Raw genomic sequence first — 121,896 nt, 5'->3', positions numbered from 1 at the left:
CATGATGAGTGTGAAATGCAGAATAATGCTTACCAAAGGTATCCTAATCCCTTGTGGCTGCGTCATCCTACATGATGAAAGGCATGATGTGACTAAGTTAACATCCTGAGATGTGGCAATTACTCTGGATTGTTACATGGGCTCAGTAGAACTGCAAGGGCCCTTAAGTCGAGGGCAAAAGGGTCAATGTCAGAAAAAGAACTTGAGATGGCGGAACCAAGGTGGGAGTGTATACTCTATGATGGACTGCTATAACAAAATACTTGATGTTGGAGAATGTATAAAGAAAAAAAGATGCATTTAACTCAAAGCTCAGGAGATTCGAGAACGCAGCTCCAGCATCTCACCAGCTCTGGTGAGAGCTTTGGCTACTCTGTAACATAGCAAATGTCATGTGGCAAGATGGCAGGTCAGAGGGGTTGGGGGCAGGCTCCCTCCCTCTATGCAGAACTTGCTCCAGTGGGAACTAACAGGCTCCTGGGGAATTACATGACTCTCTTCTGAGAGTTACACTCCAGTGACTTAATTAGCACTGGGCTCACCTCTTTTTTTTTTTTTTTTTTTTTTTTTAAATTTATTTATTTTACATCCCGACCACAGTGTTCCCTCCCTCCTTGGGCCCACTTCTTAAAGGTTCTGTCTTTTGAAGACTACAGCATGGAGGCCCAAGCTTCCAGTGCACAAGCTTGGGGGACATACTGAAGCCACATTATCCCGTAACTTCAGGAGACAGAAAACTTTCTATTCTTCTTTTTTACCAATTTCCTTCTTAATTTTTATTTTAATTATTTAATTATTTTTGGCTTTTTGTGACAGTATCACTTTTTTTTTTTTTTTTTTTTTTTTTTTTTTTTTTTTTTTTTTTTTTTTTTTTTGGCTTTTTTTTGTGACTGTATCACTTTTTTTTAGCCCAGGCTGGCCAGGAATTCACAGCAGCCCTCCTGCCTCAGTTTCCCACGTATTGGATTGCAGGCATGAACCGCCATGCCCAGCTTATTTTTTAAGAGGTAGGAGCTTCACTGCCTATGCTGGGTCCGAGCTCCTAGGCTGCTGAGTCTCCTGCCACAGGCTTCTGAGCACCAGGATCACAGGCACACAGTCCCATATCTGGGTGGCTTCCGTTCTTTTAATCCCAAATGAGATGAAAAATTGGCAACAGTGTAACATCCAGAACATTCCATGGGTGACGCAGGTGTTAAGCACTGCCCTCCACCCCTCTGCAAGTTAAAACTTCAAAATATTACAAGGAAATCTGAGTTCTGTGCTGGTTTTATGTTGAGAGACCTTGAATTTTCTAGTTTTTTCTTTCTAACGGTGTGTCACCTCCGGGATATGGACACATGACAATTAAGGCCTCTGTGAATTCGCGTTTCCTTACTATTATTAGTTCTTACTAATGTCCTTTTCCTGTCCCAAGAAAGGCTTGTGACACTACTGTCAGTCACTGAAATAAAATACAATCCTAAAAAAAAAAAAATATTAAAAAAATCCAGAACACAAGGCTGTGGGGTGGATTTCACGTTCGTAGCACACGGGTCTACAATCCTCACCAGCTGCCACCGGAAGCCAGCACTGGTGTGCACCAGAGTTTCTCCTGAGTCCCCGAGGAGAAACTGGCCCTGCCATTTCCCCGGCTTCAGGCTTTTGGCCTGAAGTGTAAAAGAATAAAATGCTGTTGTCTGAAGCCTCCAAACCTGTGGTGTGCTGTTTCAGAAGCCCCAGGTCACCGAGGCGGGCGCATGCTGCCCCGCCCTCCTGATGTTACCCTCCGTCTTCTGACGGAAGTCGTGCTTGTCAGAGTTCTCTGCTGTGAGGCTGGTCATCCCTCCTTTCTGTGCTGTAGAGCGAGGCCCAGATCACACTTAAGAAGCAAGGCCAAGAGGTTTAATTTCTTGCTATTGTGTCCAGTATTTCTTTGAAGAATGTTTTCATGTAGAAACCAACACAAAAGGCTTGCACATAGAACTTTATTAAACCTCTTTTAATCCTTTTTTTTTCTGGTGCTGGGCATGAAACTAATGGACTTGCACATGTTAAGCAAGCACTGTTCATGGAGCTATCATTCCAGATCCCTGTATTAAATCCATCAGCTTTCCCCCATTTGATTTCTTTGGATAGTCTTGAATTACAAATGCAAGCAATGGTTTTACCTCTTCCTTCCCAATATTTACATATCACATTTTTTAAAAGATTTATTTATTTATTTATTATGTATAAGAAGACACCAATTCATTACAGATGTGTAGCACCATGTGGTGCTAATTGAACTCAACTCTGAAGAGCAATCGGTGCTCTTAACCTCTGAGCCATCTCTTCAGCCCTACATATCACATTTATGCTTCATGTTGTGTTATACCCGTGAGGGTTTTCTGAAGACCCCAAAAGAACAGTAGCGGCTTTCTCCCTCAGAGCCAGCTAGGGTGGTAATGTTTAAAGTTCCGACCTTTGCTATGAGAAAGAGTTGCTAAAACAGCTGGGCAGCCTGAGGTGGCACTCGCCCCAGCTGCCTACACCAAAATAACAGGCAGGAAGGCATCCAAGCCCTCTGGGATCAGTGCTGTCTGGAAATTCACGGTCCATATTCTCATCATCATTAACCAAACTCAGAAAGTTCCACAAATACCCGAATCTGTGCCCAAAAAGACTCATGTCACACACCAAGGCTCAGCAAGCAGGAGGATACCCCCAAAGACCAAGAAAGAGCTGCAGAATTCATTGTCAAGGACTGTGCAGGGCAGGACATTGAGATAATGAGGTAGGTGGGGAGAATCACAGATGGTGTGAAAGGGCCGGGGGAGGGGGAGGGGGCATTAATGGTCTTGTTTGTTTGTGTGGTGGTCTGAATAAGAATGCCTCCCACCATCAGGAAGTGGCACTACTTGAGAAGGATTAGGGGTGTGGCTTTATTGGAGGAAGTATGTCACTTAGGGGTAGGCTTTGAGGTTTCAAAAGCCCACATCAGGCCCAGTGTCTGTTCTCTCTCTCTCTCTCTCTTCTCTCCTCTCTCTCTTCTCTCTCTCTTCCTGCTGTTCGTGGATCTGGATATAGAATTCTCAGCTATTTTTCCAGGACCATGTCTGCTTGCATGCCTCCATGTTTCCCACCATGACGGTAATGGACTAAACCTCTGAAACTGTAAGGGAAACTTACAGTTAACTGTTTTCCTTTATAAGAGTTGCTGTGGTCACGGTGTCTCTTCACAGCAACAGAACACTGACTAAGATGCTTTGTTTGTTCTTTTCATGGTGCTGGAACCCAGGACCTCACACATATGAGGCAAGTATTCCACTTCCAGCCACACTGATCTTATTTTAAAACCTTGGATTCTCCATGGTTGTAGCTCAGTGGTAGGGCTTTCGCTCTGCATGTGTGAGGATGGGGGTGGGTTGTATCCCCAATACTAAAAATCAAACCTCAAATCTTGACTCCAAAATTGCTGGTTACCTGCGTGTATGGTTCAGTTATTCAGTGTCTCTCACGGAGTTTTATGTTGAAGCCTTGGTCTCCACCTGGTGGCCTCCTTTTGGAAGGTGCTGGAAACTAGGTTGGCTGCAGAAAGTGAGTGACCCAGGCATGTCTTTGAAGAGTATTTTGTCTCTTTGCTTCCTGGCTGTCACGAGGTAAGAAATGTGGTTCCTGGGTATCCTTCCTATACAGGCAGGGATGGAGCCTTCTGAGGCAGTGAGCCAAAGTCAATCGCTGCTCCCTTAGGTTGTTTTTGGGATATGTTGTCACAGCAGCATGAGACTAACAGTGAGCTAATTATTTGTTATTCAGGCTCACTTGCCACAGAAAGGACTTTAGCACCTCACAGGAATCTTTGACTAAGGCAAACGGAGTGGGTGGGGAGGGAGATGCATCTTGAGTTTACAGATGAGGAGAATGAGGTGGCGGCACATCTGTATCCCATCCCCCCCCCCCATTTGCTGGTGTCCTTTGAACCTGCATATTCCTACCACAGTGTCTCCTGTCTCTTCTGGCTGATGACCTGGCCAGGGAACACTTCAGTGGCTTGCTTTTCTCTCCTGGAACAACTGTCAAGAGGGAAAAACAATTGTAAAGTCCAAACCCACAGCAAAGTGTGTGTTAAGCTGACCACAAGCTGCACAGCAGAGACCTCGGACACCCACAACTGCCAGAATCCGACCCTGGGCTGGCCACACTGGAATCATGATCGGACCCCTGACTGGCCATAGCGAATCACGTCTCAGGACTGTTAAGTCTTTCCAAGCCACACATTTCTGAACCTGCCCCTGGGAAGCGATGGGGACTGGAAGGTCCCTCGCTGTCCCGGTGAGCTTTCCACTCGCTTCCAGCACTTCTGCAAACTTCTCTGTCCTGAGTTTGTGCGCTGGCCTTTGGAGACGCGCGCGCACGGACCTCGGGGTTGCAGGGGCAAGGGGTGCGTCCAAGGTCACAGAGACTGCGACTCACCCTGCCAGCGCTGGGCGGGCTTGGGGAGGCGGGGGAGGGCGGAGACTGGAATCGGCCCGGCCCGTGGGTCCCCGTGCCGCATGCGTCCGAGCCCCCGGCAGCACGAAGGCCACATGGAGCTCCCGGAGGAGTCTGCTCCCGGGCCGGGAGGCGCGGACGCGGTGTCCGAGCGCCGTGGCCTGCGCCGCCTGCTGCTGTCCGGCTTCCAAGAGGAACTGCGGGCGCTGATGGTCCTGGCGGGTCCTGCGGTGAGTCAGATGACCTCGCCTCTGAGCCGGTCTCCAAGGATTGGGGGCCCAGTTAGCTAAGTTGCGGCGTCTGACTTGGTGGGGTTGGGGACAGGGAGAGCCGGCTGCGGACCACAGCTGCGCCAATGTGGAGAGCCTGGCGCGCCTCCGCGTGCGCCCTGAAGCCAGAGGTTTCTCAAAGTAGGAACACTCCGACTTAGTTTCTTTGCAAACAAGCGGTGTAGCCTGGAAGGTCGGGGCGTCTATAGAATCAACCTGGGACAGAGGCATGGAGCAGGAAGGTGAACTGTCACCTTGGAATTAGGTTTTCGAAACTATTTGGAATCTAGAGCCAATGTCTGCCGCAGAGGCATCCCGTGCCAGCTCCTCTCCCACCAGGCACTGTGCTCAAAACCTGAGTTCTTAATGCGGTTCTCTTTGGGTGGAGTGCTCCCATCAGCCGGGTTGGTTTTGCTCATTAGGCTAGGCCTCCTTTACCGCTCTCTTGGAAGCAACGTGGGTTTTAAAGACCACAGAACCACAACACATGTATCTTATTTCTATTCTCTGCCAGTTTGGGAGTTTTCGGTCCTCAGGGGTGAGAAAGCCACTTCTCTGGCCAAAAGAACCTGCCAGTGTGTGTCTGAGTGAATATACTATTGGCTAAGAGGTCGGCATTATGCACCTTGGAGCTCCTGAGCCCTGGCATGTGCGACCTCTTGGAATGGCAATCTGGCTCTTGGATTTGGGGGCACACACAGTAGGGGGCGGAGCCACAAGAAAGCCCAGGGCAAACCCATCAGCTGCAGGTCCACCAGAGGTGTAGGAGTTCACAGCCCCCTGCGGACAAGAGCTGCTGGTGTTCAGTCGCCAGACCTGGAGCCCAGTTCCCTGCTTGGATCTTCCCAGGTGTGTTAGGAAACAGCCCGTGAACATAGAGCAGCTCTGCTCTCTCTCCAGAAATTGGAGAGCAGCTAGCTTTGCGTCAGTTTAGTCTCACTGAGCTGCTGTCAGTAGCCATGGCCTGGAACCTCAGTACTTCTGGGGAGACTGGGGCAGAAGGTTCAGTCACCCACAAGTTCAAGGCCATCCTGGGCTACAGCATGAGCTCCTGCTTCAGAGACCCAGAGAGGAAAAATAGCAGCAGCGTTCTGAGCTCCTGCCCTCTTCTAGTCTCCTGATCCCCAGCACTGATTGATGGAGGGCACTGGCTCCTTTTCCTGCATGGGAACATGAATGTATATATGCATGCTGTTGGTTTCTTACCAACACAAAGCATATTCATGGCGGCGGCGGCGGGGGGGGGGGCGGGGGGGGGGGAGGCATATAAAGAAAGAAGAAGAAGAAGAAGAAGAAGAGAGAGAGAGAGAGAGAGAGAGAGAGAGAGAGAGAGAGAGAGAGACTTAGACCAACAGAAGGAGGAAAAGGGAAACCTCAGATTACAGGAGCAGCCTGGTGACCCGGTAACTGCCTTGCAAGAGTACCATCAAGATTTCTGTCCCAATCAGCTTGTGATTGTGTGTGGAGCCCCTCTTGGTTCCTCCACCTCCATGCCCAGCTGCTGGGCATTCCCTGTTTCCCGAGGACTGTGCTTATTGTCTACTGCCCTCTCCTCCCATGCTCCATCGTAAATAGGTAGGGTGGCTGAGCTAACCTCCTCTGAGCACCGACCTCTTGCTTTCTCTTTACATTAATTTATTTATTCATTTTATTGTGTGTGTGGGTGTGTGGGGGTGGGAGGATGCCACAGCACACTGGTGGGGCTCAGAGGACACCTTGCTGGAGTTGGTTCTATCCTTCCACCATGCAGGCCTCAGGCATTGAACTCAGGTGGTTCGGCTTGGGAGCAAGCGGCTTTATTGGCTGAGTCATCTCACAGGCTGGCAGGATTTTCACTTTCTCATTCACTGAATTTCCTCTAGAGATCCAAAAATGTTCACTGTGGAGCAACTGCAGTTTTTTTGTTTTTGTTGTTTTTGTTTTTGTTTGTTTTTTGGTTTTTCGAGACAGGGTTTCTCTGTGTAGCTTTGCGCCTTTCCTGGAGCTCATTTGGTAGCCCAGGCTGTCCTCGAACTCACAGAGATCCGCCTGGCTCTGCCTCCCGAGTGCTGGGATTAAAGGCGTGCGCCGCCGCCGCTCGCGCTGCCGCCGCCGCCGCTGCCGCCGCCGCCGCCCGGCTAACTGCAGTTCTTTACACATGTATCAAACACAACAGTGAGCACCGCGCTCAAACCCTGAACTCAGTTCTGTGGTCTAGCCCCTGCTCAGCCATGATGCCTTACCTTATTTCTACCTTTCTACCCAGCCCACCTCCATTCAGAGGCCTGGCCTCAGCCTCCTGGCTGCAGGTTCACTGCCCTTCTCCTCTGCCTGGAAAGCTCTTTGTGCAGCTTTGAGCTCAACTTAATGCCTCCTGGAATCTTCTCCAACTTCCTCATCTCAGCCCATCTTCTGGGCACTGACATGGGCTTTCCATTTCAACAGAGGGAACATTAGGGCCATGCAAACATCACTGTTGTAACACACTGGTCCAGAGGAAGCCCTGCACCAGGGTCATGGAGACATCACTGTTATCACACACTGGTCCAGAGGAAGCCCTGCACTAGGATATGGAGACATCACTGTTATCATACACTGGTCCAGAGGAAGCCCTGCACTAGGGTCATGAAGGAGATATCACTGTTATCACATACTGGTCCAGAGGAAGCCCTGCACCAGGGTCATGAAGGAGACATCACTGTTATCACACACTGGTCCAGAGGAAGCCCTGCACTAGGATATGGAGACATCACTGTTATCATACACTGGTCCAGAGGAAGCCCTGCACTAGGGTCATGAAGGAGATATCACTGTTATCACATACTGGTCCAGAGGAAGCCCTGCACCAGGGTCATGAAGGAGACATCACTGTTATCACACACTGGTCCAGAGGAAGCCCTGCACTAGGATATGGAGACATCACTGTTATCATACACTGGTCCAGAGGAAGCCCTGCACTAGGGTCATGAAGGAGACATCACTGTTATCACACACTGGTCCAGAGGAAGCCCTGCACCAGGGTCATGGAGACATCACTGTTATCACACATTGGTCCAGAGGAAGCCCTGCACTAGGGTCATGAAGGAGACATCACTGTTGCCACACATTGGTATGGCTGGTTGTTATTTCAGTTCTGGTTCTGCCATGTGTCTCTGGAGACATCATTACTTGAGAGGACAAAGCCGCTGGTTCCATAAGATGATTGCTCCTGCATTTAGGGAGGGGGCAGTCCGGTTTCCTTTAGGGGGTAACTACTGTCACATGAGAAGTAACGCCCTCATGAGTGATCTGTCTGTGAGGCTCTGTTGTTCTTGGGATCCAAGATGACTGAAGAGTTAGAACATGAGTAGAGAATTTCAGATGCCTTGGGGGCTAGAGCAGGGTATTATGGAAGCTGACACCAGATGCCTTAGTTGGTCTTATCTTTGTGCCTTCATTCTTCAAGGGGACAAGATGGGTTAGGTATTACTAGTTCTTAGCCGGAACTCTGTGAGTGATTAACATGCCTATGGGTAGAATAGGCAGGAATCTAGTCCAAGTAAAGGACACAGACACAGGTGAAGGCTGAGCTGCCACCCTGCTTTTAGTTACTTAAGGTCCCCTGTGGGGAGGTCGGTGCTTTCCAGTTCTCTGTGCAGAAGTGCTCAGCTGTGTTATTGCACCATATCCACATCTTTTCTGTCTGCGCTACGGCTTCCAAGGTTGGGCGGCTGAGAGAACTCAGAGTGGAGACCACAGGGCTGGGATCCCAAATGCACTGCATACTTTAAAGATACTAGTATGCTCTGAGTTGAGTCAGGTGACTCCGGGCTGAGCTTCCTCCTGTGTACAAGGAGGAATGTCCCAGATGAAGGCTGTGTTGACCTATTGCTGCTAAGAGTGGACTTTCAGGCCATTGTGGGGAGGGATGAACGAGGCCCTTCTAGAGATCCTGTACAGTCCGCTGAGCAGGCTGGTACTTGCTCTCCCTCCAAGCACCAGGCCCCAGGCACATACTCTGCTTTTCCTTCTCCTATATTAAGTTGCAAGGCAGGAAGGGTCTTGCTACCAGGTTTCTGTATTGTGGCCTGCTGAAAAAAAAAATGAGCAATATCCCTGGACAAGAAGGAAGGAAAGAAGTACACACTTCCCATGGAGCTGCACCCTGCTCTGGTAACTTCTGTGATTTGTTTGGTTCTGTCTAAGCTATGCCCACATCAGTTCACACAACAGCCATTGAGCTGTATGGGAGAACCAAGCCTTGTCCAGAAGCAACATGCCTTGCAGCAGCATAACTCCAAAAGGTCTCGAGTATTCTCTAAGTATGATCATTGACCATGTGCATCTTTGCATGACACAGAGGTAGAGAAAATAAAGAAATGAAGATTCCTCAGCCCCGCAAACCTCCTAAATCAATATGTTGAGATGGGCTAGGGAACATTTTGAATACCTGCAGGTGACTTACGTCTGCAGCCAAATGCTCACTCAAAACCAAGAGCTGAGAAATCAATACATTTCTGCTCCAGAGCCCTGATCTTGCAGGTACTGGCTTTGTTCATCATCAACCCAGGTAGTGAGCAAAGTTATTGGCATACTCCCAGTGAAGCTGCAGCAGGCCTCATGAGGAGGCTGGATTAACTGGTCATCCTTTGAAAGTGCATCCCACATGAAGTATCTGAACTTAGCTCGAATTCCTGGGCTTTTGTGTCAGAGACACAGCATTGTGGAGGATTCATAGTAGTCATTGGAATGTGAGGCAGAAAGGCTTAGTAGTTGCGGATGTATTTGCCCTCATAACTGAGCCATCATAGAAATAGAGAATTAGAGGTGCTCAATAAAACGGACGCTTTCCATGTGAAGTCCCAGGATCCTCTGCTGTCTGGCTGGGTAATCTCACTTCTGCCTTAGCCCTTGGGTTACTTACTTTCTGTTCTGATGAAATGCCAAGACCAAGGCAGTCAGAGAAGAAAGGCTTTACTGTGACGTATGTTTCCGGAGGGCTAGAGTCCATAGTGGTTAGTCTGAAGTGCCAAAGTCTTCCACAATCCTCTAGGAAACATGGTCAGGTTCTTTACAACAACAGCCCACTCCTTGGTACCAACTTCTGTATTAGTTACCTTTCTGCTGCTGTGATAAACACCATGGCCATAAACAAAAAACAAACTTGTGGAGGAAAAGGCTTATTTCTACTTGTACTTCCACATCACAGCCCATCATTGATGGACAACAGGGCAGGAGCTCAAGCAGGAACCTGGAGGTAGAGACTAAAGCAGAGGCCACACATGGCCCGGATGCCTGCTTCCCGGTCCTTGCTCTGCCTCCGAGTGGGATTGCTTGCAACTCAACCTGCTTTCTTACAGCATCCAGGACCACCAGCCCAGGGGTGGCACTGCCTGTAGTGAGCTGGGCTCTCCCACATCAATCATCAATCGAGAAAATGCCCCACGGGCCGATCTGGTGGGGGCATTTTCTCAATAGTCATTTGCTCTTCCCAAATGAGGCTATCTTGTGTCAAGTCGACCTAAAACTAGCCGGCGCACACACATTGTATAGCTACATTGAAATTGCGTGTTTGTTCACGTCAATAGTGTCTGTGTTTCTTTCCCTTGGGGAACTGGATGGGCAGCACTAGGTTCTCCCTTGCACTGTGGTGGTGGGTGCTCATCTTGACCCCTGCTCTCCTCTCTTTCCAGTTCTTGGCCCAGCTGATGATGTTCCTGATCAGCTTTGTAAGCTCAGTGTTCTGTGGCCACCTGGGCAAGCTGGAGCTGGACGCTGTCACCCTGGCAATCGCGGTACGTTATTAGACTTTCCTCAAAAGCTTACAGAGCTGTCTGCCGTGCGCCTCCTGCTGCCATGACAAATGACCAGAGCCCAGAGGTTTAATCGTGCTGTATGTTTCCTTAGAGTGCTTGGAGGTCAGGAGTCTGAAACAGGTTTCACTGGGCTAGAGTCAGGGTGCCAGGGGGGCGGCAGCCTTAGGAATTATCATTTTTTTAGGGTGCTCTTGCAGATTACCAGGCCCGCTGAGTTGGATGAAGCCATCTTTAGGAAGGCATTATTCCAATTACCATACCACTTGGTATGTGATCCTTGGAGCTTAGAGTTTGGATATGGGAAAAGGGTGCCTGGAAGTTTGCTGAACTCAGGAGGTGCCGCCTTACCTTTACACCAGCATTTCCAATACAAATGGAAGCCCTAATCCAGAAATGGAACGTGAGGGTAGGGTCTAGATCCAAACCAGCCTCCAAATTGAGAGGAGCCCCAAATTCTCTTTTCGGTGGATGCAACCCTCAAAGACAAGGTGATATGGCACCGATCTCTGCTAGGGATTGGTAACTGGCCTTGCAGGGTCAAGAGAGTCCCATCAACTTATTTGGCTTAGTTAGTCATGTGTTTCTTTAAACATGGACTCTGGCTCTTTGCAGGGTGTATTCCTGTTCTCCTTACCCCCTCCTTGTCCTGCCCTATCTCTACTTGCCTGGTCTCTAGGCAAACCCTCGACCATTGAGCAACTCCATAACTCCTTATTTGAAAACCTGAGGCAATGTGGAAGTATATGCAGGTAAGCCTCAACAGGTTGCTACTGGCTGAGGTCTTCGGACAAGCTAGCCCTTTAAGCAGGTTGAGCTCAGCTGTTGTCAGATTCAGTGAGGCAGCAGCGGGAGGCCCCCTGGATGCTACTTCCTGATTCTAGTGAAGGCAAGTGTGCCTGCAGTCTCCAGCAGACACTGGCTTTGCTTCTGTGTCCTTCATGTGAGTCAGGGGCTTGACCCAGGCCACACTGGTGAAGCGGCCCTTATTTGAAATGCAGGATGGAAGTGTCTCAAGTCCCTCTGTGCATTTCAGAATGCTGGCACACTTTAACCAGTTGAACATACCTAATCTGAAACTCCAAAATCCAAACTGCTCCCAGATCTGAGATGCTGTGATTTGTCGTTTCGGTGTTAAAAGTTCAGATTTCTGAACATTTTGGAAGAGAGATGCTCAACGGGTCCTTAGTCTCAAGAGAGCAGACTCACCCCAAACTGCTGCTCTGTCACACTGTGTTCCTTCAGGAGTGGCTCGGAAGTTGGGGAGCAAGATAGCTAAGACTTCAGAAAGGCTGTGCTGTTATCTCTGGCCTGGGATTTTAGTGTCCTTCTCCGAGCTTTTGCGTGTCCTTCTAGCTGCCCCGAGTGATCCGAGCAGGCGCTCTAGGAGGGGGCCGGTCACATCGTGGTTCTGATCTACAGGAACAGAGAACAGGCCTCCTTTACCTCACTCTCTCTTTTCTTCCAGGTTATCAATGTCACTGGCATTTCAGTGGGGCATGGCCTATCTTCCGCGTGTGACACCCTCATCTCCCAGGTAAATGGAAGTGATCACATTCTCAGCGACTCCAGACATCTTTGGTGCAGATGGAGAAACTCACTACAAGAGGAAGAGTCGTGCACACCCCCAGATGAGGAACCAGAGCAGCAAATCCCTGCCACCCTTTGCCAGCTACAGCCTCTGGTTTTCACTGCTGTCTTTGAAGTGTGGCTAGGGTTCTTTCAGCCCTAGCCAAAGTCGTGTTCTGCATGATTGCCCTTGATCAAACAGGGGACCTCCTATAACTTTCCTATAACTTTCCTGTGCTATGGTCCTGGGCATCTGTAACAGAGTCTGCATCAGGGCTGTCGGGAGGGCTTGCCCAAGCGCAGGTCGCTGGGCCCCACCCAGGGCTGTGGGTGTATGTTCAGCATCCTCCAGGAGGGTGGTATTCGGCTTGCATATGATGCTCTTTGACTGTGATGGGTTACATCTGGATAGATCCATCCTAAATAGAAAATACCCTAAGATAAAAATGCATTGAATCTCTCTCACCTAGTGGACATCCCAACTCAGCAGCATGGAACACATCTTGGTTTCCCCCCACCCCCTGTGATCCAGCACTGGATGACAGGACCATACCCCATATCACTAGCCTGGGGAAGGATCTAAAATCCAACTTCAAGGTTGGTTTCCACCATGTGTGCACTTCTTTTGCACCAGCCTGGAGTTGAAAAGTTAAGCCTGTCCATCTTAAGCATAGCGCAGTCCCGTTGGTGTGTGTCCCCTCTAGAGCTGGCCTGAAGTCCCCACATAGACGTTACTGGACAGAAAGCTGAGCGACACCGGCACCCTCTGGCTTCTGTAAGTTGGTAGGAGCTGGTGCCCCACACTGCTGACCCTTGGCCCAGTCCCTGCTTTTAGGTCTGGAGTCAGGCCCAAGAATCTGCATTTCTCACAAGCTTCCAGGTGATGCAAAAACCTGACAGCATTCTAGAACCGAATGGGTCCTTTGACACATCATTGCTACGTGGGTCCCGAGTAGTATGTTTTTGTCATGCTGGGCAGTGCAGCAAGCCCAACTCTCAATCAGCCACAAGCTCTTTCCCTAGAGAGAATGGCCAAGCCACCTGCTTTCTTATGAGGCATGACTGAAGGCCTTTGAGGGATAGCTGGGGTGTGCCTGTCTAATGGGTTTGTTTGCCTGTGCTCCCCAGACATTCGGGAGCCAGAACTTGAAGCACGTGGGGGTTATCCTGCAGAGGGGCATCCTCATCCTGCTCCTCTGCTGCTTCCCTTGCTGGGCCCTCTTCATCAACACTGAGCACATTCTGCTGCTCTTCAGGCAGGACCCAGAGGTATCCAGGTAAGGCAAGGTTGGGGCAGGGCATCCCTCTCTGTAGAAAGATCATCCATACTCAGGAGTGACAGAGGCCAGGGAATCACACAAAGATGAGCCTAACCTGGGCATGGCCGCTCCTTCCCAGGCACTGATACCTTCTATATCTGCCTTGAGAGACCTGGATTCCTCTCATGACTGGCTTCCAGGGTTGAGAGTTTGGAATGGAATTGCATTGACAAAGATCTTCCCATTGGGATCGCAGTCTGTGGCTTGTTAATGCTTAGTGATTTCTGGCCCCGGTTGGTATTAAAATCACCTTGGTACTTTAGATACTTCTCTAGGCCTCTAGTTCCCACACCCCCAGGTTATTAACTGGTACAGGTGAGGCCCGGAGCATCAGTAACTTTCAAATCTTCTATGCGTGAGCTGCCATGTTTAAGACCCACTGGCTTAACTGATTAAGACCTTTGAAAAGCACTTGCCCCATGCCAGCATTTGACAATAGCCGAAGACGTGCCTGGATATCACATTGGGTAGAGGGGCTTGGGAACCAGGAAGGCTGAGAGACAGCTTGTGGTGCCCTGGGCAACTCCCACAGCCGGGACTGTCCAGCGGCACTGTGAGGCTCAACATCCCTGCCCTAGATCTTTAGATAGGAAGAAGCAGGAAGGCGAGCCGGAATGCCAGGTGACAGATTTTGTACAGTTTTCCATTTGCTCCGACAGCCGAAGTCCATTTGTTTAGGAAGAACCAAGAATGCGCCAGCAGCGTGCAGTTTTCATTCCGCCCCTTCCCGGGAGAGTGGCCTCCGTCATCATTGTCACTCTTTTCTATTGTACAGGCTCACCCAGACCTATGTTATGATCTTCATCCCAGCGCTTCCAGTGAGTCTGCAAGGGGTCAGAGACTCCATTCTTGGGTCCTTGGGTAAAAAGTGACAGAGATGTCACGAGCTCAGTCTAACATAATTCTCACATGTGACATCGGCTCATCACAGAAGCATGCTTTTAATTATGTCCCTTAAGGACACACCAGCATTTTTGTCTCCCAAAGAACAAAAGAAACTCTAGGATGGGGGTCATTGCCTTGACTTCTTGTTCCTGGCTTACCCTTGGAGCATCCAGCAGAAGAGTCCAGAATGTTTCTTTAAGGGGTAAAGTCTTGTCCATTCCAGATCCCTCAAGAGCATCCCTTTGACCTTTAGACGGTTGTCTGTTAATGTTTATAGCAAGTTGTAGCTGGTCAATGAACTGTCAAAGCTAAGTTTATTTAATTGGGTAGAGGGGCTGGATGTTTGCTGGGACTGCCAGACTGGGGGCCCAAACAGCAGAAACTGATTTCCTCACAGTTCTGAAGGCTGGAAGTCCAAGATCCCGGTGAGGGCCTCAGTGGTTTTCCTGTGGCCACTGTCCTTAGTCAAAGGTGTCTCTTTTTGTTCCCACATAACATGGTCGTCTCTTCTTATAAACACACTAATCGGGGCTGTTGAGATGGCTCTGTGGTTAAGAGCACTGGCTGCTCTTCCAGAGGACCTGACTTCAATTCCCAGCACCCACAACTGTCTGTAACTCTAGTTCCAGGGGACCTGACACCTTCATACAGACACACATGCAGCCAAAACACCAATGCAAGTGAAATAAGAATAAATAAATCATGAAACATGTTATAAACGCACTAATCCTATTGGATTAAAGCTCACCCCAGGGCCTTCATTTTGATTTAATCCCCCTCTAAATGCAGTTGCATACGGGGATAGGGCTTCTGGGGATGAATTTGAAGGACTCAGTCTGCCGTAATGGCAGCCACTCGCCCTCAGAATTGGCATTGTACTTCTTAGTTCATCATAAAACGTTTTATTTTACTTTTAATCTTTATATTGTGGGGCATGGAGCCCAGGGCCTTGTGTGTTAAGTGAGTACTCTAGCCCTGAGTAAAACCCTATCCCGTAAAACCACTTAAATGTGACATGTTTTCCTTATCCCACCAAATAAGATGAGAGCTTGGCTGTACTAGGACACCAGTGTACACCCTAGCAGACAGAACCTCCTTGGCACTCCCAGACAGGGAGTGAGGGCGTACCTCTTCTGTGGCTGGGACAAAATACCGAATAGAAGCAACTTAGAACAGGACTTACTTTTAGCTTATAGTCCCATGATGGTGTGATTGGCTCCTCTTAGTGACCCCAGGAGCCCCACGGATGCTTGCTTATAGCTCAATGCCACCCGCCTCTCCCCCTAGGAAGCAGGAGATTAGGTCTGTAGTGGGGCCAGGCAGAACCCATGACCCTGTATTTCCCAAACATTCCACAACTTCCTCAAAATAGCCTGACTACCCGAGGACCACATGCTTAAACACACGAACCCTCAGGAGATGTTCCATGTTCCACCCAGGGCAGGCACTGTTTGGATTATGTTCATTCACACGGAAGGTGTGTGAAGCCGCCAGACTACAGACACTGGTTGCCCCAGGTCTGGATGAGGCTTTCTGGCATGGAGGGCAGCCAGGGTGGCTGTGGGACAAGCTGTATGGCACCCAGATCTCTGATGTACGGTCAGGCTGCAGAACTAACCCTGCCCTCTTGTTCTCTCGCAGGCAGCCTTCCTTTATACGATACAAGTTAAATACTTGCTCAACCAGGTAATGCGGACTACCCTCTTTCCTTTGGGGAGGGGGTGATAGAATCAGGGAGGCCAGGGTGGAGGGAACGGGCCTGCTGAGTCACTGAAAGCTGCTTTCAGGCCTGTGAACACAGGGCTTTGATGTGGAGAGATTTCTTAAGTGACATCAAGGAGTGACTGAAGCATTATTCTTGGCTCTGAAAATTTATGTCCAGTTCCTACTTGGAAATATTGCCGTTGGCAATGCTAAGGTTAGCATCTCTGTGTTCTTTGGCTCTTTACTGGTACAGGCCTGTCTGCTCTTTGTAAAGGGCTGAGGGTCACAGTGGCTTGGCTGGGTCTAGGGAGTCCACACCTCTTCTCGGTTTGTCTGAAGGCTCCTACTCTCTGGGGCAGAGGGTGTCAAAGCTCAAATTGTATTGATAACAGAGAATAGTCAAGACTCTTCATACATGGCTAACAGCAAAGGCCAAAGGCCCTGGGAATGGTGGCCCTGATTTGGTGGGAGTGGATTAATGAGGACAGTGTGTGTTATGGGGCTGTGGACTTCCTTCTAGAAAAATCCAGGTAAAGGAGGCAGGCTTCCTCTAGCATGTGTAATAGGGAGGCATGGATGAGAGGTAGAAAGCGGCAGGCAAGTTTCCCACTTACTGGATACTTTATTAATGTTAGATTTATGTACTTGAACTAGTTGAACATGGGTGATGGAAACAGCATTTCTAATTGGTTTCCAAGGTGTCTCTTCTCTATCTAGACCCTTGTAGGCACCAGGTAGAATCCTCTGTATGTCACAGTGGCTCCTGCCTGTCTTTCTGTCTCCCAATGGTGTGGTGAGCTTTTATCTCATGGATGGAGAGTGTGAACGCGACACTTTCCAAAAGCTGAGGCTGAGGAAAGTAGAGAATTGTAGCTGAGAGGGCTGGGGGAGATGTCCTGAGTTAGGGTGGACTAGTGTAGCTCTAGGATCTGGAGGGAAGTGTTCCCAGACAGCAGGTGCCACGCACCAGTCACTAGGCAGGAGAGCTGGGTGTGGTCAGGCTGCTACAGTCGAGAAGATCGCGCACAATGGCTTACCAGGAGCAGGCTGGCTAGTCTGCTGAGCATCGTGTTGTATCTCCTGGGGGTTGGGTTGGTAGAAAACAAACTAATTTGTGGCGCAGAGATAAGAATTATGAAAATGGCGAGCTGGCAATGGCCTAAGAAGAAGAAAGAATTGCCCCGAAGGAGCAGGACCCATGGTGATCGGTGGACTCTGGAGACTGGGCAGTGGGCTCTGGGAGGGCCAGGAGTGTTCTAGCCCAAGCATACTGGAAGAGCGCAGAACCCTTGACTCTGTATTTCCCAAACATTCCACAGCACAGAGGAAAGACAGGGAACACAGACCTGCAGCAGAGGAGGGGGAGGAACTGGGCAAGGAAGGGCACAGGGCTGGACCTCCCTTGGCCCTCCTTGAGAAGGGCACCTGCTTCCTCTGTGTCCCCAGCTGTCATGTATATCTCCATCTGACCATTTTGCTAGCTGCCGGGAGGCAATGGGGAGCGTGCTGCACACATGACTTCACCTTGGCCTGCAGCCTCCTCCCCGCTTTATCCAGTTGGCGGCCTCTGTTCTTTCTCCCTCTACTGTCCATCATCGACCCTTGTCCCTGGGGCTTTTCTTTCATTTTCCTGTTTGATCGGTCACCTAGGCCTGTGGGTCTCTCTTTCTGATGAAAATTATTAGTGTATGTGTGTGTGTGCCTGTGTTTGTGTGTGTGTGCGCACATACCACAGCATGCCCCAGTGGAGGTCAGAGGCCCCAGTGGAGGTCAGAGGTGGAGTCAGCTTTCTGCCTCCACCGTGTGGGTCCTGGGATTGAACTAGGTCATTAGACAAGGCAGCAAGTGCCTCTACCTAATACATCACTGTTTGCAGTTACCTAGTGGGCTCCTGAATTCATTTCTCATCACTTCAGTAGAATCTTGTTTACCAGCCTCCTTGCTCTCTGATTACTGGTGTCTTAGTTAGGGCTTCTATTGCTGTGAAGAGACACCATGACCATGGCAACTCTTATAAAGGAAAATATTTAGTTGGGACTGGCTTGCAGTTCGGAGGTTTAGTCCATTATCATCATGGTGGGAAGCATGGTGGCATGCAGGCAGACATGGTGCTGGAGCAGGAGCTGAGAGTTTCACATCCAGACCAGCAGGCAGCAGAAAGCGATAGTGACACCCTGACCAGGCTTGAGCATCTGAGACCTCAAAGCCCACCCCAGAGTGACACACCTACTCCAACAAGGCTACACCTAACAGTGCCACTCCCTACGGACCTATGGGGGCCGTTTTTATTCAAACCACCACACCTGGTCCCCTCAAAATGCAGGCTGGCTGCTTTTCCACACCAGAGATGTGAATCTGATTACAGACTCCCTTACTTGGAACTCAGCAGGGGCTCACACGGAGCTCACTTGAGCTGTCCGTCACACTTTAGTCCTGGTCCTGTCTGCCGGAGGCCACCAGAGACAAAGCTGCAGTTGCATTTCGTTCCTTCATGCACCGAGGGTCCAGTGGTGTCTGGGGTGTCTGACCAGACGAGGAGGGCGTGTGAGGGCGAGTGTCTGGAGAAGCAGCCAGGTGTGGTGGACTGCAGGCCTGCCTATGATCTTAGCATTCAGGAGACAGAGGCAGAGCGCTATGAGTTCAAATGCAACCTGGGCTCTCTAGTGAGACCCTGCCTTGTAAAATCAGTTTACAGATGGTCATGACTAGGTGACATTTAAAGGAAGTCTTGAAGAGCGAAGTCCTTCGTGAGGGGCAGTGCAAAGTCTCTCTGTCTGGAGACTGCAAAGCTGAGGTGTAGAGGTAGATGCGTGCAGATCGCTGCATTGAGGACCTCATGTGGCATTCAGCGTCTGGATCAGACATCAAAACTGCTTAAATTTCTTTTTTTCATAGTGCTGGCATGGAAGCCAGGGCCTTGGTCGTAGTAGGCAAGCATCATTATGAACTGAGCTATACCCCGACCCAAGTGATGCTGATCTTCTAGGCAAGAGGAGAGTGTTTTTGTCTTCCCACAGCAAAAATTTAAATGGCCTCTGATTCTCATATCAGCATTTCTCAGTGAGAAAGTAGCATTCAAAGAAGGTGGGGCTGGGAGGGTGGAGGTAATGCCACCGTGAAGAAGAGAAATGCTGTCTAGCTCCTGCGGCAGCCGCAGCTTCTGTTCTTACCCTCCTGATGCACATGAGGCAGGCTGTGATGTCCTCGGTCCAATGTAACTTTATGATCACACCCTAAACGTTACTTAAATTTGCTACTTGGATTATTTTTCTTGCAGTATTGGCAGCATAGCCCAAGGCTTGCAGATGCTGGGCGAGTGCTCTACCAAGCACGGAGGCCCCGCTTCCTCCAAGTCTTTTAGGATTGTTTGTTTTGTTTTCTACTCAAAGACAAGGTGTTCTAGTTTCTCTCTCTTGCTGTGAAAACGCTCACCCCAGCCAAACTGGAGGAGTAAAGGGATTGTCTGGCTTATAAGCCCTGAACACAGTTGATCATTGCGGGAAGTCAGAGTGGAAGTCAGAGCAGCGGAGGAGCCATGGAGGGGTGCTGCTCATTGGCTTGCTTGCTCCCCATGGCTCGCTCAGCCTGCTTTCTTATACAAGCCAGAACCACCTGGCCACGGGTGGTGCCACCCACAGTGGGCTGAGCCCTCCCACATCAGCCATCAGCACAGACATGCCCATAGGCCAATGCAATGGAGCAATACTTCGACTGAGTTCCTTCCCAGGTGACTTTAGTTTGTGTAAGTTGAAAAAAAAAATTAACCAGAACCCAGGGTCTCCCTATCTCGTTCAGGATGACTTTGAACTCAAGATCTGCCTGATACCACCTTCCCAATGCTGTCACCATAGGTCCCAGCTCTCCTAAGCCTGCACACATGTCTGTGCACCACTTGTCTGCCTGGTGCCAGTGGAGGCAGAAGAGGGCATTGGGTCCCCTGACACAGGAGTTACAGATGGTTATGAGCTGCCATGTGGGTCCTGGGATTTGAACCTGTGTCTCTGGAAGAGCGGCCCATGCTTTTAATTGCTGGGCCATCTCTTCAGCCCCTCCCCTTGGCTTTAATGTAAGGCATAAAGTAGGGAGGACATATCCCCCCCCCCCCCCCCCTGCTCCCCGGCTCCTGCTTCTCAGAGCCGGTTATGAAGGAATCCAGTCTCCATTTCAGGAAGAAACACAGTTTCACAAGCCTTTTGGTCCAGCTTCTGAATTTGAGTTTTGGTGGAGAAAGCAGAGTCTATCGCCAATGGCTTGCCAATGCCGCCTTGCCTTCCGCTCTGCTAATTCCTGCCTCTCTTGCACACAGCAGGGAGAGTCTCTGTTTTTCTTCCCCTCCCTGCTGCCTTCTCACCTCCTACCCCTTGGAGGCCAGAGCTCTCTCTTTACTCACTGCAAAGAGGAGGACCCAGAGGGGAGGGGAGAGCGGGAAGGTGAGAGGCATGCCCAGCTGACTGCCCCTGTTATGCCCAAGTCCCCTGGTGCTTCAGCAAGGAAAGCCATGTATGTGTCTCCTCGTTCCAGGGCATTGTTCTGCCTCAGATCGTGACGGGCATCGCAGCCAACCTGATCAATGCCCTGGCCAACTATGTGTTTCTCCATCAGCTGCATCTTGGGGTGATGTGAGTCCAGCTTCCTCTTGGGCAAGGGGGGCTGCATTAGCCTTTTCCAGGGGAAAGAGGGCAGTTTAGCTGGTGTGGGTGTGGCCTTCTTATGCCCTTTGGAAAGTGCTGTTGGAGTGAAGGGGATGCTGCCTTAAATAGAAGTAATCCAGGGTCTGTGGTGGAGGAGGGCACAGTGAGGGAGGGGCACATGACTCCCCAACGCACCGAGCCAGGGAGGAGAGGATGGAGCACAGTGTCCACCCACACCTGCTGGTCTTCCCAGGGGTTCAGCAATGGCCAACACCATCTCCCAGTATGCCCTGGCCATCCTCCTGTTCCTCTACATCCTCTGGAGAAAACTACATCGAGCCACCTGGGGAGGTAAAGACTGCGTTTTGATTGGGCCGTGGCTTTTGCCTGAAGGTTAGACATGTTGGAAACCCATCTGTTGTACCTGCAGGGTGGTCCTGGGAGTGTCTGCAGGACTGGGCCTCCTTCCTGCAACTGGCTGTGCCCAGCATGCTCATGCTGTGCATCGAGTGGTGGGCCTATGAGGTCGGCAGCTTCCTGAGCGGTGTGTATGCAGGCTGGTGGGAACTGGCTGGTGGGAACAGTCTGCCTGGGGCAAGGCATCAGTTGCCCGTCTTTACCAGGTATCCTTGGCATGGTGGAGTTGGGAGCCCAGTCCATCACCTATGAATTGGCTATCATTGTATACATGGTAAGTATTCAAGACCCTGTCGTGTGGCTGTGGTAAAGGTGTCCTGTTTTCTATCCTGAGAGTCCTACAGTGGCACACTGTATGAGATGGTTCCTAGACATAAAGTGCCCCTGTGAGCAGGGACTGGTGATATGGACATGTGATTCCAGTTGCTCCGTGGGTGAAGCAAGGAACTCCTAAGCTCAAAGCTGGACTTTGCTAAGGAGGAAGATAATTTCATCAAGTAAAAAATAAAAACGGTGGGAATATCTCAGTGGTGGAATGTTTCCCTGGAACTCACAAGGTCCTGAGTTCCAGCCCTGCCCCCCTCCCTCACAGAGTCAACTTGGAGCCTAGACAGGCCCTTTATGTTTGGTATGGTCAGGTCTCCCTGTAAGCTGAAGGGGATAGGGTGGGCAGAAACCCCCAAACAATCTGCTAATTCGGTCTCTGGTCCAGTTCAGACCTAAAGTAGTTGACTCTGTTTCCACACTGTCAGAATCTTTTTTCTTTGTCCCCAAGCAATGCCATGGGGATGGAGTGGTATGGAATAGAGAGGTCTGGTCACCAAGGTCAGCTCCATGCTGGTTCCACATCTCAACACACTGTGCCTGACATGTATGTTTATCTCTTGGAGACTCAGAAGAATGGAAACAGGGACTTGAACAGCTATGTGCACACCACATTCACAGAGGCATTACTGCCTGTAGTTAAGGGGTGCTGTGTAGCTAAAGTTTTCCTGGTTCTCTTCAGCTTCTGTGGCCCTGCAGCCAGCCACTTGGACCCAAGTAAACACACAGAGACTTGTATTACTTATAAACTGTATGGCCGCAGCAGGCTTCTTACTATCTAGTTCTTATATCTTAAATTAACCCATTTCTATTAATCTATAAGTTGCCACATAGCTTGTGGCTTACCGGTACTTTACAGCTTGTTTCTCGTGGTGGTGGTGGCTGGCAGCGTCTCCTGACTCAGCCTTCCACTTCCCAGAATTCTCCTCTCTGTTCATCCTGCCTATACTATAGCTCCTGCCTGGCTACTGGCCAATCAGCGTTTTATTTATCAATCAATCAGAGCAACACATTCACAGCACACAGAAAGACATCCCCACAGTGCTGCCCGAGTGTCTGACTGTCAGTGGAGGGATGGGTGGACCCAGTGTGTGCATGCTCACCCTTAAAAGTGAAGGAGATTCTGACATGCTAGAAAATACGTTGTTAGAGGCTTCTCTGTCACGTTGTGTTACAGAAAGCGTCAACCTGAAATTCTGAAGGGCTCCTTCCACAGCATGCACCTCTCAGACGGAAAGCTAAAGAAGGGAGGAGGGTACCATGCTGTAGTAGAGAACGTCCAGCATCCTCGAGGCTCATCCCCAGCACTGTGCAAATAAAAGAAAATTTTTTTAAGCGGAAAGAAAGGGGGCATTTATAGTTTGGAGAAGGACTCAGCCGGCTAGCATTCTACCCTCCATTGTTTATATTTAAAATATACAGGGCATACACACTTCTTTGTTTTTTTTCCTCCTGGCAGTGCTGGAGATCCAAGCATGCTAGGTCAATGCTCTACCTCTATTCCTTGAGGGCATATATTTTTATTTTTGCTGCCTATGGAAGATATTTTTAAATCCGTACTTCATGTTTTTATATTTTGCTTATATCTCATATTTTAGAAATCTTAGTTAAGTACATTTATTTATCAGTGTTTGAAGTCCATGAGCCCATTATATCTAAATCAGTCTTCTACTGCCCAATATTTAATCTATATTATTTTAATAAGATCAACAGCACCTCAGGGTATCTCCTAGGACAAATATCTTTATGTGATTTCCTTATTTTTTCTCCCGTCTGGATAAAACAAAACAAATAAACAAACAAACAAAAGATAAATGCTTACACTGCTGGGCGGTGGTGGCACACGCCTTTAATCCCAGCACTCGGGAGGCAGAGGCAGGAGGATCTCTGTGAATTTCAGGACAGCCAGGGCTATTACACAGAGAAATCCTGGCTGGAAAAAAAAAATAAAAGGAGAAATGCTTACAGTTCTCTATATATGCTTTTCGCATATCTTGTCCTCTGTTCTCTACAGCACATAAAAGCACATGCACATTCTCCCCAGTTCAAAGAAGGCTGTGCACCTTCTCTATGGATGCACCAGTGGCCCACAGCGCCGCATTTCCAGTTCCCTGGCTGTCTGCCATTGCTTGTTCTAATGATGTTCTCTGTAACTTTCCCCTCTGGCATAAAGGAGACACGTCCTGTTAATGTCCTTTAATCATTAATGTCCTTTAATTGGGAGCAGGGCCGTGGCCTTTCTGCGCCTCTCTTGACCGAGACATTTCCCCTCAGTGTTATAGCTGTTTCGTCTTAATAACTAAGTCCAGATTCTCCCCTTAAGGCAGGGATTCTGTAAGAAATGATGCTGTGTCCTTCTCAGGACATCATACCAGAAGACACATCATATGGGCATTAACCAGGGGTGTGTGGTCAAATGGTTGCTGACAACTCTCTTCATGTCGCATTCCTGTCTTTCCCCTCCTGTGAAGAAATTGTTGGAAAATCTGCTTGTCACTGTAGTGACAACCTTGAAGATGGGAATCCAATCTCCCTTTTCTTCTATGTTCCTTATTCAGTGGATTAGATTTTCTTTATCCCTCACCATAGATATCCCAACCCGTAAGACAACATTCATGCTCAAATAAGTGATTACTCTTTTAAAAGTTATTATTAGTGACTCAAGTGGTAAATGCATAGATATTCATGGAAAATCTTTATTGGATATTCACTATGCATGAGATACTATCTAAGCAGCTGGCCCTATGAGCTCTGTAAAATCTCCGTTTCTAGAACCTTTGTACAGATAGAACAAAACATCAGAGGTTAAGCAATTGGCTTAGTGTCCCATGGGTAATAAGTACAGACATGTTAGGATGTGAATCTAGGCAGTCTGGCTTCAGAACCCTTACCTTGTTACAAGGCAATGCCCCTTCCTGGTATTTCTTCAGGAACATTTCTGCTTTGCAAATGGAATCTCTCCATCTTTCATAACAGACTCTAGAGTGGACTCTGGTCAGCCCGTCCTGCATACTGTTCCCCTATATTCCAGAGGCCAAAGGTGATTGGATGGGATCCTCCCTCCCATGGCAGAGGCTGGAAACCCTGCAGAGGAGCCTAACTTATTTTGAGAATCCTAACTTGGAGATGCAGGTTCTTTATTAGCTAGTCTAGCTAGGCCAAAAAGAAGTTGCGAGAGTCTCCAGAGCCCATGGGACCCGTTTTGCCAGTGAGGTATGAAGCAGAGGCTGTTCTGTCCGTGGTGTCTCAAGCACAGTTTTCTTGTGTCTTCTTTCATTTTAGATCCCTGCAGGCTTCAGCGTGGCTGCCAACGTCCGGGTGGGAAATGCGTTGGGTGCCGGAAACATTGAACAGGCCAAGAAGTCCTCAGCAGTTTCCTTGATAGTCACAGGTACTTATACCCACAGCCCACAGCTCCCGGTGCACGCAGGCTGTGCATGGGGTAACGGGCCTCCCCACTTTCTGTGACCTCCCTGTTCACTGTCTCTGCTTTACCTCCAGAGATCTTTGCTGTGACCTTCTGTGCCCTGCTGCTAGGCTGTAAGGATCTTGTGGGCTACATTTTCACCACCGACCGGTGAGTGCTGGGGTTTTCTTAACATGTGGGGTCTGTGATGAAGAAATAGATTAGGTGGATATATCATGACAGGTGGCTCCCTGGAGTAGCTGCATCTTGGCGAGGTGTTCCGAGTCATTTGCAAGATCAGAAATCTCACTGATTTACTTGAGAAGATCCTGATTACTGAGATAGAGAAACCAATTTGTAATCTGAATCTCAAGTTAGTGGGAACTGGTGGTGACAGTATGATTTCAATGGACATGATAGTTATGAATTTAAAAAAATTGCTTTAAATTACACTTAGTGTATGTGTGTGTGGAGGGATGGATGATGGATGGATGGATGGATGGATAGATAGATAGATAGATAGATAGATAGATAGATAGATAGAAGTCAGAGGACAACTTGCAGGAGACAATTTTCTCCTTCTACCATATGGATTCTGAGGACTGAGCTGAGGTCATCAGGCTTGCGACATCTTGTGAACCCCCATGTATTTTTTCTTTTTTAAAGCTTTCCACACCACAGCTTGCATTTGGTTGTTTAGTGGTAGAATTCTACCCTGCCACATTTGCCACAGTTCCTATTCCCCTAATTTAAAAAAGAATGCTTGAAAATCTGAAAGCATTTAAGCACCAACATACCATAAATAAGGAATACTTTCGTCAGTTCAGGATTAACAATATGAAATGGGATAAAACAACTTAAAATAGATCGATACTAGCCAAGCGCTGGTACAGCTCTGAGAGGCGTTGTAGCTCAGAGTTCCCAAAAGCTTTAAGATGCCAAGAGCTGCCCCTGGTCCAGCAAGGGTCAGGTCCGAGCCATGTTACAGCTCTGCACACCTCCAGAGCAGTAGCTCTATGGGGTGTTGAGTGGTCTTGACAGGTAGGGCTTCAAAACTGTTGTGGGAACAATGAGGTCCTCATCTGAAGTGTGGAGTGGAGTCTTGGAGGCTGAGGCAAGAACAAGTCCCCTCTGCCTACAGTTGCAGATGGAGTCCTAGAGGCTAGCTCACCTGAGCTCCTGCCAAGGAGGCCTCTGTCTCAGGTGAGTCTGTCCCAGTGAATCCTGAAGGCAGCTGTCTCTTCCTCCTCCACTGATTTCCAAAGGCCCCTGTACTCAGAAGCCCAAATGTGTAGGGCACTGGCTGTGACTGGTTGAATGTTGGTATGAAAACAGGGTCAACAGGGCTGGAGAGATGGCTCAGCAGTTAAGAGCACTGGCTGCCCTTCCAGGTCTCCTGAGTTCAATTCCCAGCAACCACATGGTGATTCACAACCATCTATAATGAGAGCTGGTGCCCTCTTCTGGTCTGCAGGCGTATATGCAGATAGGACACTGTATACACAATAAATAAATAAATCTAAGAAAAAGGAAAAAAAAGAAGAAAAGAAGAAAATAGGGTCAACAATAGGAATAATTGAAGAGGAATGGTCAGACCTGGAGAGGTGGGGAAGACCCCTGAGCCCACCAAAGGGTGATGGAGTTTGCAATCAGGTGGGCAGGTCTGTCTCCATGGATACTTGTTAAAATAGTCCAACCACTTCTGGAGTTCCCTGAAGGATCCCTGACAATTCCCTTCTCCTTCTTCTTCTTCTTCTTCTTCTTCTTCTTCTTCTTCTTCTTCTTCTTCTTCTTCTTCTTCTTCTTCTTCTTCTTCTTCTTCTTCTTCTTCTTCTCTTCTTCTTCTTCTTCAGCTGCTGCTGCACCTGTGATCAGCAGTTAGATTTCAGGCTCAAGGCTACTGGCTGCCAGAAGACTGCCAAGTGGCTGCTAGAAAGCCCAGGGATGGGGGCATGTACCCCTGACAGTGTGAAACAGAAATGAATTTTGCATATAGACTTAAGTCTCCTCCTCAGGATGGTTCATAATGTCTATGCAAATATTCCAACATCTGAATATACCTGAGGTCTAAAGCGCTTTGGTCCTGGGTAATCCATCGGGATGCTCAGCCTAGTGATGAGTCAGTCACCTTGGTGTCTCAGATCTGCCAAACTGCCTAGTTTTTAGAGTTTTAGAATATATTTGTCACACAGTTAAAGATCTCATCAGTGAGCTGTTTTAGGACTGGCACTGAATTGATGGCTGAAGAGACAAACAAATCATCCTGTGCTCGGCAGGGTTTTTGTCTTCTTCAGGAAGGCTAGCTCGGATGTTCTGATCGTATAGAAATGTCACAGAGACCCTTCATATTTGGGATACCTTTATCAGTCATCACAAATTGCCAACTGGCTCTTCCTCCGTGGATTCAAAAAGCTATTGGAATAGATTCAGCTGCCTCAGTTTCCTCCTCACTGGCTTCCCCTTTGTCTTTGGACGGTAGGCTGACATTTTCTCAGCCTCAGCTATTATTCCACAGATTACTCCCTTCAGGGTGGATGAGGAAGGCAACCATAAATAGCTCTCTGTTTTTCTTTCTCAAAAGATGGACAAGGGGGTTGGGCCAGGCTCAGAGGTATGGGAGACTTCTTGTGCCTTCCACCATATGAATTCTGTGAAGGGGTGGTGTACTGTGGATTTCAGGTTGGAGCGGGCCTAGTGTCCCAGGTTGGCCTGGAGACCTTGCAGCGGGATGGCCAAACAGAAGCTGGCACTGTACTGTCCGCTCAGGGGCTTTGAGAGTAGAGAAGCCGAAGCTGTCTGCCCCCCCTCCCCCCCCCAGCGAGCCGTCCCCTCCCCACCCAGGAATCCAGGGTGTAGAAGCTTCTGCAGAAAGAACAGAAACCATCCTCCAAGCTGCTGCAGGAGAGAGCTACTGTACATTTGGGCCAATGTGGGGTCATCCTGGGGATACTCTTTAAAACCGCATTCAGCCAGATCAGTTTCAAGAACTCGGGTTAGGCCCCGCCCCCTGCTGGAGGAGGGGGCGGAGGAAGCCATCAAGAAGTTCCAGGAGATGTGCAAAGGAGAGACCCTGGTGCAGGCCCCCAAGAAAGAGCAAAGCCTTGGGAACCAAGTGAGAGGAAACCTGAGAACGTCATGTTCCCGCGGTTCTCGAAGTCCGCCCTGCAGACCACTCTCAAGGCCAAGCAGCTTAGCTAGAGAAGAGTGAGTGAGGTCCAGTGCGGTTCTGTGACCCTCGCCAGAAGGGCCAACAATCCAGCAGTGGCTATTCCCAATGACAGGAGTTTAAAGTTATAGAGTCCCCTTTCCTAGGGTCCCTGTATCCTTTCTTCTGCTCCCAGGACCCCATTTTGGTACCCCAGTTTATGGTTCACCATGCTCAACTCTTCAGTCCCGGTAGGTCACTGCTCTGAGCTCTCCCACACCTTAAAACTGAGGCTCCTGCCCTGCCCAGAGATGGGGCTGAGGGAGGGGAGAAGGCCGGGGGTTGGGTGGGGGATAGAGCTTGGGTGTATTCCGCCAGCAGGCTGATCAGGTTCTTCATTTACTGAAGAGTGACTGGAAGCACAAGGGTGAGTCCTGGGAGGGTGGGAGGAGATGATTGGCAGGAAGTCGAAGTTCAATGTTGCTCTTGATTTTGATCCTGTATCACTTATCACTTCGTTCTTAAATAAAGAAACCCGGAACACAGTTTTTTTTTTTTTTTTTTTTTTTTTTTTTTTTTTTTTTTTTTTTTTAATGCATTTAGGGGTTGGAGAGATGGCTCAGCAGTTAAGAGCACTGGCTGCTCTTACAGAGGCCTTGGGTTCAGTTCCCAGCACCCACATAGCAGCTCACAAACCGTCTGTAACTCCAGTTCCAGGGAATCTTATGTCTTCTTTTGGCCTCCAAGGGCACACCAGGTACACATGTGGTACACAGACATATGTGCAGGCAACTCCCATGCACATAAAATAATAATGAACAATTAAAAATACATTTAATTATTATATTTTCATATATGTACATACTATACTTTGACCATACTCAGCTCCCACTCCCCTATACATTTAATCATTTAGAGCATATTCTTTCTACTTATAAAAAGTTTGCTGTAGCACACTGCACGCCCTGCGATCCCCTCAGTGGCTCTGTGACATGTGTGTACCATGTCCCTCCATCCCAGCATTTTCTCTCATGCTGGATTTCATTTTATGTTATTTTGTTTATCAGGCCCTAGGAACAGCAGACTGCAATAGACAGACAGGACAGATTCATATCCCCCCAACCCCCAGTAGCAGACTAAATGATCTAGATTTATGTGACCTCATTCTGTGATGTTCACATAGCAATGAAATTGGATAATAAGACGTTTCTCAGAATGAATTCCTATCATTCTGTGTGCATGACCAACCCTTGGGCAGAATGAATGAAACAGATAAATCCTACTTCAGCTAATCACCGTGAAGAGAACACAAAGAGATGATGGGTAAACCTAATTCATCCGCTGGTGGGATACAGCCCAGGCTCCATTCCCCTCCCATCTCCCCTCCCTCTGCCCCCATCCCTAGCCAAGGATGTGGTCCAAGTGGTAGTTCTGTAACTCTCACAGAAGGGCATTTTAAAACAAGTGTCTCTTATTTCTCACAAGGAAATCATTTTATTTATATTTTCAGTCTTCTCTAGGATAAATTTTGTAACAGGTAGGCAAGCAGGCAGGTGTGCACGTGTGTGCGCATACACACACACACACACACACACACACACACACACACACACACACAAAATCATTTAAAAAAATCCTGAGATTAGTTCTCACAATCTCTTTTTGTAAGGAAAATTAAAACCTAGAAGAACAAAGGCAGGCATAGTCTCACATGCCCTCAATTCCCCCACTCAGGATACTGAGGCAGGAGGATAACAGGCTTGAGGTCAGCCTGGGCTACATAGTGAGGCTCTGTGACAATAAACAGGACAAAATAAGGACAACAAAAACCACAGAAGAAGGAGGAGGAGGAGGAGGAGGAGAAGAAGAAGAAGAAGAAGAAGAAGAAAGAAGAAGAAGAAGAAGAAGAAGTAATTCTCTAGAATAATAGTGGAGCAAAATTTACCGTAGAAAAGACTGAAGATTTAAAGAAAGTGGTTTCCTTTCTAGAAGGGAAATTTGTTTTAAACCCCTCCCTCAAATCACTGATTCCAGAAGATTCCAAGGGAGAAAGTTTTCAAATCACTAAAATATAAGTAATTCTAATGATGTTTAACCTTCCAAAGTACAGAAAAGGAAACTCTGCATTTCTTGTGAAGCAAATGTGTCCACACAGCACCCAAATCTGACAGTTTGCACACACACAAAGAAAACCAGGCTATTCCCAGTCACCAAAACCGATTAAAAAACCCAAAATAGGGCTGGAGACACAGCTCAGTGCTTCATAAACTGGAAGCCCTGGTTTGACCCCTGGTGCTGCAAAAATGAGTGACTTATCTGTTTAAAAGTCCAAGGTAAGGGCCTGGGTGTGTGACTCAGTGGGAAAGCACGTCTTTAGTGTGCGCATAGAAGGCCTTGCGTCAGGTCTATGCATCGTCACTCCCCCGACCCCTAAAATAGGAAAAAAAAATTAAAACTCAAGATGAAATTTTAGAAGACAGGACTGAGCAGCACCACATTGCAAGTACATTTTAGTGGACTAGAAGAGAGGATGTCATCTACAGGCAGAAAAAGCCAGAGCAGGCTTAGAGTCATAGAGGAAGGAGGGCCCGTGTGCCGCACAAGGGGAGTCTCCTCGTATCCGTTTGTATTTGCTTCTGCTTCCATGAGCATTAGACCAACACAAGAGTGGTAAGAATTGGCATCTGTGGAGACAGGGCAGTCATGGTGTGGCCCGAGAGGCAGTGGTCATCGGACTTGTTGCATATACTTCTCATCCAAAGCTTTATTTTAGCAAACAACTGTATTCCTGTGCTGGTTTGAGGGAGGAAAGAGACCATCCAGTCCCATGCTGGATTCTTTATTCATTCACTCAGCAAATATCCACTGCCAGACAGGTTTTTTTGTTTGTTTGTTTGTTTTGTTTTAGGTTTTTTTCCAATCAGTGCTTCACCTGGTAGCATTTTTTACTTTCCCTTTGCCTGTAGGCATTAAAATATGAATCTGTAGCATTAAGGGTAGAGTAGGGTAGAAGTGAGAACACTGGAATACTCTTATCAAGCTTGGTTGACTGGGAAGAACATGTATTGTTTGATGGTGCCAGGACCAAACCCAGGGACTCATGCATGCTAGGCGGATGCTCTGCCACTGAGCCGCACTCTGTCCAGACAGCACGTGCATGTTTGCTCTGTAATGCATCACTCAGACAGCTCTGGAGATGTGCATCCAAGATCTGCCTCAGGAACTGGGTTAAATGGAGAGTGGCAAGTGCGATCTAAGCTTTGGTTTTGGTGGATAGATGGGTACAAAATCATTCTGTTGGTTTTAATTGACTAAATGGATTGTGTGGGTTTTCTTTTTCCCCTAAAAGCTATCACCTATATTAGAAAATTGGCTTCTGATGTGTGTCACACAATGGTAGACTTGGCCCCACTTGGGTTGCTGTGAATACATCAGGGCAGCTGGACAAAGAGCCCAGGCCTTGTTGAGCGAGGGTGCATGTGGGGCCTCCTCTCCTGGGATCCATGCTCTTCAATTCTTTCCCTTTTTTATGCCTGTGGATGTTTGCCTGTGTCTGGTGCCACATGCATGTCTGGTGCCCATGGAAGCCGAAAGGGGCTCTTGGACCTGCTGGAACTGGAGTCAGAGGCGGTTATAAGGCTGTCATGTGGGAGCTGGGAATAGAACCTGGATCCTCTGCGAAAACAAGTGCTCTTAACCACTGAGCCATCTTTCTGGCCCTTTCTTCCTCACTAATTACCATCTGCTCTGTTTTCCCGACAGAGACATCGTGGCCTTGGTGGCTCAAGTGGTCCCCATTTACGCTGTGTCCCACCTCTTTGAAAGTCTTGCTGTGAGTATTGAGCCTGATTTCCCCCACATGTTTACATGGTCTGCGGTAAGCTGTTTCCTCGGATTATGCTGAATTTCAAGTGGGAAGAGAGGCTGCAGTGGTCCAGAGGGGCTGCTGTTGATTGTTATCATGGCCACTTCTGCAAAGCATTATTAGAGTCATGTTCAAGTCTGAGGACCACGGAGAGGCTTTCTATGCTTGGGAGGCGGGGTCTCTAGAAGCACCAGCTGTGTTCGTACTGATGGATGTCACCTGCCCACAGTGTACCTGTGGTGGTGTTCTGAGGGGCACTGGAAACCAGAAGGTTGGAGCCATCGTTAACGCCATCGGGTATTATGTGATTGGCCTCCCCATCGGGATTGCGCTGATGTTCGCAGCCAAGCTGGGAGTGATAGGTAAGCCTAACTGTGGGAAGACAGGCCAGCTGTCCACAGGCCCAGGGGATGATGTCCAAGCTCAGGGAAACTTCACTCCTCTGCCCCGACTTTCCCCACACTCCTGTACCTTGTCAGAGAGTGAGTGGGCAGGCAGTGGGTGAAACGTGACTGTGAACCCAGAGCTGCCTGGTCACCCTCCTCTTGCCCATGTGACAGCCGTGGGTATGGTAAAGGGTCCTTCCTAGTCTCCTCATTCTGAATCAGCTAGTCCTTAGTCCGGACTTGATGGCCAGGACCTCTGAAGCACTGGGAAACATGTTGTATGCAGACCTTGTCCTGTTCCTTGAACGAGGGTCCACAGTTCTGTGAGGCCCCTAGCATGACACCTCAGTACCAAGGCCTTCTCCTGGTGTATCGAGGAGTTTGGGGTGATGTGGGGAAGCCCTAGGTTAGGATGCATGGGGCTGGACACCAGACTTCCCAGAACAGTACCCTGTGTACTCAGCACGGAGCAGGGCTGGCGGGTCACCTTGTCACCCTCTGCAGCCTCTGCTCCCCACTTGCCACCATCCATGTCTCTCCCGCATCTCTGCAGAGGGACACATGGGAGGAATGTAGAGCGAAGGATGCTGGGGCGGATTCCTCTGTTGTGTTTGGAGCAAGGAGCTGAACCCACACGCTCTGAAATGATCAGGGTTCATTTTTTTTTTTTTTTTTAAAGTAGGGAACTAGATAACTGTCCAGCTTTGGTTTCTAAAATAATAATCGAGAACGCATTGGCAATGAGTAAATGGTTATGTGAAAACCTAACTGTTGTCTTTGGGGTAAAGTAGTGACGGACTTGGGCATGGTTTGTTTGAGTCCATCAGCACGTGGCGGGCTCGGAGGTGCTCAGGCGTCATCTGATAGCTGCCGAGGACTTCCAGTCCCACATATTTAAGTGTGTCATTCCTTTTTCCCAAGTTCAATAATATTTTAATTGAAAATATTGGAGTTCTTCACAGAAGGAGAGTGCCAGAGTTCCGTGGCCGTGAAGGCGCGGATGATATTTGACTGAGTTTCTGGCATTGTTCATGGCTTGGGTCTGCCCAGGACAAGGCCAAAGGAAACACTTTAGAGGAGTCTAGTTTTTTTGAGTAGTATTTTTATTTAACACAACATTCCCAAAATATTATTATTGTAACATGCAATCAGTACAAAATACTAAGGAGATACTTTAGTCTCTTTTACATTTTTAAGTAATATTATTTTAATTGATAAACACAATTATGAACATTTATGGAGCACAAAGTGTTGTTTTGATGTATGCAGACAACGTGGACTATTCAAGGCCAAGGTAATTAGATTTTCCATCTCCTTGTGATGTTATGACTTTATACAGTAAATGATACATCTAAAATTTACTCTTTTTTAAAAAATACTTTTTTATATAACTTTGGCTAGGCTAGAACTCACTCTGTAGACCAGGGTGGCCTAGAACTCACAGAAAGTCACCTGCTTCTGCATCCTGAGTGCAGGGATTCAAGGCATGCACCAACACGTCCAATTATGTCCAACCTTGTTCTGTTGTTTTCTTCTCTTATTTTTATTTTAGAAAGAGTCTTCTTATGTAGTCCAAGGAGGCCTTGAATGTGGGATCCTCCTGCTTAGCCTCCCAAGAGCTGGGATTATAGGTGTGTGTTCCCATGTCTGGCTGAGTTAAAATTTTAGAAAGGAATCTACTTTAAATATAGATACATCTATGTCCCAAGGTCTGTATTTGGCTCCTCTTACCTCAATTGACAAGGCCGATCTGTTGTGTGAAAAGTAGATTAGGGTATTTCTGGGGAAAATGGCAGGGGCCCTGGGGAGCTGAGGGTTGTGGGTGAGCATGTACTTGGTCCTTCCAATGGCCTCTTAGATACAAGTATATAGTACAGGTTGGTTTCACCTTTCATGTTGCCACCATTAGGGTGCGCAATGTGTACACAAGGTAGCACCTCAGAAGGCTACAGGCTCTCACATGCAGACTGAGTAATCAGAATGGCTATCAATTTCCCACAGGGTTTTCAAACACACAAATTCCTGGCCCTGCCCAGAGGATAGGATTCTGGTAGTTACCCTGTATCTTTTAATAGGTATTATGACATTAGTGGAAATCAAGTTCCTAACTCAAATTACAGCTAGAGCTAGCTGGGTATTTCTGTTAAAAATCTTTGGAATGAGCTTGTAGTTTCTGTGTAGGAACTGGGAATTTGAAGGAGGGAGCCAGAGGCCTTTCTTACTCTATCCTGGGACTGACAGGTGGCCACTGACTTTACTCCTATGAAGATCAGACTGACCGATTCCTCCTGATAAGCAAGATTCAAGGGCAGTTGGCACCAAGGAGCAGAGCTGTAAACCTACCAAAGTAAAGATAAGCCTTTGAACTATGACTCAGAGTTTAGCTTAGCCCTTCTATGGATCTGATCGGTTAGCAAAGTCTATGTATTTGGATCCTGTTAGGCAGGGGAATCGGCCCTCCCATTGGTGTCTTGGCAGAGAGTTGAAAGGCAAGCAGAGGAGTGGAGAGCATCATGGGGGATGAGGATGGCTCAGGTGTGTCCTGATTGAAAGCAGCTGAAGAGACATGGCCTTGTGTGATTGGTCAAGGTTTAATACTTGAGTATGGTCTAGATGAGGAGATTGTCAGTTGCTGGTTGCTGGTTACAGTCACTGTTTAGCTTCCTCGTGGTGGTAACTGGCTCTCTGTGGGTGTAGTTTCTAGCAGATGGGCTTCCTGGGCTGTCATGAGGCAGAGGGGCTCCTTACACGGCCTGGTTGCTGCAGTAATGGGTTGCAGAGTTGGAGTCCCATGTGCTGTGGTCAACGTGCATTTGTGTGCTCAGCCCTTCCTGACTGGCAGAACTTTGCTTCTGCTGTCCATTCACTGTGGACAAACCGCTCATCATCCATAGTTCCTTATGCACCCCATGCAAGTTTATTAGATAGACTCACCAGGACATGGAGATCCACTCTGTGTGCTCTCCAGTCCTTCCCAAGTGTAACCAGCCCTGGAAGCAAAGCTTGTGCCAAACAAAGTTAGGTTTGAAGGTTGAGCAGAAATCTCTGGGGGATTTTTAAGATTGGTGATTTCTGCCAGATGTGGTGGCACACATCTTTAGTCCCAGTACTGGGAAGGCAGAGACAGGCTGATCTTTGTGAGTTTGAGGCCAGCCTGTTTTACACAGTGAATACCAGGCCAACTAGTGAGACCCTGTCTCAAACAAAACAAACAATGAAAAAAGATTGGTGGGTTCTACTTTAACCTCTATACTATTCCATATGTCATCTCCATATCCATGTAAAGTAGGAGCAGGGTTTTATAAGTAGAATTTTGGAATGTAGAGATTGATTTCTAAGATAGTCTCTTCCAATGAGGGTGCAACTCAGTAGAGGGTGCATGCCAGGCACGTATGAGGCCCTGGGTTCCATCCCTGGTAGTTTGTTTCCTTTTTAGACATCAAGAATATACATAAGCTTTAGGAATTTTTAAATTATATTTTAAAATTTTTTTGAGATTATAATGATATCATTCTTCCTTCCAGGGATGTTTTTAATGAGAGGTTTAATATTCTGTTTTGCTAATTTTTAGCTAACAGTAACATACAATAATTTTCAAATCAAAGGCTCCTAGGAATAATATCCAAATTAAAAATGAAATATTTAAACTCACTTATTGACCATAAAAATGTTAGTTTTAGTTGACAAGATGGCTCAGCTGGTAAAGTGCTTGTCCCGCAACCACGAAGACTGGAGTTTGGATCCCTAGAGCCCAGGTAACAAGTTGGGTGGGTGTAAAACCAGGTAATAGCAGTGTAGGGAGGCAAAGCTGGGGAATCCCAAGAGCAAGCTGCACAGTCAGATTGCCAGAACAGTGAGCTCTGGGTTCAATGAGAGACCCTGCCTCAATATATAAGGTGGAGAGAGACCCTGCCTCAATTTATAAGGTGGAGAGAAGACCCTGCTCAATATAATATTATATAAGGTGGAGAGAGAGACCCTGCTCAATATATAAGGTGGAGAGAGACCCTGCCTCAATATATAAGGTGGAGAGAGACCCTGCCTCAATATATAAGGTGGAGAGAGACCCTGCTCATTATATAAGGTGGAGAGAGACCCTGCCTCAATATATAAGGTGGGGAGAGAGACCTGCTCAATTATAAAATGTATATTAAGGTGGAGAGAGACCCTGCCTCAATATATAAGTGGAGAGCAATCAAGGAAGATTCCTGACATCAACCTCAAGCCTCCACAATTACACAAACACATACGCCCTCCCAATATGTCTACACACATGCAAACACACACACATGCATGTGTAGGCCACATATATACCTATGTTAAAAAAGTTAGTCTTCTCTTTTGAGGAGCACAAAACAATGATTTTTCTGGAGAAAGTATTTTTTACAACTGGCCCATTTTTTTAGTATCCAATCACCATAAGCAAAAAAGGACCCAAATAGTTTCCTGGACCTGTTGCTCTGACATTGTGAATCATGGCAGGTGGCCTTGGGGAGTGCTGGCCTGCGTGGAGTCTCTGCATGTGTTCTATCTCAGGATGGAGGTCTCTAGCCCACTGTGGGTTCTACCTCAGGATGGAGGTCTCTAGCCCACTGTGGGTTCTCTCTCAGAATGGAGGTCTCTAGCCCACTGTGGGTTCTACTCTCAGGATGGAGGTCTCTAGCCCACTGTGGGTTCTACTCTCAGGATGGAGGTCTCTAGCCCACTGTGGGTTCTCTCTCAGATGGAGGTCTCTAGCCCACTGTGGGTTCTCTCTCAGGATGGAGGTCTCTAGCCCACTGTGGGTTCTATCTTGCCCACAGAAGCTGACTTAGTGTGGCTATTGTCTCCTTGAGCTAACTTGTCAAATGTCTCCCCGTGCAGGTCTGTGGTCAGGGATCGTCATCTGCAGTGTCTGTCAGACCCTATGTTTTCTGGTTTTTATTGCTCGGCTCAATTGGAAACTCGCCTGTCAACAGGTATCCATCCTCAATGTGCCCTAGTCTCTCTGCAAGTGCCAAACCAGACCGGATATGGCATGCATTCTTTCATTTTGGGAGGTTCTTTTTTATGCTATTTTATGCTTTTTTTGTTATTATTGGGTTTATTTTGTTTTAATAGGATTTTAAGGTGAAGGGTTGCATGACCCTGGTCCTATTCATTCCCCTTTGTTTGTTCAGTGAAATAGAAAAACAGGATTTCATTTCAAGTCTCTTGCTATGAAAAGTCAATTTCAGGAGAATTGGAACTGGAGAGCTTTTCTCCAAGTTTGCCCTCATACTCTGTGTGTGTGTGTGTGCGTGTGTGCGTGTGCGTGTGCGCGCGTGTGTGTCTAAGACATTGTATGGTTCTTTCTTTTTCACTTTCCCAGGTCAATGTGAGGTCTGAAAACAGGATGTAGAAATGGCAGCTGAAGTAAGGAGATGAAGAAGGGCAGATGCTTAGCCACCTTGGTCCATCTTCCCCTCAGATTAGCCTACTCCCCCCTCTCTCTCAGAACCTGGTTCAGTTTTGGAAGAGAGTTCCATAGTAATCCAGTGACGCTTTATTTCACATACGAGTTCAGGGACATAGCTTCTCCTAAACCGGGTGGCCATGTTTATCAATGCTACCTGCTGACGCTTGGACTTAACTTTGAGTCTCACTTACTTTTCTAGGCTCAAGTACACGCCAATTTGAAGGTAAATGTGGCCCTGAACGGGAATTCTGCTGTCTCTCAGGAGCCAGCTCACCCAGGTATGCTACAGGGTGCTCTGGGGCAGACCTGGCTATACAGGACTGGAGGGGCCTCTGTGGGACACATCTGGATTAGCTGCTGTGAGCTCTCACTGAGTGGGGCACTGAAGTTTCAGAAACAAATGTCAAGTTCCACCCACTTTGAGATAAACTGACTTAAGCTTGTTCACTTTGATTCCACACATTAACAAACTGTTATGGATAGTTCAAGCTTCTCAGGCCCTCTGCTAATACTTGGTTCTTCCACGAGCATTCTACGGGCATTTCTTTTCCTTTTAAAAGTGTATTGAAAAATTTTGGTTCACATGCAATGACTGTGCTTATTCATGGGGTACAGTGGGCATCTCATGAGGTGGAGAAGAGCATGTAGTGCTGAGGGCAGGAGAGCTGGCAGACCATCCCCCCACACTTGTCCTTTCTGCCGGGCACAGACTTATTCCTGATCCTTAGCATTCCTGTGTGAGGAGCAAGTCCTGGAAGCTGGCATTTTCCTGCTTGTTTTAATGTGGTTCCTGTGGTTGGCTAAGCATCATTCACTTTAAGCAGGTTTTTGCTTGGACTTTTGCATCATGAAAATACAATTACATTAGGCTGGGTTTTTTTTTTTCCCCCTGTCAATTTAGTAATTCTTCCATAACCCCAGTTCCTTGGAAGGTTAGTAATGTTAACCTTTCACTCCTGTGAGCGAGGTAGAAGTGAATTCCTTCTGGCTTCCTGCACTCTGTGCCTGATACAAGTTAGACAGGAGAAAAACTGGTGTTCCGAGACTTGAAGGAGGTGAAGACATCTTTAGATCCTGCATGCAGCCCATCAGGTCTACAAGCCCAGAGACGGGGGTTCAGCCGGGCCCACCCTCACCAGGTGCTGTTCAGCCCCGGGCCACAGGTCTACACACAGACTGGCAGAGTGAAGCCAGCCCCGTGCCCAGGCTGGCTTGCCCCGCAGGTTTCCAGCTTCCTTGTGATCTTGCTCTGGGAACTTTTCTTTGTGTCGTTAGCTCTCTGCCACAGGTTTCTGTTTATCGTGATAGAAAACCAAATCCCATCCTCAGCACTGCTGAGGGAGGATTTCTGTAGATGTAACCAATCGTCTTATTAAAATAAGAAACACAGAGCCAATGTAAAAGAGAAAGCCGAGAGGTCAGAGCACAGAGATAAAATCTTACCTCCTGCAGTGCTCCTAACTTCCGAAAGAGAGAGAGGAGAGAGAGAGGAGAGAGAGAGAGGAGAGAGAGAGAGAGAGAGAGAGAGAGAGAGAGAGAGAGATTCTTCCTGTTTGTCTGTCTTAAATAGTCTTTCTGTTCTGCCTTCTCATTGGTTGTAAACCCAACCACATGACTGCCTCGTCACTGCCTGTAAGTACCGCCCTCCAGGTCTTAAAGGCGTATGTCTCCAATACTGTCTGTATCCCTGAACACACAGAAATCTACCTAGCTCTTCTAACCACCACGCTCTTGCTATGGCTCTAATAGCTCTAACCCCAGGGCAACTTTATTTATTAACATAAAATTAAAATTACATTTCAGTACAAATAAAATATTGCCATATTTCTCCTTTTCTATTTTAATAAAAAGAAAAAAGGCAAAAGGTTATAACTAACAAAAGAAAAACTATATACAAAAGTACAATAACTATATACAATATATACAAGTAACAAATACCTAAACGATGTCTAGTCCATTTGTATTTGACAAATCAGAGAAAATAATTCCCTTATCTATCCTATTTTAGTAAGTCCAAAATGTATCTAATTCACTTTCTATCCTAATTAATCTTCAACTATAACTAACTAATCTTCAACTCCCTCAGAGACCCAAGAAGGAAATAATATTAGCTAACAAAAATAAAAACAAGAAATGCACGCAAGCAACTTCCAAAAAAATTTGTGAGTTGACAGAAACAGCCAGCTGCCTGGACAGTCACCTGAGGTTTCTCCACAGTGTTGGGGCATCATCTTCAGCCTATAGGCTTATCGTATCTGACAGACTCATTTGTGAAGTAGGTTGTACACAAGGTCAACAGTTCAACCTCACATTGGGTGAGAGCAGTCCATGTACCAGAAACACCTGAATTCCACTAGTGTCATGTCATGATTCAGGATTTTAAATTCTGGAAATTGTTGACGGTTTTTTAATTCAGCTGTCCATTCTTCTTGGCTGTGTATATATGGCTTCATCTCAGCATCCCCTTCTTCTACACATCCCTCTATTAAATGCCAGTCTACTACTGAGAGGCGTGAGCTTTCAGTTGCTGTTCCATTGCACAACAGAAGCCATCGGCCCACTGCCTGTTCAGCTGCCTTCGAGGAAAAGGGCACTGTACCTTTTCCGGATTGTGAAGGCCACTTCAGGGATGGTGCCATATTGTCCTGGCCTCAGAAGATGCCTTCTGATAAAGCCATAACCACACTTGTTTTGGCAGGAATCAGTAGTCATTTGTTTCATGTTCTGTCTGTCCATTTTTTCCTGTTGATTCGAGGATACTTTGTTGTCCAGTGGCTAACTTTTGCCACAATGAAAATTAACTCCATATGCAGTTTCTTCAATGCCCATATTTTCTCTGAAGTAGATTGGTACTGCCAGGAGCCGACATGTCTCAAAAAAGAAAAATTTCTAAGTTATTAAAACATTTTAAATGCCATATTCGGTAGATCTCTGAAGGGTTTGAAGATGACTGTCTAAAATATATCTGCTCAATTTTTAAAACATACTAATATGACTGCAATTTCTATTGTAATGTCTAACTACTAACTTTCATTTCTTTATATCCTAATAGTTGGTAATAATGTAAAGTATTTAAAACTAGTAATTATATTTTTCTTTTCTTTCTTTCTTTTTTTTTAAAACAAGAACCTTAAATCTAATCTCCTTTGCTTAGCCTTTTTCCTAACCCTTGACAACAACTTGTAACCAACTCCCCCAAATAATGAAAATTATCCCAGACCCAAAACCCATTAAAAAGAACCAAAAAAACCACCCACCCCACACCACCTCTTTGGGAATGTGGTCGTCGTATTCTTAAAATTGCTTCCTGCTGGGTATGGGCGAAGTTATCTTTATTCTGAAAGAAAAATTTAGGTTAATTGTCAAATTCTAGGAAAGGTAACTATATCCTTCATTATTATCCAGTCTGTGTATAATGCCAAAGTTCAGGGTTTATCTCAAGTCCTTATTCAAGTAGTCTTTGAGACTGGATCATCTCAGCTAGTCATGTCAAAATTGCTCTGAGCACCTTGTAGTTCAAAGCTGATCTGTAGATGATGTCTGTCAGCTTAGTGATATTATTATTGTCCACGTGGAATTGTTGTTGTTGTTGTTGTGGGGCCCCATCTTCTTCCTGGAGACTTCAGTTGATGTTAGGCCTGGCCATGATTTCCTGCAGAAAACTGATAAGAGACTCGAACACAAAGACATATATATGCAGCTAATTGAAGCCTTTTTTCTAGAATTAGTTAGTACTCTATATGACCATTCATATCTTAACAAAGTTTAAAATGTATATATATATATAAATCTTGTAAATTTTGATATAAAATTTATACTTTAAGAAAAGTTTAAAGAATCAGAATAGAATCAAAGAGTTGAGATTAGTAATAGAATAGTCCCTTAATTAATTTGGCTTTTGTCCTTTCCCATAGCAGAAAATGGCTCTTTTATTCTGGCATGATACAGGGAGTTTGCATTTTGCCCCGGGCCACAGGTCTACACACAGACTGGCAGAGCAAAGCCAGCCCCGTCCCCAGGCTGGCTCGCCCCGCAGGTTTCCAGCTTCCTTGTGATCTTGCTCTGGGAACTTTTCTTTGTGTCGTTAGCTCTCTGCCACAGGTTTCTGTTTATCGTGATAGAAAACCAAATCCCATCCCCAGCACTGCTGAGGGAGGATTTCCAGGACACTCTTGGATCTTACCTCCGTCTTGTGCTTATTGGCTTTGTTCTTCATCAAGAAGTGACTCTGGAGCCATCCAAGTAGGGGTGAAGATCTTTTAGGGACACTTGGGCTCCTCCCTTCAGCCATCAGACTAGGACAACAATGGTTCCCAAGACATTGGCATTTCCACTCTTATTAATTTATTTTATCCTGATTTAACCATTATCTTGAGAGGAAGGGCTAATTTGTCAGCTTCGGGAAAGAATGTTACTTATCCTGTCTTGTTACTGTGAGGATTGCATGTTAGGAGCTGGCAGACACAGCCTAAGTATTTTGTAGATGTGACCTGATATTGTCTAATTTTAAAAGTTTTGCTTGTTTTTGTTTCTTTGAGACAGGATCTATGTAGCTCAGGCTAGCCTTGAATTGGCATTTAGGTGAGGGTGACCTTGAAGTTCTGACCCTCCTGCTTCCCAAATTGACATTACAGTGTGCACCACCATGCCTGGTAAAACCTGTCTTATGATGTTCCAAATTATTTTGTCTCGTCTCTGAGGCCATTGTAACAATCTCAGCACAGATTGAAAATCCCTAATCTGGAATATTCTGAAATCCAAACCACTGGAATATGAAATACTTCTAATGCCCAAGCATTTCGAATAAAGTGTACTCAATCACTTTATACCCACATGCTTTTTAAGAAAGCTGATGCCAATCTTCTTAGGCTGCTAGGTAATCTGCCTTTATTTTTCTCTTGGAAAGTTTGTAGTGTGTTTTCCTGTTAGTATTCTTATTCCACAAGCCATGAGACTTGAGTCTTCGTGTGAGTCAGTATCTTGCTTGGTACTCAGTGGGTCCTTGGAGCTGGAGAGTCCCATATTCAGTTCTGTGAATGTCTTGAGTCTTATGTCTTAGTTTGTCTGTCCTCCATTTGTTTTATTTTCAGTCTGGAATGCCTATTAGGCAGGTATCCGGCACCTTGAAAAGCCTGACCCTAGGAAGCTCTCTGGCTCCCCATGCTGGCTGACCAGAGTGGGTTGCAGAGTAATAGAGGCACTCAGAGACAATGAACCAAAAGTGAGGCTGTTCCTGCACTGTTAGGGTCAGGCCTGGGCCCTGGCAGCCCCACCCCAGGCTCAGCCCTGTCCTCAGTGGGCCAACTAAGCAAACAAGTAATGCTGGGAGGCAGAGAAAGGGGTTTATTATTCAGTGTAGCCACACTGGAAAGAGGAACAAATAAAAAGGTCCAGTGACATCTCTCCCTTCCCCTTCAGGGTCCTGACACGAGGTTTAGGTTTAAGCAGAGGGCACAAGGAATACATAGATGTGCAGTCCTGTCCAGCATGTGGTCCTGCCCCTCAGCGACACATCACTGATAGTCTTTCCTGCGAGATTGTCTGAGAAGATGTCAGAACTGTGTAATGTCTTTGTGGGAGACAAGCTCCTCCCTGGCTGGCACCAGGCATCTCCTTCTCCTAGCGTGAGATTTCGGGGGAAATGCCAATGTCTTGGGATTTGTCCTAGTCTGATGACTGAAGGGAGGGGCCCAAGTGTCTCTAAAAGATCTTCACCCCTACTTGGATGGCTCCAGAGTCATTTCTTTATGAAGTACAAAGCCAATAAGCACAATCGGAGGTAAGATCCAAGAGTGTCCTGGAAATTCTCCCTCAGCAGCGCTGGGGATGGGATTTGCTTTTCTATCACGATAAACAGAAACCGGGAATTGAATCTTTAAATTGTGCTCTATTCAGCATACTGGAAGATGTGGGAGACTGGGAGCCGAGGGAGACCTGCCTACCTCCCCCTTCTCTTACTAGCATATTTACAGAGAACAGGGAATGGAGGTGTCTTAAGGTTTCTATTGCTGTGAAAGATTACCATGACCATGGCAACTCTTATAAAGGAACACATTTAATTGAGGGATGGCTTACAGTTCGGAGGTTCAGTCCATTATCGTCATGGTAGAGTGTAGACAGACATGGTGCTGGAGAGGGGCTGAGAGTTCTCGTCTGGATCCTCAGGCAGCAGGAAGGAAGAGTGAGCTACTGGGCCTAGATTGAGCTTGTGAAACCTCAAAGTGACACTCTTCCTCCAACAAGGCCACACCTCAAAATGGTGTCACTTCCTATGAGCCTATAGGGACCATTTTCATTCAAACTACCATATTCCACTCCCTGGCCTGCGTAGGCTTGTAGCTATAACATAATGCAGAAATGCATTCAATCCAACTTCAAAAGTCCCCATATAACAGTCTCAACCCTGTTTAAAAGTCCAAAATCTCTTCTGAGACTCATGGCAATCTCTTATGTACAATCTCTTGTAAGATCAAAATTAAAAAGCAGATCACATACTTCCAACATACAATGGCACCAGGATGTACGTTACTGTTCCCAAGGGAGGAAAAGGAGCATAGTGAGGAAATATTCAAACCACAAGGGGCAATAAATCATTTCAGAATGTAGTCTTGTCCCCTGGCCAGGTATTTGGCCTTGTCTCTGAGACTCGTAGCAGGGGAGGGCTGGCCAAGGTCTCAGCTTGCATTTCTCCTGAGCCAGTTTGGATGACATTTTAGATTGAAAGTTAACTCCGAGCAACTATTAGCATTAGCAACGCGTACCTGCAACCTACTTACAGCATGTGCTCATGGATTCCTTCCTAGAGAATGGGGTGCAAATGTACAACTCCTGTAAGTTGTAAAATGCCGCTATTTCTTACTACAAAACGAAACACAAATGTGCCCCTATTTGTCCCCTGTGAGTATCTCCTGGGGTAAAGGCAGTAAAAAGATTATATTGGAGTCACTTAGGCCTATTTCTAAGGGAGAGATGTAGCATCGGTCAAGGCAGAGACACTTCTGAACATGCACAGATCATGCTTTGCATGTACAAAATGGTGGATAGGAACTTCTGGACGGAGAGTGTCGGTATAATGAGGTTGTAGTGGGCAAAGTGTGTGGCAAGTCAGCCAGAGAGTGGGTCAGAGTGGCTTGGCAATTCCCATGGCTTCCTTATGGTTTTCTCTGCAGGGCCTTATCTGAAACCAACCATAACAACTTGAAGGGACATTAATAGTCATTTAAAGGGATGGCAGCAGGTGCATAGCCCTAAGATCTCTTACCTAGCAGTCAACAGTGGTTTCTTTTATTTATTATCTATCATAACAACTGCTTCTCGAATCAACTCTTTCCTCAGCAATAATCATGAGTAATAACCACCGTTTGTGCATGTGAAAATAAAAATCCTTTCAGGCTGCTCACTAAGGTGCTTTTACCCTCACAGCCAGTCCTGAAAGCCATGGCGAAATCATGATGACGGATCTCGAAAAAAAAGATGAGACTCAGTTGGACCAGCAGACGAACCAGCAACAAGTTTTGCCCGTCCGCCCGAAGGACAGCCGTAAACTGTCTGGGAAACAGTTGGCGCTACGTCGAGGGCTCCTGATCCTGGGAGTAGTAGTCGTCTTGGTGGGGGGGATCTTAGTGAGAGTATACGTCAGAATTGAGTGATGTGGAAGAGGCGAAGATCAAGCCACACAGGGGTTCCTCAGTTTATGAGATTAACACCTGCCCAATCCAACACATACTGAAAACACTACATCAGGACTGGGGGTGTTGCTGTGACAGACAAACACGTGCTTAGTGCGTTCAGGGCCCTCTAACAAGTAAGCTCTCTCTCTCTCTCTCTCTCTCTCTCTCTCTCTCTCTCTCTCCTCTCCACTCCTCCCCTCTCTCTCTGTCTCTCTCTCACACACACACACACACAGACACACACAGAGACAGAGAGAGAGAGAGAGAGAGAGAGAGAGAGAGAGAGAGAGAGAGAGAGAGAGAGGACATGCATTGGAGGTGGACAATGCATGCAATACACTTAACCTACCAAACACCACTGTTCCAAATATTGTACCAACTAGAATGTTATTTTTTCACCCCTGGGTTGCAGGACCACCCAGGGGCTGTAGCTCACTGTCACTGTCCCATATCTCCGAAGGATGGTGTCACACATTGTGAACCCAGGAAAAGCTCCCAGTTCAAAATAGTCTCTACTAAATGCACGTCACTCTTGTACCAATGTAAAGTTGAGAGCCCTTGGAAAGTGAATGACTGTAAGTCTGGGACCACACGCAGCTTTGAACTTACGGACAATTCATAGGCCTGGCAGTGGCCAGTCAATTTAGCCAACAGAATTCAACTGTGCTCATGGGTTTTATGAACTGAGAATTCAAATTTTTTTCTAATAAGGAATAAGGTAAACACCATATTGTGGTATAAGACAATATGGGGAAGATGATGTTGGAATATTAATTCGTCCACCACGGTCAAACACAGACTGCTGTGTACTGACTATATTCAGGTGTGGACTTCCTATTTCTTGTGCCTTGTTTTCTAAGATAGAAACCTGTATCTGAACTGCTTCTATATTCTTATTGTGTGACTCCTATTAAATACACTTTATGTCTCTCCGTTATTTTAATGTCTCTGTAGATTATTATTCTGTGAGCAAACATCATTTATTAATCATCAGAGGGAGCTCAGATCTCCTGTTGGGGTGCAGGCAGGGAAGGTCTCTGGAGCTGTGAATGGGTGAAGACCCAAACATGAGTGACAATCCCTGGTGGTGGCCGGAGGACAAAGCTTTAATAAAGGCATTAGGACGAAGTCCAACTCTTTTAGCCTCTTAAGGGTTATGTACACACTGATAACTCAGCAAGCTTTCAAAGAACAGAAAATGAACACAATTAGGAAATTCAGCTACTGTGAGTAAAACCGGTTCAATTTACTTTGTTTTTCTTTTGGTGGTTGGGGCTGGAACTCATCCACTACAGGCAAGCATTCCTCACTGAGCTACACCCACATCGGTTGGGTTTGGTTGAGACCCCCTAAAGTCTCCCTCAGAGACTCATTCTTGTTGGGTAAATAAGATGACATTTTCCAGCCACCCAGATCGAGGCTTGTCCCCCGCGCGCGCTGCGCTCGGTAACGGTTAGACTTGGCCACGGCGCCCGGGGTGGGGTGGCGCGTGGGGCGGGTCCCGCGCCCCGCAGTGGGCCACTCCGCCCTCCGCTCCACGTGCCGTTCCCGCCTGCATCAGAGCCTGCACCATGGAGCTCGCCGAGGACAGCCTGGGCGCGCCATCCGGCTTCCAGAGCCACCCGACGCCCCGCAGTGGCGCATCCCTGGCGGCCTGCGGGGAGCGCTGTCCCCTGGGGTGCTGCGGGAGGCAGCCGCGCTGGTGGCGCTCGCGGGCCCGGTGGTGAGTAGGACCCGGAGCTGCGGGCGCCGGGCGGCCGCAGGAAGGCCGAGGGTGACCGCCTTTCTGCTCCTTGCAGTTCTTGGCGCAGCTGATGATCTTTCTCATCAGCATTGTCAGTTCCATCTTCTGCGGACACCTGGGCAAAATCGAGCTGGACGCCGTGACACTCGCTGTCTCCGTAGGTGTTAACTTGGTTTCGGCTGATGGCGCGGTAAAGCCTCGGGAGTAAAGCTTTAACGTGTTTTTATTTGCTGTCTTTATTTATTTGCTGGAGACGAACTCGGGGCCGTGTGTGTGCTCAGCACACCCTCAGCCCCAAGCCTCAGAAGTGCAGGGACTGGGTCTGACCCACCTCTACCTCGGATTTGGGAAGAGGGTGAGTGCTGAGCAGATCTCACGGGCACTGTGGAAGGAATGTCCCAAACAGAGGCATGGTGCAAGGCTACCTTAAACGAACTACACACATCCCTGTCTCCGGAAACCAAACCACCAAAGCTATTAGTTACCCAGTTCATTAAGACTGCACTATTTCTCTTGTAAAGTGTCTTCCTTCCGATCACACGTCCTTAGAAGCCTTTCTCCGTCTAGTACGGTAGGGGAGATAGGGGAGAGCTGCTGTGATAGCATTTGATCCGCACCTTCAAATATGAGAAAAACTCCTCCTCCGGGTGAGGTGATGACTCCTGGGTCCTCCTCTATTTCAGAAAAATGTCCCTTCTGCCCCCCTAGGATGTCGGAATGCCCTGTGCGACAATGGGGGCTGCAGTTTCTCTGTCAGCATCATGATAAGAGTCTCAATGTATAGGCCCATTACTGTATCGGCAGAAACAATTCTCTCTCTCTCTCTCTCTCTCTCTCTCTCTCTCTCTCTCTCTCTCTCTCTGTGTGTGTGTGTGTGTGTGTGTGAGTGTCCTCTCCAGGGAAGACGAGCTTGGCCACTGCACAGTATTGGGCACTGTTCACGGTGTCCTGGTCACCTAGGATTGCGAATGTGTTGATAGGGTGGCCATTAGAGACCTGGTGTTTTCCTAACCCTGGTGTCCCAGCCAGGAAGCTCCCTTTTGGGCATCCCATCCCATTCTGTGCTTTTCCTCACATCCAGTCAGCCTCCTCAGCCTCTGGGGGCCTCTTTTCTCTCATGCCTTTTGCTGTCATCTTTGGGGGTGTGGCTTGACTCGGCTCATCCCCCTCACTGATTTCTAGGACCCCTGCCTCTCCTGCAGTCTCCTTACAGTAGGAACAAATGCTTGGCCCCATGTTTCTAGGCTCTCCTCAGCCTGTAGACCTCCAGCTCTATCAGGTCCTCACCCCAGGTCCTGCCTGCTCTTGACCCATGGAGTCCTTACACCAGGATGCCCCAACCTTCTACAGCTCCTGTGGCCCTGCTGGCTTCCTGCCCCAACACTAAACAGGCAGCTCACCCTCCCCTCCCCTCCTTCCTCTCCCCTTCTTCCTCTCCCCTCCTTCCTCTCACCTCTCATTTCACATATCAGGTCCTTTGGGCACCCGATCCAGCACTCCCCATCCCCCACACTCTGGGACCTTCTTTTCCCTCCAAGCCCCTCCTCTTTGCTCATCCCCACTCTTTGTAAATACATCAAGGGTTTTCTATGAGCATATCCCACCACCTCTGGCTTCTCTTCCCCTTCTCTCTTTGCCAGAGTCTACACTCAGCCTCACCTGCTTCGGTCTGCTCTCCACTCTCCCATGGACTCTGCCAATTCACCCCAACTGGCTGGTTTTGTGTGTCAAGTTGACACAAGCTAGAGTCATCAGAGGAAGGAGCCTGAGCTGAGGAAATGCCTCCTTGAGATCCAGCTGTAAGGCATTTTCTCATTTGGTGATCAATGGGGGAGGGCCCAGCCCATGGTCAATGGTGCCATCCCTGGGCTGCTGGTCCTGGGTTCTATAAGAAAGTGGGCTGAGCAAGCCAGAGGAAGCAAGCCAGTAAGAGCACCCCTCCATGGTCTCTGCATCAGCTCCTGCCTCCAGGATTCCTGCCCTGTTTTGAGTTCCTGTCCTGACTTCCTTCAGTGATGAACAGCAATGCTGAAGTATAAGCCTAATAAACCCTTTCCTCCCCGACTTGCTCTTTGGTCACGGTGTTTCGAGGCAGCAACAGAAACCCTGACTAAGACATCACTGGACTCTGCCCATGGTTGTCAGGAGTGTTCACCTTTGTGTTCGCCACCATGTCACCCCCAATCTGTCCATCCTTCAGGCTGTCACCCCCAGGAATGCCCACAGTGTTTCTTCTCACCCTCGGCTTGGCTATGGCCTCTGATAGCTGCATTCTTCTTTCTTTTTATTTCATCTGCTTTCCCCCTTTTTATTTCATTTAAATTAGTTGTTAACTAATGCCACAGTGAGCAGTTGAACCCAGGACCTTGCACATGCCAGGCAAGCACTCTATTACAGAGATAATACCCCCAGCCCTCCTCTTTCTGTTTTAAACGTCGCCTGTCTGTGTCTCTCAAGTCAGTATCTCCATCCTTGACATGGGCTTCCAGTTCTTGTGGTGGTTTGTCAGGTGGACCAGCAGGGGACCAGAGGTGAAGCCAAACCAGAGCATGCTGCAGCCGCATCTCCCAGGCAATGCTGGAGTTTTCTATTCTGTCTTGGTAGTGATGAGGACAAAACTCTGAGCCTTACATTTGCACTCTGTCACACCCCTCACCTCTGTCCATCAGCAGCCCACGTGCCTTAGAGCCTCTCTGCATTTCTTCTGCTTCCCATAGTACTCTTCTGTGAAGGCTTCAGTCTTTCTTCCCGAGGCTGTGACTCTCTCCTTCATTCTGAAGCCAGAGTCCTTTCCGGTGTCCCCCAGGAAGGCTGAGGTCTTGACTCTGGTCACTTGGTGCTGGTGTTTCCTGCCTTTGCATTTTTCTCTCAAGTTGGGGAGGAGTGAGCGCCTTATTTTGTGAAGCTTGAGTCTTGCCACAGATCTGGGTCACCCAGATGTTTTGGAGTCACACAGATGTGCTGGCCTGCCTGAGCTCACCTGGCATCTCCTTGTCTTTTTCTTTGTCTGGCAGCCTCTTCTGGCTGGGCTTTTCCGTCCTGCACTTTGGTGAGGATTTCAAGCCTCAAAGTTATGTGTCTACATCACACCATGAGGCTTTTCTTTCTTACATTAAAATCATTTTAAGATATATCTTTTTGGGGAAAAACCAAATTAAAATTGTGTGTGTGTGTGTGCGCGCGCGCGCGCGCTGTCTCCCCCCCCCCATTTCCTTTTCTTTTCCTGTTTATGCCTCTAGAGTTTTTGATGTAAAAACAACAGGAATAAATGCAAGCCACAGTGAGATGGGAGGCTTGGTGGTGGTATGTGGGAAGGCTGGTATGTTCCACAGGCAGGGCTTTCTGCAGATAAGGTCCTGAATAGAGAGAACCACTGTCAGCCTTTGTAAATGGGTCAAGGAAATATGTTGCTTTCAATGGATGTTAACTTGTAACTAACTCTTGGGAAGACGGTGGACTTGATGGCACCGTGATTAGATAGGTTAAGTTTTATAAATTTTGTTTTTGAGACAGGGTCTTGCTCAGTAACCCAGGCTGGCCTTCAACACTCAATGTTCTTGCCTCAGTCAGAATTACAGGCCTACTAATTTTTGTCTTGTCTTTTATTAGAATGTTGTCCATGGTAAGAGAGAGCTCAGTCTGGTAGAGATTTGAACAAATGTGGGCTATAGAGGATGGCTGGCATTCTAAGCCAGCCAAAGGCAGCCAGTGTGCAACAGCAACAGCAGCAACAACAACAACAACCAAACACAGCAGAACAAAGACACTCTCGTGTGTGACTTAAAAAACAAAACAAAACTTTTAACCTGATGGTGGTGGCATACGCCTTTAATCCCAGCACTTGGGAGACAGAACCAGGCAGATCTCTGTGAGTTCGAGGCCAGCCTGGGCTACAGAGTGAGTTCCAGGACAGGCACCAAAACTACACAGAGAAACTCTGTCTCAAAAAAAAAAAGGCCCCCCCCAAGACCAAAACTTTTTATAAAGTGAAATACCTCCCCCTTTTCTTTTCCTTGATTGGTTCAGTAAAAGTGTGTACCTCACATCTGGGTCCTCACTGTGCCTGGATTTCATGTCTGGTCGGGGAATTTTAGGGCACCACATATGTGGCCTGCTATTGACCTCTTGGGGCTGGGAGGTGTAGATTCCCAGGTTATCTTGGTCCCTTCCTACCATCTCAAAGCATTGGGCACTTTATAGAGAAAGATTTCTTTAGCTCACACTTTAGGACATTTAGGAGCCTGGCACCAGCTTCTGCTGAGCTCCGGTGGGGGCCTCATCACCACATGTGGATGGCATCAGGGCTTATGAGAGGAGCAAGCAGTCACATAAAGCAAGAGCGAGTCTGGCATCTGACTCTCTCTCCTTACAATTCATTCTTCCAGGAGCAAATTAGGTCCCAGGAGAACTTTAGTTTTTTGAGACGGTCTCATGAAGCTCAGCCTGACCTCAAACTCGCTGTGCCTCTCTGCCTTGGGTTACAGGCACGTGCCACCATGCCCAGCTCATGCAGTGCTGGATTCTCACCCTAGGATAGCACTTTCCCACTGAACTACATCTTCTGCCCTCTGTGAGAACTTACTAGCCCCATCCGAGGCTGGCATCCCAGCGACTTAATCACCCCCCACTAAATGTCATTTCTTGAAGGCCCCACTACCTCCCAATTACACCACACAAAGGACCAGACTTTCAGCACATACACCACTGGGGACCACATTTCATTAGTCAAAACACCGGGTCAGAATCTTGGTAAGTAAGGCAGTTAATTTACCTGGAGTTAACATCAGCTGCTACATGTGAGACCCAAGATGAAGAAGTGCACTGCACGTTCCCTCTCCTCTGCTGGCCTGGACAATAACACACTTTACCCTACCCCTCAACCTATGGGCTAATCTCTGGGTAGTTGGGGAGTGGATGAGATCTGCTTGAGAGTGTGCTATAAGCCTAATCCTTACCAGACTACTGAAACCTTAGGTATGTAGCCAGCTTCAGGTCACAGCGAGTAACCTAGGTAAATATAGTAAGTTTTCTGTCACCCAGGCCACCAACCAAAATGAGAAACTATAACCCTATGTACATGTGACTTAGGATAGTGCCTGGTCCTAACACCATATACATGAAGAGCCTGGCACATAGTGTATGTTCAGTAAACACTGGGTGGTGTGTGTGTGTGTGCGTGTGATTGCAGGTACAGCAGCCCTGCCCAGGCCTTCGGAGTCCAGAGGAGAAGGTGGGTGTCCTGCTCTCCCCTCTCCACCTCGCTCCTTTGAGGCAAAGTCTTTTTATCAAAACTAGAGCAGTAGTTCAGCTGGGCTGGAGGGTTGGCAAGCTCCAGGGTCTGCTTGTCTCCACAGCACACCCCATCCCTCCCCACACCAAGTCCTGGAGCTATACGCTCATGCAGCTTTTAAGGGGTTCTGAGGACCAGACCCAGTTCTCACGCCTGCATAGCAAGCACTATTACCACTGAGCTCTCTGCCAAGCCTGGCTTTTTAAATAGATATTTTCTCCTTCTTCTCCTTCTCCTTTTCCTCCTCCTTCTCCCCCCCCTCCTCCTCCCCTTCTCTCTCTCTCTCTCTCTCTCTCTCTCTCTCTCTCTCTCTCTCTCTCTCTCTCTCTCTCTCTTTCTCTGTGACACCCTAACCCGTTACTTTTGAATGCATATTCTCTGGCAGATGAGGTACACAGCCTTAGACCATAGTAAAGCCTTTGTGTTTATTTGATTTTTTCAGTTTTGAAGGTGGGGTTGGCTCTGGTACTGAGACTGGTCATGAGCTCCTTGGTCTCTGGTGACTCTTCTGCCTCAGTCCTGCGAGCTGTTGGGACCACAGGACTCACCACAGTGCCTGGCTTTCCTTTGCTAAAGCAGAAGCTCTTGCATGCTATATTAAGAAAATCTAGGCTTGCTGGGTGTGGTGACACTTGCCTTTAATCCCAGCACTTGTTAGTAAGAGGCAATTTCTGTGAGTTTGAGGCTAGCCTGGTCTACAGAGCAAGTTCCAAGCTAGCCATGGCTATATAGAGAAACCCTGTCTCAAAAAGAAAAAAAAAAAAAAAAAAAAAGGTGAAAAGGCTTTAAGCTCCCCTGGTGGACATAGCGTGGCTGTGGCTCTAGGTTAGAAAAGGCATTTTTGTTTGGTAATCCTCAAGGATCCATGCGGCCATCTGAACCACAGGAGCCTGGGCATTCGTGTGGGTGTGCTTGCTCTTTGAAAATGAGCTGCCGAGTTGGGCGCAGTGGCTCAGGCCTTTAATCCCAGCACTAGGGAGGCAGAAGCAGGCAGATCTCTGTGAGTTCGAGACCAATCTGGTCTACGTAGTGAGCTCCAGGACAGCGAGAGCTACATAGTGAGACCCTGGGACAAGAACAACAGAAAAACAAAACCCAACCAAATAAAAACGGCTGGGCAAGTTAGGTGGCACACGCCTTTAATTCCGACACTGAGGCAGCAGAGGCAAGCTGATCTCTGTGTGTTCAAGACCAGCCTGGTCTACACAAAGAGTTCCAGGACAGCCATAGCTAAATAAGAAGACCTTGTCTCATAAAACCAAAATGAGCTGCCGAGGCTCCTCTGAGCAGCCGCAGCCTGCTGCACTTGGCCCGGTTTTTTTTTTTTTTTCTTTTCTTTCAGGTTGTGAATGTCACTGGGATTTCAGTGGGAACCGGCTTGGCCTCAGCTTGTGACACGCTGATGTCTCAGGTGAGAACCTCGTTGCCCACATGGGTTCCTGGCAGTTGCCTAGGGAACCACACACTGTGGTTTGGCAGCCCTTTATGTATGGACAGCATAGCGAGCGTTACTAAATCACGTGACCAAGGCTCAGCTAACTCAGCTGTGACTCTCGTGAGGCTTCATCTGTGCCTCTGCTAGGGGAAAAGAAGGCTACAGCTCATGCTGATGGCACAGCAGTGAGCGGCTTTGCGAGGTGGGGACAAGGAGAGGTACAGCAGGAAAACCAACAGGACCTGGGTGGCACCAGGTTCTTTTGGTGATTTTTTCTTTTATCCAACAGTTTAAAGCCGAGGAACTTATTAGCCTGACTTATTAGGCTGGGACCTCTGTTTGCGGGGGGAAAACAGTCTGTTTGGTATCTTTCCGCCTCCTTAAATTTTCGGTTTGTGTGTCATTTAGCAAAGGGACTCCACTTTTGTTGGTTGGGTTTGGTCTGGTCCTGGTGCAGGAGCACAGGCAAATCAATGGGTCCCCTTGTGCTTGGCAGACAATTCTTCACTCCGGGCCTGGTCTGCACAGGGGCTGTGCACAGGGGCTGTGCTTTCCTTGTCCCTCGCTCCAAGTTCCCCTGTAAGCTTCTTAAAAGTGGCCTTTGCACTCCAGGTCCTCACCTCTGCACGGGGCTCCGTCTCCATCAATGGTCTTTCCATCACTGCCCGTCCCACTGGGCTTAGCCTTTGCTCGGTCTCCTTGGAGCTTCTTCAATAAAATCGCCAAGCGAACACTAAGCCATCCTTAACCATCGGGGCTACCTCAGCACAGTGGGTGTCCTTCCTCTACACCCCTGTGCTGTGCCTACCCCCTTCCTAAAGCTTCATTCCGCTCCTCTATGCTCCATATGAACAGCCCCAGTTCCCAAGAGCAGGGAAAAGTTGTCCTAGAACACATACAATGCCACAGTAGCAGCTGGCTGGCTGGGATCTGGCAGCCATCTCCCCCACCTCCCCCATCGCCTTCCTCCTGCCCCGCCTCCTGGGCAGTGCTGCCGGGAACATGGCTGCCAGAGCTGCTGGGCCTGCTGGAAGTGGGGGGCCTTGGTCCCCATGTTTCTGAAACACTGTTTTTCCAAGTCCTTCGGAGGCAGGAACCTGAAGCGCGTGGGGGTCATACTGCAAAGGGGCATCCTCATCTTGCTGCTCTGCTGTTTCCCGTGCTGGGCCATCTTCCTGAACACCGAGCACCTGCTCCTGCTCTTGGGGCAGAACCCGGAAGTCGCCAGGTGAGCACGGCTCAGAGTCCCGGGTCAGCGGTAGGTGGCAGACTTTCCCAGCTGACTCTCAATCTTGCTGGATGTGAGCACTTGGGACCGGAAGCTGTGACTATGACCACAGAATGGCTGACACAGGGCCAAGGCAGCACACACCGATGCCCCGGGCGATCTCTTCTGTGCCCATCACAGTTTTCTCCCACAAGGGCGTCCAACGCACAGTCGTCTTCACTGTTGTGTTTAGGGTTGGGTTTTTTTATAAAACTTAACAGTCTAGTGGAGTCTCAGTTCTTGGGCTTGGTTCTTTCCAAAGGTTTCTGCATCACATTGTGCTCAACTTGTAGCAAGTTTCCCTGTCGGCCATCTAGCCTCATCGCTCTGCTCTCCGCTGAAAAGTGTCTGCTGTCCCTTCCCCCAACTTAAGGGACCACTTAGCAGCCTTTGGCTGCTGCTGGTGCTTTGACTCATTGTCTTACCAATAGGTGTTTAGTTTTAACTTTTAGGAGATACCCCTGAGCAGGACCTGAAGGGAGGGTGACCAGAAACCACTTCACTGCTGGCTGAAAGCTGTCTTCTTGTTCCAGGATAGCCCAGGTTTATGTGATGATTTGCATCCCTGCTCTTCCTGTAAGTTTCACAGCTGCTGTGTTTCTTTATTAGTGATAATCATAGAAATACCAATAACAATGATAGGAAGTAATGATTTCCATTGAGGCATTTGCATACAAGTGTATAATGCACTTTGATCAGGACCCCTTTCCCCTTTCCTTCTTCTACCATCCCCTGGTTCCCGTGATCCTACTCAATTTCCCCTGTTCCAACCCCTCCTTCTCAGTTCTACATATGAGAGAAAATATGTAATAATTGTCCTTCTGAGTCTGGCTTTTCACCTAAACGAGGAGCACAAGTTCCGTTCATTTTCCTAAAGAGGACATGATTTCAATATTAATGGCAGAATAGTATTCCATTGTCTTATGTAGGCCACACTTTCTTTATCTGTTTGTCCATTGATGGCCACTGAAGCTAATTTCCATAATGTGTGATGGTTAATCTCAACCATCAACTTGATGAGATCTCGAATTGCTAGGGAGACCAGTTTCAGGAATGCCTTTGGAGGGTTATCTTTGTTAGGTTGATTTGAAAGACACCTCCGCTATGGGTGGCACCATTCCCTTCCTGGGTTCTCGGACTGCACAAAAGGAGAAAGCTAGCTGAGCACAAGAATTCATCTTTCCTGCTTCTCCACTGTGGATGCAACGTGACCAGCTGCCTCAAGCTCCTGCCACCACAAACTTCCTGCCATGGCAGAACCCTTTCCACTGGGCAGCAGTGGTGGTGGCGGTGCACGACTTTAATCCCAGCACTCAGGAGGCAGATCAGGGGGATCTCTGTGAGTTTGAGGCCAGCCTGGTCTACAGAGCAAGTTCCAGGACAACCAGCGCTACACAGAGAAATTCTGTCTTGAAAAACCAAAAGAAAAAAAAAGAAAAGAAAAGAAACGTTCCCCTCTTATATTTTCTTTAATTGTATTTTATTTATTTTGCTCCAGTGGGGTTCAGGTACAAAGAGGAGGTGTGGAGTCGGCATGATCTGAGGGTGAATCAGGATGGCTGCCCATTTATTAAAAATAGGCTACACCTTATATACTCTATAACTGCATTATAGTTTAACCACAAGCAGTACTAAAGCATACTTAGTAGTTCCAGGATGAAAGCAGTCATCAATGTCATTACAGCATTTTTCTTGAAGGAAAAAAAATAAGTTTAGCAAAAATCTAAATACCTATTGTCCTCCGAGACTCAGAAACCCCACCAGGTGCCCTCTCAGACTTCCTCCTGCAGGGTCTCCGTCTCTGTGGTGAGGAGGTGCCAGACACTGAGTCCTGAGAAACAAACCCCTAAGAGCGCTTTTCATTCTTCAAGGAGCGTGATGCAGTGTTTAGACCATGCAGCGTAACAAGCATCGAGCTGTTTCCTAACTGCATTCCTTCGAAGAGGGAGTGGAGTTTTCTGCTGATGCAATCCAACAGTAACCATGGCACTCCTGGACAGGGTGGCACCGTCTGCGACCCTGTCTGTATTGAGAAGGCTGAGGTAGAGGGGGGGGACATTTTGAGCCAGTTTGAGCTACACAGAAGACAGGTTTTGTTTTTTGTTTGTTTTGTTTTAAAGAGGAGCAATGGAATAAGGAGTTGGAACATCACTGTGACAAATAGGAGGGGTGGGAAGGCAGGCAAGAATCACACCCTGCGCTGCTTCCAGGCTCCCCATCACCCAAGCAGCATGACCCAGCTGGAGCTCCTCATCATGCCATGACACACGTGTGGAGGTCAGAGGACAAATGTGAGCATCAGTTCTCTCCTTCCGCCATACGGGTCCTGGGGAGCCGGGGGTGAAGACCCTTGCACACACTATCCCTGAGGATCATGCTCACACCCAAGCCTTGCACTAGGGCTCTGGGACCGAGCTTCCCGTCTTCTGGAGGTCCAGCCTTGCCTCACACCTGCAGTTGGGAGGCTTCTTGCCAAAGATTGAGCCTGTAGCTCCCTCCCCAGACAGTCCAGACTGGGGCTTTTGCTTCAGCCACGCAGGATCTGCTCTTTTCTGCTCTTTGGAAAGTAAATCTTTCAAGTCATTCTGGCATTTGTTTAGGATGAATCTGGTGTTCTGGATTTTGATGTTACATAATCAGAAAGAAAGTATCCTAAAAACCAGAGTAGACAGAGATAGCATAGAAGACCCAGAAAAAAAAGTTCCACGCAAAGCCATCCAATCCTTGGCAAGGGTGTCAGAACACACACTGGAGAGAGGGTGGCCTCTGTGATGAGTGGTCTGAGAAATGCAACTGTCCCCATGTAAAGAATCAAAATAGACCCATATCTCTCACCCAGCGCTGAAATCAGTTTGGGATAGAACACAGACCTTACGTGTACCAGGAAGCAAGCACTGGAGGAAAACACTGCGGGCCAGCACAGGCAGGGGCTCTCTAAGAAGGCAGACAGCAGCAAAGGAAATCATCCCGAGGCTGAACAAACGGGACGACGTGGAACTAAAAAGCCTCCGATTAGCGAGGGAAACGGTCATCAGAGGCAGTGTGCAGACTGGGAGCAAGTCCTTGCCAATCATACATCCCACACGAGATTAATATTTAAACTCTACAAAGAACACCAACATTAAAAAAATCTCCCAAATCAAATGGGCTAATGGATTGAATAAAGGAAGAAATAAAAGTAGTCACTGTCTTTAGCTATCAGAGAAATACAAATTAACCCTGCCTTGATGTTTCATGTGAGCCCAGCGGCTAGACTAGATCTTATCAAGAAAACTAGTGACGACAAATGCTGGTGGGGATGTGGGAGTGTAAACCATATACACACAATAATAAAGATAAATAAATATAAAAAGGGAAAGAAAATGAATCGAACTGGAGACCATTGAGTTAAGTGGAGTAAGCCAGACTCAGAGAAACAAATAGTGAATCTTTTCTCCTTGTGCAGAATGTAGATTTAAATATCTTTTTTTTTTGTGTTTGTTATAGTTGTTGTTGTGTTATGTTGTGTGTATGTGTGTATGTGTATAGTGTGGTGTGTGTGGGGTGTGGGGGGGGGTGTGTATAGTGTGTGTGTGTGTGTATGTGGTGTAGTGTGTGTGTGTGTGTGTGTGTGTGTGTGTGTGTGAGACACAGAAGTAGAAAGTCACTCTGAGAGGGGAGAAAGCTGTCTGTAGAGAGGGGAGGGGAGCAAGACATGGTTGTGGAGTACATGCCATCAAAACAGAAGATGAAGCTATGGGAGGAAGGCGGGCAGGGGTTGGGAGGACAGTGATGGCTGAGGAATAAGAACAAAGGGCAGTGATATGTACAGGGAACGCCAAGTGAAGCCCGTTTTCTTTTTGGCCAGAATACTGGCCAAAAATTAATAATAATAATAATAATAATAATAATAATACAACTCCAGAACTTGACATGTATGAAAATGTTATAATGAAATCCACTATTTCATGAAATTATCATTCAAAAGAAACTGAGCTGGGGCCTAGCCTTGCAGCAGACACGCTGAGGGTGAAGTCCTGGGCTTGGTCCCCAGAAATGCAAAACAACAACAAAACTGGAAACAAAGTAAGCTCTCGTGTTTTCTGTTTCATCTTCTAGGCAGCGTTCCTGTTCCAGCTGCAGACACGGTATTTACAGAGTCAGGTACTCTTTCGTGTTTTTACTGCACACTACTGTGGGAGATGTAGAGTAAATGTTTTAAAGGGATTTTCTGTAATAATTTGTACCTCCTTTCCCTGTGATTCATTTCTGAGACACACATGCACTTTGGGAACAGGAGCGCCTGTGGTTTCATGTACAGAAGAGATGGCGGTCGTGTGGACTCGTCTGTCTGGTTCCTCTTAGTTTTCCTGCCGTCCTTGCCCGGCCTTTGTATCTAAGGCTTCCCTAATCTCTCAGCTTGCTGCTGGCTTTGCAGCTGACCTGGGGGCCTGGCCCCAATTTTGATACTGACGGGGAGGGTCTGGGGTTACTACAGCTCCACTTGTAAGTGTGGGTAGGACACTGTGCGTGCCACACACAAGGCAGAAGGGAGATTGAAGGAGGAGAGGGCCAGAAGTGGGGGGCAGAAACTGGGCCCCACTTTAGCCAGTGTCCTGTCCCGGGCTAGCTGCAGACAGTTTGCTAGCCTTTAAACATAAAGGCCTCGTCCTAAGCCAGAGGAAATTGTTCTGCTCCGACAGTCTTCCATTCTGTGTGATTGCTGGGAGAAGAAGTTTAAGGTGAAAAAAGTGTTTATCTGAGGACTGAAGTGTAGGCAGCATAAACAATAGGAATGTGCATGCCTTTAATTCCAACACTAGAAGCTCTGTGAGTTCGAGGCCAACCTGGTCTACATAAAGAGTAGCCAGAACTACATAGTGAGACCTTGTCTCAAAAACAAAACCAGAACAGAACAGCATATACTGCTGAGCAAAGCGATGGACATTTTTCTCCGCACTTGCTTTGAAGCAAGTGTTTCTGGGTGCTGTGCATATGAGAAGATCCTCAGGCACAGCTCTGAGGAGTGGTGGGCTCTGGGCCCCAACAACCCTGAAGCCTGTGTGTTCTTCTCGAGACCAATTCCTCTTTTTCCCTGTTGCTGTGATGAAACTGGACAGGGTTTTGAAATGGCCCCCACAGGCTTCTGGGTGGCTTGGTGAGAAGCTCCATCAAAGGAGGAGGCTCATTTGCCGAAGCCATTCCTGGCTTTTCGACTAGCCTTGTATGGCTTTACCGCCGCCACCTATTTAATCGTGAGTTTCACTTGACAGCCTAGCCGAGTAGCTTTTGAAAATAGTAACGTTTTCCTATTTGTTTGGGAATTTTAGGGCATCATTATGCCCCAGGTTATTGTTGGGATCGCAGCAAATGTTGTCAACGTGGGCATGAATGCCTTCTTGCTGTACGCCTTGGACCTCGGAGTGGTGTAAGTGGAAACCCATTCATCCATCAAAGTCTGCTGCCTGCCCTAGGGCTGGGGGTTTGCCAGTGAGGCAGGGAGCGTGGACAGGTAAGCAGGCGCCCAGCTGTCTGTGCTCTGCTGCTCGGGATGGCAGGTAAGAGCTGGCCCCGCGGGCCCAGAGAAGCAGCTAGCTCGCATTGCTGGGGGAGAGAGGGTGGAGATTAGACAGAGACAGGGAGCCTTGGAGGGCAGTGCGGAGGCTTCCGTGGTGGAAGCGGTGTTAGTCCTAACAAGCAAGCTGCTGCCACCTGGAGGCTGAGGTGGGTGACAGGCAGAGGCCTGAAGATCTTCTCTCAGGGCCTCTGGATTTTAAGTGGCTGAGCCAAATTCCTTCTGGAAGCTTGAAGAGATGAGGGCCCCATAAAGAAAGAGAGAAGTTAGGGGTACCCCAATAGTGTCCTGATGGCCCTTCCTCACACCAGAGGATGTTCGGCTGCCCTAGCCTAGAGCTAACCTGCATAAGCGGCGGAGAGAGTCACACCAGCAAATGAAGACTGAGACCCACAATTTGGGGGGTACTGTGTTCTTTAGTTAGTGGGTCATGAATGTTACTCATATATGTAATAACAATTAAAGAAAAAGGGGCCATGAATTTGAACGAAGGAGGGGGTACATGGGAGTGGATGGGGGAAGGGAAGGGAGGAAATAAATTATAATTAAAAGAAGTTAATATGTTAGGAATTAAGGAGAAGAAAACAAAATAGAGTATAACATATGAGTTATGTCAGCTGTTGGATATCTTCACTGCGATCTGTTTGGTTTCCATTCACATGTTGATGTGGGCTCTGAACATCAATGAGACCATGACAGCCATCATTACAGAGTAACGTGGGCAGGGATGCAACTCCGTGGGAGAGAGCTTGCCTAGCACATGCAAGGCCTGGTTCCCATGCTGTCTTCCTCATGCCAGAAAGATGAAGGAGGCTGTATCAGTTTCCTGGAAGAAGAGAGAGAGGAAGGGAGGGATGGAGGGATGGAGGAAAGGAGGGGAGAGAGAGAGAGAAGAGAGAGAGAGAGAGAGAGAGAGAGAGAGAGAGAGAGAGAGAGAGAATCATACATAAATTACAAAAGGGGAATTCTTGGATGGACTTACATGACAGGAGCTGGGTAGTCTAACAGTGCCCACATACCCACCGAAGAGACAAGCAGTTAGGTGCCTCAGCTGTCCCAAATTGGCACTGAAGGCCTGGAGGCTCCCTGTGGAGTCACTGGTGGCAGGTCCAGGTTGAAAGGCTGAGGAAGCCTGTCTTAGTGAAGGTTTCTATTGCTGTGGTAAAACACCATGGCCAGAGCAGCTTGGAGAGAAGAGGGTTTATTTTGCTTACCTTTTCCTATCACATCATGGAGGGAAGTCAAAGTCGGAGTTGATGCAGAGGCCATGGAGAGCACTGCTTATGGCCTGCTTTCTTAAACCACCCAGGACCACCTGCCCAGGGATGGCACCGCCCACAGCGAGCAGGGTCCTCAGGGGTCACTAATCAAGGTGACCCCCCCCCAGACTTGCTTAGAGGACAATCTTGGAGGCATTTTCTCACTTAGGAGTCCCCCTTCTCAGATGTCTAGGTCTGTGTCAAGTTGACAAAAGCCAACCAACAAGAAATTGTAGCCTAATGTCAGTGGGTGGTGATGACATCAGTATTTTACCCCCAAAGGAAAGGGGGCTTGCAGACACCGGCATGTTCCCTCCTCTAACTTCTTTGAGTCCGGGCCACCAGCTTGCTGGATGGTATGGCCCACATTCGGGGTGGGTCTCCCCTCAGTCCCTGCCTCCTATGTCCACCTCTAGACAATCCCTGCAGACCCATTGAGGTGTTTTTTTTTTTGTTGTTTTAAATCATTCTTTGATAGCTAAATTGACAGCCAAGGGCAACTGTCCCCCAGGCATTGGTCAGAGAAGAGAGGGAGCCATCAGGGAAGGGGAGGACCAGTGGGTTGACCAGATGTCACAGAGGGCCCAGGTTCCCCTATGAAGGGCACCTGAGAGACAGAACCTTGGACTTTTCCTAAAGAGGGATGCACAGGATAGTTTGGAAAAGGGAGGAGAGGGTACAGGGGTGGGTTAATAAATGATAAAGTGTGAGGCTCAGACAAGGATAGGAGAGGGGAAATAATAAATAAGAATGCTGAGTGTGGGCTCTGCGCTGGCCCAGCATGTACCTGAGGTGGGAAGATGGCTCCCACTGACGACGCCCAGTCTTCTATTTGATGGAAGACAAACCTGCTCTGCTCCTGTCTCATAAAACCATGGCTTGGACGAGCACTTGGCTGGCCCAGCCCTTTGAACTGGTCATCATCTAAGAAGTGCTTACTTGGGGCTTGTTTAAGGTTGGTGGCTTGTGGGATGGCAACACAGCTTCGAGCCCTTCAGTGTCACACGGATGGACAGCGGATCCATCTCCATGGAGACAAACAAGCCTATTCCACATGGACTCAGCCATCACACAAAAGGAAGGCAGCAGAGGCACCCCAAGCTCGCTGCCAGCCAAAGCCTGTCAAAGGCAGTCTGTCGTGAGCTAACCTCACCTTTTCTCCTGCAGAGGATCAGCCTGGGCCAACACCACCTCCCAGTTCTTCCTGTCTGCCCTGCTTTTCCTCTATGTGTGGTGGAAGAGGATCCACGTCCTCACCTGGGGAGGTTCGTGACCCTGTGTCCTGGTGTTGCACAGTGGAGCCTTTTGAATGTCTTTACCTCATAGAAGTTGGGTTTGTTTTATTTTTATCTCTTAGGAAATCTCAAAATAGAGAAAACATCTGTTACCGAAAATACAAAAGTTACTAGGGACAGTGTGTGATTTTGTGTTTGTGTGGTTACCAAAATAACCCTTTGTTCATAGAACACTGTAGTAGATACTGGGTTTTAAGTTGCAGTTATAGTTTTAATATTTAATGAATTAAAACTACTAATATGAAATCCTGTTTCTGGAAAATCATGCTATTCAGCTGAAGGGAAGTTAGATTACTGTTGTATCAACTCAAGAGAACAGATTGCTCTCTGACCAGCCAGGACCACTCATAGCTAATTGAGGAGCCCAGAACCCTTGAGTAGATACCCACAGGCTTAACTGGATTTCTTTTCTTTCTTTCTTCTTCTTTCTTTCTTCCCTTTCCTTCCTTCCTTCCTTCCTTCCTTCCTTCCTTCCTTCCTTCCTTCCTTCCTTTCCTTTCTTTCTTTCTTTCTTTCTTCTTTTCCTTCCTTCCTTCCTTCCTTCCTTCCTTCCTTCTCCTTCCTTCTTCCTTCCTTCCTTCCTTCTCCTCCTTCTCCTTTTTTCTTCTTTTTACAGCTTTGCTGAGGCAAAGTTGATAAAACTAGTATCTATTTAAGGTGTGACTGTGGCTGTGATTTTTACTGTGGTAGTTTGTTTTGTTTGGTGGTCCTGAGGATGAGACCCAGGCTCTCAGACATACTAGGCAAGTGCTCTTCTATTGACCTGCATCCCTACTGCCTTTTGTTTTTAAATTTTGAGACAGGGTCTTGCTAGTTGCCCAGGATAGCTTCAAGTTTGTGACCCCCCATCTCAGCCTTCCCAATAGCCGGGATTACAGGCACACACCTCTGTAATAGCCCACCATGGTGTTTTGGCATACATGTATGTTATGACATGATTATTGCTGCAAAGCTAATTCATGTGCCAAGCACCTTGCATAGCCACCGCTCTGTGTGTGGCAAGGACGATTCCTGTGGTTTCTCTTGGCAGACTTGAGGCACGCAGTGGATTTACTGTGTTTCTCAGGTTGTTCTTTAGATCTCCAGAAGTTTCCACCATGTAACTGATCTCACTGATTCCCTCCACCACCTGATCCTTAGTAACCAGCCTTTTGCCCTTTGTATGAGTTCTACTTTTTCAGAGTCCACATAAAAAGATCATGTAGTATTATTTATCTATGTCTTGGGCTGTCTCACTTAACAGGTATATCCTGGGTTCATCCATGCTGCCACCCACTGTCGGATTCCTTTTTTTTTTTTAAGTAATTATCCTCTGTGTGACAGGTTTGAGATATGGCTTTCATTAGCACTTCCTTGATGATTAGTGATGTGTGTGCATGTGCACGTGTGTACATGTGTATTTGGAGGGCAGAAGTGACATCTAATGTCTTCATCAATTGCTTTCCATCTCATTGTTTGAGAGTCTCTCTGTGAACCTAGAGCTCACTGATTCGGCTACACTAGCTGGCCACCAAGTCCCAGGTCTCCCATCTGTCTCCCTGTGTTGGGATTGCTGGTGAACACTGGTGTCTGCATGGATCCTGGGGATCTGAACTCGGGTCCTCCCGCTTGTGGGACAAGCACTTATTAATATCCATCTCCCCAACTGCAGAGCACATGACAGAGTACCAGTTGACCACTTTGATGCTTTCTTTTCTTTTTCTTTTCAGAGTTGTATAAGTTATATTTATATTTTGATTTAAACCCCTTATTGGATACATGGTTTGTAGCTATTTCCTTCCATTCTGTGGGTTGGCCTTTTATTTTAGTTTTATGCTGTTCTTCTTGGTTACTTTTTCTAATATTGCCTGTTCTTTGGTGTTGTAGGCAAAAAGTCGTTGCCAGTACTGGTACCATGGCCTCTCTCCCTGTGATTTCTTCTGTGATTTTGAGATTATAATAAGTCTGAATCCATTCTGAGTTGAGTTTTGTGTATGGTACAGTGTTTAAAATTTTTAAGCCTAAATTTTAAAATCTTATCTAAAATGATCCTGAGTCAGTTTGTCTTTTTCCTGGAGTGATCCAGGGTTCTCAACACTGCTGAAGAAGATCGCCCTTTCCTGGTTTTGTACCCCGGAGCTTTTGGTGGAGATTGGTTGACTCTACCTGTTTTTGTGGTAGTGACACAGTTTGAGTTATGGTGGCTTTGAAACACGGGTTGAAGTCAGGATGTGTCCATCTTTGTTATTTTTCAAGATTGTTTGGGTCTTCAGCATTTGGGTTTCTGTAACGTTTTTCTATTTTTTTGTGACAAATGATACCGGAATTTTGACAGTGATTGTTAGCTAACATTGGGTATTGTGAACATTTTGACATCTTGATTCTTCAGGTCCAAGAACACAGAGATCTTCCGTTTATTTGTCATTGGTTCCCCCCTCTCCCTCCCTGCAGCCCCCAAGTTCCATTGTAGAGATCATTGCCTCCTTGGTTAGATTTACTCCTGAGAATTTTCTTCCTTTTAGTGTTAAAAATGGGATTCATTCTTTCCCATCCTCCCTTCCCCAAGTACTGGTGACTGAGCCCAGGGTCTTCTACTTGCTTCCTGTTTCCACTCATGTTTTATTAATGTATAACTTATACAAATAATGGGTCTTATCATGAACTGTGTGTACCATGTGTATATATGTGTACCCTGTGTGCTGTGTATACCCTGTATACCATGTGTACTTTGTATCATTTATACCATGTGTTCATGTGTCATTGTGTACATGTGTATTTGTGTACCATGTGTACATGTGTACCATGTGTATGTGTGTTTCATGTGTACAATGTGCATTTGTGTACCATGTATACCACATGTACGTGTATATATTTGCATACGATGCGGTAACATGTATCATGAGTACCATGTGTACCTGTGTATACTGTGTGTACCGTGTATATGTGTACTATATATACACCATGTGTACATATATACATGTACTGTGTGTGCTTGTATACCATATGTACATTTATATGTGTATTCCATGTGTATGTGTATTTGTGTACCATGTATCATGTGTACCGTGTATATGTGTATATATTTGTGTACTATCTATAACATGTATTGTGAGTACCATGTGTACCTGTGTATTCCATGTGTACGTGTGTACATATGTACATGTACTGTGTGTGCCTGTAAACCATGTGTAGCTCCCCTCCTGCTGAGTGCCTTCCTCCTCCCAACTAGTCCCTCTTCTACTTACTAGCACTTTATGTGATAATCTCCAGGTCCATCCATTTTTTGGGGGGGGGCAAGCAATGTAATTTTTTTCTTCTTTATGGCAAAACAGATCTCTGTTGGAAGACTAACTTCTAATCCCCAACAGGTCCAGTGACCTGGGACAGATGTGTGAAGTTGGCCCAGCGAAGAAACTATGACCACCTGTTTCACACAAGTGGCCCGGATAGCCCCGATAGCCTCGATAGCCCAGATAGCCCTAGCCTTTTTATTTATACAGTTTCAATAGTTTGCATGGACAGTTTTACAATCAGATTTGTTTCCTTATGTTTCTAACAATGGTTACAATAATTGCCAGTTTGCTCCTTTACCTCATTCCCCTTCCATCCCCCAACTTTCCCACTGGTAACCATTACCTACTTGATTCATAGCTTTAATGTAAGGAGCATAAGAAATGTTGCAAGCGGTAAAGGAAGTTTTCTAACTAGGCACACCTACAGGTAGAACAGTGTGCTCAGTTGGTAGCATTTGCGGTTACAACATCATGCAAAGGGAAAGAGAGTTTCACCTCTAGTGGTTAATGTTTGCCTCTAGTCAAATCTAACTTCTCACAATTAACTCATCAGCCAAGGCTTAGTCAAATCACTCTTCATTCTCTACTACTCTGTCTCCTATGGGGATATACCAGGTTCTCTATCACCCTGTACACTACATAATTAAAAGCTTGCTCTTAATAGTTGGAACTGCTTATCTTTTGTTCTCATGTCTCCTCCCTCTCAACTTTCTACAGTATTGGCACAGCTCTTAGAAGTGAGGGCTTGTGGATTTCCATGACTCTGCTTCGTTCCCTGTTCATAGACTGTTCCCATTAACTCCTGATATCATCTATTTATTAGCATTTTTCCTAGACTCTTGTGGCTAAAATCATTCTCTCCAGAAGAGTTATGCAAATGTGTAATGTCATGAACTACTGTGACTCTTTCAGACTAGTCACAAGATGTGTTGGAGAGGCAACATCCTGTTCTTAACAATCCTGAACTCCTGGTCACACTTGAAACATCAAAGGCTTTAGGAGCTGAATCGGTCCACTGTATATTTTTAACAACATCCCCTCTCGTTCACCCAGAGGAGAGTCATCAGGGGGAAGTTTTCCTAATGCAGTAGCCATTTCATCCATAGCTTTAAGAAAGTGGAACTAGAGGCAGCCAGCAACATGATTTGTATAAAGAAAGCAAGGAGAGCAGGTAGCAATATGCTTCTGGGGTCATGCCCAGAGTTATACAGTGAACAATCCATCAGACTTGCCCCAAATGGGTCAAACACTCCAGGGTCTTGCCACAAGGAGAACTTGTTCATGCTGTTCTCAGGCCTTGTCCCCCGAAGAAGTCACATGGCTCCCAGCAAAACTCCACTGTGTACATGTACCACATTTCTGTACTGTTTCGTCTGTTGATAGATGTTTATGCTGATCCCATACTGTAACTCGTGAATAGTGTCACAATAATCATAAGTGTGCAGGTCTCTCTATTGCAGACTGACTGTTTCCTTTGAGTGTAGCCCAGGAGTGCTAGAGCCAGATCGTATGTCCTCCTGTGGTTAGAGGTTGAGGCCCCACCATACTGACTTGCATTTCCACCAGCAGGATATAAAGTTCCTTTCCCCTCGCATTCTCGCTGGCAGTCATTAATTGCTTGTTTTCTGAATGCCAGCCATTTGGTTGGCATGAGGTAAATCTGGAGTTTTGGTTTGTGTTTCCTTGGTGGCTGACGTTGTCCCAGTTTTTCGTACATTTGCTGGCCACGCTCTTCTTTGAGAACTACCGAATTCATTTACCTGTCAATTGATTGGATTAATTGCTCTTAGCTCCTTGTCTTCTTTATGTATTCTGGATATTGGTTTACTATCAGAAGAATAGCAGGCAAAGATGTTTCTCTCCCACTTTAAAGACAGCCTGTTCACTCTGGCAGTCATTCCCTTTGCTGTGTGGGGTTTTCCAGTTTCATACAATCCCATTTGCCAATCTTTCTCTTCTTTCTTGAGCCATTGGAGTTCTTTGCAGGAAGTCCTTGTCTAAGCTGACCTCTTTTTCAGTCTTTTTCTCTAGTGGTTTCTTGGTGTCATGTCTTACATGGATGTCTTTTATCCATTTTGATAGATTTTTGTACAGGGGGGAGGTACAGAGCTTGCATTTTAGTCTACTTGTGAAGATCCAGTCTCTCTCCCTCTTTCTTCCTCCCCCCTCTTTTTTCTTACACACACACACACACACACACACACACACACACACACACCTTTCATTGCTGGCAACAAGTATTCAGGTTTTAAAACAAAATGAATCTGTGAAAAGTGCTTCAAATAAGAACACATTTAAGTCCCTTCACCCAGCTTTTCTTCTAGCCTTTCGTTTGTATCCATTTCACTTTTAAAAGCTGACACAGATAAGTGAAAGCTGAGAGAACTTCTCAGTCGGCTCTGCAGCCTTGCAACTAAACATAAGGACCATGCATTAACTCCCTCTTGTCTGGCCACAGTTCTTAGTCATTTCAGGTTGTTTTCCAAGTCAAAATGAAGAAAATGATCTTGGATTTTTAACAGTACAGTTCCAGTGAGATCTCTCTATGTCCTGCACCTAAAGTGTGGTCTTACTCTCCTGTCCCTCTGTAGTGCTGGTGTTCCCAGACTCTATCCTGAGTTGTCTCTGGAGAGATATTGCAGCGAATGTCTGCAATAAGGGTTCCTACCCAGAGGTAAACACTTTGTAAGAACAGAGTAACAGCCTTCTGTTAAATACCACTTGTTTTAGGGTCTCCAAGGAGGCTGGTGGTGCTTTGTATACTAATAGATTTGTTCCTTTGCACCAGAGTGGAATGCAAAGGAAAAAGATAAAGGAGAAACTGTGTTTTAATTTTAGGTCGATAGGAGAAATTACAGATTTTTTTTTTTAAGGTGTGGAAAGAATGGGCTGGCAAGACGGTCCAGCAAGTAACAGCACTTCCCCACAAAGCCCAACTACCCGAGTTCAAGCTCCAGAACCCCAGGCATATGTAGAGAACTAAGTCCTGAAAGCTGCCCTTTGACCTCCACATACGTGTTGTGGCATGCCTGCACTCACAGACACATATCTCACAATTTCTTTCCTGATTTCTTCAATGACATTCTATTCAATCTCCAGGTCTTCGTATACTTTCTGTTGTTTCTGTTAATATTGACATATTTCCGGTGGTCTTCTCAGTAGCAAAATTACAATTATGAAGTAGCAATTAAAATAAATTTTTAGTTGAAGTTTCCTAAAACCATTGGAAATATGTGTTTTCTGATGGTATGACCCACAGGTTGAGAACCCCTGGTCTAGATGGTCCATCTGTTTATGTGAGGAAAGTAGTGAAATCACCCAACAGTACGGAATCCGGACTAGTGTGTCCACAGTGTGCCTTTATGGTGTTCATGTAATTGGGGCCCCGGTGTTAAGTGGGTATGGTTATTACATCGTCCTCTTAATGGGTCATTCTGCTGGCAGCTGCGTCTGCTTGAAGTCCATATCTGAGCACAGCTGCCTTCACGTGTCTCAGCTTCTGTTTTATTGGTGTATTTCTTCTGCTCTTCGAGTTTAGTGAGTGTGTCTTTACTGGGGAAGAGTGCTTCTTGTGGATAACAAGCAATTAACTGTTATTTTCAAGCCGATCAGATAGATACTCTAAATCAGTGGTTCTCATAACCTGTGTGCCACGACTCCTTTTGGGGTCGAATGACTCTTTCACGGGGGTCACCTAAGACCATCAGAAAGCACAGATGTTTACATTATGATTCGTAACAGTAGCAAAATTACATTTATGAAGTAGCAATGAAAATAACTTTATAGTTGTGAGTCACTCTAATATGAGAAACTGTACTAAAGGATCTTTTAACTGAAGAGTCAAGACCATTCACACTCAGAGCTATTGCTTAGAGGGGTTTGCTGATTTCTATGACTTTTTCTTGGTAGGGCTGGTTATTTATTTTTATTCTTTTCTCCTTTTTTGTGATCATCTTATTCATGTATTCATATTAGGGGCTGGATGCCTTTTTGAATGGGTCATGATTATTTCCCAGTTCTTCTTTGTTTATCTGTTCATTGAGTTTTTTCCCTGTGGTCTCATGATTGAGATTGCCTTGCTTTTTCTTTTGTGTGTGAGATACCTCTAAGTATCTTCTACAGTGTTGGCAGTGGTCATGAATTGCTTTAGTCTCTCCTCCCCCCCCCCAATAGCTTTATTTCTCTATTTATTTATTTGAAATAGAAAGTCTCATATATCCTAGGAAGCCTTAATTTTCTGATTCTCCTTGCCTCCATCCACCTCCTGATTGCTGGGATCATAGGCATGTGCCACAATGCCTTGCTTATGTGTTCTGGGAACTGAACCTTGAATTCTAGGCAAGTACTTTACCAACTGAGCTACAGCCTCAGCCCCACTTCATTTTGGTTTTAAAAGATAACCTTGCTGTATGTAGTAAGCTTGCTTGATGGTAGTTACTTTCTCATGGGTCTCTCTCTCTCTCTCATTCTCCTCTCCTACCTCTCTGTCTTTGTCATCTCTCTGTATCTCTCTCTGTCTCTCTGTATAAAATCACTCTACTTTCCTGACTTTTTGGATTTTTACTGAGAGGTTAGATGTTATTCTGTTGGGATTGCCTTTACAAGGAGGCTTTTTGTCCTTACAGACTTTAAGATTTCTTCATTTTGTAGTCTTGGCAAGTCCACTGTGGAGTGTGGAAGGGCTCTTCTCAGGTTTGTCTGTTTGGGCTTCTAGGTGTATGTTTGCTCTTGAATGGCTACCTCTTTGCTTACATTTGGGACATTTCCTACTGTAACTTTATTGAACAGATTTTCTGTACCCTTTTTTTCCTTTTTCATGTGTTTATATATGTGGTGTGTGCATGTCTGTGTATTCAGATGTGCTTGGGCACAGTGTGTGTTTGTGAAGCTCAAGGTTGACGTAGAGAATCTTCCTCAGTCACTCTTGCATCTTATTCCTTTGAGGCAGGGTCTTTTGGACTTGGAGCTTGTTTATATGGTTTAGGCTTTGTCCTAGATAGGGTCACTATTGCTGTGATGAAACACCATGACCAAAGCAACTTAGAGAGAAAAGAGTTTACTCAGCTTGTTCTTCCACATCACAGTTCATCATCAAAGGAAGTCAGGGCAGGAACTCAAACAGTGCAAGACCCTGGAGGCAGGAGCTGATGCAGAGGCCATGGAGGGGTGCTGCTTACTGGCTTGCTCCCCATGGCTTGCTCAGCCTGCTTTCTCTTATAGAACCCAGGGCCACCAGTGATGATGGACCAGCCTGACTCCATTTTAAGATTAAAAGCCATCTTGTTACAAGGTCAAAATTAGTTCATTCCTGTTTTCTGTAAAACTTGGGTTTGACCATGTCTTGACCCATTTTCTGGAATTTGACATTTTCCACACCCTATACCCTAACCTCCACCCTAGTGAGATGTTCTGCCAAATAATTTTGAAATGTTCTGCTAAGTTCCCATGTAACCAAAACCCTTGAAGAACCCCAGCCTGCAGTTGAGGGGCTAATATAAACCCCACCTCCTGTGTTTGGGGCCGTTTTCTCAAGCTCCACTTTAGGGAGATAGCTCTGTCAGAAAATAAAGCTTACTTAATTTGATCAAAGTATTTGGGCCATGTTCTTTACTGTTGTTTGGTGGGCCAGCCCAGGGGTGGCCTCACCCATAATGGCCTTCCCCCATGAATCACAAATTAAGAAAATGCCCTACAGGCTTGCCTAAAGCCCAGTCTTTCTTTTATTATTATTTCTAAATTTTTATTTCATGTACATTGGTGTTTTGCCTGCATGTATGTCTGTGTGAGGATGTTGGGTCCTCTGGAACTGGAGTTACAGATAGCTGTGAGTTGCCATGTGGATGCTGGGAATTGAACTCAGGTCCTCTGGAAGAACAGCCAGTGCTCTTAACCACTAAACCAATTCTCCAGCCTAAAGCCTATCTTTTTTTTTGGGCTCAAACTGCATGCCTTATCTAGCACTGGAGCAAAGCAGAAGATTCTGAGTCAAGCAGCGTCTACAAGCGAATTCCAGACAGTCAGGTACAAAAAAAACCCTGGCTCAAAAATATAAAATAATAAGAAGAACCCAAACATGAGTCTGTGTGGCATGGATGTCCTGAGTGGTTGATATACCATGAGATTCACTTACCTGTTCAGGAAGTGTCAATTGCAATACTTCTTATTAGGTACTTTGTTCTATTTTCCTTCTCAGCTGGTTTTGTGCAGGCTATGTGCTGTGCTTCCAGTCTTGTAAATTCATATGTATATCAGTCCCACTGTGTCTGGTACATTGCTTCTTGAGTCATCACCACTCTGCTCTTATAATCTTTCACTCTCTCTTTTAAAGATTTTAAGCTTGAAGTTTGATAAAGACATTTAGATCTCTCTTCTAACATTGTCAGTTATGGTCTTGATTAATTACCATCTAAAGCCTGATCTTAAGAAGATGTTTTCTCAACTGAAGGCTACCTTCTCTAAGATGACTCTAGCTTGTGTCAAGGGACATAAAACCAGCCAGCACGGTCTTCCCAGTCAGCCTACAGCAAGGATCACTTGTCTCTGTCTTCTGACACCCACCTGGCATGTCCATGAGTTCTGGGGATCTGGGTTTTGGTTCCCTTATCTGCATGACACACACCTTAACTTCTGAGCCACCTGCCCAGCTTTGTGTGTAGCTAGAGTTTTCTAGCCTTGCCCACAGTCAGGACAAATCTCTCTCACCTACCAGTCCCATAGCCGCTCAGACCCAACCAAGTAAACATGGAGACTTATATTGCTTACAAACTGTATGGCCATGGCAGGCTTCTTGCTAACTGTTCTTATAGCTTAAATTAATCCATTTCCATAAATCTGTACCTCGCCACGTGGCTCGTGGCTTACCGGCATCTTCACAAGCAGCTTTTCATGGTGGCGGCTGGCAGTGACTCTGACTCAGCCTTCCACTTCCCAGAATTCTTCTCCTCCTTGTCCCGCCTATACTTCCTCCTGCTTGACTACTGGCCAATCAGTGTTTTATTTACTAACCAATCAGAGCAACACATTTGTCATACAGAACATCTCACAGCATTTGTGCCTTTAATTTTCACTCACTTTCTTTCCCACAGACTTTTGGGTTTGATCACTTACATCACAGAATCCCTGGAAGTTAGGCTCATGCTTTTTAAAAAACGTTAATCAGTCTCATTTCTTTTCCCATTGCTGTGATAAGATACCTCAAGGAAAGCAGCATGTGGGAGAAAGGGTTTATTCCAGTTCACAGTTCAAGAACACAGCTCGTTATGGTGGAGAACTGGAAGGAGCTTGGGGCAGCTGGGCACATCAGCTCCGCACTCAGTGAGTAATGAGCGCAGACAGTACTGAGTCCACAATGCTGTGCAGCTCACTCTCCATTTTATACACTCCAGCATCAAAGACTGGGAGGGTCGCCACCCACAGTTGGTCTTCCCAACTCAGCCTAACCAAACTAACCCCACAGGCATGCCCAGAGGCCCATCGCTCAGGCCTTGCTGGATTCCACGGAGCTGATGATCAACCCTCCCCTTGACCTCTTCTTTCACCCCTGATAGAGCTTGAACTGCTCTATGGAAGATTTTGAAATTGTGTTTTTCACTTGATTAAGTGGCGTTTTTACTCCTAATGTTTCTTCTTGAATTTTTATGTTCAAACTTTAAATTTCTTCCCTGAATTTCTCATCTTTGTCATTGACTTTCTCTTCTATGTAGCTAACTTCCTTGTCGATATATAGAATTTGTCCCCTCACCTCATAAATCTGTTTGCTTTCTTCTTTGAAATCATTATTGTTTTTACTAATAGACTTCTGAATACTTTGTCTGGTGTTTCAACCATTTCTATAGCCTTGGATGTTACCTAAAAGTAGTGATCACTTGGAAGTGTGTGATGACTGTTCCTGGTTGTCAACATGACTACATACAGAATTAACTAAAACCCAAGTGGCTGGGTACATATGTGAGGGTTTTTTCTTAATTAAATTATTAATTAATTTAATTAAATTATTTGAAGTGGGAGGACCCACTTTTAATTCAGATCTTTTTAGGAGGGGAAATCCACTTTCCATCTAGATCTTTTGAGATGGGAAGACCCACCTTTACTCTGGGTCACACCTTCTCCTGGCAGCCTATACAAAGGGCATGGAAGAAGGAAGCTCACTCTCTTTGCCTGCTTGCTCTCACTCTCTCTCGCAAAGTCTCTATGACTTTGGGGGTTACGTTTCTAGCACATGAGCTTGGGGTACACACTCAAACCATAGCACCTCCAGTCTTTAAAACCTTTCATCTTACAGAGTTGAAAGGCTGTATCCATTATGCAGCAGCTCCCTGGCCTTCCCTCCCAACACCTACTCACACTTACCAGCCTACCCGTTTCTATCACTCTGGTCACTGCCAATTCCTCCTGGCATTGGGCCTACTCAATATGGGTCATTTTGTAATTTGCTTATTTCAGGAGGATTTCCTTCCTTTGTGAGAGGATCTTACATTGTTTGTATGAACATTGGTTTTCCACTTGCTGTTGAAGATGATTTGGCTTGCTTGTCTTAGTCAGGGTTTCTGTTGCTGCCATGAAACACTATGATGAAAAAGCACCTTGGGGAGGACAGGGTTTATCTGGCTTACACTTCCATACCACTGTTCATCATCAAAGGCAGTCAGGACAGGAACTCAAGCAGGGCAGGAACCTGGAGGCAGGAGCTCATGCAGAGGCCATGGAGGCGTGCTGCTTACTGGATTGCTCTTTATGGCTTGTTCAGCCTGCTTTCTTATGGAATCCAGGACCACCAGCCCAGGGATGGCACCACCCACAATGGGCTGGGCCCTCCCTGGGCCCTCTCCCATCAATCACTAATTAAGAAAATGCCTATCTACAACCAGATCTTCTGGAGGTATTTTCTTAATTGAGGCTCTCTCCTCTCAGATGACTTTAGCTTGTGTCATAAAACTATCCAGTGCACGTGGGCTGTGGTGTAATGATGGTGTGAACAGGGACATACAAACCGCTCTTCTGCCCCAAATCTCATTTAACTTTTGGTTCTATACCCAGAAGAAAATCGCTGAATGGCTCAGTTATCACACCATTGACTTTTAGAGGAATCTCCTTTTTTTTTTTTTTTAAATGTTCTTAATAACAGCATACAAGGGTTTCTATTTCTCTGTATCTGTCAATCTTTATTATTTTCTACTTTTCTTTGTTGTGGGTGAAGGGTGCTGTTGATAGCCTACTGGTTAGCACCAGCTGGTAGCTCACTGTGGGTGTTTGTCTATGTATTTGGTTGTGGAGACAGCCCCTCACATTGCCAGCTTGGTCCCTTCCTTCCCCAGCTGTGGTCTTCCCTGACACTCTGTGTCCCGCCTCTGTGTGAGAGGCGGTGGCTGTGGTACAGTGAGTGTGTCTGCTTTCTCGCCTCCTCTCCAGGTTGGACGAGGGAATGCCTCCAGGAGTGGAGCTCCTACACCCGCCTGGCCATCCCCAGTATGTTCATGGTGTGCATCGAGTGGTGGACCTTCGAGATTGGGACCTTCCTTGCAGGTCTGTCCACACCCAGGGGAGCCCGCACACAGCCTGGGCAGTTACAGTCCAGAGGTTCCCCGGAAACGGAAGCTCTGCTTCTATCTCCGGTGTCTTGTGGGGTCCTCTAGGGGCTTGCAACGCAGGCGCGAACCCTCAGCCAGCTGTCAGCGCACGCGCAGCGGCAGGGCTTTCCCTCGGTTTCGCGCTGTGGCTTGTGAACAGGGAAAGGGAGGCTCATTCATGGATTGGGAACCCAGGTGTCTTGACTCTCTGTCCACCTTGCTAGCTTGGCCAGGCCTCACAGCGGAGTGTGGCTCCATGCCAGCTGTGACCTGTGCTTCTGCTGGAGCTGTAATTAGCCTGCTCTTATTTCTGGAAATGTTCATAGTCAGACAGCAATGGCGATGTTCTGGGGACATGCTTCAGTTGTCCCCAAAGCTGTACGCGCTGTCCTGCCTCCCTTCTCCCCGTGTGACTCCGGAGACACCCGCAACCCCAGGAACCTCACCTTACCCTACAAAACCTACAAGAAGAGATGGCTAGGATCTTTGCATCTGGCCTATTCTTGACTTCTTTTAAACGAAAATACGGGCCAGAAGCTGGGGATATAGTACAATTGCATCCTGTAACATGCACGCACGCACGCACGCATGCACCCCTATATACAAATACATATGTGTTCTAGTTCCGTAAAGAACGGCTCCTCTGGTCCACTATTTGACTTGTATTGTCTGAGTTGCTGTTTCAGGCCTTGTTAATGTGACAGAGCTGGGAGCCCAGGCTGTCATCTACGAGCTGGCGTCTGTTGCCTACATGGTAAGAACATGAGTGACACTCTGCACTTTCTCTGTGTAAATCCTCCGGGCCATCGTCACTACATTTACAGTGGTGGGGGGATGGGGGGAGGGAGACTTGGGTCCTGATCGTCTCTTTTCCCTTTGTGAGGCATGGGCTCCTCACCTAACTTTTCTGTGTTTCACTTTTTTTTTGGTTAAGAAGGGAAGGGAAATGTAGCCATGTAGCTGCGCACTGCAAGCGAGGACTGAATGAGACCCTGCGCGTCAAGCAGCAGGTTGCCTGGTGTATTCAGTTAACCAGTGCGGAGTTATTGCTGGGACTTGGACGTGAATGTGAGGGATCAGCTCCTGTCCTCCTATGGCCTGTGGCCAGGTCAGGAGACAGAGACAAAGGAAAACCTGAATGTCTCGGGATCTCACCTGTGTAATGATGAGCTAATAAAAAGCAAATCAGGGTCTGAGATGCGTAAAAGCAGAGATGGCTGTCTTTTAAACAGGGTAGTCAGGAGTGTTTTTCTGCTCCCTGGGTTAAGCTGAGCCTCATAGGATGAGAGCAGTTAGCCTGGGGAGCCCAGGGTTGGCAGCCGACTGTGGAACCTGGGTGGAGGCTCTGTGTTGGGATACTACTTGGTGCTGCTGGGGCACTCGCTAAGAGAGAGGGAGGCAGGAGGTGGAGCGGCAGGCAGGCCCATTTGCTCCCAGGAAGCAGAGGTGTGTGGGCCTGGGGAGGCAGGGGAGGCTGCTGGAGTCACTCAGGGGAGGAACTAGGAGGGTACCAGGAGGACGGACGTAGATAGACAGAGTGTGAGGAAGCAGAGTGGCTACAGAATACAAAACGGGAAACAGGCTCAGTACAGCGAGCTGGCTTGGACAGCTGCCGGATGGTGCCTGTTATCTTTTGATGCTTTTCAAATGTTACAGCCCCATACTGACACAAGATACTCTGGTTGCCTCTTGTTTTCAAAGGGGTTATGAGCCATTTTGCATACCTTTTTAAAAAAACAATCATAGCCGTGGGCGCACGCTTTAATCCAGCACTCGGAGGCAGAGCAGCGGATCTCTGTGAGTTCGAGGCCAGCCTGGCTAAAGTGAGTCCAGAAAGCAAAGCACAAGAGAAACTGTTCAAAAAACCAAAAAAAAAAAAAAACAATCATAAAAGTGAGGGCAGGAATGTGGTGCAGTTGAGAATACTTATCACAGCCAAAGCCCTGGAATCAACTGTCAGCTTCAGACAAAGTGAGTGTGGTGGCACACACCTGTAACATCAGCACTCGGGAGGGAGAAGCAGGAAGATGAGGAGTTCAAGGTCATCCTCAGCTATATAGTGAGTTCGAGGCCAGTATGGGCTACACAAGACCTCATCTCAACAAGTAAATAAATATAAAAATGGCAAAAAAAAAAAAAAAAGAATTGACTCATCATCTTGGAAAAGAGACTCTGAAGAGGAGGCCGGGTCCACAGAGGTAGGAGTGGAAGGAATCCCGACCACAGGCGCAGGAGGAAGCAGGCCAGGAGGAGTGTGGAGAAGGAGCCAGGAGTGAAGGGGGGCAGCGGAGGAGGTGAGGTCAGTGTGGCCCTGGGCCGCTGCAGACCTCTGGAGTGAGGGACCCGGATCAAAGGACTGACTGCAGGAAGGGCAAGAGGCAGCTGAGGGACAAGCTGCCTGAAGCTCGGCTGTCATGGCGGCTGTGTGGGGCGAGGAGGCCCCTGGTTTTGTTTCTGCTTTGAAGCGGGGTAATGGAGCTGTGTGGCCCAACAGTGGAAACCTGCTAATCCTGTTTCATGTTTAGGGTTCTGTTTTCCCACCTGTTAAGTCACGGACTCCTAGGTTTTTATATTATTGTTATTATTTATTGTTGTTGCTTTCATTATTTTGAAGCAAGGCCTTGCCATCTTCCCAGGCTGGTCTTGAACTCTTGAGTTTAAGTGATCCTCCTGCCTCAATGTCCCGAGTAGTTGGGACTACAGGTGTATGCCATCATGTGATTTTTTTTTTCTTTTCATTGTGGTAAACGCATCTAACATAAATTCACCTTCTTTGCCACTTACAGTTTATAGTTTGCTAATGTTGTTAACATTCAGTGTTATACAGCAGTTTCCAGAACTTGTCATCTTGCAGAATGAAGTCTGTATCCCTTACATCCTCTCTTCCCATCATCCATCTCATCTCTGGCTCCTGCGACCATCATCCACTTCCTGTTCTGTCACAGCACACACATACACACATACACATGTACACACACACACACACACACACACACACACACACACACACACACACAGAGTTAGACATGGAGAAACAGTAATTCTTTATGGTTCTCATGGTAAACAAGTCCTCCAGGTAAGCTTGTTACGAAATGAATCTGAGGCACTTGCTTCTCAACAAAAACCCAGAGAGAGTTACTGGAAACAGGCCCAAAGGAGACAGAGGAGAGTCCATGTCCCAAGAGCTTTCAAGGGGAACATGCAGGGGCTGTGCCCAGGCACGACCTGGCATCCTAGACTTGCCTGGCTCTTCCTTCACTGGCCATTGAAAACAACCTTCATCACATGGGGTGGAGTGGTCAGAAAAACTAGGGAACCTATGAACACCAAGACTTCTGGGGCCTATAAATCTAGAGAGTTTTTGTGCAGTAAGTACCTTAAACATTGACATGTAGGGTTTTTGTTTGTTTGTTTGTTTGGAGACAGGGTTTCTCTGTGTAGTTTTGGTACCTGTCCTGGATCTTGCTCTGTAGACCTGGCTGGCCTCGAACTCACGGAGATCCACCTGGCTCTGCCTCCCGAGTGCTAGGATTAAGGACGTGTGCCACTACCGCCTGGCTGGGTTTTTGTTTTTTGACAGTTCTTGCTGTGTATCCATGGTTGGTCTTGAACTCAAAATCTTCCTGTCTCAGCCTCTCCAGTGCTGGGATTATAGATGTGTCTCATCATGTCTGGAACTAAGAGTTTCTCCTTAGAGTGTAGCGGTGGGGGAGTGAGGTGGGGTGGGTGCCTTGGCAACTCAGTGAGACCCTGACTCAAAATAAAGTCAACAGAGGGTTGGGAACATAGCCTAAAGGTAGAGCACTTGCTGGCATGCACAGATCTCAGAGTTCACTGTCTAAGTTTCTCTCCCTGCAACCATGTCCTGTTCTTACCAAGAAAAAGGTTCTCACCTTTGATAACTGGATGTTGTATGTCATAATTGTCCTTTCACGTTTTAGGGCTATCTGAAAAAACTGATGGTACAATATGCCTTTTATAAATATGTACAGATTCAAGTTGGTGATTCTTAAATCACACAAAGAAATACAGTCCCAGTAATGACCCAAGTCTTCCACGGGGCAGTGGTACAACACATAAAGTCAGGCGTGTGGCATGCACTTGTAATCCCCAGGCAGGGAGGTAGGGACAGGAATATTCCTGGAGTCCCAGGTCCCAGTGACTCCTGAAACAAGGTGGGCAGCACACGAGGAACAGCATCTGAGACTGACCTCTGGCTTCCACCCGTGTGCATGCAGAGACAACCCACCCACCCCACTAAATAAATAATAGTGTATGCAGAGACAACCCACCCACCCCACTAAATAAAAAATAGTGTGTGCACAGACAACCTACCCACCCCACTAAATAAATAATAGTGTGTGCACAGACAACCCACCCACCCCACTAAATAAATAATAGTGTATGCATGCACAGACAACCCACCCACCCCATTAAATAAATAATAGTGTGTGGATGCACAGACAACCCACCCACCCCACTAAATAAATAATAGTGTATGCACAGACAACCCACCCACCCCACTAAATAAATAATAGTGTATGCACAGATAACCCACCCACCCACTAAATAAATAATAGTGTATGCAAGACAACCACCCACCCACTAAATAAAAAATAGTGTGTGCACAGACAACCCACCCACCCCACTAAATAAAAATAGTGTGTTCACAGACAACCACCCGCCCCACTAAATAAATAATAGTGTATGCACAGACAACCCACTCACCCCACTAAATAAATAATAGTGTATGCACAGACAACCCACCCACCCCACTAAATAAATAATAGTGTATGCACAGACAACCCACCCACCCCACTAAATAAATAATAGTGTATGCACAGATAACCCACCCACCCACTAAATAAATAATAGTGTATGCACAGACAACCCACCCACCCACTAAATAAATAATAGTGTGTGCACAGACAACCCACCCACCCCACTAAATAAAAATAGTGTGTTCACAGACAACCCACCCACCCCACTAAATAAATAATAGTGTATGCACAGACAACCCACCCACCCCACTAAATAAATAATAGTGTATGCACAGACAACCCACCCACCCCACTAAATAAATAATAGTGTATGCACAGACAACCCACCCACCCCACTAAATAAATAATAGTGTGTGCACAGACAACCCACCCACCCCACTAAATAAATAATAGTGTATGCACAGACAACCACCCACCCACTAAATAAATAATAGTGTATGCACAGACAACCCACCCACCCACTAAATAAATAATAGTGTATGCACAGATAACCCACCCACCCCACTAAATAAATAATAGTGTATGCACAGACAACCCACCCACCCCACTAAATAAAAAATAGTGTGTGCACAGACAACCCACCCACCCCACTAAATAAATAATAGTGTGTGCACAGACAACCCACCCACCCCACTAAATAAAAATAGTGTGTTCACAGACAACCCACCCACCCCACTAAATAAATAATAGTGTATGCACAGACAACCCACCCACCCCACTAAATAAATAATAGTGTATGCACAGACAACCACCCACCCCACTAAATAAATAATAGTGTATACACAGACAACCCACCCACCCCACTAAATAAATAATAGTGCATGCACAGACAACCCACCCACCCCACTAAATAAATAATAGTGCATGCACAGACAACCCACCCACCCCACTAAATAAATAATAGTGTGTGCACAGACAACCCACCCACCCCACTAAATAAATAATAGTGTATGCACAGACAACCCACCCACCCCACTAAATAAATAATAGTGTATGCACAGACAATCCACCCACCCCACTAAATAATAATAGTGTGTGCACAGACAACCCACCCACCCCACTAAATAAACAGTAATGTCTTTGTCACTCTGCTTATCACCTGTCAACGGCTGCTTTTAGTTTCTGAGAACTAGTTAGTTTCTGAGAACTAGTCTCCTCATTCCACCCCTTCTTCGTGATGGTACAGCATCTTCAGCTATCACCGAGGACACTGAACCAAACCTTTAACGCTCTTTTCTGTTCCCTGAACTATCTGCTGTGTTTCTGCTGAGATCAGGTGGCCTTTTCTTACTGTCGCCCCTTTGTGGAGGATGTGTGCTCAGCTTTCCTCAGAACTCTCGTGATGTATGACTGGTCCATGTATACTTATGGGTGGATGAATACATTGATTATGTCCTCTGGAATTTTTACCTTTCTTTATTCTATACATCTTTCTTCCTTTCTTCCTCCATGGCTAGTTGTGTGTGTGTGGCGCTGGCTGGCTGGCCCCTGGCATCCTCCTCTCCTCCTTTTCTCCCTCCTAGCTCTTCTCTCTTGAGCCTAGGGTTCTCCTGCTATTTATTCTCTCTGCCTGGCAGCCCACCATTTCTCTTCTTGCCTAGCTATGGGCCATTCAGCTCTTTATTAGACCAATCAGGTGTTCTAGGCAGGCAAAGTAACACAGCTTTGCAGGTTAAACAAATGCAACATAAAAGAATGCAGCACATCTTTGCATCATTAGATATTCCACAGCATAAATGAATGTTAAACTAACATTCCACAGCACTGTGGTTTCTCACAGTTTCTCCCTGAGTGTGATGCTGGAACCTGCTGGCCTGGTCCAAGGCTGGGTATGATTGCTCGGTGTTACTGAGATACACAGGGGCACGCTCGACTGCCTCAGTGTTAGTGAGGTGTGCAAATACATGCTCTACTAGTCTAGTGTTAGTGAGGTGTGCAAATACATGCTCTACTAGTCTAGTGTTAGTGAGATGTGCAGGTGCACACTCTACTAGCTTAGTGCTAGTGAGGTGTGCAAATACACATTCTACTAGCCTAGTGTTAGTGAGGTATGCAGGTGCACACTCTACTAGCTCAGTGTTAGTGAGGTGTGCAGGTGCACACTCTACTAGCTCAATGTTAGTGAGGTGTGCAGGTGCACACTCTACTAGCTTAGTGCTAGTGAGGTGTGCAAATACACATTCTACTAGTCTAGTGTTAGTGAGGTATGCAGGTGCACACTCTACTAGCCTAGTGTTAGTGAGGTGTGCAGGTGCACACTCTACTGGTCTAGTGTTAGTGAGGTGTGCAAATACATGCTCTACTAGTCTAGTGTTAGTGAGGTGTGCAAATACATGCTCTACTAGTCTAGTGTTAGTGAGGTGTGCAAATACATGCTCTACTAGTCTAGTGTTAGTGAGGTGTGCAAATACATGCTCTACTAGTCTAGTGTTAGTGAGGTGTACAGTTGAACGCTCTACTAGTTGTATTTAGGTGGAGGAGGGAGCTACATGAGCTGGATATTCATCTGTTTCTTAGAATATCCAATATGTATTTATAAACATTTTATTCCATTTAGCCTGAGGCTTGTTTTTTATTTTTATTTGTAAATTTCACCCTGTGTTAGCACAAATCACTTGTACAAGAAAATGTGTTTCCTTGTGAACTCTTCATGTTGCTCATTTGTCTCCAACTAAAAGATGGTTATGCAGACTTGGGCACAAATCCTACATATTCCTGTGCAGCCAGGCCTATTTTAAAAAGTGTGTGTGTGTGTATGTGTGTGTGTGTGTGTGTGTGTGTGTCCTATGTGTGCATGTGTGCAGGTGCAGACACATGAAGGCCAGGGAGAAACGTCAGGTGTCCCACTCTTTCACTCTCTATCTTGAGCCAGGGCCTCCCCCCAAACCTGGGGCCAAGCTGGTGGCCCGTGGCCAGCAAGCTGCAGCGACCCTCTCGTCCCTTTCCCTGCCCTGCAGTGCTGAGGTTCCGGGCTTGCACGGTCATGACTGGCTTTTCACATGGGTGCCGGGGATTTGAACTCACCTGCTAAGCCATCTCCCCGACTCCATTTTCAAGTTAGTAATCTTAAAAATTAATATATAACTCTACCAACCCAAGTTAATTTTCAACATGATAAGAAACTAGACAGCTGCCAGGAGACGGTGCTTCCAGTAGAGATGAGACGCGAGAGCTGGCGTGTAAATTATCAAAGCAGACGCAGCCCAAACGAAAACTGTCTGTGTAGCCAGGGCTGCCCACAGAGTTGAAGGGCAGCGCCAGGTCGTGAGGTGATCATTTAGGATTCAGAGATGACGCTGAAGGTTCGCTGATGGTCTGTTTAAGAAGCACAGAAACAGCCAGGAAGTGGCGCACGCCTTTAATTCCGGCATTGGGGGGGGGCAGAGGCAGGCGGATCTCTGTGAGTTCGAGGACAGCCTGGTCTACAGAGAGAGGTTCAGGACAGTCAGGCTACACAGAGAAACCCTGTCTCAAACAAGAGCAGCAAAAAAACATGAAGAAGAGGAGAAGGAGGAGAAAGAAGAGCACAGAAACAGAGCTTGGGGTTTCTATAACCAAGAATTAAAAAAATCAAACTTTGGTACTTGAAGTTGAAGGGAGTCTAGTTGCTGTGATAGACTACCCCAACAAGAGCAACCTAAGGGAGAAAGAATGAATTTGGCTACAGTTTTTGTTTCGGGGTGCAGTCCATCGTGGCAGAGAAGTCCCAAGGGCAGGAGCTCGAGGCAGCTGGTCATACTACAACTGAGACGTATACAGTGATGAACGCGTGTGCTCAACTCCTCCTTCCCTCCTCCCCTCCTTTCTTCCCTCTGTTCACTTATTTTTGAGACAGGTCTTATGTTGCCTGCACTGGCCTGGAACTCACTCTGTAGCCCAGGCTGGCCTCCAACTCACAGAGATCTTCCTGCCTCTGCCTCCCGAGTGCTGGGATTAAAGCGTGCACCACCACACTCAGCCAAAACTTTCTCCTTTTACACAGTCTGGGGACCCAGTCTAAGGAATGGTGCCACCCACGGCAGATAGATCTTTTCCCCACAGACATGCTCAGAGTCTGGTTTCCCAGGTTGCTCTAGATCTCATCACGTTGACAGTTCTGTTTGTCTATCCCACTCTCAGGAAGTTAGAGAGTTCGCTTTCACGAGCCTTCACTGAGTTCTGCAGTAAAAGTTCTAGGTGGTTTTCACATAGTTCCTTCAACTTTTAGAAATTATTTACCTGTTGTATATAGATAAATATACCCTAAATCTGACCTTGTAGGTTGTATTTTAAACTAAGTTGTGATAGTGTTTGTGTGTTTGCTAGTAAAGGAAGTCCCTCTTCCCCTCTGACCCCACCCCTACCCCCACCGAATCCAGCTCTGCTCTGGCTTGCTTGGATTAAGGCTCTAAGGGGTGCACTGTACCACTTACTAGTGAAGAAATCGGGTTTCAAGGCGGGTGAGCCATCTGTTTCTAGTCACACGGCTCGGATGTAGTAAGAACTTTCTAGAACCTAGATTGTAAAGTCTGTCTGAAGTCTCCACATGGTTGGATGCTACTGCTTTAACATTCAGGTTTCTATGATTGCTCACCCCCAGGTGCCCTTTGGCTTCGGTGTGGCTGCCAGTGTCCGCAGTGGGCAATGCCCTGGGGGCAGGGAATGCTGAGCAGGCCCGATGTTCCTGTACCACGGTTCTTCTGTGTGCTGGTGAGCAATATCTGTGGCGTCCATACTGAATTTAGTGTATTGTCTGAGCTGAATATCTGAGATGGGTAAATTTGTTAAGAGCAAAGCTTACTTCTCACAGCTTTTAGGGCTGATCAAGCCCTGGATCTTGGTACTACCAGGTCTGGTTATCTGGTGAAGTCAGCTCTCAGCTTCCAAGATCTGCTTCATGTTTGATTGTCTTGAAGGGAAGAGCCATGTGAACTCTTGTGATGGAAGAGAAGGAAGTGGAAAAGGTGGGGGGTCCCCAGTCAGGCCCTTTTAGAACAACACACACACACACACACACCACACACACACACACACACACCACTGGAATCCAATAAAAAAATGATCAATACCAAATACCAAAAAAAAAAGAAAAAAAAAAAGTAAGAAAAATAAAAACAGAAAAAAAAAAAAAAAAAAAAAAAAAAAAAAAAAAAAAAAAAAAAATAAAGCTCGATGACATTAACATTGTCGGCTGGAACCTAAGAACCCCCCCACACACCACCCACACACCCCCCCCCCACCCACACCACGCATGCCTCAGCACCGCCCTGGTGATCCAGTCACTCCCCTTCTACGTTGGGAGTGAAATTTCACCCTGAGTACCAGAGGGACAAAAACATTCAAAATGTAATCCTCATGTTCCCGAGGGTTCTACTCTGAGGAACAGACTCCCTTAGAAGGAACCTAAGACAGCAGATCTTAGTTGGCTTTTTCTTATAGAGTAAAAAAGAATTACTATTTACACTGTAGCGCTGATTTTGTGACATGGTTTCACCACATTGCCCAGGCTGGTTCTGAATGCCCAGGTCACAAATTTAAGCAATCCTTCTGCCTCAACTTCCCACATAGCTGGGTCTGCAGGTGCATGTCCTTGCACCCAGCTGCATCCTTACGTTTCTCAGATGACTCATGCAAATCTCCCATGGGAAGCTTTGTCACATTCAGGAGAACTGTTGCTTCCTGTGACTCCGTCTGTATTTCCCAGGTGTCTGTGCGCTCCTGGTGGGAATTCTGCTGGCGGCCTTGAAGGATGTGGTTGGCTACATATTCACCAATGACAAGTAGGTGGACGTCCAGAAACCGTCTTTGCTCTTAGGATTTTTTCACTGCATTCTTCTGGTTATGAGGGGGCATTGCCCTTCACTTCACAGGAAGGCTCGTAGCACAGCCAGGAAGGAGAGGTGGGCACAGATGAGAAGTAAGGGTGAAGGATGCCAACCCGTGCAAATCACTCCCCTCTTCCAGTACCCACGCCATTCATCAGACCTGAGTGCGGCTTTGCTCTGAGAAATGGAAGAAAGCATATGGGCTAGTCTCACCCCCTGACAGGCACCTTACAGGACAGCACACCTTATAGGGATGGTGGCCATCCCCTCATCTGAGGTCGTGTTTGCAAAAGTCATAGACTCAATCTTATACTTTTATTGTGTTTTCTGTAACAATAATTACATAATTATTTATGTATAAGAAATTGTCTGTTGAGTAAAATAAACCATTATCAGCCTGGCCTGGTGGAATAGACCTGTAAGTGCAGTTATTCAGGAAGCAGGGACAGGAAGATCACAAGTTCAAGGCCAGCTTGCCTTGTACAACTTAATGAGACTCTGTCTCAAAATAAATATCTTTTTAAAAGAAGAAAAATCCTTTATAGTGTCAGAAACTATAAATTAATAAAATTTGAATTAGTATGGTTTTATCATATACTTAAAATGTAATGTTTGCACTAAATTGCTACGCTTGTGATTTAAAAAAAATAGTGTGCGTGCACGGACATGCACACATTCTCATAAATGTACATGCCATAGTATGTGTGGGGAAGTCAGCAGGCAACTGATGGGTGTTGATTCCCCTTCTACCATGTGAATCCTGGGGATGGAACTCAGGTCATCAGGCTTAGCCGAAAGCACCTTTGTCCGCAGAGCCATCTTACTGACTCAGATGTGTCACTGACTACTGCCTCCTCCTGAACAGGGACATAATTTCCCTTGTGAGTCAAGTGATGCCCGTCTTTGCTCCATTTCATCTGTTTGATGCGCTTGCGGTAAGTATTCAGTGATTTCACTCTGATACGTGTGGAAAACGTTCCCAGCCTATTCATCTGAAAGTTGCATGTCTGTGATTTAATGTCTGCGTGTCCGTCAAGGGTCCTTGCCTGGCTCTCATCTGAGTGTCTAGAGTGATGTGCTGGCCAAACGGCATGGTGACTGCTGGATATGTCCAGGCAGGTTGGGTAGTGGTGGGCTAACTCTGACCACTAGAGGGTCTCTCCTGGGCTGGTCTTCTGTGGACCTGCGGATGTTTAAAGACCCTCTGGCTACATCCCGGAGCCATCCCTGGAGGCTTATTCTTAGTATGAACAACTGCTGTTTGTGGTGTGAACTTAAGGTCATTGTTGTCCGGCTCTTCTTACTGTTGGCTTCCTCCCTGCAGGGCACCTGTGGCGGGGTCCTGAGAGGTACCGGAAAACAAAAGATAGGCGCTATCCTGAACGCCATTGGTTACTACGGGTTTGGTTTTCCTATCGGAGTATCTCTGATGTTTGCTGCTAAACTTGGAATAATAGGTATGTGTCTGCTTCCTTAGTGACCATCGATCTCACTGGTGTAGTAAAATCAGTCACCTGAGGGGTAAAGCAGCTGACTGGAAACTTGTTCTGTGGACAGGGAGGCGTTCCTGCACGCGGCCTGCTGCCGCAGGAGTGAGAGGACGCTCCTAGTGTTTCTCCACTGAAGGGCATGATGGATTGCGGGCTGCAGTGTGCACGTGTGCCTATGGCTTTAAATCATGTTTAAGAAGTGTCTGTGGAGGCTGGTGAGGTGATTCATTGGTAGAAGCACTTGCCACGAGCTCATGACCTTGTTCAGTCCCCTGTTCAATCCACTGTGAAAGGAGAGAACTAACTCCTGGAAGTTGACATCTGACCTCATGGCACGTGTGCCCACACTCTCACATGTACATCGTAACCCATATCCACCACACATGGTCACATACGCACACAATCATATATACTATACATGTATGCATACAATCATATACATACACAACCATACATGCACAATTACACACAAACATAATTACATACACACATAATCATACATATACAATCATACATGCACACAATCATACACCACTGTTTGAACATAATCATAAGCATACAACCATACATACACAATTACATATACACATAATCACACACAATTATGCACACATAATCATACACAATTACATATATACAAATAATAAATTAAAATGTAAAAGAATTGACTGTGGAATCTGTTTTATGGAATGCTTTTAACAAAAATGTCTGAGGATTTGCCAAATGCTGTTTTGGTGCCTGTGGAAACAATTCTGTAATTTTTAGCCTTAGGTCAAATAAGAAGGTGGGTCTCCCTTATAACCATCCTGATTATGATGTACTAATTGAACTGCTAGACTTTTAAGTTACTATTTATATGGATTTTGAAATTCACTGTAGTTTTCTTTTTTGTATATTTTTGTTGGTGTGGTGCATGCTTGAGCCCATGGCCTTGCAAGAGCTAGGCAAGCATTCTGCTCCTGAGACGCAGCCTCAGCCCTTGTCAGAGCATACTATTAATAGCATTACTTATATACAATGCTTACTTCATAAAATAAGTTTTGTATTCCCCAATGCAAGTTAAATAAGATTTATCTATTTTTGTAAGCATTTTGTGGAATTCTCCCATGAAGCTATTTTAACCTCGGATTTTTAAAGAAGTTTATGCACCTGAGAGCAGTCAGTTTCTGTTTGGACTTTTTATTGTGTCAGCATGAATAAACCACATAATTATTAGAAATGTTTTATTTTGAGGTTCAAAATGTTTATAATTGTGCAAAGTAATTTTAAAGTTGTATATGTGTTTTATGTATTCATTCACGGTTTTATTTTCTATACTTTTTTTAGTAGCAATGAATTTTATTTCACATTTAAAATAGTGCAGGTGGATCTGGGGATGCCTACCATGCATGATGCCCTGGGCTACATCCTTAGAACTGTTTTTTAAAGTCTAATTAGAGAGATGCATGACTGCCCCAATATGTGTGGAAATCATTCTTCCCATTCTGTCGAACCAGCACATTTTTTTATCATGTAACAAATTTTACTTTGTCCCATTTCTTTGCAAAACTCGAAATTACAGCTGGCAGAGGAGATGCACTATGTGCTGCCTCTTCGCCGCCTCTCCGGGAGGGGGCGTTTGAAAGGCTCCTGTTTATAAACCGTGGAGTGAGGAGCACTCAACACATATGCACCAATCACATGATCCTGAACCTTGCTTTAGGATCAGTTCCTAGAAATGGAATCTCGACATCTAAGGATTTACACTGTCATCCCATCTACATCTCAGCTGTAAGGATCTCCCCAGCCTCCGCCTAATGTCTTCGCAGGAGTAAATGTGAGAATCAATGTCAGCAATGGCTGATGAATGAATCGGGAGGCTATGTCCCAACTGACAGCACATTCCAACTCTGCACAGCTTGCTCTGCGGTGACTGTTGACACGGAAGTGGTGACTTTCAAGTGATTAAAAATAGTTTCTTCCGGGGCTGGAGAGATGGCCCAGAGGTTAAGAGCAGTTGCTGTTCTGACAGAGGACCCTGGTCTGGCTCCCAGAACCCATATGGCAGCTCACAACCAGCTGTATATAACTCCAGTTCTAGAGGGATTTAGCACCCTCTTCTGTCTTCTCCAGGCACTGCACATACATGGTGCAGTCACATACAGACAAAACACTGATATACATAAAATAAAATAAAAATCTTTAAGAAAGAGTTTCTTCTCATACATATTCTCTTATAGAGCTCTCTTGGGGTCTTAGACAGTCTTAGAATGGGAGTTGTAGACAGTTGTGAAGTATCATATGGGTGCTAGGAACCAAACCTGGGTCCTCTGCCAGAGCGGGAGTGCTCTTAACCCCTGAGCCACCTCTGCATTCCCAGCTCTCCATATTTTCATGTAACAGTTAGAGGAATGTCTTCCAAGCAAGCTACTTCTTTCCTCCCTCCCTTCCCCCCTTCCCCCTTCCTATCCTCCTTCCTTCCTTCCTTCCTTCCTTCCTTCCTTCCTTCCTTCCTTCCTCCTCCTTCTCCTCCTCCTCTTCTTCCTCAACACTCTCACTCTGTATTTCAGACTGGCTTGGAACTCACTTGGAATCCTGGGCTAGCCTTGAACCATTATCTTCCTGCTTCAGCCTCTTGAATGCTGGGATTGCAGGCATGAGCCACCATGCCTGGCTTCAAATAAAATTTAAAATTACCAGATCTCAATCTGGGCAGTAGTGGTAGTGCATACCTTTAATCCCAGCACTCAGGAAGCAGAGACAGGCGGATCTCTGTGAGTTTGAGGCCAGCCTGGTCTACAGAGCAAGTTACAGGATAGGCTCCAAATCTACACAGAGAAACCCTGTCTTCGAAAAAACAAACAAACAAAAAACAAAACAAAAAAAAACCCAGATCTCACATCCATCCATGCAGATACCAGTCTGAAACCCTTTCGTGGGTCCTGATTACCATGGATAAACAGGAACCCTGGACTTTTCTGTGGCTTACATGTCTCCGTGGCCTTCTCCAACACTGTCACTTCCTACCTGGCCTCTCTGCTCAAGGGGCTCCCAAGCTGGCATCTCCCTGTAGCATGCTCCTCTGGCTTTAGTCTGTACTGCAGGCCTGGACCTTCCCTAGGCTGGTTCAGGTCTCCACCTCAGAAGACACCCGGCCACTCATTCGGACTGCTCTGCGGGTCATCATTAACGACCAGAGAGTGCCTGCCACACACATCCACCACTTTTTAAATTTCCAGTTTGTTTTTTTGCTCATCATCTGTCTTTCGGCATCTCTAACAGCTCGGTGACAGACTTCAGTCTTCTCTGCTTCATGTTTATCTAAAATTTTTGAGAAGTTAATTTAACTGAAAGTTTGCTCCACTGAGTATGAGTTATCAAGGGAGCATTTTGATGATCATGGGAACGGAATTGATGGCCCTGATGTTCATTTTGCACCCACAGGCCTCTGGTCCGGACTGGTAGTCTGTGTTTTCTCCCAGGCCCTCTCATATTTAATCTACATCATGAGGACAGACTGGAATAGAGTTGCAGAGCAGGTAACAGTCTCCGTGTCATTTTAAATCACATCAACACTTGATCCCATGGTTGACAAGGCATTGGATCCCATGGTTGACAAGGCACTTGATTCCATGACTGACAAGGCACTTGATCCCATGGCTGACAAGGCATTGGATCCCATGGCTGACAAGGCACTGGATCCCATGGCTGACAGGCACTGGATCCCATGGCTGACAGGCACTGGATCCCATGGCTGACAAGGCACTGGATCCCATGGCTGACAAGGCACTGGATCCCATGGCTGACAAGGCACTGGATCCCATGGCTGACAGGCACTGGATCCCATGGCTGACAGGCACTGGATCCCATGGCTGACAAGGCACTGGATCCCATGGCTGACAAGGCACTGGATCCATGGCTGACAAGGCACTGGATCCCATGGCTGACAAGGCATTGGATCCCATGGCTGACAAGGCACTGGATCCCATGGCTGACAAGGCATCTTTCTTGGTAAAATGATAAATAAAATCCCACCAGTTTCTAGACAGACAACACATCATGAACCACACTGACTATGTGGGAAGCTGAAGAGAGACAGAAAGATGGTTCCTCTTAGCCAGAAAAGGAAACAGAAATTGGCCTCAATATATTTTTGTTTTTCTGTAAATAGAGTTAGAAAAAATAGTTTCCTGTTTATACTGATTAGCTCTTTTTAAGGCTTCATTTGAACTTTTTATTGATCCATTCTTACAAAGAAGTAATGTGTTAAATATTTGTGATTTGTGGGACATGTGGGCAGGGGTGGTGACCCATGTGAGTGTGTGAGCAGAGACTGTGCTCATCTCACTGTGGTGAGGCCTGATGTAAGACAGGTGGGTAGCCAGAAGGAAGAACCCTTAATAAGGAGGGAGGAGAGGGGGCTGGTTCAGGGATTCTGGCTGTCACCCTTTAGATTTCTGAGCCCTTTGGCTTTGCCTAATGGTCATGTTTTGTGTGTTTCTTAAGTTCATAATGATTTGTTGAGGGAATAGAATATACCGACTGTTGACCTGGGGGCTGGAGAGATAGATGGCTCAGTAAAGAGAACTGACTGTTCTTCCCGAGAATCCCTCTTTGGCTCCCAGCACCCACAAGGCAGCTGGCAACTGCCTGTAACTCCAGTTCCAGGGCATCTAATGCCCTCTTCTGGCCTCCATGGAAACTGCATGACATGGCCCACAGACATGCAAGCAAAAACACCCATACACATAATTGGAAAAAAAGTGATATTGACTTGGTCAGTAAACTAGCTTTTAGATGGTGATGTCACTTACCTTAGATTGGTTCTGTTATTCATATCTGGAGACACTAAAGACATAAGTGCAAACATGTTAACCCCTCAGCTTTTCTGTTACTGCTGCCAGTGGGGCCCTGGGAGATCAGCCATTTTCTGGTGTTGTCGCGTGACATTTTCATGACCAAGAAAGGCTGCTGCTGATATTACAGCCTTTCAGCACTAGCTTTAAATCGAAGCTTTAACAGAGAGCTACAGCTCGACTTGATTTCTACCTCATTTACTCATGCAGCCTTGTTTTTAGGCACAAGTTCGAGCTGGGCTAAAAAGCAACAAGGAGACAATACCCATGCCAGCAGGTAATGGTCCACTCTCTTTATCATTCTATTTCTGCTTTTATAAAGTCTGAAGCTCAGCTGTCCAGAGAGGATGAGTTTATGAGTTTCTGCTCTCGTGACAATAACATCTATCTCCGCCATAATTTGCCAGGCCAACTCAGAACGCTCCTGTTAAATGTTTCTTATGTCATTTCACGTTCACTAACTGATAACTGAGGATCATTTTTTAATACCACGGTGACAAAATGAATGTTCCACCGCTGTCTTCAAACAGATCTGCCCGTCTTGGAAAGAGAAGTTGTTGATGGAGTGATTTTGCCTGATATCATCAGACCGGAGAGCCAGGCTGGCCAGCTGGTAGTAGAAGAAAGCAGCCAGCATGCGGTGCCCACCGTCGGGGAGGTCTGACGGGGAGACAGCTGATCATCTATCGTGGGATGGCTCTGACTCTTTCTGTTGCTGTCCTCATAGCGGGGATTGTAGTGCGGGTTCTCAGTGACCGTGGCTAAGATGGGGTGCTCACCAGCCTGTGGACTGGTGATAATTGTGTGCCATGTCCTGAACATGGACATGAGCTTGTCAGTGGAACAGAAGCTTCTCTTAACTGTGGGTAGCAACGCTGCCCGTGAGCGTCTTGGTTACACTGAGACCCCACCCCACTGTACTGCAGGTCAAGAAAGATGCAGTGTGCTTGCCTGGTGTGAGCAAGGCCCTGTGTGTTGTTCAGCACTAGGATGTGTATGTGTGTGTGTGGTGGTGGTGGGGGGATGAACAAATGGATGAATAGCTATCCAAATTTGGGGGTGTGCTGGGGATAGAATCCACAAGCCTCAGCACATGCTGGGCAAGTGTTCTACCACTGAGCACTCCCAAGCCCCCAGAAGCTCCGCTTTTAAGAATGCTTTCACCTTATCATGGTTTCCAAATGCGTCAGTTTGATTTTTCCCTACTGTAAATGTGCTTTTACTCTTCCATGCATCCTCTGCTGCTGGATCCTCACAGTGAGTGAATATCAGGTACCTCTTCTACCTCTGTCTATGTAATGTGCCACAGAAGCACTTATAAAATAAATACCTAAGATCTAAAATACGTGCTGCGATTATTTGGGGCTATGATGTTATTATAAATGGTAACTTTTAGGTGTTACTTTTAAACACATATTTATACTAATTAGAAAAGATAGGGATTCTGTTGCTGTTGTTCCTTGACTCCACAATGCTTTGGTTTGGTTTCACTTTCCAGGAAGGATGTTTTTATTGCTTAATCTAGAAAATCTGGTCAAATCTATGATAATTTTTTAAAAAGTATATACTAAAATAACAAAAGAATACCAGGCATTCCCCAACACAAAGCTCCTGTTGCCCATAGTGGAGGAGAACAAAGCTCTGCAGTGTTAGTTAGCGTCCATGACTATACCATAAACCAGGTGTGATCAGTAGATACAGAGAAAACGTTTAATGTGTTTTGGAAGCTTCATCCTGTGGTCAGCTGCCTGTGTTGTCTGGGGGGGGGGGCTGTGATGGAGCGGAGAGGCTCCCTTCAGGACCTGGAGTCAAAGAAAAAGAAAGAGGCTGGGCTCTCACTATCCCATTGGTGGCTAAGCTTCCAATGGCTGGACGGCCTCCCGCTAGGCCCCGCCTCTTAAAGGTCCCACAGCCTCCCACTAGCGCTGCACTGGGGACTAAGCCTTTAGCACATGGTCCTCAGCGAACACTTTCGCTTATTTGATTCGCTGTCTTGAGGATGAGAAGACAGCCTAGGCTCATCAACTCTCTGAAAAGCTGATGTAGAAACCCATAATAAATACTGAGCTTATAAGGAGAAAAACTTAGAGCCTCAAAGACACAGTAGAACATATTAAACTGCATCACAGAATAGGATGCTATAGGCTAAGATATTTTGAGGTAAATTTAGACCACGTCAAATGCACCATTCGTAAGTGTGGGCCTCAGCGGCATTTAGACCCAGAGTGAGGTCATAACTCTCGCCTAGCTGCAAAGCGTTTCATCAGCCCCCAAAGAAACCCCGTTTATCAAGTTGGCATTCAAGTCTTTCTCCCAGCTCCAAGCAAACACTAACCTGTTTTCTGTGTCTGGATTTACCTCTGGGGTTTTGAAGGACCACATCTGACCCTTTGAGTCTGCTTCTTCAGCTTGAGATTTATGGTTCATCCCGAGAGCCACACCCATCTGGACCTTCCTCCCTTTCCCGGCTGAGTGATAGATACATCTAGGCTGCTTCCCTCTCAACTGGTGTGAGTAGCGCTGGTGTGATCATTCATGTACACACCTGTCCCACTCCTTTTGAATATGTACTGGGGAGTGGAATTGGTGAGTTTTACTGTGGTTCTGTAAGTTTTAGGGGAACTGCAGCGGGATAGATAGGGGAAACTATGGGGACATGGGAAAGAAAAGGGCCGACTCTCCAGAGCTGGCCAGTGGAGAACCCCGGCATGCACTGTGAATGCTGCCAATGTAGAGATAGCATTCCTTTCACATTTAGCTATCAACATGGCAATGAATCAGGCTTGTAGCCAGAATGCACATGATCATTTTTTCTCCTAGATCAGCAGTTCTCAACCTGTGAGTCACAACCCTTTTGGGGTTGCATATGATAACCTGCATGTCAGGTATTTACATTACAATTCATAACAGCAAAATTACAGTTATGAAGTCTCAGTGAAAATAATTTTATGGTTGGTGACCTCAGCCCCAGAGGTCAGTTTTGGTAGTGCCTCCTTCACACATGGCCCCACTCAGCCTCCAGCTTTTCCAAGACCAGCCATGGCTTCACTTAACTCTGCTCGTGTCTTCTCTCAGACCTCTCCTCTTCCTCCTTCCTCCATCCCTTCCCTCATCTTCATCCACAGAGCTTTCCCTAACCACTCCCTCCCTAGCTAGACAACCTCTCATCACCACTCACTTGTATAGGGAGCTCAGAGAACACGTACCTGCAATCCCCTCCCCTGAGCAAACATCTTTCCCTTCAAGAGGTGACTGATAAAGACCTCAGGACTATCCTTCTCCCCACATCTCTCCAATCCTATATAGAATCCAAAAGAACTCTTCCACCTACCCCAGAGATCTCAAAGGGTTCACTGTGGCTTTGGCCTAGGCTGGTAAGACGTGTGTCATTCTTGACCACCTGCTGCATGCACCAGGAAAAGTTCCACGACTGTTCTTCGAAGTCTTACATTGAAGAACACTCCTGGGCAAATGAGATTTAGTCTCGAAATGCAAATACAGCCTAGTCAGGCTCCGCTGCTGTGCCCTCTAGGGAAACCCATTGGTCACATCAGCCTACCCAAGTAGACAAAGAAGGAGGAAGGATTCATTGAGGCCATAGGAGTGTCTGTCTACTAGAGGCAATGAAAAAGGCCATTACCAAATGTACTAACTAATAATTATATAGGAAATAATGCAGGGAGCTTCCACACACCCTGCCTACTTTCAATGTAGGCTAGCTGAGATGACACACAAGTAAGTTAATCTAAACCTTGAGAGTCCAGAGGGGCAAGTCATCCTGACTATATACATTTTATATGTTTGGCCTCTCTAGATATCATACAAAAAGCTTCGAACACTGGGCCAGGGATCCCAGACTGCCTTTCTTACTTTATTAGTCATTGTCTTCAAGATCTTTAGGAACTGTTAGGGGACTCTGGGGGCCAAAAGTGCCAAAATGGAGGAAGAAAAGAGTAATGGACGCCCTGGCCATATATGTCCACTGGTGCAGTAGGAGCACAGAGGTCATAGGAATAACCAACCACTTATCTTTTACTGGATTGAAAGCCTACTCCACAAGATAGAACTCATATCTGACACTGTCAACGAGGCCACAGATTTGTGGCTAGATAGGTCATGGGCCAGAGGGAGAAAGCCTACTACTATTACTGCTAAATGAACATAGTTAATACAATAATTCCTAATGACTTGCTAACTATTCCTAAGATTTAGACATCACTCACCCCTCACCAGAAAGGCTTCTTCATGTAGTGTATGACAATTAACACAGAGACCCACAGCTGCTCAATGTGCAAATTATAAGGGACTTCCGGTGGCTAAGCCCTAAATGGGACGTCCTTCTCCTAAGGTTCAGGAATCTGTACAATAGAGGGAGCAGAACCATTGTCAGAGCCAGAGGTGGATAACTTCAAGTAAACGGTGTTTTCTAGACCCAAAGGACAGATGCAGGTATGAACACACAGTGTCTGTGAAAGCAAGCCCAAGCTCAAGGCAGACAAAATCCTGGGTTGGAGAAGGAGAGGCAGGCACGAAGTTCCACCTCAAGTGAGGAGCTATTGGCATTTGGTTGCTGCTGGGAGAAGGGAAGGCATCTTTCCTCCGTGGAGTGACATCTGCCATATGGAGCACACTCCAGGGCAGGTCTCACACCAGGAGTAGGTTGACCAACATCAGCGGGGCTTGAAGGAAAGGGGGGCGAGGGGTAGGGGCGTGAGAACATGGATGGGTAGGGAGGTAAGAGAGCATCTGTGAAGAGCTGGGTGTGTGTATGTGAATATGATCAAAATACACTGTATGAAATTCTCAAAGAATTGATAAAACCATTATTTTATTTCATTTTTTAAAAAAGAGGCAGGTGCAATTAATAGCTGTAGCAAAAAAAATAAAATAAAATAAAATTGTCCTGTTCCTGCCATCTTAGGAGAGCCTAGAGCTCCCCCTAGTGATCGCCAGGGCTCATCTAAGGGAACAACCCCAGCCTCCCAGCCTCTGCTCCAAGGACTCTTGTTCCATGGTCAGTTCGGACATTTCAGCCAGGAGCATCCAAGACCACCTGACTAAAAGCCCTCCCCCAAGGGTCTTGTCCAATCTGCAAAGCAGATACCCACCGGGAGCAAGAATGCGCCCTTTTTGTGAGGGCAGGTGTCCCCCCCTACCCTCCTTGTGAGGGCAGGCACCACCTTGTAGGGCAAGGTTAGGCACAGGCATAACCCCCTTGTGAGGTCAGCCTTTACCCAAGGACCTCAGGCTCAAGTCAAACTGAAAATGAACACGTGCCCCGAGCTCTTTGTATCTGGGCTCTGAGGATTCTAATGAAGACCTTGAGAGTTGATGGGGTTCTGAGGCTGCACAAGCTCCTGTATCTCTGGACCCTCTTGAGATTCCAGAAGCTCTTGTGGTATCCATGACACTAGGTCTCCTGTTCTGTAATCGCTGTCAGGGGCCCTGCTGCTGCCCACCTCCCACAATCTCTGCTACAGGCCCCCACACAGCCAACAAGCTTCTCCCCAGTCTGGGGTGTCTCCATTCCAGGGAACTCACCGACAGCCCACTGTCACCCCAGTATGGAAACACAGTCTCATGATAACCTTCCATCACTAGGCTATTGAAATTATTCCTTGTAACGCTCCATGCAAAGCCCCGTCTGGGCAGTAAAGAAGTCGTATGGAACCCACAGAATTTTCCAGGACATGAAGACCATAAATGAGATATCCTGGTCCACCACATAATCCCCAATCTTTACACCTTTTGGGGATAAATACCCCCCCCCAATGCCTCCTGGTTCACCATGTTAGATGTTTCTTCTGTGTTCCCATCCACCTAGACTCAGTTCCCATTTTCTGTAGAATACTGAACCTCAACATCCAGGACACTCAGCAGCTTTTTGGACTGTCTTGCCTCAGGGCTTTTGAAATAGTACCCACCTCTTCTGATAGGCACTAGCCAAAGACATGTTCCCCTCCTCCCCAGGAGTAGCCTCCTTCAGGATGTAGCTAACTTAGGAATCTAGAACCAAGAAAAATCTGCTTCAGACCAAGCATAACTTCTAAAGTTTGCCTCGTGTGGTTAGGTTTTTCCTTCAAAGGCCCAAATCTCTCAACAAAAGGTCCAACTCCCGGGCCTGATATTAATCTGAGGCAAAAGGAGCCTTTTATATCACAGTAAGAACAGAACTATAGGAATTCCACTCATAAAATGATGAAGAACTACATAAAACTTGGACACGGCAAGGCTTTGCAGAATTGAGAATCTCTAGCTTGGGATTTATTAAATTATGAGCCTTGCGGTGTGTCCATCCGTGTGCTGAAGGTTGCCCGCTTCCCATGGCAGCTGTCAGTGAGGCCCAACAGGAAGACACTTACTTAAAATGTCATGAAAAAATTTTTTCCGACCCGATGACACGATTCTCAGGGGAGAACCTTATAGATGACAGCATCATGTTAATGTCCAAAGGTTGGCCACATCTGTGAGGGACGAGAGGAATATTCCTTAGACAAGATCTCTGGCATGGCACAAGCCCTAAGCCTCCTAAACCAGACACTGACTTTGGTCCCATTGCCAGCTCTTCCTAATCTTGCATCTTTTCCCTGCATATACATAATCAAAGGGGGGATTTCACCCAAACTTTGGGGCCTTCCTAGCACCCAGTAGCTTCTCTCTTCAAGTCGCTAGATTTGGTGGCACTGAGCTGGCTCTTTTACATTAGGAGACTCTCAACTGTGGTTCTCTTGGTTGAGGAAGCATCTAAATTACCCTGGGACCGAGTGTGATGGCTTACTTCCCTTACCAGGTCCTTGAAACTTAATTCAAGGGCCTGCCACTAGATCGCAGATGTTCAAGTCAGTAAGTAACAGACCCAGGCTGGGGATGTAGCTCAGTTGGCAGAGTGCTTGCTTAGAATGCAGGAAGTCCTGGATTCAACCTCCCGGCACTGCATAAACTGGATATAGAGAGGCATGTGCCTGCAATCTCAACACTTGTGAGTGGTAGGAAAGAGGATTGGAAGTTCAAACTCATCCCTGAGTTCAATGCAAGGTTTGGGACACAAGAGACTCTATCTCAAAAGAAAAAAAAAATACTGGACACTTCTCTCTTGTGAATAGGAAAGGCCTAAGGTCTTTTCTGCTCCTAAAAAGTACCAACAAATCAAAGCAGCTACAAATATCATTCAAGGGTGGCAGGGTTCACCTCAAGTCGAAAGTCAAACTTGGCAATGTCATCCACACAGTTCTGGCTTCACAGTCCTAGAGGAAATACAGCTAAAGGGGTTGTGAAATATTCCTCGGCTGTTAAGAACTACTGAGGCCGAGTGTGTGACAGGGGAGACCCCTGAGAGATCGGTCATTGCGTGCAGCTGTGAACGTGAAACCTGGATTGTGTTAGAGACCCTATGATGTTGGAGATGTGAGCCATGAGACATCTACCAAGGAGAGCTGCACACAAAGCGTGGAACCAGCCCAAGAGAGAGGACTGTACTTGAGGCAGCAGAGCCGGACGGGGAGAGCTATCTGAGCCCTCTGACATCAGACCTGGGGCTACAGGATTTGGAGTTTGCCCTTCCTGGTCTTGGTCTTGCTTTGGCCCATTGTATTACCTCACTATACCCAGGTTCCTCCCTTTTGTAATAGTAATGTATATTCTGTGCAATTGTATGTTGGAAGATATGATTTGTCTTTTTATTTTAAAGGAGGTTGATCTATGTGAGGGATGCAGTAAAGGAAACACCAAAATGGCCATTCCATGATTGGGCAGGGGGGGAAGGTTTTTATTGTGGGTCAGAGAGAGAACAGCCAGAGACACCTGGAAGAATCCAGAGCAGAGAGAAAGAGAAGTAGATACGGCCGGGGCTAGTGAAGTGGGGGTGTGGAGAAATCATGCGAGCTGAGAAAGAGGATGGGCAGCTGGGGGAGGCAGAGGGAAGTCTGTGAACTGGAGGCGGCTCTGGAGTTTAGGGTCGAGGAAGAGGTGAGAGGGGCCAGAATTCCAGTGTGGGGCTTTGAGATGTGTAATGGGTACTTGTGAATAGAGTTGTGTAATGGGTACTTGTGAATAGAGTTTGAGGGAGCCTGGAGGCCAGCACGGGCTTTGATGTGCAACCACGGGTATATATGTTAATGGAGAACTATGTGCTCCTTCTGCCAGAGGCAAAGGAAAGGACTCCTTTGACACAGGAACCCACTTCACAAGTTCCTGAGGAATGCTGCCTTTTATCTGATCACCAGAAATCCTTCTGTGGTCCAGTTTGAGGTCTGGACATAGGCACTTCCTGAAACCTAACAGTTGCAATTAAGAGATTGTCTTGAGTCTCAAAGAGGCTTTGGACTTTAAAATGGTGTTGAGACTATGAAAGACTATGGAAATGTTAAAGTTGTACTAAATGCATTTTGCATTATGATATGGCCATGAACCTATGGGAGCCAGGGAATGGAATATGGTGGTTTGAATGAGAATGGCCCCCCATAGGCTCATATGTTTGAATAACTGATACCTCATTGGTAAAACTGATTGGGAAGATGTGGTGGTATTGTGTTCCCCAAAATATTGTGCACCCTAATAAACTTATCTGGGGTCAGAGACAGGACAGCCACAATATTAAACATAGAGGATAGGCAGTGGTAGCACACGCCTTTAATCCTAGCATTCCAGAGGCAGAAATCCATGTGTTCAAGGATACAGCCAAGCATGGTGACTCATGCCTTTAATCCCAGAAAGCGAGCCTTTAATCCCAGGGAGTGAGGCAGAAAGCAGAAAGGTATATAAGGTGTGAGGACCAGAAACTAGAAGCATTTGGCCTGGTTAAGCATTCAGGCTTTTGAGCAGCAATTCAGCTGAGACCATTCTGGATGAGAACTCAGAAACTTCCAGTCTGAGGAAACAAGACCAGCTGAGGATCCAGTGAGGTGAGGTAGCTGTGGCTTGTTCTGGCTCTTTGATTTTCCAGTGTTCACCCCAATAACTGGCCACAGGTTTGATTTTATTAATGAGAACTTTTAAGATTCCTGCTACAGGAAGGATTAGGTGGCATGGCCTTTTGGAGGAGGTGTGTCACTAGGGGTGGGATTTCTAGGTCTCAAAGACTCATGTCACTCCTAGCTGCTCTCCGTCCCCTGCTTGCAGATCAAGATGTAAGTACTTGGTTGTTTCTGCCACCACGCTGTCTGTCACTCCACTGTCATGAACTCTGACCCTCTGACACCATGAGCAGATTAAACGCTTTCTTTAGTAAGTTGAGTGGTCATGGTGTTTTGTCCCAGCAATAGAAAAGAAACTACTCATAACTACTGGGCTTCACTCCATCACTGAGGAAAGTTGTGGCAGGAACTCAAGGCAGGGCAGGAGCTGATGCAGAGGCCATAGAGGAACGCTGCTTACTGGCTTGCTTCTCATGGCTTGTCCAGTCTGCTTTTTTCTACAACTCAGGACCACCTGCCCAAGGCTGGGAAAACCCACAGTGTCCTGGGCCTTTCCACATCAATCATGTCCAGAAAACACATGACAGACTTGTTTATATGCCAGTCTTATGGAGGCTTTTTCTCAACTGAGTCTTTCTTCCTGAATGACTCTAGGTTGTGTCAAATTGACCAAAAAACTAACTAACTAACTAACTAACTAACTAACCAACTAACTAACTAACCAGGACATAGGCCAAAAAGACTCAATCTCTGAGGCCCCAGAGCTTCTTGATTCTAGCCAATTACAGCACTCTACTGAAAAATCAGTGATATATTTGGATTCGAGGGCCAACTACTAGAGTGAGCCTCATGGGGACAGATACTACTCTCTTTGTAGCTCTGACCTCCCTATAGCCCTCTTGACTACTGGTGGCTCTAATGTATGGTGGTGGCTGTCTCTGAGGTCTGGGTTGTCAGTATTTCAGATTTCCCATCTTCCAAATGCTTTTCCCAATCTTAGCTTTTTTAACAAAACCAAAATCTCAGGAATGTCTAGCATTTCTCATCTTGGCTTCTAATGACAAAACCCCTGGTGATGGGAAGGGCAACCTTGAGTCCATTCTTAAAGGATTCCCTTGGCAAATTTAAACCTAAGCTATAGAAATGAGCATCAGAAATTTTATCCTACAGTGTACCTAGAAGCCTCAACTCTCCACCTAGTCTTCCCGGAGCAAAGGACCCTATATATCCTTGTTGCAGAAACAGGAAGCACATGCACCCTCCTTAGTGAAACTTGTTGCTTCTGGGTCAATACTTCAGGAGAAATATTGAAGGATCACTTTAAAAAAAATCAAAGAAAACATCAAAATACTAGGAAGCCTAAATTAAGATAAAAAATTTAACACAGATCTCCTTGCAGGGATAGCTCTCCTTTAGACCTTTTCCTATAGGCTACTAAGGACCATATAGCTCTCCATCGGCTTTTCTTACTTTTAATTCTGCCCTGTGTCTTCAGCTTTTGCTTACTTAACCTTCTCATGTGATTGCTGTCTTCTAGATTGCGGACCATTAAGCTCCAGATGATATTGTCTCAAGAAAATTATCATTATCATTAACACCAACACCTAGCTCCCGCCTTTGAGGACTTCTTGACCTCCAATCACTGTCTCCTTCCAACCTCTTATAATAACTATTCCCCTACAATAACATTCCCTTTGCCAAAAATGTGTCCTAAGCTTCTTATGCCATATGGTCTGTGGTGGTTAGCATTGTCAACTTGATAAAGTCTGAGAAGGGAGTCTCAGTGAAGTATTATCTAGATTAGGTTGGCATGTGGGCATGTCTGTGATTGTATTACTTAAGGTGGGAAGATCTGTCCATTGTGGGTGGCATCATTCCCTAGGCAGGAGGTCCTGGACTGTATAAGAGCAGAGAGAGTGGGGGCATGAATGCACTCATTCCTGTCTCCTGACTGGGGGTTCAATGTGACCAGCTGCTACAAGCTCCTGTTACCTTGACTTCAGAGAGATGATGGACTGTGCCTTGAACTGGGAGCTAAAATAAACCGTTTCTTCTTTAAGCTGTTTTGCTCAGAGTATTTTATCATAGCAATAGAAAAGAAACTAAGACATGGTCCTATCCCAGTGACAGGTTAGTAATACCAGCCAGGTCTCCTTGATGCTCCTTCTCAACTCGAAAGCAGTTCCAGAAAAGACACCTCTGTCGTCTGTCACTGATTTGACCTCACTGAGGAAAGATAAAGACAAGCCGAAGCCCCAATCTCTAACAATCAGACTCTCACCACGGGCTGGCATTGCTTATATAAATAATTACAGCCTCACACCTAATGACAGCAGGCATCTCACCCCAGTCTTAAAGGACAAAGGGTGTCATAAAATTTATCACACTGTTAGAAATAAAATCTGATGGCTTATTTTTAAAGATGCCTCCAGACAGCTTAGGTCCAGACACAAATGGACAGAAACTACTAGAGCCTTGCTAATGCCTGCTAGTCCAGTTCTCCCCAGCCCCAACTCTGTCAAGCTACACCCCCAATACCCACGCTAAGTCTTGAAAGTAGAAAATCCCTCACAGCCAAGCTTGCCTGATAAGTTTTAAAACCAACAAGAAAGGTCACACACTGCTTGTATTAGAAAGATAAACAAACCACTGAAGGGAAGCTAAGGTGTGGATGACCGAGGGTTGCGCCTTCCTGACCACACACTGTACACACAGGGAGGAAGGGTTTGCACCGCTGTCCAGGCTCATCGGTGCACCTGTCATTCCAGGCCAACACCTGACTTCGCAAGGTCACGAAAAGAAACGGCCCTATTTGGCTGCACGGAGTCTCAGTGTTCCCATTATGAAATGAGTGTTCCTGTTACAAAGTGGGGGCCATTGTTTCTCACGCCACCAAACAGGGCAGTCAGCAGCTCACTTATCTACCCATAAACCCCTTCAAATGGCCCACGAGATAAGACCAGATGACTTCTATGAACTGTTACAAAAGTGCTCCAGTTTCCCCTCAGGGCAGTGAATCTCCGAGAATTCACCCATTGTCTCTATCTCTCCCGCAGTGCGTATTCATTATTCAAAGATTTGCCAGTGGGCTGAGGATGCCGCACTGTTGGTCCAGCCCTTGCTTGGCATGCACAAACCCCTAGGTTCCATCCCCAGCACCCGACAGAACCAAGTCTGGTGGCACGTGCTTGTGAGTTCAGCACTTGGGAGGCAGAGGCAGGAGGGTCACCCTTGCTAACAAAGTAAAGTGAGTTCGAAGATAGCCTGGGCTACAAGACACCCTGTCTCCAAAGAAAGAAACAAACAAAACAGCAACAACAATAACAAAACCCTTTATACTCATGATTTTGTAAATGTTTCTCCCTGCACCATGGGCTGTCGGTTCATCCGTTGCCAGCTTGACATATTGATATTTCTTTTTTTTTTTCTTTTTTGGTTTTTCGAGACAGGGTTTCTCTGTATAGCTTTGTGCCTTTCCTGGAACTCACTTGGTAGCCCAGGCTGGCCTCGAACTCACAGAGATCCGCCTGGCTCTGCCTCCAGAGTGCTGGGATTAAAGGCGTGCGCCACCACTGCCCGGCCCCATATTGACATTTCTTATCCACGAACACGGACTCTCTCTCTCTGATATCCTTGGACTTTTATGATTTCCTTCCTATATATTGTATACTTTTCTCAATTTGTTAACAGCTACCTAAGTATTTTATTTTTGGAGGTGCTGATGTACGTAGCATGGTTATTATCAGCTGTGAAGGGACAGAGACCAACGCCATGCTGCCACCCCGAGCTGCCTGACTCTTAAGGACCTTGACTCAGACTAAACTGGGACTTGTGGTTTCGATGCTGGGAAGACTTTCAGGACTAGTCTGTTATGGAGCAGGATTTGTTATTTTATTAGTGATATATTAGTATAGCCTTAAGTACGGAGTTAAGAGAAAAAGAAGCGTTCAGAAGGAAGACGGACATATCCAAGTGTGTGTGAGGGAGGGATCCCAAGGGAGAGCGGGGTGCGGTGGAAATAAGGTGTTCCCAAGTGTGGGCTCAGGCTTCTCCAACAGAGGGCAGGCAATTCATTGTCTTAGCTTTAGCCACTGTGTGTGCGTGTGTACATGTGTACATGCGTGCGTGCGTGCGTGCGTGCGTGCGTGCGTGCGTGCGTGTGTGTGTGTGTGTGTGTGTCTGTGTGTCTGTGTGTGTGTGTCTATGTGTAGACTTCTCTTCCCATTTACTAAGTGAAATGCTGTCGACAGTTATAATCTATAATTTGATAAGGTAAAACCAGGACAATGTCCTTTTGCTGTAAATGGGGTTTCTGGTGAGATTCCTAGAAAGTTGGAGCTTTATGGCTAGGAAGGCAGAAGGGCCTAGAACAATTGTTAACTGTGTTGAATCCTTGCTTTGCTATGGGTGAGAGTATAAGCCCCTTGAGTCACGTGAGTGCACTTGCCAGGACCAACTGCAGGTCCACAGAACTCTAACAGCTAACTGCTGACCTGCCCACCTACAGATAAAAGCCAATCTCTGCACAGGAAATCCAACCAATCTCTACCCTGGAAAGATCCACCTGAAAAGTTCCATCTCCTTCCCAAGAAGCTCTATATAAACCTTGTATCCTGCTCAGTTTGCTGCTGGTTCTCACTCAAGCACAGGCAGCCACCTCCTGGCTTTTCCCCTCCCAAGAAATCTCTTGTGTGAGGTTCATTGTGCGGTTTGTCTTTGCGGCATTCTTTGGCTTCCAGCTGCCAGGGTACCTTTCCATCTGAGCGGCAATGCTTACAAAGAGGTTTCAACCAGATGCCTGAGAAAGGGGCTTCTCTTTTTTCCTTTTGTGAAGGAAAAAAAAATCTTAAAAAAAAAAAAAAAAGAGTCATGTCTGCATAGACTGACTGATCAGAAGTTCAGTATTGCAGAGGTTGGAACACTGCAGGTCCAGATAACAATGACCTTATCCTGGGCTAGCTTTAACCCAACCCCCCAGCAGCCCTCCCTTCCTTGCCGACCTCTGTGTCAGAACGAACATCCTGTGACTCATATGTAAAGACCATTGCAGTCTATTAACTTAGCAGACCACTAGTTTCCACCAATCCAAAAGCTAAGAATGTCATTGGAGAGAGTGTGAGTGAGGCCCAGGAAAAGGCTCCCCCATCATGCTACAGCTGCCCTTCTGATGCACCCACCAATGAATTTTAAACTTCTTGATTGATGAATTTCTTTGTTCTATAAAACTACAAAACTTCATGAAACTGCTTCCACGTTAGAACATGGAATTTGGGGTGACTCAAATCTGTGTTCCTCGGCATGTTCACTCAAAATGGCTCGAAGATAAACTATCCCCTATCCCCTTAAGGTGAGTGCTGTGGTTACACTTCTCACGTCCCCAATTTTTCTCTGCCTTTTCACCCTATTCTCCTCATTCTAATTTCAGTTTCAAATAGTTTAATGCTGATACATGATTAGTGGGTTTTCTATATTAAGGTTGTACCCTTGTAAATTTGTGCAATTGCCTATTAATACCAGAAAGTTTTCTTTTGGATTTTTCCCCCCTTTTTCTTTTTCGAAAGAGGATCTCACCAAATTGCCCAGCCTTGAATTCACCATATTTCTGTTAGGTTTGGGCCATGCTCATTTGCAGTGGCCTCTCTCTCTCCCCTCATAGATGACGTAAAAGAAATGGAAAGAAAAAGAAAGCAGCCACCCTGCTTTGGCTCTCGGTGACTCTGTAATCCTCGCTTTCCTGGAGGAAGTTTACCAAGTACTTTAGGCTACAGGTGACACATTCCACATGATGGACACACACACTAAAGAACCAAACCTTTCCCTTTCCCCTGCCGCCTGGGAATCAGACAGCCTAACTGCAAGCGTGTCCTATGGGCGATTCGTCAACTACATGCTATGAGATCTCCGTCTCTGAAACCTGGAAGAAGGCCCCAGCTTAGACCCCATGGTTCTGAATACTGCTCAGAGTCCCTACCATGTTGTGTCTTTGGTGTTAATCATTCCCTTACCCCAAAGCACAGTCCACCTAAGTGTCCCTTTTAAGCCCTGTGACTTGAGACTTTTCACCTTCTTCTTCAGCGTCCCTGCTATTGGGACAACGGACTTTCCAATTTCTACACGCCTATTATGTGATCTGTGAACAAAGGCAGCTTTATTTCTTCCTTTACAGTCTGGAATAAAATTACTCCAGCACTTGCTGGGTTTTTTCCAATCCTTCCTCTTCATCTGGGGTCAAGTTGCTGCAAATGGAAGGCATCCAAAAATGTACCTTTTGTCCCTTCATGGTTGCCAAGAGTGACTAGAGTTAGGGTCAGAGCTTGTGCATCCTTTGGCAGCCCTAACAGGCCAGGCTCAGCCACCTGACCTCAGTAAGCCAATTAAAGGCCGAGTGAGCCGTGAATCACAGCAAAAGGTAATTCACTCAATGGGACCCCATTGGGAAGACAGGTTCAGTGACCTCCTCCTCTAACTCAAGTCAGCTTCAGGGTCCTAACATGGGGGGGGGGCGTCGTTTAAATGTAAGGCAGGAAATTGTGCATAATTAAGTGGTCCTGGTCCAGGTGTGATTCCTGCTCATCATTGACCCATCATGTTCTCACCCCACTCTCTTTCCAGGAAAAAACTTTTGGCTGGTCCAGGCTTAGCTTTGTCCTGTTACCGGCATGTGATTCCAGGGGAGTTCCAATCCTTTGGGGAGTATGAGGGGGACAAGGATCTCTTTTGTAATACCTCATTCCTTCTAGGTATGCCAGTAACAACGGGTTGCCTTTCCTATCACTCAACACTTAGATCATCAGTGTCTGGACTTGGTAGTCCACGAGTATTTGCATCCTCATTGAATTCATTCACTGTTTCCTCTTTTTGGTGTTACTGAAAGCAGAAGAGTGTGTGTGTGTGTGTGTGTGTGTGTGTGTGTGTGTGTGTGCCCTCCTGTGTGGGTGCATGTGTGCATGTGCCTGTGTGAAGACAGTAGGAACTGGGCTGAAATATCAAGGTCAGCAGAGGAGTCAGCAGAGGAAGGCTGGAGCTCTTCCTCACCTGGCCTTCATCTACCACCAGCAGGAACAAGAAAAGCTGGCCATGTGCAGGAGAGACCAATGCTGTGGAAGATAAACGCACTCCTATATAGGGTTCTATTTGGCTCATGACCCACACTGGGGGAACTTTGCCCCCTCAGTTCATAGCCCACTTCCATTCTTGGGAATGCTTTTCCATCCTTTTCTTTTTCACTTTTTTTTCTTTTATTGAAAAATAGATTTTTTTCATACAATATATTCTGATTATGGTTTCCCCTCCCAGTTCCTCCCTACTTTCTCTCCCATCTAAATTCACTCCTTTTCTGTCTTTTGTTAGAAAACAAAGAGGTATCTAAGGGATAATGATAAAATATAATAAGATAAAATGAAAATGAACTAATTGGAATAGGACAAAACAGCCAAACAGAAGTAAAAGAGCCCAAGAGAAGGCACAAGAAACAGATGTAGTCACAGAGACACACTTGCTGCCCATTCAGGAATCCCATAAAACACAAAACTATAAGCCATAATATATATGCAAAAATATATAAATATACAAACATATAACAAAAAAATAAATTAAAATAAGAGTGGTTATCAATTGGAGATAGCTTCTGGGTTAGAGATGGGGCATGTGTCTACTTCTCTTAGCTCTGGGACCCTATCTTGTGCAGACCTGTGCAGGCCCTGGGCATGCTGTCTTTTGTAGCTGGGTTGGTGCTTACACTTCTCCTGGGTTATTTGGGGGTTCCCATGGGACCCCTTTAGCCTGCAAATCGATTAGATGTAACCCATTCCTGGTAATGAGGTATCATTTGATGATGAGAGATGTGCAGTTGGGGCTTTGTCTCCCCATTATTTGTTGGTTTCAGTAGATTGTCTTTATATATGTCTATAATTTAGGAAGCTTCTATATGTTGTTTCCATATGGCCCCTCAGATGACCCAGTTTTAGGTGTCCCCCCCATGTTTACTCTCTTGTCCCCATCTTCCATTACTCTCCCTGGTTGATCCTCCTGTTCCAGTCCTTACCCCTCTTTCAGCCATATATCTATTCTATCTCCCCTTCCTAGGGAGATCTGTTTCCCCTGCACCATCCCCTTACCCTATACCTAACCTCAGTGATTCTTCGGACTGTAGCTTGGGTATCTTTGACCTAACATCTAACATCCACATATAAGTGAGTACATACCATATTGTCTTTCCAGATCTGGGTTACTTCACTCAGGATGATTTTTCTAGTTCCATCTGTTTACCTGTGAATTTCCTGATTTCATTTTTTAAATGGCTGTATAATATTCCACTGTGTATATGCATGACATTTTCCTTATTATCATCCATTGATGAAGATCTAGGTTGTTCCAATTTCTGGCTATTATGAATAGAGCAACAATGAACATGGTTGAACAAGTGTCTCTGTAGATTGATACTGCCTAAATTTGGTTTTATTTTGCAATGCCTCTCTTTTCCACTTACTGTGACTGAAAGTTTTGCTGGGGATAGTAGTCTGGCTGGTATCTGTGGTCTCTGAGAGTTTGTAGAACATCTGTCTGGGCCCTTCTGGCTTTTAGACTCTTCATTGAGAAATCAGCTGTTATTCTAATAGGTTTGCCTTTATATGATACTTGGCCTTTTCTCCTTGCAGCTTCTAATCCATTCTTTGTTCTGTAAATTTAGTGTTTTAATTATTATGTGCCAGGGGAATTTCTTTTCTGGTCCAATCTATTTGGTGTTCTGTGTGCTTCTTGTATCTTGATAGGCATTCCCTTCTTTAGGTTAAAAAAAAAAATTCTCCATGATTTTGTTGAAAATGTTTTCTGTGCCTTTGACCTGAGCTTCTCCTTCCTCTGTTCCCATTATTTGTAGATTTGGTCTTTTCATAATGTCCCAGATATCCTGGATGTTTTGTGCCAATTTTTTTTTTTTTCAGATTTACTATTTTCTTTGGCCGAGGTATCCATTCCTTCTCTTGAGTCTATGCCTGAAATTCTCTCTTCCATCTCCTGTATTCTATTGGCGAGACTTGCCTCTCAGTTTCCTGTTCAAGTTCCTAAGTTTTTCATTTCCACACTTCCCACAGTTCAGGTTTTCTTTATTGATTCTATTTCTACTTTCAGGTCTTGAACTGTTATATTCATTTCCTTCCACTGTTTGTGTTTTCCAAGATTTCTTTAATGGATTTAGTCATTTCTTCCTTAAGGACCTTTATCATACTCATAAAGGCAATGCTGAGGTCCGTGTCTTGTTCTTCAGCTACGTTGCTATGTCGCAGTTCTCAGGGTCTACTTAGAAGGGTTGCTGGGCTCTGGTGGGCACACATTGTCCTGCCTGTTATTGTGGGATTTTTGTTTGTTTGTTTGTTTCATTTTCCTCCAGAGATAGAATTTCTCTTTGTAGCCCTAGCTGTCCTGGAACTCAGAGATCCACCTGCCTCTACCTCCAGAGTGCTAGGATTAAGGGTGTGTGCCGCCGCGCCGCCGCCCGCCCGCCGCCGCCCGCGGCCGCGGCGCGCCACCGCAGACCACCACTGCTTGTTACTGTGTTTTCAGCTGGCATCTAGGCTTCTGGGTTTGGGTTGACTGTAATTCTAGGTGCTGATATCTGGTCTTGTCTTTGTTAGGTGGGTGTTTTGTTTCTTGGTTTCTGTTGCCCTCTCTCATTCTTAGGAGGGTGTGATGGCTGTGTGGTGGCTAGTAGGGAATGCTTCTGGAATCCTGCTAGGTGTGGCCACTAGGAGTTCTGGGTACAATGTGTTTCTAGGTATTGGGAGCTGATACTTAGGGATGAGGACGACTGGGCTAGAATCAGGGGTAGGGTGGGTTTGAGGGGATCCACAGGAGGGAGGAAAGCAGGGTGTTCCACCAGGATCTGCTTAGTTCCCTGGGAATTGGGTCAGAGAATGAGGAGAGGTCACAGCAGGTAGTGTGCTACAGAGCTGGGGATGAAACTAGAGGATTGGATTTGGAGGAAAGCGGGGGAGTGAAGATCTGAAGCTCGCCTGCTTGCTTAGCTTGGCAAATGCCTGCTGGAGTTGGGGACTGAGACAAGGGGATGAGAGGGAGGAAGGCTGAAGGAGGAGATAGATTAGCTGAGATGGAGGCAGAGGGCGGAGAGTGCAGCAGGTGGTCTGCTATGGAATTGGGGGGTAAGGCTGGGGGCTTGGACTTGGAGAGGAGGAAAAGACTGGCCACCTTTCCTCTCTTAAACACTCTATTTCTACATCTTACCATGTATCCCTGGCACAACCCTTTGTCCTAAATCACAAGAGCCTAGAGTTTGGTGTCCTCTGAACTCAAATCTGAGGCCCAGCATTGAATGTGGTTTTTCTTTCCTTTCTCTTGATCTCTTTTTCAGATACCAGCCAAAAGCCTGTGCATCCCTTCCTCCACACTTGGACTTCTCGGTCCTCTGACCTCTAACTTAAAAGGCAAGATTTGGTCTCCCTCTTCCTAGCAGCTGCCAGGATTTTCAGCCTGTCTGCCCTGTTATTGTCTTTTTAAACTTTATAAAAGGGTCTTTGAGATTCCTTCTGCATTATTTTTAAATGATTTTTATTAATGAGGCAAAGAAACTGCAAAAAGGAACACTGGACTCCCTGCTAACAAGGATAGGATCGCCAGCCATGTGTATGCGAGGCACACTCTGCTTGTGAGCTGCAACTCTGGCCCAGGATTATTTTATTAAATTCATTTTCAGATTTGCATTGTGTGGTAGTTGGTTCTATTTGTCTGCTTTACTCAGCCTAGAATCCCTGAGAAGAGAGTCTTAGTGGTGCACTGTCTAGATCAGATTGGCCTGTGAGAGCATCTGTGAGCGTCTGTGTGGGATCGGCTGTTGGCAGCACAGTTCCCTGGGTTTGAGTCCTGGACTGTACGATGTTAGCCATAGGTTTTCCTTATGTAGAATGTTCAGGGAGCAAAGTGAGGCAAGATAGAGAGGCAGCGAACTTGGGGACACATGAACAAAGAAGCCCCTCTAGATTCCAGGTAAAGCTTTCGGCAACAGAGAAGCCAGAATTCCAGCGCAGTTACCAATTGCTTAAGGCTTTTCTCCCTTCCCAGCCATAAACCAGGAATGTTCTAGTATCTCACCAGAAGCCTCAATGTACCAAACCCCTTGTTCAACCCTAGTGGCTTCTGGTTTTACATTATCAAATTCTCATTCCAGCCAAGGCGTTTCCATAGAAACATAAATCACTTAGCAAATGGGGGGTGGGGAGGGGGTTTCCTTAGCAGCCTTTAGGGCTGCGACTTGAGAGCTATTAAAATGGTGAATCTGACTCACGCTAAGTCAGTGACTGCTTACTCTTCCTTGGGGAGCCTGTTCTCACAGCTAGGTGCATCCTCCTTTCTTCTGAGAGCCTCGTTTGGTCCTCGCACTGAGCTTATATTGAAAGCCTGTATCTTTAATAAAGCCACCAACTCTTCTTCACTGAAACTGGCTAGTCCTGAAGTTCCTTCCGGTGTCCAAGTCACAAACATGATTTGACTGGAGTCACACAGTCCCTGAAAGTCTAGGAGACCTCCTCGGGGTGGTGAGGGCAGCACTGTGGAGCTGTGTCTCTGTCCTCTTACCATTGACAAGAACTTCTTTTTATTCCCATGTTTCTGTTTCAGAAATGTTATGGCTGGGCTAACATTTATGTTTTTCTATTTGTTTTCTTTTTTCTTTCTCTTCTGTTCCTTTTCCGACCTTCATGGTTTTTATAATCGTATTGACTACTGTGCTGGCTGGTTTTATGTCAACTCGATACAGGCTAGAGTCATTTTGGAAGAGGGGACCTCAACCGAGAAAATGCTCCCACCCGATTGGCCAGTATTTTCTTATGGACGATTGATGGGGGAGGGCCCAGCTCACTGAGCTGATGGTCCTGGGTGCTTGAAGATGACAGGCTGAGTAAGCCATGAGGACCAAGCCAAGTAAGCAGCACTCACCCATGGCCTCTGCATCAGTTTCTCCCTTGATTTCCCCAATGATGGACTAGAAGCTGTAGATGGGAATTAACTCTTTCCTCTCCATGTTGCTTTGGTCAGGCTGTTTCCTCACAGCCACAGACACCCTCACGAAGACAATGACTATTTTCATTGCTGTGACCAAATACTTGACAGGAAGTAACTTGGAGGAGGAAGTGCTAGTTTGGCTCATTATTTGAGGGAATAATCCATCATGGTAGGAAGGCATGGAGGCAGAAGAGGCTGTAACTGGCCTTCTCACACTGATGATGCAGGAAACAGAGAACAGTGAGTGCCTGGGGTCCCAGTAGGCTTTCCCTTCCTCCTTTTACATGCAGCCCGGAACCCCAGGCCCTGGCACACTGCCATGTGCATTCAGGGTGGGTCTTTTCTGTCACAGGCCACAAGAATATGAAATAGGAGTCCAGCTGTATATAATAAGCTATACCTTGATCAGCCAAGGAATCCTTCAAGAGGGAAGCAATTTATCATGGAGTATTTAGTGTTATCTAGCTTTTAATATAAATCAGCTGTCTTCTGCTATGACATTCTTGTGTGCTCATATACCACTAGGCCACATGGCAAATAGAATAAGCTTCTCAGACCTACTGCTGATCTACTAGGTAACACCCATACAAAGCCTAGGATACAGGTGGACTGTAGATGCCTAGCTTTGTTTCTTGTGCAAATGAAGCTCAGACCATCCCCTTCCTTCAGGCCTAGTAGCACTGCAGAGCAACTGACACAGGACAATGGGGCTTTTTGCATAACCAGGTGCAGTAAAGACTGGAGTGGAACTCCTGGTCAGAGCAGAGTTGTGTGACTGGAGGAGAGGGGAGAAGGCAGAGTTTTTGGAGAGTGTGGCTCAGGCTGAGGAGTAAGGAAAAGTTTCTGCAGACTGTAGGTGAATTTGAATCAGGTCAGGAGAGGAGAAGAGGGAGGAAAGATGGAGGATGAAGGAACAGGGGATGAAGACGAGATCAAAAGCATAAGGGCTTAGTTATTACTAGGGCTATGAGGGGACAGGAAAAGTAGGTACGGAGAGGAGCTGAATGTGAGGATGGAGCTGAAGCTGTATAGACAGAATTTTGTCTTAGAGAAATAATGTAAACGGACAAAAGATCATGGTGTACATAGATTCTTTTCCTTCAGATAACCCACCGCCAGACATAGCAACTTCCCCAGGACCCTGGGAGGGATTTTTCTCAGGGCAGGCCTCTGGGAAGATTCTGATACTTCTCAGTTCACTCCCTAGAAGTACCCTCAAAGACATGTCCAGAGGCGTGCCTCCTGGAGATTCCAAATTCAGTCAACAATAAAGATTAGCATCATAGTGACCATCTTATGATTCTATTTGACCACAAGTCTCAATTAGATTTTAATGTTTTTAGTGGTTTGATATATGCATATACAGCTTACATCATTCCTCTTCTGAACAACACCATCCTGCTCCAGAGGTACTGTAACTGAGAGATTATTCCCAGTTCCTCTCCCCTTCAGACATAAGCTTTGCTAATCAAATACTGTTGTTGCTAATTCAACAAATACTGTCAGAACAGTGAAGAATAAGAACGGTAACTCTGTTTCACCTTCATCTACGCTTCTAATGCTCTCGCTGACCAAGGCGAAGCCAAAGTCCACGCAGCAGCGGGTAGCCTGAGGAGATCCCTCCATCCTCGGACTTCTGACTCAGGTCAAGCCGGGATCTTTACTTCCCCATAGAAAAACCTTTCAGGACTAGCCAGTGTGAGCGGAGTTGGATTTTATTAAGAGACATTGTTAACATAGACTTTAAATATGGGGATTAAATGAGGTGCTCGGCAAGAAAACAAGATACACGTGAAAGCATGCACGTGGGCTCATTAAAAAAAAGAGTTGCACCGGGCGGTGGTGGTGCACGCCTTTAATCCCAGCACTTGGGAGGCAGAGGCAGACGGATCTCTGTGAGTTCGAGGCCAGCCTGGTCTACAGGAAAGGCGCAAAGCTTCACAGAGAAACCCTGTCTCGGAAAAAGAGAGTTGCAATCATCTTAGTTTTTAGATATTCATCTAGGGTGTGTGTGTGTGTGTGTGTGTGTGTGTGTGTGTGTGTGTGTGTGTGTGTGTGTGTGTGTAAGGTCAGAGGTCAGCTTACAGGAAGCAGTTCTCTCCTTCTACCATGTGGGTTCCAGGGATTGAATTCAGGTTAGTCCGAAATTGTCTTCACAGCTGCAGTATTATACTGTTTTTGACAGTTTCTGGTGTTACTTCTCAATGGGTTGCTAAGGAACCTTTTCTTTTTGGTAAATGATATTATGGGATGGTTCCTGATGGATCCCAGGATTATAGTTGATAAGGTAAATCCTGAGGTCTCAAAGACTGCACAGCAAGGTAATTTTTTTTATTTTTTTATTTTTTGAGACGGGGTTTCTCTGTGTAGCTTTGGAGCCTTTCCTGGAACTCACTCTGTAGCCCAGGCTGAGCCTCAAACTCAGAGATCTGCCTGCCTCTGCCTCCTGAGTGCTGGGATTTTTTAAAAAATCTTTTTACTGTAAACAAAGGTTTAGTCTTGTTTGTGAGGTTTCCAGAAAATATCTGGGCAAGGAACAAAGTCGTACTGAAAGGCTATGCAGGTTTAGGCCTTACCTGATGGATCCCTTGCCATGGCAACATTCTTCCTTCTGTACAAGGAATATCACTCTATGGTGGCAACCATCCCAGAACATGTTTGGAAATCCTTGACTCTCAGGTGGAGAGAGGCTACGCCCAGATTCCTTCCTCTTCCCACAGGAAGGGAACAGGAATCCATACAGGCAGTTTATGTTTGGACACCATGACACTGACAGACATCCAGTATGAGTCAGCTAGAGATGGCCAGCATCAGGTGTCCAGAGAATTCAGAAGTAAGCAATGATGTCATCTGTTATACAGCCGTTTCCGGCAGAATGCTCCTGTTGTGTGATTCTATATAAACAGGACAAAGAGGTCAAGGTCTTCATCTTTGCTTTTTCTTTGTCAGCTGGCCTGTGAAGGCCTGTGTGTGACAAACTTTAGCCCAGGTGTAGGTGGGCACCTGTGTCTTTGCGTGCCAGTGCATGTCAGTATGCGCTGAAGGCACATACCTGGATGCCTGGCGGCCTGTGTGCCAGAGTAAAGTGTGTCTTATCTGCCTCTGACTCCTTGTATTCTCTTCAAGCTCCCAGCCTCTTGTGACCTCTCTCTGTTCTTGGCATTAAAGCTGGGACCTCACACCAAGCTTTACTCTTCCCTGTCTTTCTATCATGTCCTACCGTCTTTATGTATCTACATTTCCAATGCACACCATTTTCTTCTCTGTAAGGAGCTTCTAATCTTTCTCGAAAGGCAGACCTACTAACAGATACTTCTTTTTTTTCTTACATGATTTACTAGCAAATGTCTACAGCTTGAACAGAGGCTTGGGTATAGAATTTTTCTCCTCCAAATCTTTCTCCAACAAAGGTTGATTGACTGACTAGAACTTCAGTGATATGGAGAGGTTGCAATGTATCCACTCATATTCAGGTCCTAAATAAACTATCTTTCTAATTTCTTTGAAGTGTATCTTAGTTAGGGTTTCTATTGCTGCACTGAGACACTGTGACCAAAAAACAAGTTGGGGAGGAAAGGGTTTATTTGGCTTACACTTCCACATCACAGTTCATCATCACAGGAAGTCAAGACAGGAACTCATCAAGCAGGGCAGGGATCCAGAGGCAGGAGCTGATGCAGAGGCCATGGAGGGGTGCTGCTTACTGGCTTGCTCCTCATGGCTTGCTCAGCCTGCTTTCTTATAGAACCCAGGACCACCAGCCCAGGATAGAACCACCTGTAATGGGCTGGGCTCTTCCCCATCTGTCACTAAGAAAATGACCTGCAGGCCTTTGTGCAGCCCAGTCTTCTACAGGCATTTTCCTCTCAGATGACCTTAGCTCGTGCCCAGGTGACATAAAACCAGTCAGGACAAAGAGAGAACTATTTCTTTCTTCAACACTTCAAATCCATTTTTTTTTCTTTCTTTCAGTAACACAAATGCTTTGCTCCACTTTAGTCTTGCTCTTGTGGTTTCTCTGATGTGAACAGTCTGATGTAACTGGTCTCCGTGTTCTTCCATAGCAGAAGCTGTTTTTCTCTGATTTTCATATTTTCTTCGTGTCTTGGGTCTTCTGCAGTCTGGACATGTGCTGGCACAGTTTGAGGTCCCTTCCTTTGTGCTTTCTGAGTTTCCTCCATCTGTTGCTGTGTGTCTGTAATTAGTTTGAAAATTCTCACTGGAATTTCAGATACTCCCCAGTCCTCTCTTCTTCAGGTCCCGTCATTGTTTTATAGCTTTCATAACCATCTCCCCATTCTTGGACAGTGTCCGATTCTGTTGTTGGTTTTGAGAGTGTCTGTGACAGGCACATGCTGCTGCACCCAGCTTGCTCTGCCCTGCCCTCCTGATTCTTGTTCTTCCGTTCTTCACTCCCGCTGGGGACTCTGCTACCAATGGAGTCTTAAGGTCATTCTCTTCTCCGCTGTGCCCAATCTACTAACGGGACCAATGGCATTTTAAAAGCTTTATTTTTTTCCTGTGTGAGAAAGTGTTTCACGATGTATCCTAGGCTGTCCCCAAACTCACAATGTTTCTGCTTTAGCCTTCCAATTACTGGTACTGGCACACCTGGCTCTTCAGTGTTTCCATCTGGGGTTCCTAGCACCCATGTCCAGAAGCTCACAATCACCTGTAACTCCAGGTCTGAGGGGTCTGACACCCTCTTCTGGACTCTGTGGGTAGAGTGCATTCGCATGTACATTTACACATGCACAAACCCACATGCGGAAACACATAGATACACATAATTAAAAACAAATTCTCAAGAGGTTTTCATCTGGATGTTTACTCATATGTAAGATGATGTTTTAATGTTACCCCTTAGCATATTAACCAGTTATGTTTCCAGGCTTTAGTCCCATAGTCCCGGCTGTGTTTGAATCTGGCTCTGATGTTCACTCTGTTTCTAAACTGTGCTCTTGCCCTATAGCATACCTTAAAACCTGTTTTGTGGAAAGCCAGATATATATGGGTTGGAAGATGAGGTGTAAGGAGCCGCACAAGCTGGCTTTAGTGGGATCTTCTATTTGCTCATCTGTCTAGAGAGAGACTGTTTAAAGGAAAGGGGTGTAAAGGTTAATGGTACCATCATAAAATGAGTAATCTACCGTCAGCTTCATCCTCTGCAAGATTTAGTCTCTGAACAAATAAAATTGAAGATAAGAAAATAATCTACTTTGATTAGGCAAGCCCAAAGGGTTATGAAACAAAAAAGTGGTCAAAGGTTAGTGAGTAAAAGTTTATACTCACAATCTCAATGTCATGTCACTCTTTTATTTAAAAGAACATTTATTATAAAAGAACTTTATCAAGGTCCCTGTCCTAATCTGGGCATGGTGGCACATGACTTTAATACCAGCACTTGGGAGGCAGAGGCAGGTGGATCTCTGTGAGTTCAAGGCCAACCTGGTCTACAGAGTGAGTTCCAGGACAGGCTCCAAAGCTACACAATGAGGCCCTATCTTGGAAAAAATAAATAAATAAAAAGATCCCTCTGCTGGCGACCACCCATCCATCTCAACTCTAGCTTGACAGACTAGAGAACTCACAATTCAACACACAGAGGCTCACACACAGGCCTGAGTCCTTAGGCTATGTTTATAGTGATTCTGTCTCCAAAGTGCAGATCCTACAGATCCCAGACACAAAACTGCTTTCTAGTGATGTAGTGACAAACTGAGGCAGAAAGAGCAGCAAATGGGTCCATAAGTAGTAAACAAATGGGGCCTTTAAACCAAAACAGAAGCACGTTTTTACATCAGACTGAGGTCCTCACACTCATGCCTACAAATTTAACAAAACTGGAACAATCTCTAGAGTGTAGATGGAGTCACAGCTTATACACTGACTACAACTGACCCTAAAGAAGGCTCAGAAATGTTACTCATTCATAAATACTGGGTGCTCATTACATTAATTTTTCAAAAGAGAAGCGCTTACAAAAATAAAATAAAGTAGAAGTAATTCAATGTCCACTCAAAGGGAAGCAGTAAACAGGTGACACAGAAAATATTAGATATAATTATTACAATTCATATCTTTAACAAATACATGGGAAAATTATAAAAACATTGTGTAGAACCTTACATTTGTGAATAACAGAAGGTATGCTGGGATAAAATACACTAAAATGTCACGATTTTACATATGAGAGGAGAAATTTTAATTTTTTTATGTTTTACGTATTTTCTCTAAATTTCTATGTTTACATAGAACTTTTAGTAATTAAAATGTGATTAATGAACCTGAATGTTTGCTATGTACAGCAACAAGAGACTCGTTAGTGGACAAAGAGGGAACTCTATCATGATACTTATTCTAAAGGAGATTGGAGTCTAAGCTTAGGGGGTTTCTTTTAAAAGACAAAATCCCAGCAGCTCATTAACGACTACTGCCTTGGTTGAATGGTGTTTCCCCAGGGTCTAACACAATGTTTGCTGGAGAAAAGCCAGTATGACTAATTAATAGCTGGCAGTTTCATTCCCAAATAGAGAATGCTAAAATTCCAGCTTGATATTAATCAAACACCATGGGACCAGCCTGTACCCATCACTAAGGAGAGAGAAAGAATACTATGTGCCTGTCCTCACAACTATTCAGGAGGATCACTTGAGCCCAGGACTTCAAGGCAGGAGGGTGGGGTATGGAGAAGATAGGAAAAAAGGGAGAAGGAGAAAATATTTATTAAAGAAAATTACTTTTTAAGCTACCCAGTGACATTTCCAAGAGGACAAGATAAGAAAATGCACCCCAGGAACCCGATATCTGTGTGAACACAAGAAAACTCTTCTAGCAGTTGCAAGATTAAAATTTCTCAGAAAATGGGGACAGAAAAAAAATCTACAATTTAAATTTTTATCACATTTAAATACATGATAAAAAGAATTCTCTAAATATATGGTATAGCATACATTTAGTTTTTTGTTTGTTTGTTTTTCGAGACAGGGTTTCTCTGTGTAGATATGGTGCCTGTTCTGGATCTCACTCTGTAGACCAGGCTGGCCTTGAACTCACAGAGATCTGCCTCCTGAGTGCTGGGATTAAAGGCGTGCGCCATCGCCACCCGGCATATTTAGTTTTTTTTAAGTGGACTTTTATGAAGTAAACAAAATGTATTGTCACCAAAGTCAACAGAAAGTACAAACATGGATATAAGTATGAAAACAGATACAATAAAGCCATGTGAATTGCTTTGCATAATTCTATACATTTAAAAATCTCAATAAGATGAAGTAATATTTTTTTCTTTTTACAGTGCCAAGGATCAAACCTGAGGCCTCATGCATGCTAGGCATGTGCTCTACCACTAAGTGCATTTCCAGTCCAATCTTTTTTCCTTTTTCCACTCATTTTTGAGAATCTCATACAATATATTTGGGTCATATTCACCACCTGCAGCCGAAAATGATACAATAAGAGACAGAAAGTCTAAGCAGCCCAACTTTCACAGAGGAAACTAAGACAGTGGATGCAAGATAAGTCGCCAAAAGATGAGGTCATAACAGTTCTCTAGAATATTGCCACGAGAACCTTATAAAACAGGTTATTTCTGTACTATTATTTCCCCACAGCATACTGAAAGAACATCAGTTTTTAATTTTTAACACGTGGAGGTCCAAGGACAGCTTGCTGGCATTGGTTCTTGCCTTCCACCATGTCAGTCTTGGGGATGAAACTCTGGTCATCAGGCTTGGTAGCGAGTGTCTCCTTACCCCCTGAGCCATCTCACCAGCTAGGAAAATATTGTCTTTATGAAGTGAGAATAAGTAACAAAATCTAACAAAGAAACACAACAAATAATATTACAGATCAATATTGCCAATAAACATCATTGCAAAAAATATTAAATATTATGGAAAGGATTCAGCAGTTCCATAAAAGGATATCACAACTGGAATAGTTTAACACAAAACAACAGGGTCAAGAATCACAATAGTTTTAAGGAGAGAAGTGATGGAACCATTTCTATGAACACTAGAATGGCATGTTTAACCCTCTTGCTGGAAACAAAATAAATTCCATAGATATTTTCTGAATACATCACTTAAAAAATTATACAAATACATATTAAGGTGTGTATATGTATGT

General features: G+C 46.2%; 2 protein-coding genes across 2 annotated transcripts; both read left to right on the top strand.

Annotated features, from left to right (window-relative positions):
- Positions 1 to 4,495: 4,495 nt before the first annotated feature.
- LOC114683285 (multidrug and toxin extrusion protein 1) lies at positions 4,496 to 45,431 on the top strand. Its single transcript, XM_028857514.2, has 17 exons — positions 4,496 to 4,682; positions 10,373 to 10,474; positions 11,961 to 12,029; positions 13,190 to 13,338; positions 14,156 to 14,198; positions 15,907 to 15,951; positions 20,491 to 20,588; positions 20,854 to 20,951; positions 21,031 to 21,144; positions 21,224 to 21,291; positions 24,624 to 24,732; positions 24,843 to 24,918; positions 31,655 to 31,724; positions 31,987 to 32,119; positions 37,007 to 37,101; positions 37,780 to 37,858; positions 45,003 to 45,431. The coding sequence occupies exons 1-17, from the start codon at positions 4,515 to 4,517 to the stop codon at positions 45,227 to 45,229; spliced, it is 1,743 nt and encodes a 580-aa protein (XP_028713347.1). The 5' UTR covers positions 4,496 to 4,514; the 3' UTR covers positions 45,230 to 45,431.
- A 1,390-nt stretch (positions 45,432 to 46,821) lies between these two features.
- Positions 46,822 to 94,187, top strand: LOC114683283 (multidrug and toxin extrusion protein 2-like). Its single transcript, XM_028857512.2, is given in 20 exon segments — positions 46,822 to 46,846; positions 46,849 to 46,973; positions 47,050 to 47,151; positions 53,627 to 53,695; positions 54,799 to 54,947; positions 55,520 to 55,562; positions 59,085 to 59,129; positions 60,296 to 60,393; positions 62,967 to 63,064; positions 75,775 to 75,888; positions 76,619 to 76,686; positions 85,293 to 85,328; positions 85,330 to 85,402; positions 86,397 to 86,472; positions 87,383 to 87,452; positions 87,842 to 87,974; positions 91,431 to 91,525; positions 93,065 to 93,119; positions 93,373 to 93,498; positions 93,501 to 94,187. Coding segments are annotated over 20 exon segments (1,707 nt in total). The 3' UTR covers positions 93,608 to 94,187.
- The last annotated feature ends 27,709 nt before the right edge of the window (positions 94,188 to 121,896 follow it).

The sequence above is a fragment of the Peromyscus leucopus genome, chromosome 8b (assembly GCF_004664715.2).
Source record: "Peromyscus leucopus breed LL Stock chromosome 8b, UCI_PerLeu_2.1, whole genome shotgun sequence".
Classification (NCBI taxonomy): Eukaryota; Metazoa; Chordata; class Mammalia; order Rodentia; family Cricetidae; genus Peromyscus; species Peromyscus leucopus.
The sequence above is the reverse complement of the archived record's forward strand: the minus strand, read 5'-3'. Positions and strand labels throughout refer to the sequence as shown.

Excerpts from the sequence above, each read along its gene's own strand:
- LOC114683285 (XM_028857514.2), top strand. The coding sequence starts at position 4,515 with ATGCGTCCGAGCCCCCGGCAGCACGAAGGCCACATGGAGCTCCCGGAG. Across the intron at positions 20,952-21,030 it reads ACATCGAGCCACCTGGGGAG|GGTGGTCCTGGGAGTGTCTG; the intron begins GTAAAGACTGCG and ends TTGTACCTGCAG. Across the intron at positions 21,292-24,623 it reads TGGCTATCATTGTATACATG|ATCCCTGCAGGCTTCAGCGT; the intron begins GTAAGTATTCAA and ends CTTTCATTTTAG.